We start from the raw sequence: 138,002 nt of genomic DNA, 5'->3' as shown, positions 1-138,002 counted from the left end.
TGGGGGCAGGTCTAAACTAATTGGCTCATGGTGCTACCCATTGCTTCTGCATTGCTCTGGGAATGACATCATTACTGGTTCTACACAGGAACATTCCACAGCACACTGGAGCACATTCTGGGGAGTTCCTGATCTTTTCCTGCAAGTGATTTCTCCCTGTGCCCCACCACCCATTCCCCAGCTTGAGTCTCGAGGGACCTAGCAATCCTATAGTACCATCTACTGAGGACCTCTAAACCCATGTTAGTAAGAGACAGTGTTGCCTTTGGGGTATCAGCTTCCCGGTGGTAAAGTGCTTTCTCCATGTTGTGATATTTAACACAATTAGAATTTCTTCAATATGGACGCTGTGCCGTCACAGAAACAGGAAGAGCTCACGAAAAGGACAGACAGATTTCTCAATATTTTAACAAATGTATACAAGACAGATCTGATTGGATGAACATAAGTTTATGAAAAGGCTAATATTTTAATTATGTTTGCAAATAAATATGGAAGGTGTCATCCATTAAGATTTTTAATTTTATGGGGTATTTTCCCCACAGCCTCTTGGATATCCTTGTTCCTGAAATTATAAATGATGGGATTCGGTACTGGTGGTAAAACACAATACATAACAGCAGAGACCAAGTCCATAGTTGGAGCAGAAAGTGCTTTAGGCCTCAGGTTGGAAAACACAGCTGTGAGGATAAAGACCAACAAGTGGGGAGTACAATTAGAGAAGGCTTTGTATCTGCCCTGAACGGATGGAATCTTTAGTACAGTGGAGAAAATCTAGCCATAAGAAACAAAGATGAACAAGATGCAAAAGGAATCCACAACGAGTGCAAGAGCAAGGTTCAGAATTTGATTGACTTTTGGGTCAGTGCAAGAGATCTTTTGTAGCAGAGGCATATTACAGAAAAACTGAACAACAATATTGGATCCACAGAAATTTAACCTAAATGTGACACTAGTTTGTAACACTCCATGCATCATGTCAGTGATCAAGGAAGCAGCTGCCATCTGAACACAGACATCCCTATTTATTTATTTATTTATTTATTTATTTATTTATTTATTTATTTATTTATTTATAGTTCTCTTTTCTCACTGAGACTCAAGGTGGATTACATAGTGTGAGATTAGAATAGTTAATATCAAGAACATTTCCATAATCAATGTCGTAGCATAAATAAACACAAGTTTACAAAGACATAGCATTAGCAAGAGTCCAATACAGAGCTGAAGAAATTCTGAAACAGAGCATAAGAAATTATAAGACTGACATTAGACAACATGATGCACATAGGAGGACATATTTAAAGCAAAAGATGGGACATAAGGCAACATAGTGGTCAAGTCTATGGTCCTAACTTATTAGCGAAGCATCTGAAACTCCTCCCTACAATATAGCCTCCTATATGATTAAAAATCCTTTTTGAATATTTCAGTTTTACACCGTTCGGGGAAAGCCAGGAAAGTGGGTGCTCTCCTGACTTCCTGTACTGTTGAGGATAGCAGATTGCCACATAGCGATGATAAGCCGTAACAGTCAGCATAGCTAGCTCAGCATCTACACAACTGATAACTTAGAAAATCTGAGTGACACAACCATAGAAAGAGATTGGTTTGTTGATTTGGGGAAAATGGCAAAAATAAAACACACATCTGAGAATTCACCCCCCCCCCAAAAGTACAAGGGGGTATGAAGTTTGTGGTTGAGGAACACAACAGTAATTATGAGAATATTTCCAGAAAGGGCTATCACATAAATGAAGAGGAATATCATAAAATACAATATTTACCACTCACAGTCATCAGAAAATTTCAACAGAAGAAACTCTATCACAGTAGACTGATTTTCTGTTTGTGCGGTATCAATAAAATGCACACACACAGAGAAAGGAAATAAATAAATATAGTTGAAGATGGGAGGGGCAAATTAAAGATAATTTAGTTGCTGAGTGGGAAAGAGAGAAGGAGGCCGGGAAAGGCAAGGTGACAAGAGGAAGAATACGGAAATAGTATGGGGAGGGGGTGATCTAGGGGAAAGTGAGCTGTCCTATGCAACTGCTTGTGGGTTCCTCACCACACAATTGTGCTCAGTTTATCCTGGACAGGCTGCCAGGGAAAGAAAGGAAAGCTAAAAATTGGGGAGGGATAAATGTAGGTTGGCAGGAAGGTGGGAAAGAGAGAAGGAAGTAGGAAAGGGGGGAAGTTTATGCAGGCTTTCATAGTAGGTGAAAAAGAAACAATGGGAAAAGGGATAACAAGATACTTCTGCCCGTAAGTCCTTGTACTTGTCCTCATTTAGTAACATGTGTTCAGGATACCTTTTAATAACTTGCAGATGGCCCTTATGATCTGTATGATTACAGTCTACCGACTTAATTGTTTTTATCTATATACCTTGAAAATTAATTATCATGGATAAGTTCACTTTTTTTTTGTATTTTGACATCTTTTGCCATGTGATTGAGGATATTGCTGGATATTGGGAGACAAACTCTATATTTATTAGCTAACAGGACAGGCTCCCCTATTGTGCCTGGTGTAGTGCCAGACTGGGGGGATCCGTCTGCTTATTTATTGCACATTAAAATTGTCACGATTCACGAATACACAGAGTTTTTATGCTTGCAATGTTCAATGCTTTGCCTTTGGCAGTCCTTTATGGCAGATCTTTGGGAATGCCTTATCGAGACTCTTCTTGGGAAAGGCTATTGTTCCTAAATTTCTATCTCATGTTCTGCTTTATTGTAGTGTTTATACTGAATCAAGGAACTTCATAAGCAGTCCTCTTTTATAAAAGCTGACAAATAGTTAGTTTGTAATATTTAGCACAATTAGCATTTTATAAATATGAATGCTGTGCCATCACAGAAATAGGAAGAGCTCACAAAAAGGACAGACAGATTACCCCATATTTTGAAAGAAAGATTTGACTGGATGAACTCAAAGGTATAGACTGTAGATTAACATCCTATTAGATTTTTAATTTTATGAGGTATTTTCCCCACAGCCTCTTGGATATCTTTATTCCTGATGCTATAAATTATAGGATTCAGTGCTGGTGGTAAAACACAATACATAACAGCAGAGATCAAGTCTACAGTTGGAGTGGAAAGTGCTTTAGGCCTCAGGTTGGAAAACACAGCTGTGATGATAAATAAAGAAAAGACCATCAAGTGAGGAGTGCAGGTAAAGAAGGCTTTATATCTGCCCTGAACAGATGGAATCTTCAATACAGTGGAGAAGATGTAGCCATAGGAAACAAAGATGAATACAAACACAAAGGCATTCACAACACTCCCATTTACTAATATCAGGTCTTGATTCATTTTTGTATCTGAACAAGAGATCTTTAGTAGCTGAGGCATATCACAGAAAAACTGCTCAACAATATTGGATCCACAGAAGCTTAACCTAAATGTGACACCTGTGTGTAACACTCCATGCATTACACCGATGACCCAGGAAGCAGCAGCCATCTGAGCACAGACATCCCAATTCATGATTAATTTGTACCGTAGAGGATGGCAGATTGCTACATAGCGGTCATAAGCCATGATGGAGAGAAGGAATAACTCAGCCACTGCAAAGGTCATGACACAGAAAATCTGAGTTGCACATCCATAGAAAGAGATCAGTTTGTTGTTTGTTAAGGAATTGGACATGGATTTGGGGACAGTGACAGAAATAAGACATATATCTGAGAATGATAAATTCACCAAAAAAAAGTACATGGGAGTGTGAAGCTGGTGATTAAGGGGAACAACTGTGATTATGAGAATATTCACAGACAGGGCTGTCACATAAATGGAGAGGAATATCACAAAATGCAAAATTTGCCCCTCACGATCATCAGCAAATCCCATCAGAAGAAACTCTGTCACAGTAGACTGATTTTCCATGTGATTTCTTTTGAATATTCTGTGGAGAGATGAGAAGTAATTAAGAGATGAGATCACAATTTGGAGAAGCACAATACTCTGTTTACAATACTATATCATGTATGTTTCTTGCATAGGTTGTGCAACATCATTTAAAATGCGTATTTTCAAATCTCTTCTTTCTGCATAATTACTTCATTTATGTTTATTATTAGATTTGTATCCAACTCTCCCTGCAGGCAGGATCAGAGTGCCTCATTACACACACACACACACACACACACACACACACACACACATAAAACAAATTTTAAAATTACATATTAAAACAGATAAAAACCAATCAATACATACCTAGATAAGGCACCAGTATACTTTATCTTGCATGACAAAAAAGTGTTGCTGCATTCAAATGCCCACCATCTTTTTCAGCTGAGGGGAGGGGGAGAATGGGGTCCCTCCTCCGTCTCCCTTCATCTGAAAAAAAGCTGTGGTCATTTGAAAGCAGATTTTTTCAGCTGATGGGAGGGGAATCTCCCTCCTTACAGCTGAAAAAAGTTGCTGGCCTTTGAAAGCAGCAACACTTTTCTTGTGTGGCAAAAGTGTTGCTGCTTTCAAATGACTGCCACCACCCCTGCCTCTGCTTGTCCCCCTAACCTCAGCTGGAAAAAGTGGCAGGCATTTGAAAGCAGTGTTGCTTCTTTCAAACTTTGGCAGCTTTTTTCAGCTGATAGGGGATTCCCCCTCTCATCAGCTGTAACACAGTGGGCATTTGAAAGCAATATTTTTCTTGCCGCTTGCAAGTGGTAAGAAAAGTGTTGCTCTTTTCCCAAAGCTTCCCGAAGCAATACAAATTGCTTTGGGAAGCTTTGCTTTGGGATTCCCAAATCAGGTCAGCAATGCTTGGGCTGATTCAGGAATCCCAAATCTTTACAAAATGGGCCTGATTTTGGTTAAAAACCGAAATTGGAAACCCGAAGCACACACCCCTAGACACCACCTAGTGATTATCAACCGACTATCTAGGTAAATGAATAAATGTAGCTTACTCTGTTCTCCCTATTTTTAAAAGTATATAACATAACATAACTAACCCAAACAAAGCTGAGCTATCCTCTCAGCCACCCTACCCCACCCTTTGCCCACTAGAAACTGATAAATCTTCTACCTAACAACGTATAAATAGAATGAAGAAGAAAGTAAAATGAAATGGCAGAAGGAAGTTTTAGAAAGCAATAAACTATCTAGGTGTTGGAGCCCTAACTAAACACAGCAAATGAACAGCTGCAGTAGCAGAAGTAACAGCAGCTTTAATCAGTTAAAAGAAAGAAAATCCTCCATACTATGTGTATAGCTGATAGAGTACGATAAAAATGTGGGGAGAGCACCTACTTCTCACTTTAAAACCATGTAAAAGTTTGTCCTTCCTCTCCCACCCCTTTACAAGAAGGAGGAGGGAAGAGTTAAAAGCAAGGTAAGAAGAAAACTATTTGAAATAAAAGCTAAAATCAATTGAAATCAGCTAAAACGATATTCCATAATTGAGCAGAGCCTAGAAAAACCTAATTATGCTCTGCCCATTCCTATGCACCAAAGAACTTTGCCAGAGATTTTGAGTGTGATTGAAAAGCAGGCAACGTATAAGGGAGGAAGGAGGGAGTAGGGTGTTGTGGTTATATTTTGTTTTAACTGTAAATGTTTTTTAATCTACTATTGTAAGCTGCCTTGAATTACAAGGAAAGGTGTAGTAAAAATATTTAAATAAATAAATCTGGGCCGATTCCAGACGGCCCCCCGCCTCGCGAAACGTCGCGCGTCGTCGCGCGTCGTCGCGCAGAAAACGCGAAATAATGCATTTTCTCGTGTGAGTTTTGCACGACATCGCGCAAAACTCGCGTGAGAAAACGTGATATTTCGCGTTTTCTGTGTGACGACGCGCGACGGCGCGCGACGTTTCACAAGGCGGGGGGCCGTCTGGAATCGGCCCTGGTTCTATATTTCCTCCCTTGGTTCAAGTTATTTAAAAGGGAACATAACAGAATTTCCTATTTGTCCAACATTACATATTGTAAACTTTTCTTAGCATTATGACTAGTTGTTTGCACTCCATATGAGGGCTAACAGCACCAGGTTGTAAAATTACTGGACAATTAGAAGGTGGAGCTTAGCAGAGTGGGGTCTGGATATGGGAGGGAAGTCAGCAGGTTTTAATTCCATAGACTCCACTCTCCAAATAAGCCATTTTCTGCAGTGGAAATGATCCCTGTCTCTGGAGAGCAGAGTAATTCTGCCAAATCTCCAGCCACCACCTGGAGGTTGTGAACAAGTGGGAAACCCCACCCGGGAAGTAACAAGATCTTTCCAATTCCAATATCTCTTCAATACATACTATAAACTTGTATTAAAGTGACCAGTGCTCAATTACAAGGAAACACGTTCCATCAAATTCATACAATTCATACAAGTGAAATCTCATCAAATTCATACAGTTTATACAAAAGATATATATAGTAATGATAATTAGAACACTCCCCCTAAGTTTTCCAGAGGAACCAGGTAGTCGCTCTGGGACCACTCAGAAAGTAAGTATAGATCAGTTCCTGTTTGTTGGTTTATACCACCTGGAGGTTGGCAATCCTAGTCCATCCCAATAGCGCTGCTATCTGTTCACTGTGTCCAACTACCTGTCATACATAGCTTATTTATCTGTAGAACTTCAGAACCTGAGCATCTCCCGCATTATGTTTTGAATTGCCTCTTTACTCCGGCTCTAGATGAAAATTTTTGGTTACTGTAAAAACCTTAAACTGTAACTTATATACAGAGAAAATAACTAATGTCTGATACAGACACTCACGTAACATACATGGGTTTTTTTAACACTTTGGCAGCTAAGAAAAATCAGGCCCAAGCTTTAATTTGTTTTATGGGAAGGAAGTTTGAATTTTACTATTATTTTAACATACTTTTTTAGATTTAAAAAACATTAAATTCTGTCTGATCCTTGTATTTTTCCTTTCCCTAGAATTTCTGCTATGAAGATTTGAATGCATTTGTCTATTGACATTAAACCCTGTTGTTTACAGTCCTAAACACTGAACAAAATGGGAACTCATCAAACACTAGGAAAGCAAGAATAATGCATGACCAAAGTTAATAGTGATACATCATGATTGAAACTAATAGAATGAGTTACTCACATGACTAATGGAACCCACATTACAGTTTCATGACTATGGCAAGATTATATAGATACAAGGATGGGGGGGCAGTCCCCAGCAAAATGTTGTGGATTGTTGTTGGTCCTCCACATGCAGATCAAGATGACTAGTCACATGAAACTTCTCTCACATAGTGGCCATCAAAGGGAAAAAGGGGAGGGGAGATTTTTCAACCCAAAGAAAACTGGGTAACAAAAAGATTGAAAAAAGAAAAAAAATATTTTCTATAAAAATATTTTCCCGTGATATTGCCTCCAAATGTAGAGGTTCCTTTTAACCACTATGGCTAATAGCTGCTGACATCCTCTATGAATCTGTGAAATACTCTTTTAAAGCCATCATCTTTGCTTATGGACATCACTACATCCTCAGACAGGGAATTCCATATTTTAATCAATGATGTAAAGAAATATTTCCTTTTGTTTATCCTGAATGTATAGCCCATCAGTTTCAATGGTTTCCCCCAAGTCTTAGTTTTGGGGAGAGGAAGGAAAAAGTTTTCATTGTCCATTCTCTCCACCCATTCATGATTTTATAAACCTTTATCATTGCTCCCCTCCTCAGCAAATTTTTAAAAAGTGTTTTAGAGTCCCAGGTTTAAAAGCCTACACCACTATGGAAGTTTGCTTGGTGAGCTTTTGCCTGTCACACATTGTCAGCCTAACTGGGAGAAGTGGAGAATCTTGAGAACTAATATCAGTCTCCATTGGAGAGAAAAATGAGGTATAAAAGAAATAAATAAAACATCATCCATCTATATCATGATCAATGAGAAATGTTTCTAAGTCATTTAGAGTTGCTGATATGTATTGAAAACATGGAACTGTTCACAAATTATCTTTTCTGGAAACGAAATAATTTTCAGAGACTATAGCATTAAGCATGCACTTTGAAATTTTAAATAATGCTGAGGCTAAATCCACCCCTCCTCTGCCAGGTTCATCATCCGATTAGCATGCTGTAAATATAAGGGGATATTTTTTCCAAATAATGCCATAGAGAGGAACCAAATAGTTTCTTAACCTCATCTCTTAGATTACACCCCCCTTTCATTTCCATTTATTCTCTCTTCCCATTTCAACTCTAAAAATCTCATCTCTAATTTATTAAATAGCACCAAACAACATACTAGAAGCCACACTTCCATGCCTCTTTCTGCAAAATCATAGCCACCAATTCAGAGTCCCATGTGACTGAGTGAAACCACAATATTAGTAATTTTCAGTACAGTCCTACTCAGAGTTACACAAATCTAAGTCCATCAATGTAATTTTCCTCAGGATGTCAGTGCAAAGTGCCTTCTCATGAACAAAATGAAGGCTTGCTGCCATTCTTGTATGGGAAAATACACACATTTAATATACTCCCTGCCCCCTTTCTACTATTCTTTTCTATAATGGAACTTGGAAACTTAGCTTTAAATGTGTGAAATTTAATGTATGATGATTTTGAAACCTCCACATGAATACTGTTCATTTTTCTGACACTTAGTATGTAAAATGCCATCAAGACAAAAGAAGTCTGTCTCTGAATAGTGACACTGGAGTTCCTAGGTGGTCTTCCAGCCAAGTATTATCCTGGGCTGACACAGTTTATCTTCTGAGATTTGATGAGATCAGGCTAGTCTAGGCCATCCAGATTGCTTAAAAACTGACTCCCAAAACATTTGAAAAGTCTTCCAGAAGCAATAGGTGAGGTAGTCTAAGAGAATAAAACTCACCTTGACAGTGGTTTTTCTCAGATGTGTGCGTCTTTGTTCCTTGAATTCTGTCTTTATTGGAAGAAGTCTAAGTTGTCAAGAGTAAACTGCAGCATCTCTTTTTTGTATACAGAGTTGCATCAGGGGATTACACCACCTCGTACGTCATGGAGTAGAGTTTATCCATTCAGCTGCCAGTCAACAAATTTATGCTCATCAAATGTAATTAGTGAAGAAAGGGGCATGTTGCACTTACAGTGCTTATCAGCTGCCCACATAAATAAAATAGTAAAGACTCTGTACTATGATGGGCCTCAGCGGACTGGGTTTTCTAACTGGACCTTTAGAAACTACTGACTTTGAGTAAAGCTGTTGGGGCCTCAGACCTACTTTCAGAGACTGCCTAGCACCATTTTTTTTCTTTTATCAATTAAGATTTTTCACAAATGCCCTGCTTTGCATTCAATCTTTACCTGAGGGCAGATCAGTATTTTCTAGAAAGATTTGATGATCCAAGGTGACCCAAATGGCATCTTCTGTTAAAAGCAGGTGGATATGCAGACAATCGTGGATTTGAAGTTCTTGAGAATGAATGTTGTTGGTGCCACCAAGACATTGGTCTTTCTTAGTCTGTTTCTTTGCTTTTCAAAAATTTGAGTCAGGCTTTTGGGCCTGGTTAAGCCGCAGAAAGAGAAATCTAGTGGAGTTAGCAGTAGACATGGGCACGAACAACAACAACAAAAAACACCGTGTTCATTGTTTGTTGCCATCCACGAACAACGAGCAATGAACATTGACAAATATGACCTGTTCATGAACATGTTCATTGTTTGTTGTTCAAGGGGGCCAGCAGGCTCTCCTCCAGCCATCAAGATCCCTACCACACCAATCCCAGAAACCCCACCTAAGCAGGCTTCAGGAAATGTACCAATACTAAATAATAGCTTGGCCCCAGAGCCTGGCAGCAGCCCTGGAACCTGAAGGGGTAGATCCCTACCACACCGCTCCCAGAAACTTTACCTGAGCAGGCAGCAGGAAAGGTACCAGTAATAAACAATAGCTTGGCCCAGAGCCTGGCAGCAGCTCTGGAACTTGAAGAGGTAGATCCCTATCCCACCACACACAAACAAAATTCAAGCTCCAAAGCACTCTTCCTGTCTCTCTCTGAAAATGCCAACAGCAACTGTCTCTCCCTCACTATCTGCAAAAGCAGAGCTGGGAGCCACCCTCCCCCCTGCTCTTTGCTTCCTTGTAACAAATTTGGAGCTCCACACTTGAAAGGAAGACCTGCCTATCAAGCTTATATTGGGGTTTGCAGGACAACATTAGGAGTTCAAACAGAGTTCAGGCAGTCCCTGTCTCCAGTTGCCAAGGGAATTGATTGCAGGTGCCAGACTGTCTGGCTTGACGAACAGCAACAAACGAGGCTTGAAATTACCACCTGTTCATTTAGAGTTCGTTTATAATGGGGCCTCATGAACAGCTTGTTTGCAAACAGGTGATTGGGCTGTTCATTACTTTTTTTAGTTCGTATTGCTGTTCGTGCCCATCTCTAGTTAGCAGTTCTCAGAAAGATAAGAGGAATAAAGGTGTGGATGAGATCAAGGGATCAGAGGGCATCATGGCCATAGACCAGGATAGGAGGCTCTCTACTGCATTTAGGGTTGCCAGATGGTGTCCATAAAAATACCAAAAAAAAAACTTTTCTGAGAATAAGTTCCATTCAATACAATTGTGCTTCCTTCAGAATAGATCTGTTTAGGAGTTCTCCCTTAGTTTTTAAGAGTGTCTGCTGCATACACTAGAAAGGGAAAAGAGATGGAAGCTGTGAAGTACTGAACTAATAAGCTATCTAAGGAACTTGGTTTACACCTCAGTGGTGGTGGTTAAGCACTGGCTTTACAGTGATGCTGCTGTGGACATTCTGTGGGAAGAGGGAACATGTCCTGAGCAACTCCAGTGTCATCTATCAATCTGACAGCAGTGCCTGATGGCATCTCTGTGAGTGGCAAAGATGGGTTCAGCCAATCACCACCCTTCTATTGACCAGAAGGGAAGGAAGACTTGCCGACAATGGAACTCCATGGGGTTGGCAGCTTAGGTAGCTGCTCAAAAACAACTCCTCCAAACAGTCCAATACTCAGCTCAGGTGGCTGGCTAGGTAATGGTTTGGGCACATATGCCTGGCCAGCCAACAGCTCCAAGCACATGAGTTTTCATTGGCTCGCTGGCCAATGGACATGCAGCTGAGGACATGCCCGCAGGGGTTAAATCCATAGAGTTTTGAGGTAAGTCCATAGATATTCTACCAATTCCTAGAGCTACACAACATCACTTCTGGGTTTCACCTGAAAGTGACATTACGGTGCATGTGATGGTGAACTCTTTTTTTAACTTTGCTTAGAATTTCACTACAAGTTGTCTGAAAAGGCCTTTCCATTTGAGGTTATGTAAAATATAGCAAGTCTCCATCATCGTACTTTTTGATCCTAAATTTCTATGAGCAATACATTTACAAGGGGTTCTTATTTTTTATATATGGATGGTTCCATTACAATCTGTGTAGCAGACTGTGTAGCAGACTGGCTTTGTTTACAATGTATTTCACGTTGATTTTATAATGTAATTCTGCATCCCAGAATGAAAGAACAAATAATGGACTAAAAATATTTTAATAATGACTGATTTGTCATAGATTCGAGTCCAGTAGCACTTCCTATCTGACTAAGGGAGCTTGACTCTCATAATCTTTACCCTGGAAATCACGATGGACTTTAAGACGCTACTGGTTCGAATCTTGCTCTTCTACTACAGACCAACATGGCCACATAGTTAGCCTTCTTTAGTCTTTCATGGCTGGGGGAAGCTACAGGGACAGGTTGTGGTTTCATTCAACAACACTCTGTTACCGCTAGTCTGAGATTCTGTGGCCGTGAGTCTAGACATTCATATTTTTCTCCCAAAATGCAGATTGGCTGGTATTTGCTCACTGTCCTAAAAATGAATCTTTACATTAGCAATTGATTAATATTCTGTGCCCAGCAGAAGCTGAGCATTATATTTTTAAAAGATTTCATGCCATGTTGCTCTTTCCAAGCCTTTAAACTCTTCTGAGGAATTTTTTAAAAGTTTGTTTTTATTTCACCTCAGGTCACCTATGTGGTTGTAAGTTGGATGAGGTATTCCAAATAATAACCGGAACAGGAAGTGCAGATAAGAGGCATATAATACCATGGTACTTTTCGCACTTGGTTTTAGAGCATGTTTGTACGTGTTCCACATCCCATGTTTGCAAAGTTTTCACTCCTTCAAACCAGTCATGGGACGCAGTCCTACTTTTTGTTAGCTGTATCCCCAATTTTTCCTCCTGTGGACATACCACAATTTTTTTAAGTCCACTGTCGATTGCTAGCTGGCCTGCATTTTGCTAATGTGAACACTTTTGTAACCTTTTTGCTTCTCTCTCCCCCTCTCCTTTCCCCCAGGAGCTGATTGGTTTGTGCAGAATTAACCACTCCCACCCTCCTCAGCTCTCTGAACAACTTGTCCACCATTTTTTTTTTTTTTGTAAAATAAGCTAAGGCTCATAGGTCTGCTTCTCTGTTGGTTTCCTTCCTCCCAGGTATGCACACACTCTTTCCCCGCCCCAAGTCAGAAACGATTCCTAAGCTTGTTGCTAATTCCCTGCTGGCTTTAAAAGCAAGGAAAGGGTTAAATAGCTGCTTTGTCCTTCCTCCCTTAGGGTATTGCACACACACTTTTTTTTTTTAAGACAAGAATGGGTTGCAATGTTGTATCATTGTAACATTGTAATGTTACTGCACTTTCTTCTTGGCTTTAAAAGCCAGGAAAGGATTAAATGGCTGCTTTTCCTCCCTCCCAGGCATGTTTCAAGCTTTGCCAAAGAGAAAAAAACTCAAGCATTTTGCACAGTCCTTTGGAAACAAAGCCTCAGCTTGCTGGGAGGGGATGAATCGGCAGCATTTTAACCCTTTCCTGGATTAACTTAAAAAAAAATGACAGTGGTACATGTTTTCCTTCAGAACTCTGCCACCAATTGCCTCTCCAGTGGGCAGGGGACATCCCAATCAGCAAAAGAGAAGGATGGGTTCAAACACTGCAACGTTACTATGCATACTTATTTTTTTTTTTAAAAAGTGTGATGTGAATTGCAAAGCCCCGAAAGCCCAAAACTGCACTGAGGCTTCAAAGTGGGTTTGAAATGAAGCACAGACACCAAATCAAAACAGCAGTGGACAGTGTGAAATGAATGGGTACAATGCCAAAGCCACTGCGATCAGGGCGAATGCTTGTAAATGGCGGTTTAAACTGTAAGTGCAAAAATGGCCCATTAAATTTCAGTTGGGACAGGATGAAACATTCAACAAATTCTCACAGTTTATGTCATAAGTAGGGGTGTGCAAGGAAAAAACTTTCGGCTTTCTTGTTTCGGGATTACCCGAAACAAGATTCTCTACCGGCATTAGCCGAATGCCGAAACAAGAATCTCTTTCGGGATTCGGGATTCGGCATTATTTCGGCATTCTTTCGGGATTCTTTCGGGTTATTTTGCTGGGAAAATGCCTCCGTCTTTCAGGACGCCTGGAGGAGGCATTTTCCCACCAAATAAGCCCAAAATTGGTGGGGACCTTCCTCTAACCCTTCTCTAACACCCACCCAAGTTTCAGACAGATTGGACTTTGGGGGGCCATGTTATGGCCCCCCAAAGCAGGTCCCCCCATCCTCCCATAAAGGAGCATCTTCTTCATTATTTCCTATGGGGAAAAAATGAAGAAGCAGGCTTCCTTTGCCAGGGGTGGCATTTTGCATGCAAAATGCCCCCCAGCCCTCAGGGGCCCTTCTCCCACCCCTCCTCCCACCCCCCACCGAGGCTCAGCCTGCTCCCACTTGGGGGGGCCATTTCATGGCCTCCCCAAGTAGGTGCTCTAATCTCTACCACTGACAGCTGGGGGAGGCTTGTGTTGCCAGGGGTGGCATTTTGCATGCAAAATGCCCCCCAACCCTCTGGGGCCCTTCTCCCACCCCTCCTCCCACCCCCCACCAAGGCTCAGCCTGCTCCCACTTGGGGGGGCCATTTCATGGCCTCCCCAAGTAGGTGCTCTCAGCCCCTAAAGTCCACCCTTCACAGCCCCACACAAACCCAATTCCCCCCCAGCTGCCACACACAGACCCAAATCCCCCCAGTAGCCCCTCACAGACCCAAATCAACCCCCACCTGCCCCACACCCACCATAACCCCAGGAACAGGCTGGCCTGCCCTCCCCTTTTGGGAACCCCTAAACTCTCTTTCCCAGGGCAGTTCTGCACAGACAAGGGGTGCCACAATGGTGGCAGTGCCAAATCGTCCCTGGGAAAGAGCACCTGCCCTGGCACACAGACAACCACCCCCCTGACCCCCCCACCACCCGCAGAGAAGGCTGGCCAGCCTGCCCCATTGTTCCCTATGCTGGGAACCAACCTCCCATCAAAGAAGGGAACACAGACACACAATCATTAAGTTTAAAAAACCTTTATTTTCTCATTTTCAAATTACAAGTGGTCAACAAATCACAACATATTACACTTATTGTCCCTCATAGCACAACACAACACAATTAACTACACATCAGAGAATCTTAAACACATTTTTTTTTTTGAAATGGACAAACAGTAAAGTTTTGAACATTACAACAGGTCACATAGTGAGCGGGCACAACAGGGCATGGAAACAGAAGATGATCATAATAACTACCAGCCTAATACAACTCTCCCTCCATAAAACGACTTAATGGGGGGGAACCACTGCAACAAAATCCCCCCCCCAACCCTCTGGGGCCCTTCTCCCACCCTTCCTCCCATCCCCCCACCAAGGCTCAGCCTGCTCCCACTTGGGGGGGCCATTTCATGGCCTCCCCAAGTAGGTGCTCTGCTCTCATCTCTACCACTGACAGCTGGGAGAGGCTTGTCTTGCCAGGGGTGGCATTTTGCATGCCAAATGCCACCCTCACCCTCAGGGGCCCTTCTCCCACCCTTCCCCCCACCCCCCACCACATGCATTCCTTGACAATCAAGAAATCTGGAGTTAAATATAATGTGCATGTAAGTCCCTCAAAGACAGAAGCAATATGACCCATTTGATTTCCACAACCTCAGACACAATTAGGGATCCGTTTCCCCTTGGTGGGGGATCCCCCACTCTCACCTATCACCCCGAAGGGGGAAAGTCAGTGAATGAGCCTTCAAGGTACGCTCCAGGGGCTGCTGCCGTGATGTCACTGATGTCATCTGGCTGCCCTGAGAGTATGCCTGTGCTTTGCAGTGGGCTGATTTGGGCCCTGCAGGCCAAAGCAGGATCCCTTGTGGCCCAAATCTGCCTGCTGTGAATTGTGCGTGCTCCCCAGCCTTGTGTGATGATCACATCACTTCCTAGAACAGACATCATCATGCCAGAGCATTGCCATTAAATGATCATGCGTGTGTGAACAGACCCTATGTATCCTGTAGGCTTCAGTGATGGTATAGTAATGTTTTCACTCACATTATAGAGAGAGAGAGAGAGAGAGAGAAGGGGGGGAGGCACTGAAGCTAGATTATTTCTTCTATTTTACTGTCCCCTTCCAAAGCCAGGGTGGCATTGGCACAATGCCCCCCTCCCCCCGGCCAGAGCCTTAGTACCAGTATGCATTGACAGGCCCATGCATCATAGTCCTTTTTGAGACCCAGCCAAGTTGTGTGCCTTTTGGAGAAAAATGTTCAAGTTGCTGGTGGGGGTATGAACAATTTTTAGATATCCACTGTAGTGCAATGGCTAGAGAGTTGGTCTAGAATCTGGCAGACTCTGATTCTGTGCCTTGTAGGCTTGATGGATGTTCTTGGCTCAGCCTAAGTAAACAATTGTGTTGTGTTTTCCAGAGGCAGTCTAGGTGATTTTGGGGCCCTGGACAAATGTTCTTGACGGGGCCCCAGAACCAGTGCCGCCCCACCACTGGCTCCTTGCCAAGGCCAAGCAATTTGGCAACCTAGGCCCCAGATAGAGTGGGCAGGAGTGCGTTGTTTCCTTCCTCCCCCCCCCTCCACCCCCTCATACAACTAAGAAGGCCATCGGTGGAGTCACTCCAATGTGAGGCATGGAGCAGCTGTCTATTGTTAGCCTGGTTGTGATGAGGGTGAAACAAATCAAGGGAGAACAGCAATGTGTAAACCACTCTAGGTTCCCATGGGGGAGAAAACCGGGGCATAAGATAAACCTTTAATTTGGTGGGGAGGGGGTATATACATTTTATGTGTATGTGTCTGTATGTTTTATGCATTCAAATCACTTGTGGTGTACTTTAGAATTATATTGAGCTCCACAGTATCCCAAAAACCTTGTCCATGTATTGCAAACCGAAGTCAATCTACCACATCTAGGGTATTCTTCTTTTCCCTACTGCCTTCAATTTTTCTTAGCATTATTGTCTTTTCTAGTGAACCTTGTCTTCTCATGATGTGACATAAGCACTATCATCAATTGATATCTTCAAGGGAGAAAGCAGGCCTGATTTGGTCTGGACATGTCTTTTTCGGAGTCCATGGTACATGTAAATTGAAACTTTCTTCCCACTTCACAGTGTGAATGCTTTTTCCTCCTATGAGCTTTGTCTAAATTTTACTGTACTGATACTGCTCATTTGGCCAAAAGGCCTGCCCTTGATCAATGCCACATTAAATACTTCATAATAAAAATATGTTTTTAGAACCATTTAAAAGTGTCCTTAAGTGCCATACGCCGATTTAAAAAACCATAAGCTAAATGTTTGGGAACACAACCAGATATGTGAATGACTGAAATGCAGCCCAATCCCACTGCTACTTAAAATCCATTTTTGATGGAGGTCTGGATTGTCTTACATTGGTGTCATTGGGCTTGGAATCAGGAACCTGGAAGCGTTCCATGGTGGCTACAACTTTCATGCCAAGGCTAAGAGGGTGGGAACGGGATCTCTCTGGGGTGGCAAACTCTGGCCTTGGAAGTTACTGGCAATTTGGGGGTGGGACTTGTGCAAAGGAAAATCTGAGTAGGGATCTCCCCCAGAATCCATGGTCCGCATTTGCCCTCTAAAGAGATTGCCCTTGGAAGCAGCCAGTTTATCTGTAGGGAACTACTCTCTCTAACCTGAACTCAAGCCCAACCAGGAGTTTGGCAGCCCTAGGAAAATTTCTGAAAAAGATGGCAAAGGAGGGCCAGCAACTGATAGAGGCATGGAAGCCCACACCAGGACAGTAGCAGGGGCCTACTTGGGCAAAAGGGACGACCAGTGCTCTCATCCCCCATAGTCCACTCCTTTCAGCCCCACACAAACCCAGTTCCCCCACCCCAGCTGCCACACACAGACCCAAATCCTCCACTCAGCCCCTCTCAGAACCAAAACCACCCTCAGCTGCCCCACACCGAGTACCCCAGGAACAGGCTGGCCAGCCTGCCCCATTGTTCCCTATGCTGGGAACCAACCTCCCATCAAAGAAGGGAACACAGACACACAATCATTAAGTTTAAAAAACCTTTATTTTCTCATTTTCAAATTACAAGTGGTCAACAAATCACAACATATTACACTTATTGTCCCTCATAGCACAACACAACACAATTAACTACACATCAGAGAATCTTAAACACAATTTTATTTTTGAAATGGACAAACAGTAAAGTTTTGAACATTACAACAGGTTACATAGTGAGCGGGCACAACAGGGCATGGAAACAGAAGATGATCATAATAACTACCAGCCTAATACAACTCTCCCTCCATAAAACGACTTAATGGGGGGGAACCACTGCAACAGGGTCCAGCAGAACCTATGTCATTTCCTGTGGCTGTGCTTTCAGTTCAGACACACAAAGCTGAACTGGGCACTTCCAAGGCACTGGACAATGGTATTTCTGGAGCAGTTCTGCAGAGGTCTCCCCCCACCCCCACACCAGCCTCAGAATTTACCTGGGAACATCTGTGAGAGATCATCATTGGCCGGTGCCCATCCACCACTCTTCCCGCATCCCCCAACCATGCAAACCCAACATTAACATCAAATTTTTTTTTTTAAACATGAACTGAACATCAACTTTTAAAAAACATAAGCACAACATTTTTTTTGGGGTTTTTTTCCTTTTTTTTACATGAACAGAACATCAACTTTTAAAAAACATAATCACAACATTTTTTTGGGTTTTTTTTCCTTTTTTTTACATGAACAGAACATCAACTTTTAAAAAACATAAGCACAACATTTTTTTTTGGTTTTTTTTCCTTTTTTTTACATGAACAGAACATCAACTTTTAAAAAACATAATCACAACATTTTTTTGGGTTTTTTTTCCTTTTTTTTACATGAACAGAACATCAACTTTTAAAAAACATAATCACAACATTTTTTTTTGGTTTTTTTTCCTTTTTTTTACATGAACAGAACATCAACTTTCAAAAAACAGTACAACAATTCTTCTACAATTTTTTTTACAATGATTTCATCTGATAAAAACACCTAAGCAATCCCTATCTAACCTGTTTCTCCCTCCAGTAGCAATCCATGTTTCTGGGGCATTATTTTTCATAATAAATTTGGTCCCACAGGGTATGTCTCAGTGATGGGAGATGTTTTGAATACCCTGGGGGGGGGGCTTTCAAATTGCTGGGTGTTTTCCCTTTGCCACTGGTTCCTAACCACCCTCCCTCTACTGGCCGGTTTTAACTGTATATACAGGGTTTTATACAGGGGAGAGCGCGATTCCAAAGGATTGGACTCATAGAGGATGCAGGCCACAAGTTGGGCTCACCTCAGTCACTCTGGAAGTCCAGTCCTGAGAAATCGAAGAGGCGAGAGTTGACCTTCAGGAAGGTCAACTGCTCGACTCTCCATGGGAGAAGGCGAGTGCGATGTGGGCCGACAATGTCGCCCGCATGTGAAAAGACGCGCTCGCTCTCCACGCTCGTCGGAGGGCATGAGAGCAGCCGCTGCGCCTCGAGGGAGAGGTCCGGCCAGACCGACTCCTTCCTGGCCCAGTAGCTGAGCGGATCGGTGGAGAGCGACTCGCAGGGCTCCGCGAGGTAGTCCCTGACCATCGCCTCCGCCGGATCCTCTCTCACGGTCCTCACGACCCCAGAGGGGACGAGGGCCCACCGGAGCATCTCCATCTCCATCGGCACTCCGGTGGTGGCCTCGGGGGGGGCCTGCGCAGAGGGGGCGTCAGAGGGACCCGCACGGCAGGGCCCCTCTTGCGTCCCCCCTGTCGACAGGCGTCCCCTCTTGGCCTGCCTGCGCCTCACCCAAGAGCAGAGCCCGTCTCTGGCTTGGGTGAGGTTCCCGTCCCGCTCGGCGAAAGTGCCCTTTATGCGCGGGTCACACATGGTCGCCAACATGTATGACTCTTCCTTAGTGAGAGGAGTTAGCCTGGCAGCTATGCCCTGCTGCAGCCTTCTCACTAATGCGCGCACCGCTGGAACAAGGTCAGCACGGGGCGCGACCCGGTCTGCAAGGGTGGCCAGATTCCTCTGGAGCGTGTGCACCAGGGGAATGACCAGACCGAGGGTCGCCGTGTCTGACGAGACCGCCACAGTGAAGTCCTTGAAGGGCTTCAGGACCTCCACTGTCTGGGTGATGGTGAGCCAATCCTCCCGGTTGAACTCACCCACCTGACTCGCACCGCGGTGCTCGGAGAGCCACGCGTGGAGTGCGGCCTGCTGCTCCACCAAGCGCTCAAGCATGGCGCAGGTGGAGTTCCAGCGAGTGCTGACGTCAGTGATCAGAGCGTGCTCTGGCACACCTGTCCTGACCTGTGTCTGGCGCAGTTCGTGCGTGGCCTTCACGCTGCGCGAGAAGTGACCCGTGAGCCTCCGACATTTCTGGACAAGTAACTGGAGTTCACGGGTCCGGGTATCCACGGGTTCCTTCGAGGAGCCCAACCCCAGCGCATCTCTCACCACTAGGTGAAGCTTGTGAGCGGCACAGTAGACGCTCTCTCGGCTCACTAGATGCGCCGCTGCCCTCATGTTCTTGCCACCGTCCGTCACCATGCATCCCACGGTGGCGGGTCCCTGGCCTATCCACTCGTCCAACTGTCTCCTTAAGGTGGCAGCGATGTTCTCCGCCGTGTGGGACACGTCGAGCACCTCGGCGTGAAGCAAGGCCTTGCAGTAGCCGGCCTGGCGGTCTCGCATCCTTCCCTGTCTAGCTGTGCTAGGCACCTCCCCCCGGCCCCCACCCAGAACCGACTCGGGTTCCCACCAGTGAGCAGTAAGCGAGAGGTACGCTTGCTGCACACTTGGGCAGGTCCAGATGTCCGATGTGAAGTGCACAGTTCTCCCGGCAACCCGGGACAGCTGTGCCTTCACATGATCCCTGGCAGCCCTGTAAAACGAGGGCACCACCGATCTGCTCAACGACGTGCGAGCAGGGACGGCGTACCAGGGAAAGCAATCTTGGAGCAGCCCTGAGAAGCCGAAGTCTTCAACTACGGAATACGGTTGCCCATCCACTGCTATCATGTTGACGATGTGGCGCGTGATGCGCCTGCTCGCCCTCCGGATCCCCTCTCTGGGCACACTAGCGCCCTGCATACCAAGCATCTCCGGGAGAGAGGCTTGGCGTCCCTTTCCTGCAGGTACCCTTGGGGGGAGAGCACCAGAGGAGCCTGCCTCCTTCTGGCTAGCTGGCGGCCGTGCGGCGCCACTCGAACCCTCCTCCCGAAGAAGCACCGCCTGGTGGTGCCTCTTCATATGGTACCTCATCCCAGACGTGGAGAGATGCCACACATCTTTGCCACGGCTGACGCGCTGCCTACAATGCAGGCACAGGGCTGCTCGGGGATCCTCCGTTGTCTGGAAGTGCTTCCAGATTTCGGAGGAAAAGGGCATCCCACGCTTCCCAGGAGAAGCGCGTTCGGGACCACCCTGCGGCACCTCCTGTGAGGTGCTCTGGCCGGACACACCGTGTCCCACTCTCGGCCGGGCAGGTGGGGATGGACGAGGCTGAAGGGGCAGAGATGTGGGCTCTTCCACCACAGTCTCTGCCTCTTCCTCCCGCGTCCTCTCCTCCTGCACAGCCGCGAGAGGCCTGCTGCTGGCCTCAGAGGAAACTGGGGTGGACCGCCCCAGGGGGGGTCTCACGGGCAGTTCCTCCAACATCCTCCGGGTTCCTGGGGTGAGCGGGAGCGCAGGGAAAGTCATGTGCTCCGCGCCCATCCCAGGAGACACCACATGCTGCCCCTCCTCCAGCAGCTGGCTCGCAACCACTGGAGGAGGAGGAGCCTCAGCAGCAGGCCCCTGCCCAGTGCCAGCCCCTGCCTCACGCACCCGGGTTGGGGGTGGCCCTCCAGCAGCTGCCTCAGGAAAGAGAGTCTTGCGAACCCTCTTCCTGTCACCAGAAGCCAGGCTGGTGAATGGCAGCAGCGCAGGGGAGGGCCTCCTCCGCTCAGATGGAGGGGCTGCCGCAGCAGTCCCCCTCCCCCTCCCCTCCTCCCCTCTAGATTTCTCCCTAGCCTTTCCCCCGGGTCCCCTCTCTGCTTTCCTCTCTGACATACTTTCCCCTCCCAAATTCAACCCTAACTAATCAGAAAAGATTTAGAAAACAAAGGTCAACTTTGTTTTCAAGACCTAACTAACCTGCTATAAATCTGTGTTTCTAGTGGCTCTGTGACTTGGAGATGAACAATCAAGTGCCTTTTTAAGCAACCCTATTTATGTCAGGGAACCTGAGCCTGCCAATCAGCTGAATTCCTCTGGAATTGAGCTGGCCCTAAACCCCAATAACAGGTGACGAAGCCTTAAACACTCACACACTAGTATGCCCGGGCCGGCCTGGCACCACCACGTGTGCCAGAGATGGGCAGTGGAACCCTAGTTATGGGGGCACTAATGGGAAGCCTATTGACAGCTATTACAAATTTTTATATATATATATATATATATATAGAATTCAAACCTAACACTCACTCACTAATGCTTTCCCTGCTGAGTCCCTATTTAGTTTTTTAAAAAAAACTAGGCTCGGTTTCCCTAATAATTATGTTGAGGGCAATTATCCACTGATCACCTACCAACTGGCCTACCTACCTAAGAGACACTATTTAGCGGGACCGATGTATCTGTGGTATGTCGGTGTGGGGTGTGGATGTGGTGTTTTGAAGATGAGCCTCCCCCCTCCCAAGCTAGCAAGAACCCACCCCCAAGGCCACCCAAATGTCAACCCGGACTCGCTCACACTAACACCAGTCCTGCAGTCCAGCGATGTTCAGGCGGTCTTGCAGCTGGTCCTCCTCTCCTCCACGATGCTGTCAAGAAAATTGGAAATGTTAGCAGAGTCAACACCACACGCCGCACACGCAACCCCAAAATTCAAGGCCCCGTTGCACAAGCCAAGTCAGCCCCCCCCCCCCTTAAAGGCTAGGGCCAACCAGCAGCAAAACAAAACACATCCACCCAGCAGAGCTTCTGGCCTGTGCAGGCCAGAAGCTGGCACACTCATTTTTTAGTCCTGTGAAACAGCAGTTCATGCCCACCCCACACTCAAACTTGAAAAATGAAACATGAAAGAAAGCTGGCACTGCGATCAATGCTGGCCCCCCTAACCCCCAAACAATATCCTCTTGCCCAACCAGAAAATGCCCCCCCCCCCCGGCCCAAGCCATAAAGACAGAGCCAAAGCATATGCTCGCAGGTAGGCACAGCAGCAGACATAAGCTCAAAAACCAAATTTAACAACAACCCTACCAGTCCACCAGTGCAGATGTCCAGCAATGTTGATCCTCCACGCAGAGATCTGCAGGCCGATGTCCACCAAGTGCAGTCCAGTCCAGAAGAGGTCCACCAACGATAAACAACCTGAATGTGAAGCAAAACAGTGAGTGCCAGGCCAGCAAACGGGAAGGGTTACCAAAGCCGGAGCAGCAGGCCTGTGTGTGGGCCGAAGGCTGGCACAGTTGATCAGGACGGAGCCTGTTGGGAATCCTTGCAAGCAGGGGACCAGACACAGAAACGCAAGCCACACCATTCCAGATTGTGGAGCACAACTGTGAGTGCCAGGCCAGCAACCAAAAAGGGTTACCTTGGCCAAAGCAGCATACCTGTGTGTGGCCCACAGGCTGGCACAGTTGATCAGGACGGAGCCTGTTGGGAATCCTTGCTAGCAGGGGACCAGACACAGAACAGCAAGCCACACCATTCCAGATTGTGAAGCACAACTGTGAGAGCCAGCCAGAAGAAAGGCTTCTGGCCTGTGTAGGCCCGAAGCTGGCACACTCTGGTTTTAATCTTCAAACAGTGGATCAAGCTTAAAGAAGGCAAGCACAACAACCAATGCTGAACCCCCCCCCCACCATCAAACATTGTCTGCCCAACCTGTCCCCCAGGCCATACCTGTGTGTGGCCCACAGGCTGGCACAGTTGATCAGGACGGAGCCTGTTGGGAATCCTTGCTAGCAGGGGACCAGACACAGAAAGGCAAGCCACACCATTCCAGATTGTGAAGCACAACTGTGAGAGCCAGCCAGAAGAAAGGCTTCTGGCCTGTGTAGGCCCGAAGCTGGCACACTCTGGTTTTAATCTTCAAACAGTGGATCAAGCTTAAAGAAGGCAAGCACAACAACCAATGCTGAAACCCCCCCCCCCCACCATCAAACATTGTCTGCCCAACCTGTCCCCCAGGCCATACCTGTGTGTGGCCCACAGGCTGGCACAGTTGATCAGGACGGAGCCTGTTGGGAATCCTTGCTAGCAGGGGACCAGACACAGAAAGGCAAGCCACACCATTCCAGATTGTGAAGCACAACTGTGAGAGCCAGCCAGAAGAAAGGCTTCTGGCCTGTGTAGGCCCGAAGCTGGCACACTCTGGTTTTAATCTTCAAACAGTGGATCAAGCTTAAAGAAGGCAAGCACAACAACCAATGCTGAAACCCCCCCCCCCCCACCATCAAACATTGTCTGCCCAACCTGTCCCCCAGGCCATACCTGTGTGTGGCCCACAGGCTGGCACAGTTGATCAGGACGGAGCCTGTTGGGAATCCTTGCTAGCAGGGGACCAGACACAGAACAGCAAGCCACACCATTCCAGATTGTGAAGCACAACTGTGAGAGCCAGCCAGAAGAAAGGCTTCTGGCCTGTGTAGGCCCGAAGCTGGCACACTCTGGTTTTAATCTTCAAACAGTGGATCAAGCTTAAAGAAGGCAAGCACAACAACCAATGCTGAACCCCCCCCCCCACCATCAAACATTGTCTGCCCAACCTGTCCCCCAGGCCATACCTGTGTGTGGCCCACAGGCTGGCACAGTTGATCAGGACGGAGCCTGTTGGGAATCCTTGCTAGCAGGGGACCAGACACAGAAAGGCAAGCCACACCATTCCAGATTGTGAAGCACAACTGTGAGAGCCAGCCAGAAGAAAGGCTTCTGGCCTGTGTAGGCCCGAAGCTGGCACACTCTGGTTTTAATCTTCAAACAGTGGATCAAGCTTAAAGAAGGCAAGCACAACAACCAATGCTGAAACCCCCCCCCACCATCAAACATTGTCTGCCCAACCTGTCCCCCAGGCCATACCTGTGTGTGGCCCACAGGCTGGCACAGTTGATCAGGACGGAGCCTGTTGGGAATCCTTGCAAGCAGGGGACCAGACACAGAAAGGCAAGCCACACCATTCCAGATTGTGAAGCACAACTGTGAGAGCCAGCCAGAAGAAAGGCTTCTGGCCTGTGTAGGCCCGAAGCTGGCACACTCTGGTTTTAATCTTCAAACAGTGGATCAAGCTTAAAGAAGGCAAGCACAACAACCAATGCTGAAACCCCCCCCCCCCACCATCAAACATTGTCTGCCCAACCTGTCCCCCAGGCCATACCTGTGTGTGGCCCACAGGCTGGCACAGTTGATCAGGACGGAGCCTGTTGGGAATCCTTGCTAGCAGGGGACCAGACACAGAAAGGCAAGCCACACCATTCCAGATTGTGAAGCACAACTGTGAGAGCCAGCCAGAAGAAAGGCTTCTGGCCTGTGTAGGCCCGAAGCTGGCACACTCTGGTTTTAATCTTAAAACAGTGGATCAAGCTTAAAGAAGGCAAGCACAACAACCAATGCTGAAACCCCCCCCCCCCACCATCAAAGATTGTCTGCCCAACCTGTCCCCCAGGCCATACCTGTGTGTGGCCCACAGGCTGGCACAGTTGATCAGGACGGAGCCTGTTGGGAATCCTTGCTAGCAGGGGACCAGACACAGAAAGGCAAGCCACACCATTCCAGATTGTGAAGCACAACTGTGAGAGCCAGCCAGAAGAAAGGCTTCTGGCCTGTGTAGGCCCGAAGCTGGCACACTCTGGTTTTAATCTTAAAACAGTGGATCAAGCTTAAAGAAGGCAAGCACAGCAACCAATGCTGAAACCCCCCCCCCCACCATCAAACATTGTCTGCCCAACCTGTCCCCCAGGCCATACCTGTGTGTGGCCCACAGGCTGGCACAGTTGATCAGGACGGAGCCTGTTGGGAATCCTTGCAAGCAGGGGACCAGACACAGAAAGGCAAGCCACACCATTCCAGATTGTGAAGCACAACTGTGAGAGCCAGCCAGAAGAAAGGCTTCTGGCCTGTGTAGGCCCAAAGCTGGCACACTCTTGTTTTAATCTTAAAACAGTGGATCAAGCTTAAAGAAGGCAAGCACAACAACCAATGCTGAACCCCCCCCCCACCATCAAACATTGTCTGCCCAACCTGTCCCCCAGGCCATACCTGTGTGTGGCCCACAGGCTGGCACAGTTGATCAGGACGGAGCCTGTTGGGAATCCTTGCAAGCAGGGGACCAGACACAGAAAGGCAAGCCACACCATTCCAGATTGTGAAGCACAACTGTGAGAGCCAGCCAGAAGAAAGGCTTCTGGCCTGTGTAGGCCCAAAGCTGGCACACTCTTGTTTTAATCTTAAAACAGTGGATCAAGCTTAAAGAAGGCAAGCACAACAACCAATGCTGAAACCCCCCCCACCATCAAACATTGTCTGCCCAACCTGTCCCCCAGGCCATACCTGTGTGTGGCCCACAGGCTGGCACAGTTGATCAGGACGGAGCCTGTTGGGAATCCTTGCAAGCAGGGGACCAGACACAGAAAAGCAAGCCACACCATTCCAGATTGTGGAGCACAACTGTGAGAGCCAGCCAGAAGAAAGGCTTCTGGCCTGTGTAGGCCCAAAGCTGGCACACTCTTGTTTTAATCTTAAAACAGTGGATCAAGCTTAAAGAAGGCAAGCACAACAACCAATGCTGAAACCCCCACCCCACCATTAAACATTGTCTGCCCAACCTGTCCCCCAGGCCATGCCAAGAATAAACTGCAACACCTTTTTGCAGAGGCAGGCCACAGCAGCACATTGCCCAGCATCAAAAAAATTTACAAAAATTTTAAAAAGGCCTACCAGGTGTCCTCTCAGGATGTCCAGCACAGTTGATCCTCCAGGCAGATGTCCTCCAGGCTCCAGGTGCAGTCTCTCTTCTTCTCCTCTCTCGGTCACAGCTCAGCAGCAGCAGCAACAGAAGTGTTCCAGACAGTCTTGCTCCAAATTTAAATCCCCTGCTGCAGCCTCAGCCAAAGATTTAAATCTATTGGCTGGCATGAGAATGCAGCAGTGGGATTGGTGACTCCTAAAGTCCCCAGTCCCCTGCCTTTCCCCACCCACACTCCAAGAGCCACCCTCCTCCTGCTCCCCCTCCCCTACCTGTTAGTTTTGGCGGGAATCTCTGCTGCTTTGCAAATGCAAAGTGCAATGCAATGCTTGCACCTTGCATTTGCAAGGCAAAGCAGGATTCCCTATCCTCCTTTGCAAGAGGGGTGGGGGGTGACAGAAGGAGTGAGTGATTCACTCCTTCTCCCCCCCTCCCCTCTTCTAAGAGCCTGCAGGAAGCCTTTGCTTCCAGCAGGATTTTGCTAGCCGCTTGCTAAGGCAAACGGCTAGCAAAATCAAAATGGCGATTCTCGAATGCCGAAAGAATGCCGAAAGAATCCCGAAACGTTTCGGGTTTTTCTTTCGGCAATCCCGAAACGTTTCGGCATTCCCCGAAACGTTTCGGGATTCTTGAAGAATGCCGAAACACTTTTGTTTCGGCATTCTTTCGGCATTCAGAATGCCGAAACGCACATCCCTAGTCATAAGTGATATTTTTTTTACCTTTAGATTCCTGTCCCAGCTAATGATGCTAATGATGCCTGTCAGCTTCCCAGATGCTCTGTGGCTCCCAGGGACTCCCAGGCATCATATGGGCTTCAAAGTTTGAATTTCCCAGCCAATCAGCACCAAGCCAGCTGGGTTGGGGGTGGAACCCTGCTTTCAAACATAGAGTATGCAGTCTTCCCTCTGTTCTACCAGCTGGGTTTAAAGCTGTGAGCTAGATGGGCCACTCATAGTCTGTGCACGTCTGGCTTCCTACCCAACCTCCCTTAATTTTATTCTTTTGGTTTTCAGTGCCAAATGTTCACCTGTATGTCAGGTTGTTTTGTATTCTTGGCAGTGTCACATTCATGGGCAACTTGGTTTCCGTGTTCTTGTCTGTTTTATCTTTGTCACAACCTTAGAAGGGGGCAGTTTTGGCATTGGGCTCATATCCTTTGTGGGGGAACACGGCCTGAGAGCCTAGCTTTCTCATACCTGGGGATCCCCTTAAGGGATCTTGGGGGTGAGGCATTGCAGGCAAAGCCCAGATCTGGGGCTGTTGGGACATGCAGGGGGATACACACAGATGTTTGCACCCATGTGGAATCATACATCCTGCCATCCTGTGGTCTCCCACAGTAAGCAGGCTGGGGAGGTAAAGGGGGTTGGCAGGAGGGTCAACCAATGCTTGGATCCAACCCCTATGATGTGCCAAGGCTCTACAAACTAAGGTTTGTCATCTGGCCCATGCCGTCACCCACCATATAAACATGCAAGCACACCAAAAGAAATGTATTTTACTACTCTGTACAGCTGTTTGTTAACCAGAGAAATGTGAAGGTAGTGATTGCAAAAACCAAATTGTCCTTCTCCAATATTTTTTTGATATACCCACCCAAATGCATTACATATACTAACACTTATGGAGGACCCAATCAGCTATTTATTTTACCACCATTTGATTTCTTTACCTTTCTTCTTCAGCAATATAGAAAAGCGGACCCACAAAGATGTTTCTTTTTTAACCAACTTCAGAAAGAAGGGGAAAAAAATATCAGCCCCAAAGTGATTGTCTACCTCCGTACCACTATTTTGTAAAAGGGGAAGAAAGCTATAGAACAATTTACTATATTTATATAGATTCCATTCAGAGTTTGACTGTGCGCTTTTGACTTGCTTTATTTTTCTTTACCAGAAACCAACAAAATCATGCTATAAGAGTTTTAATTTTTTTTGATATTTTGCACACAGCTTCTTGGATGTCCCTATTTCTGAGGCTATATATGATAGGATTCAGCACTGGTGGTAAAACAGCATACAGGAAAGCAGAGAGTAAGTCCATAATTGGAGAGGAAAGTTCTTTCGGTCTCATGTATGAAAATGTACACATAAGAATAAATAAAGAAAAGACCATCAAGTGGGGAGTGCAGGTAGAGAAGGCTTTATATCTGCCCTGAATGGATGGAATCTTTAGCACAGCAGAGAAGATGTAGCCATAGGAAACAAAGATGAATAAGATACAAAAGGAAACCACAATGAGTCCAAGAGCAAGGATCAGAATTTGATTGACTTTTGGGTCAGTGCAAGAAATCTTTTGTAGGTGAGGATATCACAGAAAAACTGCTCAATAATATTGGATCCACAGAAGCTTAACTTAAATGTGAGACTTGTTTGTAACACTGCATTTGTCACACTGCTGATCCAGGAAGCAGCTGCCATCTGAGCACAGGCATCCCAATTCATTATTAACCTGTACCTCAGAGGATGGCAAATTGCTACATAGCGGTCATAAGCCATGACAGTAAGAAGGGTTAGCTCAGTACTTGCAAAAGCATTGACGAAGAAAACCTGACTCACACATCCATAGAAAGAGATCAGTTTGCTGTTTGTTAAGGAAGTGGCCATGGATTTGGGGACAGTGATGGAAATAAAACATACATCTGACAATGATAAGTTTACCAAAAAAAAGTACATGGGGGTGTGAAGCTGGTGGTTGAGGGACACTGTTATGATTATGAGAATGTTGCCGATTAAGGCTACAATGTAAATTGAAAAAAATATTGCAAAATAAAAAATTTGCTCCTCATGGGCACCAGCAAATCCCATCAGAAGGAACTCTGTCACAGTAGACAGATTTTCCATTTGATTTCTTTGAAATATTCTGTGGAGAGAAGGAAAGTCATTCAGATTATAAAATATTTTTTCAAGAAGCATTATTGTCTCTGCATGTGTTCAGTATACATTAAATAATGTTTATTGCAATCCTATGCAGAATTAAACCTTTCAAAGGTTATTGATCTCACTTGTCTCAGAAACGTGTAAATTCTCTATAAGATTTCACTTATTGTATTATTTATTCATAATATATATTGTAGCATATTTTAGTATTGTTATGTAACTTAATCTGCACATAGATATATCAAACTGCCCTTGTAATATAAACAAATCTGCTGCATCTGCTTGTCTCAGCATCAAGAGCAGTATTCTGAAATTATAGTGCTTCCTGTCATGATCAAATTGAACTCTTATTTTCTGTCTTTTACTAAAGTAATCTGAAGGTGATGTTAATTATATTGTCAGCAAACATCATATGATTGTTATGATTTTTGTGGATAACAAAGATGATGCCGAACAATCTGTTCTTTACATGGAGGCACACAAATCATGTTATTTATTTTTTGTTAACAATTATATGATGCCTTTTATCTAAAGTATCCAGATCATGTTAGAAACACACAAAAACACCTTTTTGTTCTTTATTTGAATATTTATACCCAGCTATTTCTCTTTGTTCAAGGCAACTTCAGAGAAATGTTTTGTGATCTACTTTAAACTCATCTGGTTCACAGACCATTAAAAATCCATCTCAATGGATTATTTCTGATAGAACTCCTACAAATTATACTGCAAAGATCACCTTTTTATAATCAAACAACTTGAGGAAAAAATTAACTCTTGGCCCAATAGCTAGAAAGGAAATTATCATTGTTAGAGGTGGGCACGAACCATGAAAAAAACGAACCGTGTGGTTCATGGTTCGTGTGTTTTCACAAACCATGAGCTTCCACGAACTGGTGCAAGTTCAAACCGGTTCGTGGTTCGTAGTTCATGGGGAATAAATGCCCCTTTCCATGCCGCTTTGCAGCAGGGCTGGGCTGTCCAACCAGGAGTTCCCGTCCAGCCAGCCAAGCCCCACTTACAGTTTAAATGGCTATTTCCCCACTGCTCAGAGCAGCCAAGCCCCGATGTTTAAATGATCAGCTGTCAGCCGGACAGCCAAGCCCTGCTGTTTAAATGATCAGCTGCTTGTCGGGGATCTCCTCGACAAGCAGCTGATTGACAGGTTTAAGTGCCCCTTTCTGTGCCACTTTACAGTGGCACAGAAAGGGGCATTTAAAAAATCAACAGACCAGTATGGAAGTTCATGGAAACGAGCTTCCATGAACCACTGGTTCATGAACCATGAGCTGGGCTGGTTCATGGTTCTTTTTGGTTCATGTTCCGTTTTGTGCCCATCCCTAATCATTGTATTATCTACAATACAGCAAATGTTGTTGTGAATGGAATATGCAGCCTCCTTCTATTAATTCCGTCACCATCACACCATTTTGCTCCCTCAGGAAATCCTTATTTGCTCATTTCCATGAAGAACATAATCTTTTCTAGAGTATTCTAAAGCAAAATCTGATTGTAGATGTAGGAGGAGAACCCAAGGCTTCCCCAACCCAGAAGCTCCAAAAAAGGACCGCCCAAAGAATCCCTAGATGACAAAACAGCAACTGAAAGTCTGATAACAGCTACAACCAGCATCTCTAATTAACCCCACAGCTTGGAGACTCAGAGGCAAGCCTCCAGCCCTCATGACACTAAATAAAGGAAAGTCAGCCCTGTGAGGTAGACTCCCTACAGATTGTTCCAAAATCAGTTTTTTGGGTAGCATGTGGCAAAGTGGCCAAAGGACTGGATTTGGATTGCAGCCCCAACACAACAAATTCTACACAAATTATAGAAAACAGCAATCATCCAGTAGCACCTATAAGACTAAAAAAAATTGTGGTAGGTTATAAGCATTCATGAGCCACAGCTCTCATCTTCAGATACAGCTACAATGTGGGTACATCTGTCCTTATATCTTGGAGAGTGGAGTGATTGCAGAAGTTGAATGATAATAGCTGGTGAATGATAATGGCAGGCATGCTAGAATAGGATGGGGTATGCGAGGGGTAGTGGGTGTGGAGAAATTAGCGTTGGTAATCAGACAGGAAGCCAATATCTCAGTTCAGACCAGGTGGATGCATTGTCTTGAGCTTCGTTATCAGTTACAATTCTGCAATCTCTCTTTCTAATCTCCCTTTGAAATTCCTCTGCAGGATACCTGCTACTTTCAGGGCAGCAAATGAATGTTTTGGAAGGTTATAGTTAATAACATTTATAGTTAAATTATAGTTAGAAATTATAGTTTATTACATTTATTTAAAGAGTGCAAGCAAAATACCAAGTATAGAATAGTGCACCAAGCAAACAATATAACAAAGACTAATTAACTAACTGAACAGATACTAAAATCACTAAACTAATTTCCAGATGTTACCTTCAAGCAAACAGCAGGCTTCAGACGACAAGTTCCAAAAAGAATCATAAGGTCCAAAAATCCAAAGAAAGACCAACTCTTTCTTTGCCCTCTTCCAGAGGCAAGGCTTTCAGCAAAACAGGCAGTCAAGAAGACAAAATGGATCCTTTGGAAAACCATACCATTACCCTAAGAGGAACAAAGCTAAAGTGGAAAAGCCATCTTTTAAAGGCACACTGTCAGCAGGGTGCCCAAGGTCAGCAGAACAGAGGGCAAGCCTGCAAGACCAGTACAACAGTGTGTGAGGAAGAAAGTCATTTTTTTCAAGCCATGGTACCATCCGGCCTCAGCCTTCAAAAGAACACTCTTCTCTCTTAGATCTCAAAAGGAAGAGGGAGTCAGAAAGAAAAAAGGCCCTAGACATAAGTGCCTCTACTAGCCATAAAACCAAATTCCAACTGATTGCTTTGCCAGTTGTTTTGACAGGAAACAAATAAAATGAGTTTCCTGACAGTAGCAATGAAGGCCCCCTTCAAAAAGTGTTCCTCTGTCTTCAGTTTCAATATTTTTATTTGGCCTCTTAGGGAAGAATCTCTAAGAATAAAAATAGCTAGCTTGCTATTTTAGTATAGTGACTTCTTTGTCAATGTCTCCGTTTGTGAAATGGTACTGAAAAGCATTTATGTGAGTTTTGAACATGATGTGAATACTTTGGCTAAAGGGCATCATATAACTACCTGCAAAATTCAGCAGATCAAAGAAAAACCAAGATGCTCACTGATGTTGATGGTAAATACCTGAACATGAAAAATTACATGTGTGTGTTTGATATCATAATGCCTAAGGACCTCAGGATTTCTGTAACAGTTCTGGAAAGTCTCAATAACAGCCCCCCAAAACATTTTTTGTGTATGTACTTAGCCCAGGAATTGTGGCATGCACACTTTTTCTTGGCTGTTCACCTTTTTCATTCCTGTCTAATTCCATAAAAGGCATCTCTAATGCCTTTTAATCATCTTTTACTAAAGTTTTGCTGCATAATCTTCAAATAGAACAGTCCTGTTGTTCACAGAAGAGTGTTACATCATTTCTCACCTGTTCCTGTTAAATCCTTCTTCCTGGAAATAAGATGGGGCAATGTGGGAGAGCTTTAGCCATTCCAGCTGAATTTAAAGGCTTGTTCCCTAGATCAATATATTATGGCTCAGGAATAGACACATTGGAACCAATTAATGCTGTTGCTTTTCGACTCTCTGAAGTTTTATCAAACTGGGAATTTGGTTTTGAACCAATGACATTTTTTTCAGAGGCTTGGCGATAAAACAGTAGAGCATGTGGTATAGACTTGAATTTCATGTTCTCTTTACTGTGTCAATCAAATAATTTATTACAGTCATTTGACCAGCATAGCATAAAAACAGGCAATTCACTTGTCATCAGTTGATAAAATCTGCTACCAACAGGGTAAAAACTGAGAAGAAATATTTACATAAGGATTAATTAAAAACAAGTAAATAGAACAAAATAGAAACATAGAATCACAGGGTTGGAAGGAACCTCTAGGGTCATCTATCCCAAACCCCTACAAATGCAGGAAATTCCCAGATACCCCCCCCCCCTAACAATAGCAAGAAAAACATTAAAATGTGCCCACTGATTTGTATCCTCCATGAACAGTGGCTTGATATAAATTAGCTACTGATCTATCTTGGATAGTTGCCGAGCTTTACAAACAGCTGCACAAAATTTCATTGTTATTGTTGTTACATGTTTTCTTTCTCCAATAAGCAGCATTGCCATGTAAGCTTGGCTTGAGTGGCTGGGAAGACTTTCAAGTAAGAAGGATATATACTTTAAATGGTTTAATTAATGGAGAGGGCAGTGGAGTAGAGTATGTTCTATTGTTTCTTTTCTGGGTCAGTAGGGTATCTAGTGAACTAGATCTGGTCCTCTGATTAGCCCTTTCCAAGTGAAAAAAAATATGGCAGGCTAACCAGGGCTGTTTCCACACTACTTCCCTTCATCTGGAACACCACGGAACATAGCGAAAAAAATGCAGAAGATAGCATCTTCTCGCGTGCGTTTTGTGCAACATCGTGCAAAACTCACGTGAGAAGACACTATCTTCTGTGTTTTTTTTGTGACATTCTGCAGTGTTCTGGATGAAGGTAAGTAGTGTGGAAACAGCCCATGGCTAGGTGACTGTTCTGTATATTCTTCACCAATTCTAACAATACTCTTTACATAATTTAGTACCTTCATCTGGGAACAGCAAATGGAGGTGGTTTGTCACAACAATCTGGGCAAATATATTCCAGTTCTCATAGGTTCATTGCAAATAGTGGGACAAGGGGACTCTGATTCCCTTTATGAGCCCTACAACCCTCATGGTCATCCTGCAGCTGATGGTTAATTTTGAGGCTCCTAGCTTTGTTGCCTGCCAGAATAAACCATTGCTTGCAAAGCAGAAAGCAGAGTGGGGTGGGTGTTCTGGAGGTTATATGGGCCAGGAACATCTCAGTGCTCTTTTGCGTTTGGTGCTTCAACTCCCACCAGCAAATGGAAGCTGGTGGCCACTTTTGATGTCTCTAACTTGACTTTCAGGTAAGTCATGGCTGCCACAGACAATGTTGGCTTCCATTGGTTTTGGGGCATAACTTAGTAGAATGCAGCCTTTGATCATAGCCTTTCAATAATTGATCATTTTCAGCCATGGCAATTTCTCTAGGCCTGGGCAGAAAAGAAAAATAAAAGGTTTATTGGTAGGGTGTTATTCATACCTCGTGGGCTGTGTTGTGGGTTATGTGGTATAAGCTCATAGACTTATATCATTAATTAAGATTCCATTCTCTTCATACTTATTTGCCACTAAAATGGTAAAGAGTCCAGTAGCACCTTTAAGACTAACCAACTTCACTGTAGCATAAGCTTTCGAGAACCACAGTTCTCTTTGTTTGATGCATCTGATGAAGAGAACTGTGGTTCTCGGAAGTTTATGCTACAGTAAAGGTGGTTAGTCTTAAAGGTGCTACTGGACTCTTCGCCATTTTGCTACTACAGACTCACACGGCTAACTCCTCTGGACTTATTTGGTACTAGACTCCAAAAGGCTTACTTTTGAGTTAACAAGCATAAAGAAAAGGATGCAATAATTATATTGAGTGCTATTTCCCCTCTTTCTAGATAAAGGTAGTATACAGTATGTCAAGAAGGAAATGGGCAATCCAACCTTCATAGCAGTGTTCCAGCATGAAAGCAAATCACATCTTGATGTTGGAGTGATAGTGTGGGCCATTTCCAAGTGCTATTGGTATGTTGATGATGCATTGGCAGTCTAAATTATAATTTTATAATCAACTCAGCCTGAGAACATGGACTGTAACATCTTTAGTATTGTAACAGCAAAATGGTTCTGATCTGCAGATACTTAAATCTGGAGCCTGGAGCTATGACCAGATGAAACATATCTTTCTACACACCTGAAAAATGCCCCAGGTTTGCATAAAAACCTGAATTCTGAAAAAAATACATAGCTCAAAATTATAAAAGGAGCACATATAACTTTAACCAGATGGCCTCAGTGGCAGGAGACAGACAACCATAACAGTTTAGCCAGTAGTCCAGGCTTGGTTGCTGCTAGTAAAAGTCAGGGGGAGAGGGCAAGCCCCTTTCCAGGGCTGTTTTGGTCTAGAGGGAGAACTCAATGGGCCAGGCCCACCAGCAACCACCAGACAACTTTCTACCACTCAACTTGTATGACTGACACAGGCCCAGCTGATTGCTACTGTTCAACAGCAGTGCCCCCCCTCCCCCCAAAAAGCCAGTGTAGTGAAGTGTTTGGTGTTTCAGACTGTGTATGATCCAGTCATACAAAGTCAGCCTTGTGGCTCTTCCATTGGAGGAACAGCCATTTAACATGCAGGAAGAATCCTTGGGCTGGAGGAAGGTTTCTTGGTGGATGGATCCACCCCACATAATATTCTCCATATTACTCCATAATAAGCCTTAATACATTCAAGATATATTACTGCAAGGACTGCAAACAATGTTCTTGTGAATTGTTGCCTGTATAGGGGGAACCAGACCCTGTTAGAAAAGGAATAGTGATGTTTCTTAATGGCAGTTAATATCTCCTTGATGGGCTTTGATTGTTAGGAAATGTCTGTGTCCAAGCACCCATCAGTACTTGGTGGTGACCACTTTCTTCATAACTGAAGGGAGGAGGCATCTGTATGAGTTGGATCCACCAAGTTTTGTCATTCAATCTCACCCAGTTCTGCTGCTTACTCAATTGCCCATCCAACATATTTGTCCAGGCAGATCAGATGATCGCAGCATAATTTTTTTCAGTAACTGAAGGAGACTCCATTTTCCATGAGTGTGTGTGTGAAATAACAGCAGTTTAGATTTGGCTTGTTTGGGGCCCAAATTGTCCCACTGCTCTCAGAGCGGCATGATGGGAAGTAACGTCATTGCACCACCCCGGGAGTATGCCCAGGAGGCTTGTTCCCATATGTTTTCCCCCCACTGACCAGGTAAATGGGGGGGGGTGCAGGGTGAAAGTGGGGGATCTCCCACCCCGACCAGAGGAATGGGATCCCTACTGTAACTGCTGCAGGACAATGAAGAGCTGTCCTAGTGCTTGATCAAAAGGTGCTACTGGACTCTTTTTGATTTTGCTACTACAGACTAACACGGCTAACTCCTCTGGATCTATGTCCTAGTGCTGACTCTCTTATCTGCCCATTGGCCTGCTTCATGTGTCCCGGACTGGCAGGGGAGAGGGCCCCACAACTGTGGAAACATCTTGGAGTGCCAATGCCATCTTGGCCTCACATGGCTAATCTGATGCACACTGTAATGGCTAGCAGGTCAGAAGCACCTGTGCACAGCATGAGCTCTTGTTTCGGAGGTGTCTAAGGCCCCCAATGCATTGTTTGTACATTCTGTATTTTTCTGCAAAAGCCTCTGTCATGGTTCTAAGTAGCCCAGATTTACAGAAGGGGACCCACAAGCATTTGTGGGGGACATCTCATTTCCCCTTCCCCCACCACGACCTCTTTCCCTTTGCTGCCTCCCATAGACTCTCCACTGTTTCCTTCTCTCTTTCACATCTTCCTCTGTTTGCCCCCGTCTTCACCTGCTCCCCTTGGCCCAGTTTAATGGTGTTGGCTAATCTAGGTCCAGATGCATGGCAGGAAACCTGTAAACACTTGAGGGGGCTGCTTCACTTTCCCCTGTATCATCTTCCCTCTTCTCATGGCAGCTTCCATATGCTCACCCTTCCCTATATCCTTCTGTTCTTCAAACCCACTGAACTTACCTTATCTGACCCCCAACTTCATCTCAATTTCTTAGTTTACTTCATTTATATACTGTTTTTCTCCACAATGGGGGACCAAGGCAGTGTACTGCATTCTCCTTGCCTCCATATTATCCTCAGAACTACCCTGAGATGTAGGTTAGGCTGACAAGGTTGCTGAAGTGACATTAAGGCGCCCTTGGCAAAATGTTCCATTGCCCGGAGAGAAGGAAATACTAAGAGATCTATGAATGGGAAAGTATGAGAGAGGAAGAGAGATGTTCCTTGAAAAGATAAAACAATGTACTAATGAGATAAGCAATGCTAATTGGGATATATTGTAATTATGCTGTTGACCAGAGTTATTATTCCAATAAGGGATCACTGGATCATTGGAGGTTGTCGCCTACATAGACAATTGGGGTTCACAATTATGTTCAAGCCAATGGGACCCCCAACATTGTAATGAACCAAAGGGTATAAAATGCTTTGCATAGCTATTGTAGCATTGATGAGCGGTGGACATGAGTGATTCCTTTACCCTCCATGTAACCGACGCTCCTCCACATTTAATAAATATAGCAGACTTGCTTCTTTCACAGGACTCTGTGTCTGTCTCTTCTTTGAATTGGCTATGGGACATTCGAACCACGAGTTGCATGGAACAAAAGGTGCAGCTGTGGGGAGCACATCAGGGTGCCCTGCTTGAACACCAAAAAAACCTCCACCCTTCCCCCGTTGTTTATGATCTGGATAAGAGCCCTGGAGGGGCCATATATTTAACACCCTTGATCTAGTCCATCATACTGTTTCACACAGTGACCAATCTGTTGCCCTGGAAGGCCAAACAAACAGGACATAGAGTTCAAGATCTTCACCAGATGCTGCCACCTAGCAATTGTCCTGCACTCTACAGGCAGGCCTGGTCAAGTCTCTTAAGAAGTAGGTGCTTCAGGCCTAACTAGCTGAGACTGGAAGCATGGACTGGAGCTGGAGACAATAAGCTGGAGCACCAAGATTGTGCCTAGTGGACCTAGGGTGGCCTGGAGTGGGGCTCAGATTAGTACTTGACCCCAAAGAGGGGAGGGTAACACTCAAACACTCCCTGGAGTGATCACATCACTGCCAGAAGAAAGATCATTGTGCCAACCTGACTTCCAGCTACTTGGGGCTAGCTGGACATTTCTGGTTGGTGCCATGTAGCTGCAGGAGGCGGTCCACTGCAGCCAGTGCTGCAAAGGAGGCTGGGCACCCAGGTTGGGCTGGCAAGTTGCAGCATGACACAGGCAAAGGAGGCTGGTCAGACACCCAGGCCCAGCTGAGCAACAGAGCAGCCAGGAGAGAGGGGTCAATTGTTGAGTATTTGGAGAATGTTTTCTCAGGAGAGAGAATGTTTTGGGGGAAAGAATTATTTTGGCTGGTGCTTAATTACCCCAGGATCTTGGAGGACAACAGGAAGGTCTGGTAGAGGAATTTCAACTGCAGCCCCTCAGGAGCAGTCTCTGGAACAGCTATGCTGGAGTCATCTGTCATGCAGGGGTCTCCTAGAATTCTGGCTCTGCAGGTTTGCCCTCTGAGGCATCTGAGTCATAGACCAGATTTGGCTCAGTGAGGTTGTGACTAGACATGGGCATGAATCAGAAAAAAAAACGAACCATGGGGTTCATGGTTTGTGAGGTTTCCACAAAACATGAACTGGCATGGAACTGGTCCAGTTACAAACCAGTTTGTGGTTCGTGGGGTTTAAATTTCCTTTCCAGCAAGGAAAGAGGCATTTAATCGTTTAAAGGGCCCTTTACAGCTGCTTGCAAGGGGCAGGACCCTTTAAACTATCAGCTGGCAGGTGGGGGAATCCCCCCTGCCACCTGCCAGCTGATAGTTTAAAGGGACTTGCCCCTTGCAAGCAGCAGAGACCTTTAAACTCCCCAGCCCCCAGCCCCTTACCCCCCCAAGCCCCAGCCCCAGCACCCCACTTACCTTCCCTCTGATGCTGGGGTAGTGGAGGCCTCCTTCACTGCCCTGAAGGCCTGTGTGGCAGAGGAGAAGGCAAAAAAATGCCCTTTCCACCCTTCAGATGGAAGGCTTGGGAGGGGGGTGAGGGGCTGGGGATGGGGGGATGGAAATTGGGCTGTTTAAGGGGCCCTGCCGCTTGCAAGTGGCAGGTCCCTTTAAACTATCAGGTGGCAGTCTGCGAGGAGAGATCCCCCACCCCCTGCCGCTTGCAAGTGGTAGGAAAAGTTCCCCCCAGGGAAATGGCCATTTAAACTGGCCCTTTAATACGAAACAAATGAACCAGTAGTCCAGTTCGTGGAAGTTCATGGAAACGAGCTTCTATGAACCCTGGTTTGCGAACCCTGAACTGGGTTGGTTCATGGGTTTTTTTGGTTCGTATGTAGGTTTGTGGCCACCTCTAGTTGTGACAGCAGTGCTATTCAGATGTTGGGACCCTCTGTTTATGGAGGCTTTCTTTATTCATTATTTTAGTAGCCATTGATGGACCTATCCTTCATGAATCTGTCTTACCCCCTTTTAAAGCTGTGTAAGCTCTTGGCTATCACTACATCCACTGGCAGTGAATTCCAGAGATTCTGTGGGCCAAGCTACACATGATGAATGACACTTGAACAGCAAGTGGATTGAGTGGAGGGCAAGTGAACAGGGAGAAATACACTTGCTGTTCAAGTGTCATTCATCATGTGTAGCTTGGCCCTCAATTATTTGTTGAGTAAACAAGTCTCAGACAATATCTGAGATAATGATAGAGCATTAGCTCTATTATTTTTAAACGAACTGTCCTTCCTGCCTTTTTTCCAAGAGACAGGAGCAAACTGACCTTTAAGGCAGTGGGTGAATGTCCTGTTGAGCAGCTCCATACAAGATAACACTCACCTGGGGAGGCCGCTCAGGGTATCCCTGGGCAATTGCCTGCAGCCACCAGCAGCAGCCAGTTTTCTCTTTTTGGTGGGAGTGGCCTTGGAGAGAACATGGCCTTTTCCCAGGGCCATTTTCCCTTCCCAGCTTGCCCTACAGTGAAGTCAGGTTGGACTTTCTTCTTTTGTCCTCCTCCATTGTATCTTTGAAATAATTCTGTTATGTATGTTATGCTGAGAGAGAGTGAATGTCCAAGGCCATCCAGCAACTTTCAGAGTTGAAATCCCAGGTTTCTTTTGTTTGACACTTTGATCACAGACACCACTTTCATGCATAGTCAGTTATGCTACCAAGACTCACTAAGTGATACTAATTGCCAGTTTTGGCTCATTAGGAAACAAAGTAAATGTTCAGAATTCCAAAAAACTCAGTTATGCAGAACTCTTGGGAACAAAAATTCCCACAAGCTCTACAGTGACATTAATAAAACTCTTACTGCCAGCAAGGACAGAGATCAGCTTCACACTGTCTGAGGGGAACAAGAGTGATATTTTACAGTTTTTGCCAATGCAATGAATTACCAGATGCAAAATTTCACCCTAAGCTGAATGAAAGCTCTGGAAGAAAAAAGTAAGTTATTCCTTTAAATATTCCTTAAGAAAGTTCATTTTCAATGTTCCATCATTTAAAAAAAAACTCTTTTCCTGTCCTCCTCTTTCTAGTTGTATACTGTAATGGTGTAATGCTTGGGGTAGTGGCCAAGTGTGCATTACTAACAGTGGAATCCCAAAAGGAGATAACTCGAGTCTAAGACCATTGATTTCTTGTTAGGATTACACTGTAACTGTCCTTACCTAAAAAAATATTCTTAGAAATCAATTGAGCTTCCAAGTAGATAGGAGTTAAGGCTGAAATGCTAAAAGAACACTTTCCTGAGAGTAAGCTCTAATGTATTAATTAGGGCTTACTCATGAGTAGGCCTGCTGAGGATTCCTTGGGGTGTGACTGTGGCTGTTTCTGGATTTGTTAGCCCTGAAGAAGAAGAAGAAGAAGAAGAAGAAGAACAACAACAACAACAATAACATTCGATTTATTTATTGCCCTTCAGGACAACTTAACAGCCACTCAGAGCAGTTTACAAAGTATGTCATTATTACCTCCACAACAATCACCCCATGAGGAAGGTGAGGCTGAGATAACTCTAGATAGTCATCCAGCTGGCTTCTAGTGGAGGAGTGGGGAATCCTCACTGAATTAGAGTCAGGGAAGCTGGCCTTGTTGCCTCTTGGTTACGACAGAACTTATCATGAAGTGGAAGAATGCTGTGGTGCTTTAGGCTCCAGATGAGATGGTCATTTATTTACACTTCTCCATCTAAAAACTCCCTGCAAAAAGCCCCCCCCCTCTAATTCTGAATTTAATTCTGCATCTACAGTCTGAACTGGTGGAGTCTATTCTATCACATCAGTACACTGTCACATGACTGTCACTTCATTATCTTGCACGTGTAGACCAGGTCTAAGACTCCTGTCTAATTCTAACTGCAAAGCCCATTATCAGACCTCTTTCATGTTCACATAATAGTGTGACAGAATGTTGGGAGATTGCTGTTTGAAGGCAGTGATTCTAAAATGGTCTATTCAGATGTAAATCCTATTTTATTGAACTACAACCAACATTAGCAAATGGAAAAGAATAATCTGTGCTCACACTTTATCCCTTCAAACCTACCACATCGCTTACAGTATAGTATATTTTGGCCAATATGTTTTATATAATACATTCCATTCATTGATGTACAAGAGAGCACTTATTTTATATATCATGTAAAAAGTATATTTTCCTCCAAGAAAAATATCTGTTATGTACTTGATGCACATCATAGAAGCCCACACAGGGGCTGTAGGCTTGTGTCAGTAATACTGCACATCTACTTTCCAGATTCCTTTGGTGTGTGCAGATGTTCCATGTGCTGCCTTCCATGTGCTGTGCTCAAGGGCAGGATTGTGTTCAGTAATGATAAAAAATGCATAACTTTAAACAAAAAACAATGGATACTGCAAACTGTAAAGCCAAAAATGATTAATAATGTACATTTCCACTAAACGGCTGCCTCCCAACTGCCTGGTACACATTGTTATTATAATCTGACTTTTCCACTTGCCACTGGTGATTTTTCCCCTGATGTCCCTCATTTTCTGCAGATCCACACACTCCCCCCCCCCCCCAATTGTTCCAGGGGTTCAGCCTCTTAGGGCACTGTGTGGAGTATATCGCAGACTGAACCAGGAGGAGAAAGATTGAAAATTCTGCTTTAATGAATGCTACTATGCTTGCATGCTTGCAGAACTTTACAATAAATTTATCCAGCACAAAGGCTTGAGATGAACATTTACTTTTTGCCAAGCTTAACTTTTAAAAAATCCCCAATAACCTGTGGTTTGTTATGTGTCATAAAATTGCTTCTGATTTATGACAACTGAATAACCCCCCAAAGGTCCTTTTATTCACACCCTTGCTCAGGTCTTGCAAACTGATGGCTATGATTTCCTTTACTGAGTCCAGCTATCTCATGCTGGGTCTTCCTCTTTCTCTACTGCCTTCAACTTTATTTATTTATTTTATTACACTTCTAGACCACCCTCCCCGTCAGACAGGCTCAGGCTTTACCTAGTATTTTTGGCTGATTCCGCACACGTTGGATAATGCACTTTCAATGCACTGTATCAATCATTTGAGTTGGATTTTTTGTTCCACACATGAAAAAATCCATTCTAAATGATCTATAAAGAGGATTGGAAGTGCATTATCCAACGTGTGCGGAATCACTCATTGTCTTTACCAGTGAGTCTCTCATGATGTGATCAAACCATGAAAGCCTCAGTTTTGTCATGTTAGCTTCTTGGGAGAATTCAGGCTTGCTTTGATCTAGAACCCACTTATTTGTCTTTTTGGCCATCCATAAATCCTCCTACACCTGATTACAAATGCATTTTCTTCCTGTCAGCTTTCATCATTGTCCAACTTTCACATCCATACATAGTAATGGGGAATACCATAGCATGAATTATCTTGATCTTGGTGTCCAGTGACACTTCTTTATACACTTAAGGATCTTTTCTAGTTTCTATATGATTGGCTTTCTAAGTCTTGATCTCCTTGTGATTTTTTGATTGCCATCTCCCTTTTGAATGATGATTGAATCAAGGGAGAGAAAATCTAAAAAATTCAGTTTCCTCATTGTCAACCTTAATATTGTGTAATTCCTCAGCAACCATTACATTTGTCTTCTAGATGTTCAACTCTAATCCTGCTTTGGCCCATTCTCCTTTAACTTTCATTAGTAGCCATTTCTTCACTAAGAGCTGAACAGTTTTTCTAGACAGGATAATAGGCTAATTGGCCTATAATTCCCTGGGAACGAGTGATCCACCTTTTTATATACAGGAACAATTATTGAATTTAACCATGATCATGGTATCAAGCCTTCATTGCAAATATTAGTGAAAAAGGGGGCCAAGATCCTACTCCATCTGGAGACATTACTCTTAAAGAATTCATTTACAATGAAATCCAGACCTGGAGCTTTACCCTCTTTGAGGTTTCTAATAAGATTGGCCACTTCGTCTGCTGTTATTGGGGGCCAAGAGGGGAGATTATCTGAAGGGCTAAATATGTTGTTATTTGTGAGAGTAATAGGTGAACAAAACATATCCCCAAAATGATTTTCCCGCACAATCAGGGCAATATGGCAGCACATTTGGGGAGTTACTGTCAGCCCCTTGTTCAAAAGTGCCCAGAAACCAGAAGTATCATGATCATTAATGACTGTAAACAGCTTTTCCCAGCCTTCTCTCAGAAAACCTTGTTTTTTACGCCAAATTAGGCTTTTATATTGTCTTTTCTGGGACATTAAAACATTTAGTAGCTTCCTAGAATTAATCTATCTAAAAGCTCCACAAATTCTATGAATTTCTTTAAGAGCATGCTGACATTCCTTATCAAATCAGGTTTGTTGCCAGTATGGAAAGCAATCCTTGATTGGGGTGTTGTTTTTACCAACAGGTGTTTGAATAAGTGAAGAATTTTCTCCAAAATCTCAAATTGCACAACAGATAAAGGTTCATTAATGAGTTGGGACATAAGTGCCAGACAGCTGTCTGAGTTAAAGATGTTGGAGGCCTCCTCAGACTTTCACTCCAACATGCCCGCTGCACCGTATTTCCTACATAGATTAAATCTGGCTCTGGATGGTGTTCCAACTTCCAACTTCTCAACAAATGGCAATGTTAACTACATATAGGGGTAGATGATCACTCTCCATTAATTCACATACTTGGAACCTTTAGCAATAAGGGAGCAGTAATGTGCCAATAATGTGGCCTGCATATCTCAATTATCTCAATTCTACCAATTTCATAGTTTTTCATGAGTGTTACAATTAAAATCTTTGGTGTAATCCATAAAACATAAACTGATTTTCCTCTGAAATTTCTCTCATATAGTCCATTAATCATTCTAAATTTGTAATATGACCTCTATTGCCTCTTCCCTTACTGAATCCAGCCTGAACATTTGGCATCTGGCATTCCATATATAGGGGAGAATTTTTTTGCAAAATGTTGAGCATCATTTTGCTTGTGTTGGAAATTAATAAGATAGCCCAATAGTTGCTGCAATCTTTAATGCTTCTTTTTTTGGAATTAGAATGTAAATTATCTTTTCTAGTTTGCGAACCATTGTTTTGTTTTCCATATTTGTTGGCATATTCTTGTTAAGATTTTGATGGACTCGAATTCTGTAGCATGCAGTAAGTCTATGGAATGTGGAAACCTAAGCAAGGCTGTCAGTGATAGGAAGTTCTGGAGGTCATTAACTCATAGTGTCATCATAAGTTGGAAGTGGTTTAAAACAGACATGCCAATCAGCTCCTAATCTTCTTATATCACAGAGAACAGAAGCTCTGTAAGGTAATTTTTTGAGTCAGAAATTAATAGTCCAGATGGCAACAGTTACTTCATATATGAAGCTACATCCTGCTTCTGGGAGCACTCTGCTTTGCATTTGATCCAGGACCAAGAAATCCAGCCATGATGTTACTACTGACTATAACATGTTTTTCCTTTTTTTTTTTTTAAAAAAAAAACACCTTTCAATGACACGTTTCCTTTTCTTTCCACAGTGAAGAAATGTCCAATCAAACAAGTGTCACCCAATTCTTCTTGTTGGCATTTTCTGACCTCCAAGAGCTCCAGATTTTACATTTTGTGGTGTTTCTTTCCATTTACTTCACAACCCTGCTGGGGAACTTCCTTCTCATCCTGGCTGTAGCCCAGAATCCCAAGCTTCATAGCCCCATGTATTTCTTCTTGGTCAATTTATCATTAACAGATGTTTGTTATACCTCTGTCACTATCCCCAAGTCCATGGCCATTTCTTTGACAAGAAACACGTTGATTTCTTTCCCTGGCTGTGTCACCCAAGTGTTTTTAGTTGTCATCTGTGGAACTGCTGAGCTGATCTTTCTCTCTGCCATGGCTTATGACCGCTATGTGGCAATCTGTCATCCTCTGCAATACACAATGATCATGAACTGGAGTGCCTGCTTCCAAATGGCAGCTGCTGCTTGGATTGCCAGCATAATAAATTCTGGACTCCAAACTGCAAGCACCTTTAGCTTAAATTTTTGTAGATCTGCAGTTACACAATTTTTCTGTGATGTGCCCCAATTATTACTGATGGCTTGCACTGATACAACAGCCATTTTATGGTTTCTTATTGCTGTTGCACTTACTCTGGGATCATTTTGCATATTTTTAATATTATTTTCTTATGTGTTCATCTTCTCTACTGTGTTGAAGATTCGGTCAGCTCAAGCCAGGTACAAAACCTTTTCCACCTGCACTCCACACTTGACTATATTTAGCCTGTTCCTTTCTACTATTGCATTTTCTTATTTTAGGCCCAAGTCCTTATCTTCACCATTAGTAAACCAGGTAGCTGCTGTTTCGTATGCCATTTTGCCACCACTCATGAATCCCATCATTTATAGCCTGAGAAACAAAGATATCCAAGAGGCCCTGCAGAAAATGTCAAAGAAGGTGTTTGGATCTCATTTGGTGTTCTGATAAAGCTCTCATTGAATTCTTAAAAGTGATACGCATGTGAATACTTTAGTTGTGCTATTATGGATATTGACAAATTCACACTATCCAGATATTTCTAAGGAAGATAAATAATATAATTGATAAATCATTTTAGTACCAATATATCTGTTCATATCTAAATCATGACAATAGACTCATCTATAATTACATAAGGATCTGTATTGACTGGTGGCCAATTTGAAATTTTTAGCTTTATTTGCTAGTGAGTTGTGCTTTCCACAAAGAACCTTAGCTTCCATTGCAAATAGCATTGGCAGGTTTCTAAAGATAGCAGGTTGCCCCTATCCTCTTTGTTTTGGTATTACAACTCCCATCATCATCCTGAACCTGATGGCTAATATTTCACCTCCCTAGCTTTACTTTCTGATTAGTTGTGCCTGTCAGAGACAACCACAGCTTCCAATACAAAAAGTGAGAAATGGGGGATATCTGCACATCGCCTTCTCTAGAATGTTTCAAGTTTGACTCTGCAACTTCCAGAGTTATCCCAAAGCAGTTGACCAATTTTTAGTATCCAAGCTTTATTTATTAGTTATGCCTGTCCTAGATAACTTCAATTTCCATTGTAAATAGTGTGTGTTGGGTGGAGAGTCGAGGGGATATTTTTCACCAGTGCTGCATGTGCTGCCTGCACTTTCCTAGCTTCTTATGAGTAAACCTTTTCTTTAGTTGCAAATGGCAGTTGGATATTGGGGAAGTAATATATGCCAGGATATTCTAAATACCTTCATTTTTGGCCGCTCATCTTCCATGATTATTCATCCATTTTGAGATTCGTAGCTTAATTTGTGGGACAATTATGCCTGAGAAAGGAAGTATAGACAGACTTGTAGGCCAGGACCAGAAAATAAAAAGATTATATTGTTCCCTTCTGTTTCAGAACCCATCAGTATGTTAACCAAAGATATGTAATCAACCATTAGCTAGCTTTTAGAAGGAAACCGGTGGTTTCAATCATTTAAAAATAGATATATTCAGACATATAGTTGAGGAAGTAAAGCAAAAACTAGGTCTCTAGCAGAGATGTGTGTGTGTGCTAATGTGTGACAAACTATGTATGGTATAAAGCAAATAAGGGGAGGGGGTTTCCTTAAAAGAGTAAGGGGAGATGTAAACTAAGGCGGAGTTTTAGGCGAAAACCGGAAAGGTATAACTCCCAAGTACCTCAGCCTATGGGGAAAGGGAGAGGGAAATTGCGGACGAGGATAGGATGCTTAGAATCTGTCAGTTATTAGTAGTGATTTGCAGTTTATAAAAATGTATGTTCAGGAAGCCTCGGGGTTCCTCTTTGGCACCCTCGGGCCCGTGTACTTCAATAAAGCAGCAGCTTGTACCACTCGAAGTCTCGGTCTCTCTTCTTGTGGTTTGAGGCAGGAAGGCATTGGCCATCTGGCCCAGCCTCCTTCGGGTGACAGACTGATGGCTGGACAAACATCTTTTTATTTATATAGATGAATATTTGGCCACTTTCTTTCTTTCTCAGGTCCATGCAACTTGCAATAGAGGACAACATGTTCAAGAGGACCTCTGTATCTGAGTTTTGCTGATGTAATTTTCTCACGTTCTAGGGCTGCAAATTTTTGCATTGCTTTGTGTTTATTGTGCTGTACTTGATGTGGGCCTTGCCTGCAGGTGCGTCAGGGCCTGCAGGGGGTGCTGTTGCCAGGTTGACCTCCCTATGAGCAGGCTGGGGGGTTCAATAATAGGGTTGGGGAATGAGGCAGAAGGGGGTTAAATATCACCCGGCTCTATCTCTCTCTGCCTTCCCCGCCTGGAGGGGATGGGGCTACCCACAGCCCTACTTCCTCTCGCTCCCTGCCTGGCAGGCCAAACACTAGGAGGGAGGGGTTATAACTGCACCCTCCTCCCCCAATGTCACCCCTTTCAGGAGAGGAGGGGGGTCTCTCGCACCCAGTTCCCTCTCTCTCCCTTTCCCAACCGCCCTGTCCCTGTCCAAACTCTCTCTCCTTCTCTTAATCGCTCTGTCATTATCACTTTCCTCTCCACTCTCTTTCCCCCCATGCCCTTTGGCATGCCTGCTTTTATCAGGCTGCCCTTCAGCTTCCCCCCACTTTCCTCCCTGTGCTCCCCTATTCCTGCTCATCTAACCCCCCTCCTTCCATGATGGGCAGCCCTCCCTGCCCATTGGAGGACTCCCTGGCCAGTCCTGGAGCTCAGAGCTCTCCCTCGGCTCCACCCTGCGCAGGCGCAGCACAAGCCTGGCTGGCCCCACCCAAGGTTGGTGTTCTCAGTGGCGGGTGCAGGCCTCATCACTTGGCCCACCTGTGGTGCCACCTCCGCTGCTTGTTGGCCAGCTTTGGGGATCTTCGCAGCTGCATCCTCATCCCAGCCATCCGCAGTGGCCTCACTATTTTGCTGGCAGTGGCAGCCAAGTCCTGGGCATCTTCTGCAGCTGCCATCTGCTCCACTGTCCCAGGCGAGTGTCGGCTGGCATCGGCTGCTGCCCTGCTGAGGCCCGTTGCCGCGGAGGTTCGGGGGCTCTCCCCTAGCCTGGCATTGGCAGCCTTTTCTGGCCTGGCTTGTGGAGTGGGCTCTCCCGGTAGGTCGGGGTGGGGGAAGGCCTCCACGTCCTGACACTTGACAACCATAACTGAATATCTGATCATCACTGCCATTACTTTGGACCACCATCTGCATTTTCCCATGTACTTTTTCCTGATGGAGTTAGCCTTGACTGCCCTTGGCTCAATTTCTGTTGCTCTACCAAAGATTATTACCATTCCATCATGAATACCCAACTGATTTCACATTCTGGATGCATTACACACATTTTGATCTTTTTCCTCTTTGGAGGTTTTGCCCTCCTGACAGTGATGATGCATATCCTCTTTTTTGCATAGGTTCTATGGGTCTAATATAGGAACTAAACTGGTAACTCAAATGTAAGTTAAAACATGTCTTTAAACCAAACATTTCAACAATCAGAACAATACAAGTATTTTTAAAAAAAACTAAACGCATAGGTGCAACAAAGAAAAGAAACTTGTTGCCAGTCGTGTCTTTGAGTTCAGGCAAGTAACTTGTCTTTTAAAATCACTTCAGGGTAAGCAAAGTCCTTTGCTACAGTTCTCTTGATTATGGAAACAATACCAAACTAAAGATAACACACACGCACACATCTCTTCTACTCATTATTTTTCACATACAATGTGTTTCCAAGTACCTTATTTAAGGTGATAAGAGCACATAAAATTTTGTCTAGATCTTCAGCAACCAGCCTCTTCCTCAGCTGCCTGTCTCCAGATACTGACTTCTTCATATTGGGCTAGTTGAACTAGTTCATGGGGGTTACAGATGCATGACTGGTATGTGGCCATCTGAAAACTACTACAGTATGAAGTAATAATGAACCCAAAGGTCTGTGTTAAATTTGTTGCTTTAGCACGGATCAGTGGCTTACTTTATGACATCAGACACACCAGTAGTACTTTTGTAATCACTTTCTGCTCCAATGTTGTTAATCTGTTTTTCTGTGAAATTCCCAAGTGTCTCAAGCTCTATGGTTGTTGTGGGTTTTCCGGGCTGTATTGCCGTGGTCTTGGCATTGTAGTTCTGTGACACTGTGACACTGAGAGATCTCTGTCTTTTGGTGCTACACCTCTGAAGATGCCAGCCACAGCTGCTGGCGAAACGTCAGGAACTACAATGCCAAGACCACGGCAATACAGCCCGGAAAACCCCCAACAACCATCGTTCTCCGGCCGTGAAAGCCTTCGACAATACGTCTCAAGCTCTTCTGATCAGAATTCTATGTAATTGAAGTTGGTATAGGTTTGGTTGGTATAGGTATTGTTTCTATCTGCTTAATTTTATCATTGTGACATATGTGAAAATGGCCTTTCTACAGGGGAGGCAAAAGGACTTTTCTACTTGCATTCCTCATCTCATTCTGGGCTTCTTGTTTACATGCATTGGACTTGCTGGCTACCTCCAACCTTCTCCTAATGTATAATTTGTAGTTATATATAATGTGGTTCCTGATAAATCCACTGATCTATAGCACAAGAATGAAGGAGATCAAGATTGCTCATCAGAAACTGCTTACTCTGAAATACTCTTTGTTTGTTTGCTTGCTTGCTTGCTTGCTTGCTTGCCAATAACTGACTAATGTAGCACCTTTAAATATTTTGGTATAACCTTTAGTGAAACTTTATCTTGGAGGTCCGATTTAACAATCATTATATGTACAGCTTTAAGAAACAGAGTTGCCAATCTGAAATTTTACAGAACAAAAGGAGATTTCTTGACTGATCCAGCCCTGAAACTATATCAGAAAATGGCAGCCCACACTTACTGTACGGGAAAATGATGGCCACACCAGTATGCAGAAGAAAAAAATGAAGACCCAGGTGCAAGGTAAAGCGATCTATTCAGATTTTGTGGATCCCTATACGTTGTGCTTAAAAGATTTGTCACGAGATCTTCTAGGAAATATTTCAGGAGTCACCTTAAGCAATGGAATGAATAAGATAGAGCTGCCTGCTCAATAACAGGCTGGAATGCTGGATGAAGATACATTAAGATTAGAGACGGACATGAAATGAACTATGGAACAAAATTCCGGAATGGCTGGTCAGTTTGCAGAGAAACATGTGTTCCGTGAGATGACGTTTCTACAGAACAAATGACTTTTTCCAACCATTCTGTGGCTGGTTCGAAGTTTCACAGACCCAATGCCAGTTTCAGCCCATTGGCTGAACCCAGCATGGGGTCTGTAAAACTGACAGCCCGGGCAGCAGGAAAAGAGGCTGTCATTTTCAAAGACCCATTCTGGCAGCAGGAGAAAGAAGCTGTCAGTTTCACAGACCCCCCACTGGGTTCAGTCAATGGGCTGAAACTAGCACAGGGTCTGTGAAACTGACAGCCCCTTTCTCCTGATGCCTGAGCTGTCAGTTTTACAGACCCCGTACGGGTTCCAGTGCGGGGTCTGTGAAACTGACAGCCCAGGCAGCAGGAGGAAGGGGTTGTCAGTTTCACAGACTCTGTGGCTGAACCCAGCATGGGGTCTGTGAAACTGACAGCCCCTTTCTCCTACCACTCTGGCAGCAGGAGAAAGAGGCTGTCAGTTTCACAGATCTTGTGCTGGATTGATGGGCTGAAACCGGCACGGGGTCTGTGAAACTGACAGCCCCTTTCTCCTGCTGCCCAGGCTGTCAGTTTTACAGACCCCACACCAGCTCCAGCACGGGGTCTGTGAAACTGACAGCTTGGGCAGAAGGAAAAGAGGCTGTCATTTTCACAGACCCCGCAGCTGAATCCTGTGTGGGGTCTGTGAAACTGACAGCCCCCTTCTCCTGCCACTCTTGCCATGGGACAACGGGGCTGTCAGCTTCACTCACCCTGCACTGGTTCCAGCTCATTGTCTGTGAAACTGACAGCCCCTTTCTCCTGCTGTCCGGGCTGTCAGTTTAACAGACCCTGCTCTGGGTTCAACCGATGGGCTGAAACTGGCATGGGGTGTTTGAAACTGACATCCTCTTTCTCCTGCAGCAGAAGAAAGTGGCTGTCTGTTTCAAACACCCCGCACCAGCTTCAGTAGCTGGTGTGGGGCAGTTGAAATGCCATGAACCACGAACCAATTTATGAACTAGGTCAGAAATTCATGGCTCATGGTTCGTGGAATGCTACGAACCATGAATCACGTGGTTTGGGTTTTTTTTTAGTTCGTGCCATTTTTAATCAAGATCAATTATCCTTTTTTATGTACTATAGCCAAAATTATATTTGTAAAAAATAATGTACCCTGACTTTCTTCCCAGTAGGACCTCCACTTTATTTTCCTTTGCTCATTTTCAGCTTTGCAAGGACATTGTGAGGTAGGGAAACCACACTATAGAGTGAGTCTTCCTACTTTCCACTCCTGTGTCTGCCAATGCCTGGGGGTGCTGGTGGAAGGAAATGGGGGCAATGGAGAACAGCAGCAGCATTCTGGTACACTAACATCATTTCTGGCACAATTTGCTTTATTTACAAATCCCATACATGACTCAAGTAGATGTAAAGAAGTAGATCTGCTAACGTAAGACAGAAAGAGTGATCCTGTATTCCAAGAGGCTTTATTAAGTCCCCAGCAATGTCTGTCTTCAATGTTTCTCTCTTCCAGAAACTAATTTGCTTGTTGTTTCTTCAAACACTCAGGGACATAGGGTTGGATCCAATCTGCTTTTCCACTCATGAAAAAGGGAAGATGTTATCTGCCTGGATAAACAAAATGTTGGATGCAAAACTGAGTAAGGAAAATTAGTGAGATGGAGGGGGAAAGGCTGGCTGGATCCAACCCATACAGATGCCTGCTCCCTTCAGCAAGGTACAAAGTTGTCACCAAAGTATTAATGGGTACTGAAAATACAGCGGTAAAAATCTGTACATAAGTTACAAGAATATAGATAAAACAGGCTGGCTCAATGAGAACTCCAGACCCAATGCAACTCATTTCAATTACATTTAGGCCAGAACAAATCAATTTTATTAGCTTTGGGATTTTACAAAGGAATTAACTGACCAGTATAGAGCAAAAATGTGTAGCAAAAATCCCACTGGTGTACATCCTGGCTTAGAGACAACCACCAATCCATACACCAGCAATTAGTTCAGTGTAGAGTTTTCTATTTATTACTATTTCATAATGTTATGGATTGCAAATGGTGCATACCAATCATACATCGTGACTGTGAGGAGGCAGAAATCAGATGTTATGAAAAAGAACAAGAAGTAGACTTGAGCAACCCACACTGAGTAAGCAATATGTTCGGTATTCAGGAGGGAATTGATCATGGATTTGGGGACAGTGATTTAAATTTTTCCAATGTCCTGCATGACCATGTTCATCAGAGAGAACTACTTGGGGGAGTGCAGCTGATGGTCAAAGGTGACTGAAGAGAAGAGGAGGAGGTTGCCTGTTATAGTTGCCCAGTAGATTATCATAATAAGAGGCAAATGACATCCTTCTCTTTTACAGTCCGGTTTCAGATAATCAGCTGCTGGGAATCGCCACCCTGGGGGAGGGGAAGTGGAGTGATAGGGAAGAAATCACTTTGAAGGCTGTATTGGTCCCTCTACCCCTACAGGACCTCTGGGTACAGGGAGGCCACTGGACATTCCACATCTCTTGGCACATGGCTTTAAATTATGACATATTTTCCTGTGAGCTAGGCACTCTTTTGTATAAAGAATTGATCTGAAAATAAACCCATCACTCTATTTTATTTATTTATTTCAAATTTCTATTCTGCCCTCCCCGCAGGCAGGCTCAGGGTAGGTAACAACATATTAAAATACAAAAAAAATTCATCTACATTAAAACAGCAGTGTATTTCTATTAATACACATTTAAAACAGGATGGTAGATAGCCTTCACAGGGAGGGTTAAGATTTTATACACCCCTTTTTTCAGGATGGCAGAGGCTCGGCCTCAGCTATATGCCTGGTGCAACAACTCTGTCTTGCAGGCCCGGCGGAAGGATAGTAGGTCCTGCCGAGCCCTAATCCCAGCAGACAGAGCATTTCACCAAGTGGGAGCCAGGACCGAAAAGGCCCTGGCTCTAGTTGAGGCTAGTCTAGTCTAGATAATTCAACATTCTCCATGAAGGAAAGATATCCTTCAGGAATTTAAATAACTGACTGGAATTGGTTCTTGCAGCAGAATTCAAGGGGAAGTGTTTCAGACCTGGACACTTCTACAGATAGTGTTGCTGCCACAGTTGCCTCCTTTACACCCTGCTGCACATTATTTATTAGTCAATTTATTCATAGTCTGCCATCCTCACTGAGGCCAAAGACAGATTACACAGTGCAAGTAAATATAGTATAATCAACAGTGAGGGCATTCACTGAGCACAATATAATATGATCCACATGGCATTCAATGAACAGAACATGACAGGGTATGGTACGAAAAAGCGTAACTAATTAAAATGACATATTTAGCAATGTGGAAACTACCCAGTAGGAGCATATCTACATCAGCAGTCTGTATCCAAAAGCATAGTCTATAGTCTCTGTGCTAGTTTTTTATGACCCAGTATAAAGCATTAGGAGCTTTACAGATCAAGATTCCACTGACACACTCCTCCCATCAGCTAAGAAAGGAGTCGTTACCTTCTCCAAGTACTCCTTGGACACAGCCATTTCCTTACAATTGAAAAAAGCTGAAAGGAAGAAAATTGATTCATTTGAAATGTGGTGCTGAAGGAGAGTTTTGAGGATACCATAGAGGCCAAAAAGACAAATAAATGGGTATTAGATTAAATCAAGCCTGAATACTCCCTAGAAGCTAAAATGACAAAACTGAGGCTATTGTACTTTGGTCATATCATGAGAAGACAAGATTCTCTGGAAACATCAATAATGCTAGGAAAAGTGGAAGGCAGTAGGAAAAGAGGAAGACATAAAAGGAGATGGCTTGACTCAATAAAAGAAGCCATGTTCTCCAGTTTGCAGGATCTGAGCAAGTCTGAGGATGTTAGGATGTTTTGGATCTCTTTCCTTCATACGAGTCACCATAGAGTCCTACTGGATTCTTTACTATTTTGCTACTACAGACTAGTACAGCTAACTTCTCTGGATCTATTTCCTTCATAGGGTCACCATAGGTTGGAGGCACCTTGAAAGCACATAACACACACATCAATGAGAAACAAAGTCATGGAAACATCACTATTCCTTTTGTTATAAGTTCTGGTTTCCCTTGAAGCTCCTTTAGCCTAAGCCTGAATGATTTGTCAGTTCACATTAAGCAGATACTAAATTCACAAGATTTGCAGTGCTGATTTGCAGTGCTGACCTCTAGAATGTATCAAGGCTCATTATGGAGTCCCATGGAGAATATTAGGTGCTATTGAATCATATTGGGGTGGATGAAACCATGCTCAAAGTAGCTTTCTTCCAGCCTAAGGAATCTTCTTTCATTTTCAGTGGCTTTTCCTCCGATGAAAGAGCCATCTCAATTTGAGGAAGGCTTCAGTCCTCAGCTCAAACAAAGGATGGTGTATAAGTAGTTGGGGGGGGGGGACTACATTTTGCTCAGTGGATCGGTAGGACAAGACAAGGATCCACCTCACTATGAAGACTCAGATTAGCATTGTACGTTGAGTAATCTCTGGCTATGCTTTTTAATGTTACTATTTGTTAGGAAAGCAGAAAAGCTGAGTAAGCACACACAATAGCAAACTAGATCATGTATTTAAAGAAAAGTCCCTAAAACCTAAAACCTTTCCCATTGCTTTCTTGATCTCCTTGTTTCTTATACTATAAATCACTGGATTTAATAAGGGTGGAACCAAGGAATAGATTACACCAAATAACAAATCCAGCTGTGATGGGGTATGAGAGGCAGGATTCAGGTAGGCAAATGATCCAGTGAGTATAAATATGGAGCAGACAATGAGGTGGGGAATGCAAGTGGAGAAAGCCTTTTGCCTCCCCTTTGCAGAAGGCACTCTTAAAATACTCTTGAAAATATGCACATAAGTTACAATGATATAGATAAAACAGCCTAGTGTAAGGAAAACGCTAATCCCACTACTGCTCATTTCTATTAGATTTAAGTCAGAACAAGACAATTTTATTAGCTGTGGTATTTCACAGAAGAATTGATTTACATCATTAGAGCAGAAATGGGTTGCAAAAGTTCCACAGGTGTGTATCCCCGCATAGAGAGAAACAGCTATCCATACCCCAACAATCATTTCAATGCAGACCTGCCTGTTAATTACCATCTCATAACGTAATGGATTGCAAATAGCCACATACCGATCATATGCCATGACTGTGAGGAGGCAGAAATCAGATGTTATGAAGAAGACAAATAAGAAGACTTGAGCAACACACCCTGAGTAAGAAATGTTTCTGGTATTCAGGAGAGAATTGATCATGGATTTGGGGACAGTGACTGAAACTTGACCAAGGTCCTGCATGGCCAGGTTCATCAGCAAGAAGTACATGGGGGTGTGCAGGTGGTGGTCTGAGGCGACTGAAGTGATGACAAGAACGTTCCCTGTTACAGTTACCAAGTACAGCATCAGAAAAACTGAAGTGTAGAAACTGCAGTTCCCGAACATTTGAGAATTCCAGGAGCAGAAAGTCTGACATTTTTGTTTTGTTGGACATTTTTTCTGAGCAGGATGTTGTATAATCCTTGAGTAAGGAAACACATGCAGGAAAGTTACAAATTACCATTTCTAGTAGTATTTTAACAGCTGTAATTGAATTTGATGCTAACATTTTTAATCCTGTCCCTAAGCTACAGAATTCAGCGTGCGGAAAAAGTCATTCAACTTAGTAAGAATGAAGTAAAAAGTGGCACTGGCATCCCATAAGACCCCATTTACTTCTTCCTTTATAAGTACAACTTCAGGAACGTTTGTCAGGAGCCTTCCATTTGGGGAGGAATTAATTTAGTCATCCTATGCAATTTACCCTCTGTCCCCATCGGGATATTCTGAATAAAGCATGCATAAAGTCCTTCATTTAAGCATTGCTGTGGTTAAAAATACTGGAGATGGGGAGAAGAACTGAAACACTCATAAGCTGGTTTTGATTGTACTGTGGTGGGGTGGAAAAAAAATTATTAATATCCAGCAATTCAATCCAGCAAAAAATTATTAATATCCAGCAATTCATATACATCCACCAAATAGTAATCTCACCCAAGTTAATGCCCTGATCTAATTTAAGTTAATTCTAACATATTTATAGTCAGCTTTTCTTCTATATTTAAGCCTTGTCTTTTGACTAATTAGGCCACAATTACATATGGGAGGAACAGTTTCTGTTCTCTCTTCCTCTGTTTTATCCTTACAATGACAAACCTTAAGGTACTTAAGGCTTAGTTAAAGTCACTGGTCCAAGATCGTGCAATGAGTTTCAATGGAAGAGCCAAGATTCAGATTTGGATCTTCTGGAACCCACTTTGACATGGAAATCACTTGACTATGCTGGTTTTCAAAAGTGGAAGAGTCTAGCCTTCGACATGTGCCATGTGAATGCTTCCTGTTCATGGGTAAAGAAACTTTTTACAGGTCATACATACAACATGAAGTAACTGATCAAATATAAGAAGAAGAAATAAAATATTTTTGATCTCCCCAACATTTAATTAAAATGGGTGTGTGAAAATTTGAGATTCATTCTCTGAATACTTAGTGAAAGAAGAAAGTGCACCTCTGTCTTACAAATGATGTTGTTCACCAATCAAAGTTTTAACTTGAATTCTTTCATGTAGAAATCTTGATGTATATAAACAAACACTACACATATATGGGAAATCTACATATCCACACTTGAATTAAGAAAGAAAGGGTACTATAGTGGAGACTTTCCATATAGTACAGCTGCCTCATGTACAGTACTATCCAAAGCAATGTTGATTTAGAGTGCATTCCCAAGAATGCTTTCCAAAGAGTAAACCCTATTGAATAGACATGAGTTGGATTCTTAGCAGACCTACTCAGGATTGCCCTGCTAGTCAATGGGCTGGTAGTGAACATCTTACAAATATTCTGGCAATTTCCTGAAACTCTACCACCAGAAAGGATTGGAGTGGGTTGGCAGAAGCCATGCCACTTACTTAACATGATGAGGCCCTGAAAGTACAATGATCAATATATCAAATAACTTACCATTATTCTTTATAGATTTTTTTCAAGTCCAGATGTCCACTTTTCTGTCCATTCTAAACTTTGTTTCTTACTGCCATCCATGCCATGTGATAGTCTTTTCTTTTAGAGATGGGTCTGTCTATATCAACATGAAGCAGCAGTTGTTTATGGGTAGCAGTTAACTTATATCTTTTGTTTTACTGGAGACTTACTCCCCTGAGTCTTGTGCTAAATTAATTAGCAGAGATGAGACCAGTGTAAGATGTGAGAATGACAAAATGCTCTTTCTTATCCCTGTATAAAAGTATTTTTATGGACGTTTTAACTTCTTCATATGAAATTGTAGGAACAAGTCCTGTGAGTTGTTCTGCAGAGAATTATTTCATTTGATTCTTTGCCTTAAAAAACCAACAACAAAAGGGCATCTATTTGAAGCATGCACTTAACTTAGTATGTTTGTTATGACTGTGATTGACTGAATTGCAACCTCATCCTAAGAATCATACATCTAGTCAAGATTAGAGTCCAAAATGAACTAAAAAGATGCAAGGAATCATTCTGGTAACGGTGTAGAATTCTTCTGTTCCATGGAGTCTTCCATCAGTGAAAGTGATTAAGGGTGTGTGACTCAGGATTTGTGAACCAGCTAAACAGGTGCATTTCTGCCAATCCAGCATAACGTGGATATGCAGGTTCCAACTGGAGAATCCTGGATCAGGAATTTGGATTCAGAGGGGCCAGATTAATTCAAGTGTATTCTGTTTAATTCAGCAAAGGCTACAGGCAGCTCCCCCCCACACTAGATATGTGTAGAAGGCAAGATAGTATCACTTGACCCATTCCCTCATGGTATCCCAACACCCTGCTCACCACTGGCTGCTCTCCCAGGCTCTTTGCCTAATTCTTAGCAGTCAGACCCCTCCTCATAGTAAAGGATAATTTGTGAATAGATATCAGAAACCGATTTGCCACAAATCAAGGGTACAGCCTGACTAGGTAAGGCAGATGCCAATAGGATGGGAGGCTGGAAAATTACTGAAGTGTGAGTCTGTACAGTTGATTGACTAAAGACCATCTACACTCCTCCTGAGTAAAGCAGAAATTAAGATTCCATGCTTAAGAGCAGAGTCACCTGGGCTCAGGAGCACATGGTCTGCAGCTGCTAGAGGAGGTAAGGGCTTTTTGCCTTCTTGGCTGTGGTGGGTTAAGCTGAGAAGCTAAGGGTGGTCCTCTCTAGCTTTGGGGCTTTTTGTGTGTAGTTTTGTGTTGATTTGAGTGTAGTTTTGAGGCTGAGTGTGTTTGGGCTTGATTGTGTTTGAGGGTGAGTGTGTTTGTAAGGCTGCTGGGGGTTGCTGGAGTACGAGCCACACCCCCCCTTTGTGCTCACCTCCTGTGCTTAGCAGGAAGTGACCTTTTGCATTGAAAAGGCAACTGCTGGGCAGGGGCGCGAGCCTTTGGCGCGAGCCGAAGGGCGAGAGCTAAAGGGCTCTTGGCCTGTGGCTCTTAGCCGGGGGATCATAGCCGTTTTCTTTCCTCTTAGTGTGTTATTCCTAAAACAGAATAATGAAGTCAGAATGCCAGCAGGGGGTTGGGGGCTTTCCAGCGTATTGCACTGAGTGTCACATGTATGACTATCTGCCTTCTGGTCAGAAGTCCTGGATGTGTGCTCGCTGCAAGGAGCTCCTGGTTCTCAGGGAACGAGTACGTACCCTTGAGGCCAAGGTGGCTGACCTGGAGAAGCGGAGACAGTTAGATAGGCACGAGGACAAGATTCTCAGGGACAGGACAGATGTGTCCCACTCTAAAAATGGCAGCGTTCTTGTTGTCAAGGAGAATGAGGATCTTGTGGAATCAGGGCACCGTATTGAGGATAAGGGGAACATGCCCTCAGAAGGGACCTCTTCTTCAGTTGGTGAGCAGGTTTCCTTTCGCATCAAGGAACCATCCCTGGGTGGGGCGGGAGGGAGGCTCTTGGTAGTTGGTGATTCGATCCTTAGACAAGTAGATAGCTGGGTGGCACAACCGCGTTCTGACCGTATGGTGACTTGCCTGCCTGGTGCGAAGGTAGCGGACATTACGCGTGTTATAGATAGGCTGGTAGATAGTGCTGGGGAAGAGTCAGCGGTCGTGGTCCATGTTGGAACCAACGATGTTGGGAAATGCAGTCGTGAGGTCTTGGAACAAAAATTTAGGCTGTTAGGCAGGAGACTCAAGGCCAGGACCTCCAAGGTAGCCTTCTCAGAAGTGCTACCTGTTCCACGCGCAGGGCCAGAGAGACAAACGCAGATCAGGAGTCTCAATGCGTGGATGAGACGATGGTGTAGGGAGGAGGGGTTCAAGTTTGTTAGGCACTGGGATTTTTTTTGGGACAAGCGGGAGCTGTACAAGAGAGACGGTCTCCACTTGTCCCGAGAAGGAACCCGGCTGCTGGCACTTAAAATCAAAAAGGTGGCAGAGCAGTTTTTAAACTAAATGCTAGGGGAAAGCCGACAAGAGATAAAGTGTCTCTGGTTCAGGATGGTTCATCTCAGAGAGATGAAGGGCTAGGTATAACACTTCTACAGGGAGATAGATTAGAGTTGTCAACTGAGATGGAGACAAACAGTGCAGATGACCTAACTACGTCTCGAGGCAAAGTGTGCCGGGGAAGTTACAGGTGTTTATATACAAATGCTAGAAGTGTCCGAGGTAAAATTGGGGAGCTGGAATGTTTAGTGTTGGGCGAATCCATAGACATTGTGGGCATATCAGAAACTTGGTGGGATGAGGAAAATCAGTGGGACACGGTGATTCCTGGATATAAATTATATCGGAAGGATAGGGAGGGAAGGGTTGGTGGTGGGGTGGCTCTATATGTCAGAGAAGGTATACATTCCAGTAAGATTGAGAAGGTAACTGAATTAGATTCGCTTCTGGAAATGCTATGGGTTGAAATTACGGGCCCAAATGGAAACTTAACTGTGGGAGTTTGTTATCGCCCTCCAGATCAGAAAATAGAGGAGGATTATAAAATGATGACAGGATTAAAGATGGCTGCTAAACAAAAAAACTGTGTCGTAATGGGTGATTTTAACTACCCACACATTGACTGGGCCAATGGGTGTTCGAATCGGGGGAGAGAAAGTGAGTTTCTAGACTGTCTCAATGACTGTGCTATGGAACAGATGGTTACAGAACCTACTAGGGGAGAGGTGATCCTGGATTTGGTCCTCAGTAATGCTGAAGACCTGGTGAGAGATGTAAATGTGATTGCACCACTTGGGAACAGTGACCATAATGTTATTGAGTACAACATATGTATAAATAGGAAATTGCCAAATAAGACCAACACAGCCATGTTTAACTTCAAAAGGGGTAACTTTTCTGAGATGAGGGGGTACGTGAAGAAGAAACTGAAAGGGAAAGTAAAAAAGGTCAAAACACTTGGGGAATCTTGGAGACTATTTAAAACTACAATCCTGGAAGCTCAAATTAAATATATACCGCTGGTTAGGAAAGGCACAAATAGGTTTAGGAAAAGGCCAGCATGGTTAACAAGCAATGTAATAGAAGCTGTAAAAGGTAAAAAGGATTCTTTTAGGCAGTGGAAAACTAGTCGGAGTGAGGTTGATAAAAAGGAGCATAAGCTGTGGCAAAAAAAGTGCAAGTCTGTGATCAGACAGGCAAAAAGGGAATATGAGGAGCATATTGCAAAGAACATAAAGAAAAACAATAAACAATTCTTTAAATATATTAGAAGTAGGAAACCAGCTAGGGAGGCCGTGGGGCCCTTGGATGACCAAGGCGTAAAAGGATTACTAAAGGGTGATAGGGAAATGGCCGAGAAGCTGAATGCGTTCTTTGCTTCTGTCTTCACTGTGGAAGATAAGAAGTGCATGCCCACTCCGGAAGCACTGACTTTGGGAGGGGTTTTGAAAGACCTGAGTCACATTGAGGTGACGAGAGAGGAGGTTATGCGACTGCTAGATAATTTAAAAACTGATAAATCACCGGGCCCAGATGGCATACATCCAAGAGTTCTGAAAGAACTCAAGTGTGAACTTGTAGATCTCCTCACAAAAATATGTAATCTGTCATTAAACTCTGCATCTGTTCCTGAGGACTGGAAGGTAGCTAATGTTGTCCCCATCTTTAAAAAAGGTTCCAGGGGAGATCCGGGAAATTACAGGCCAGTCAGCCTGACGTCAATACCGGGTAAGTTGGTGGAAACTATTATCAAAAATAAAATTAGTGGGCACATTGATGACCAAAAGCTGATGAGGAAAACTCAGCATGGGTTCTGTAAGGGAAGATCTTGTCTCACCAATCTGTTAGAGTTCTTTGAGGGAGTGAACAAACAAGTGGACAAGGGAGACCCGATAGATATTGTTTATCTTGACTTCCAGAAAGCTTTTGACAAAGTTCCTCATCAAAGGCTCCTAAGTAAGCTCAGTAGCTATGGGATAAAGGGCCAAGTCCTCTTGTGGATCGAAAACTGGCTAATTAATAGGAAACAGAGAGTGAGCATAAACGGGCACTTCTCACAGTGGAGGGTGGTGAGCAGTGGGGTGCCACAGGGGTCGGTATTGGGTCCAATGCTTTTTAACTTGTTTATTAATGATTTGGAATTGGGATTAAGCAGTGAAGTGGCTAAATTTGCAGATGACACGAAATTGTTCAGGGTGGTGAAAGCCAGAGAGGATTGTGAGGCACTCCAAAGGGATCTGTCAAGGCTAGAAGAGTGGGCATCCATGTGGCAAATGAGGTTCAATGTAGCCAAGTGCAAAGTAATGCACATTGGAACCAAAAATCCAAAATATAAATACAAGTTGATGGGGTCTGAACTGGCGGAGACTGACCAAGAGAGAGATCTTGGAGTCATGATAGATAACTCACTAAAAACGTCAGCACAGTGTGCGACTGCCATAAAAAAAGCTAATGCTATGCTAGGGGTTATTAGGAAAGGGATTGAAAACAAATCAGCTGGTATCATAATGCCTCTGTATAAATCGATGGTGAGGCCTCATTTGGAGTACTGTGTACAGTTCTGGTCGCCACACCTTAAAAAAGATATCATAGCACTGGAAAAAGTACAGAGAAGGGCAACTAAAATGATTAAAGGGTTGGAACACTTTCCCTACGAGGAAAGATTGAGGCGCTTGGGGCTCTTTAGCCTGGAGAAAAGACGACTGAGGGGAGACATGATAGAGGTTTACAAGATAATGCACGGGTTAGAGAAGGTCGAGAAAGATGTGTTTTTCTCCCTTTCTCACAATACAAGAACTCGTGGGCACTCTATGAAATTATTGAGCAGTCGGGTTAGAACAGATAGAAGAAAATACTACTTTACACAAAGGGTGATAAACACATGGAATTCGTTGCCACAGGAGGTGGTGGCAGCTACAAGCATTGCCAGCTTCAAGAGGGGACTGGACAAATATATGGAGCAGAGGTCCATCAGTGGCTATTAGCCACAGGAGATAGATGGTATTCTCTTTGTGGGGAGGTGGTGCTCTGTTGTCTTGGTGCTGGAAGGAAGGCAGTGGGAGGGCTTCTGGTGTCCTGGCCTCACTGACAGTCCTTTAGATGGCACTGGATTTCTAGCCACTGTGTGTGACAGAATGTTGGACTGGATGGGCCACTGGCCTGATCCAACATGGCTTTGCTTATGTTCTTATGTTCTTAAGAAAATAAGTCTCCCAAGAGTTCCTATCTCACCAACACCCTGCTGGGCTTCCCCATTACCTACCTTTCCTAATCAAAGCGATGCAGCAAGCCTGGTAGCTTCTCCTATCCAATATTTGCCAGATCAACAAGAATTGTTTTCACCTTTAGTCCATCCCAGATTGTCGTAGCAAGCATTTCTCAATCTGTTGTGCTACTTATTGAAAATCCATTAAGTTATTGTTTTGAGGGGCAAAGACGTCAGTTTGCCCCAGGGTACATTTTGCCCTATAACTGGCCTATAAGTGGTCCTATAATTGGCCACATTCTAAGAATCATACCATCATGGCCCAGCCATGTATACTATGTGTGTGTTCTTATGTCTATCCACACACACCCAAATCCATATGTGCTTCTCTTCTCTGAAACGATGGTTCGTTTCGCTGCTGCCTCCACAGACATCCTTTTTCTTTGAGACCGATAAATATCGCCCCGCCTGGTAACTACTATCTCCAATTTCCTACCTGTTTTCTTAGATAGCCTGGTGTGTGTGCTAAGTGTATTTTGCAGAATTGCTCTTTTCTTCCATTTATTCTAATAAAATACCTTTCCAGTTGAACATCTACCTGAATTAATCGAGAGTTCTCTAAGGGAATAGTTCCTGTAAACACTGGAGGAGATTCCAAGTGGACCCCTCTTGCTCCATGTTCTTGAAGCTATTTCTCCCAATCAGGAGATGGCCCATTTTGGTAACATGTTCTCTTTCATGTCCCCCACTTTGCACACTGCTCTCTTGGAACTTCCTGCTGCTTTTCTCCACAAGGACAGGATCCTTATCCCACTTCCAACCCCAGCCTCCATATACAAGCACACAGAGTCCTAGGAAAAACAGAGGTGAAGATGAAATAGAGTTGAGGGATTTGGGGTGATAATTACCTATCCACGAAGAGCAGAGAAGAGCAGTCCACAGAGGAAGAGGGCTTCAAACATTCTGTGTTTTTGGCCAGGAGAGAAGCTTAGGGAAAGCAACCTTAAGGGTACAACACTCAGATCTGGAGGTGCAGTGTGCACAGTATGAATAAGGTAAGCCCTGGTTTTTATAGGGCAAAATGTGTCCTGGATTAATGCAGCCTGGGTCTGTATCGGGGAATTCCAATCAGCTGGGCAGAGCAATGCTGAGTTCTGCCCGAGATATTGATTTATGTATGGAATGCCAAATGCAAATGCCAAGGACTGGTGGTGATTGATTTTACTGCTCCTCCAGCTGCAGACATGAGATTGTGATAAGGGTCCTATAATGGAGGAAAATACATACACACATTGTGTCCTGAGGCTGGGGAGCCTCCTCAGCCGTTGGGACAAAGACCATAAAGGTCAGTCTCTGGGAATGACAAAGGTTTGGTTACCTTTGATTGGTGCTGCCGGGGTGTGACAAAGGGAATGCAACGTTTCTCCTGGAACTTTACAAAGAAGCAGTTTGCCAATGTATCTCACCAGAGCTGAGTTGATGAATTTAGATATGAAAATACATGTTCCCAGAGAGAAATTAAACTTATCAGTGCTAATTGATTGCTCTCAATCTTGGGGTGGGAATGCAATTATGGAAGGAGGGCATCAGAAAGTGCTAATGGGAATGACACAGTGAGGTCTTGTCTTATCACAATCTCACGTCTGCTGCTGGAGGAGCAGTAAAATCAATCACCACCAGTCCTTGGCATTTGCATTTGGCATTCCATACATAAATCAATATCTCGGGCAGAACTCAGCATTGCTCTGCCCAGCTGATTGGAATTCCCCCTGATACAGACCAGGCTGCCTTAATCCAGGGGTCCTGAGATTTTTATAACACAGGCCTGTATTAAACATGGGAGAGGCTGGGGCCAACCACTTACAACTGTGGAGTGCCCAATCACTGGAGAAATGCTTCAAGATTTGTGGAATCAGACCATTGGCTCCCACTCCAAGGCTTGTGATTTTTGTACAGATAACTGATGCATTTGTAGAATCTAACAAGAAGCAATAGCTGAATGATACAAGACCCAGGTAATGATGAAGAAAATCTCCCAACATCACCTCCTTAGAATTCATCCAGTCCAACCCACACATGTAACTTTTCAGCAATAGTTACTACAAGCTGAATATGTTCATTGAAACAAATTGAAGTCTGTGAGAATAGCAACTGGAAAGAACAGTTTATTTTACTGGGGTGCTCAACTTCTGCTTGCTCCACTTGGCAACCTCATATCTTGTGAGAGAGCAATATGTAATGGTAGTTAGAATACTGAATGAACTGTTGTGTCTCCTGCCAAAAGAGCTGCAAGAATCTTGGATGAAGAAACAGTGAGACCAATCATACCTTTTTTGGTGAACCAAACACAAAGTTACATTTATAATAAATGGGGTCTTGGGGATCCCAAGAGGTTTGCATTGTTCTGCTCTCCTCCACTTCATCTTCACAAGGACAGTATGAGGTAGGGATGCCAGGTCTCATATTATAGTGAGAGTCTCCTGGCATCCCCATTCGCCTGCCAGTGCCTCAGGTGCTAGAAGGCAGAAACAGGGAAATGTAAAGCAGTAGCACCATGCTGGCAAGCTGACATCACTTCCAGCAACCATTAGAAGTGAAGTAGTAGACAGACCAGAACTCACAAAAAAATCTATGGTGAGAGGCCCCAAATTACTCCTGGGGGCTGTGAGCTGTGAACTGGCAATCTGACTGAAATATACCCTATAGTATAACAATGAACCTGTGAGGATCCTCCCTCACTGGCACCCTCTCATTTTTTTTAATTTTTTTTTATTGGAATTAGAAATATTTTGTCATTTATAACAATCAAATTACTTTAATATTCCAGTTCTAACCCCCTCCCTTTCCCCCCCGTTTGTTGACTTCCAACAGTTTTCCAACCCTTTGTCTATTCTTCCCCTACTCATTTCAACTTATTTTGTCAATTAAACATATACTTTCACACTCTTCTAAGCTAGTCTATTATAACACAGTGCTAAGTCAGTTTCCCTTCACTTATCAACTAACTAATACATTCCTGGCATGTTATTCAATAGTAATAATACTGGTAATATTCTCAATATCCTGTACTCTAACTTATTCATTCTAATGTCATCAATATGGGACAAACAATTTATCCCTCCCTATACATAACTTGAGTACTCATAAGTGATGAATACATTTATAAGTCAACCAATTTAACTTATACTCTATATGTTACTCTTTACTTCCTCTTATATCTCTTATCTTTATAACATAAAGTCAATCAATTTGACTCATATTCTACACATTTCTAAATATAACTATAAACACAATATACATTCGACATAAGTCAATCAATTTGACCCATGCTCTGCACATTTCTAAATATCGCTATAACCAAAAATACCTTCAGCATAAGTCAATCAATTTAACCTATATTCTATATGCTACTTTTCATTCCCCCCCTTCTTGTATTCATGAATTTTAATTCTGTTAATTCTCAATTACACCCCTATCTGCCAGCAACATAATTAATTAATTAATTTCTATTCTTATATATCACATAATAACTATTACTTAATACTGTATAGAATAATCAAATAGAATAATTGCTTAGTAATTCTTCTTTAACTCTCCTCCCCCCGGTATAGTCACTTCTCTCTTCTTTTGTTTTTCTTCAATAATTTTCAAACTGCCACAGTTCTCCTCCCACCTCCCATTTTTTCACCAAATATTGTTTCAGCTTCTCCCAATCTGCGTTAAACTGTCCTGGATCAAGGTCTCTCAGTTTTCTTGTCAGTTTATCCACCTCCGCCATGTACAGCAATTTGTGAATCCAGTCCTCGATAGTTGGCACTTCTTGTACTTTCCACTTTTGCGCATACAAAAGTCTAGCCGCTGCTGTCATGTAAAAAAGCAATGTCCTATGTTGTGCTGGAATATCTTCCATTCCCAAGTTCAGTAGCAGGAGTTCTGGGTTCTTATTAACTTGAAACTGTAAAATCTCACTTATTACTCTTATTATTTCCCCCCAATACTGCCTGACTACCTCACAAGTCCACCACATATGGTACAAAGATCCTTCATGCTTTTTACATTTCCAGCATTTATTAGACGTGTTCACATTCCCTAGTGCAATTTTCTTTGGTGTCAGGTACCAACGATAGATCATTTTATAGACATTCTCTTTAATGTTAGTGCATGTCGTAATCTTCAAAGTATTTTTCCACAAGTATTCCCACGCCTCCATTGTTATTTCTTTATTAAAATTTATAGCCCACTTCACCATTTGCACCTTAACTACCTCTTCTTCAGTATACCATTTTAACAACACTTTATAGACCTTTGAAATTTCCTTTTTGTCTTCTTGTAAAATTACTTCCTCCAAGTCCGAGTTCTCCATTCTTATCCCTCCCTTGGCACAATCTGATTTATAAAGGTCTCTGAGCTGTCTATATTGAAACCAGTCATAGTTTGGAGACAACTCTTCTTGCGTCTTTATTCTTAATTTAGAAAATTCTATTCGTGTTATCTCCTTATACGTTAAACACTGTTGTTCATTATCAACAGTTCTCGGATCTATCACTTCATAAGGAACCACCCAGGAGGGAATTCCTTCTTGTAGGTAATCTCTGTACTTTTTCCATATTGTGAAGAGGCTTCTCCGAATGTAATGGTGTAAAAACATAGAGTCTGCTTTTACTTTATCATACCATAAGTATGCATGCCATCCAAATATTTTTTTATATCCCTCTAAGGCCAGCAATTTGCGATTTTTAAGCACCATCCAGTCCTTCAGCCAAACCAAGCAGATTGCCTCATAGTAAAGTCTTAGGTTGGGCAGTTGCATTCCACCTCTCTCTTTCGCGACCTGTAACACTTTCATTTTCACTCGAGGCTTTTTGCCTGCCCAAACAAAGTCCGATATCTTTCTCTGCCGTTTCTCAAACTGCTTGGAATCCCGAATAACTGGTATTGTCTGTAACAAAAACATCACTCTTGGCAGCACATTCATCTTGACTGCTGCAATTCTTCCCAACCATGACAAATTCAATCTATTCCATTTAATCAAGTCTCGCTCTATTTGAGTCCACAATTTCTCATAATTATTCTTGAATAGATCTATATTCTTTGCAGTCAGTTCAATTCCCAAGTATTTCACCTTATTTGTTACTTCACAGTCTGTTATTTCCATAAGTTGCTGTTGTTTTTGTTTAGTCATATTTTTACACAGTATCTTTGACTTCTTTTTATTTACAAAAAAACCTGCCAAATCTCCAAATTCTGTGATTTTTTCTATTACCCTTGGCATGTTTTCAATTGGATCTTCCACAATTAACATTATATCGTCTGCAAATGCTCTGACCTTATAGGAAAAGTCTTTTATCTTTATTCCACGGATTGCATTATCTTCTCGGATCTGTATCATCAAAATTTCCAAAACCATTATAAACAACAGTGGAGACAACGTGCAACCTTGTCTTGTACCTTTGCCTATAGTCAATTTCTTAGTCACCTCGTCATTCACCACAATTGCTGCACTCTGGTCTCTATAGATTTCTTTTACTGCTCTGATAAATCTTTCTCCCAACTGTAGCTGTTCCATAGTGGCGAACATAAAATCCCAGTTCAAATTGTCAAATGCTTTTTCAGCATCCACAAAGAAGAACCCAACCTCCTTATCACAACGCCTATCATAATATTCAATAGCATTTATAACTGTCCTTAAATTGTCTCTGATTTGTCTATTCGGTAAAAAACCAGCTTGTTCTTCCCCAATAACTTCGGATCGCCATCCCTTTACTCTTTCCGCTAAGATCTTCGCAAAGATCTTATAGTCATTGTTAAGTAAGGAAATAGGTCTGTAATTTTTGACGTTAGTCAAGTCTTGTCCTTCTTTAGGGATCAATGATATATTAGCTTCACTCCAAGTATCTGGAATTCTTTGGTCTCTCATAACACCATTGATCACTTCTTTTAGGAATGACACCAGTTCATTGACCATTACCTTGTAAAATTTAGCTGTGAGTCCATCAGGCCCTGGCGCCTTACCCAGATTTGTTGACTGTATTGCCTTCCTTATCTCTTCCTCTGTCACTTCACTATTCAATTTATTTCTCCAATCTTCCGAGATCACTGGGAGCCTCATTTTCCCCAGATATGTCGCTATTGAATCTTTATTCACCTCTTTTTATTATACAATTTAGCGTAAAATTTGTAGAAGGCTCTACTAATAGCAGTCTGTTCCAGATATACTTTATTATTCTCACATATTTTATTTATTGTCTTCTTCTCCTTTCTCTTCTTCAATTGCCATGCCAAATATTTCCCAGGTTTATTTGCTCCTTCAAACAACTTTTGATTCATTCTCTTCAGATTCCATTCCAGTTCTTTATTATTCATTGCTGTCAACTGTTCTTGTAAAATTTTAATGTCTTGGTAGACTTTCTTCTTCCCTGTTCTTTTCTTTAGTAGTATTTCTTTGGCTTTTATTTTCTCTGTAATCTCCTGTCTCTTCTCCTCTTGTTTTTTCCTGGCTCTTCCGTTTAAGTCCATTAGTATGCCTCTAATTACTGCCTTATAGGTATCCCATAACTTGTTGGTTGGTACTTCTCGATTCATGTTGTGTTGTATGAAGAACTTAGTTTCCCTTCTCAACATCTCCAAGTTTTCTCCCTCTTGCAACAAGTCCTCATTTATTCTCCATCCTTTCCTCTTAGTTCTTTCCCCAAACTTCCGCATAATTGGATTGTGATCTGAGCCTACCATAGGCATTATTTCCACCTCTTTAGTCCATAACACTAAGTCCTTTGAGGCCCAGATCATCAAGATTCGTGATAAAGTAGAGTGTCTTGCGGAGAAAAATGTGAATTGTCTGCCCTTGGGATTCTGTATTCTCCATACATCTTCCAAAGTTTCCTGCTGCATTAATGCAAAAAAAGTTTTTGGTAGTAGTCCTCTTTTCTTTTGTGCAGTTGCTGATTTCTTGTCCTGCTCCAAATTTGTAACTCCATTGAAGTCTCCTGCAAGAATTATCTGGTCGTAAGAAAGTTCATCTAATTGCTTCCTCAAATCCTCAAAGAAGCTTTCTTTTGCTCCATTAGGTGCATAGATTCCAATCACCAGCACTTTCTTTAAATTCCATGTACATTCCACCGCTAAAAATCTGGCTTCTGGGTCCTTAAACACTAACTTTGGCTGCAGCTCCTCTCTAATGTACAAGACCACTCCCTTTTTTTTCTTTTTTGTGGCTGCTGCAAAATGAGTGCCCAATTTGCTCAGTTTTAGATATTTTACATCCTTTTTTCTAATATGAGTCTCTTGTAAACAAACAATATCACATTTCTGTTTTAATAGCCAGTGAAAAGTACTTTTTCTCTTATTGGGTGAATTAAGTCCATTTACATTCCAAGATATAACCTTACATTCCATATTCATAGCCTTGTTGCTGGTAAGTCCTTTTCATTGTCCCTCATAAACTTTTCCATTTTAAATTCAGATCTGATGCGCTTTTTCACTCCTCCAAACTCAAATGCCAGTCCTTCCGGTAATTCCCATCTATACCTTATTTTCATGTCCTTCAAAATTTGGACTAAGCCTTTATATTTTTTCCGATCAAGCAACACCGATCTGGGTAACTCCTTCATAATAATCACCGTCTTGCCATCAACCTCCAATGGGTCTTGGAATTGCTTGCTCACAATCATTTCTTTCATATTTCTCGTTGTAAATTGCACAATCACGTCTCTTGGTAACTTCCTTTGGGTCGCAAATCTTGAGTTTATACGATACACCACATCTAGGATAGCCACGATTTCTTCTTCTTCCTTCCCCAGGTATCCAGCTAACACTTCAGCAACTTGCTCTTGAGCTGTCTTTCCCTCCATCTCCGGCAAACCGCGAAACCTTAGCTGCTTTTCCATATACTTGCTCTCCGCAATAGCCATTCTGCCCCTCATCGTCCTCATATCTGTCTGTTGCGTGTCTGAGAGATTCTCCATCACCTTCTCCACCACGTTAACTTTTTGCTGTGTTGCTTCCATTCCCTTTTTCATTTCTGCCAATTCACTTTTAACTGTCTCTTTAACTTCTTTGATCTCTTTTACCAGCTCCTGCTGGACCTTTAACATTTCCGAAAATCTTTTGTCTAAATTTTCCATAGCCGTCTGCCACTCTTTTTTCGACATCGTGGGGCTTGACTTGCCTCGCTCCCACGAGTCTGCTCGTTTCCTTAACTCCGTGGCGCTTGGCTAAGTGTCCCTTTAATTTAATTTAATTTAATTCAAATGTCCCGGTTTCAAAAGGGAAAAAAAAGCACTTACAAAATCCAAAATGTCGGGCGTCTTTTCTCTATGGCTTTTCTATATTTTTGTAATCCAATATGGCATACTTCCTCTTCTGCTGAAGCCCGTGCCCTTCCCTCTTCAAAGATGGCGATTGCCCTCTTCCTGTCTGCCTTAGGGCCGTCTCTCTCCAGCAGCTCTATCACAATTACGTACTTCCTGTTTCCCGTCTCCTCACAGCCGCTCTCGTGATGGTAGAAGCTTTCTCACAGTCTATTATCTCCTCACAACCACAGGTATGAACAACAATCCTCCGATTTCTCTAATTACTTCTTTTAGCTTAGTCCTTTTACTGATCTGTTTCTTGCCGAGTCTTCCTCTACTTTTAATCAAACTGTTGCAGTTTAAAAGTCCCCTTTAATGCTTCTTTACTTTAAGTAATTCGTCCCGTTTCAAGAGATAGTGATCTTTACCTTTTCAAACGTCTTTCTGGGTTGTAATCACTGCTTCAAACTCAGGTTGTCTTTCACCTTCTTTCCTCCTGTTGATGCTTGGGCATGTAGATCTTATGCCAGCTGTCACTGGCCCCAGAACTGCCGCAGAGATATAGGCCGACCTGTCTTAGGGTGGGACCTCAAGGGACGAGGGAGAGTCCATTGCGCAGAACCCCCCCTCGCCTGAGATCAACGCGCCCTGAGGTACTTGAGAGTTCAAAGCCTGTTCTCCGCCTGAGAACAGGGGACCACGGGCTTGTTTGCCCCCGCCGGTCACTAAAAATGGCAGCCCGGTCAGCTCTGCTCCCAGAGCTGTGTTAGCCCTCCATGGATCCCAAACAGGAAGTCACTGGCACCCTCTCCTGATGGCCTGCCATCCTACCAGCTCTCCAGGCAGGTGTCCTCCGGCCTCAGATGGGCAGGGAAGGGGGTTGCACCACCTTGTTCCTTCTCCTGCCCTGGGAGTAGCAGCACACTCCAGCTGTCTCTCCCTCCAAAATCCTCCTTGGCCTTCACAGGAACCTGAATTTAAAGGCCTCCCCTGGCCCCACCTCCCTGGCTCTGGCCCCAATCGTCACCCCATCTCCCTGACTGGCCCTGCTCACAGCCTATCTGATAGGAGGGCTGGGTAGACTCTGTAGTCTCCTGGCCACACCCACTCCATCTCTGCCTAGGGTGGGGCATTTGGTCTGCTCTCTGCCTGGCTCATCCTTGCTGCTTCTGAACCTTCCACAGTGGCTCCCTTGGCATCTTGGGGCCTGCACCTGCCTGTCTTGTGCTGATGGCAACCTCCTGTGAGCCTGGATGAAGTGGAGCCATCTGGGAAACTGCAGGAGACAGTTGAGTCTGCTGAGTGGCTTCAGGCTGTTCCCCAGAGTTGTGCCTGGGCATCAGCTGCAACTGGCCTAAGGGTGGGAGAGGCCTGTAGGCCTGTAGGGGCTCCTGCAACTGAGGTACTGCCAGAGGCTGTGCTGCAGGACCTAAAGGGGGCGCCTGCTGCTGCAGGGCTGGTGGTGAGGGTGGACAAAAGGCCAGCGTTGCCAGACAGAACCTCTTTCACTCCACCACTGAAGGGTAGAGATTTTTCTCCAAAATGGAAAGGATGTTTGCTGTGGCTGGACAGCTTCTAGGTAGAGTGAACCTGTGTATGAGTTAAAGGGATTATGGTCCCAGATTTAAAGATTATATTTTTGTCTTGTATCCCAGCCAAAATACTTAATAGGGGAGAAACAAGAGCCCACATCATCTTAAAATCACACTAAGGACTGAGTAATATTCAAAAAGATAACAGTAGATTTATTGAATAGGCAGGAATTGTAGATATGTAGGTAGGCAGGAAAATAAAAGCTGAGGTAAATTTTGCTTGTAGAACAGAATACTTCAACCGTATCAAGCACAATAATCTTCTTTAGCTTTGTTGCAGTAGTTACAGATCTTAAAAGTCAGAGGTTGGTTATTTCAGACTTAAGTTAATAGTAAGGTTACTTCCTCATTTTTTCACTTCACTGCTTAGGTGTCCAAACTTCAGTTCAGCACTCTTTTATTACACCAGACTTAGGGTCTTCCTCAGAGACAAAACATCCATTATAGACACTTGGTAGGAATTATCCTTCTACAAAAAAATAATCCTGAATACTAGGCTGAAGGGGAGTCTCCTTTACTAGCCACTTCCACTGTCAACAACACATCCCCAGTTCTATATTGTATGTGTAACTTAGTGTTGGCTTTCATACTTCAAATTCTTAAATAAATACTTTCTTACAATTTATGAAAAATGCAATGTGTTTAAAGTGATACAGATCAATAAATATAATAAACATCATAAATATTATTCCAACAATAAATACAAATTTCATTCAAAGTCCTTCCTATATAAAATATCAGTCATTACCTTACCTTACATTTCAAATATCGAATTCATTAGTCCAACTGGTGAGAAGATGTCCAACAGTTATGGAAATATCCAGCAGGTAAGTGTTATAATGGGTGCACTACACAATGCTAATTAAAGACCTCCACTAATTGTACATCTCCATAGTTAAAGAAACAGACACATATTTACAAAAATCAAGAGTATGTGATTTCATTGTTTAAACCATGGAGGATTAAAGAATTCAATTTGAAAATCCATTCTGATTCCATTCGTAATAATTTGTGATGGATGTAAACATTATGACCCATTTTAATCACGCTAAGGACTGAAAAGTTAAACATCCCTTCTCCTGAATGATACTGTACAAAATGGGCAACCAACAGTGCTTCAAAAGTTTTTTTTCCCCTGATTCTTGATGCATGTTCCTGTATTCTTAATTTTAGGGCTCTGGAGGTGCTACCTACATACAATTTAGGACAGTTACATTGAATGACATAGACCACATTGGGACGTTGAAAAATCTGTATCAAGCAATGGGCTATTGGTGCCAGGATTTATGATAGAGGATGTTTTGACAGATAAATTGCATGTATTGCAATTTCCACAAGGGAAATGTCCCTTTGGAAGTTGTGAAACAGCAACTGCTTTCTGAAAATCTAAATGAACACGTAAATCTCTCTAATTCCTAGTTCTATGGTATCTTATTAAAGGAGTATTATTGCAGCCTGCTAAATCACTCATGATGTGCCAATACTTAGAAACAATTTTGCTAATTGCTCTAGCCAATTGGTTATAGTCCAATGCCCATCTTATATTACCCACAGTATTTTTATTTTGGGTTTCAATAAAAAGCTGTGTGGTGTTAAAGAAGCTCTTTTGTTGGCTGCTTCTACTATTCTTCTAGGGTAATCCTGTTCCAAAAACGCTCTTGTTAAGCTGTCACTCACTACCTTTCATTAAATCCTTGTTATTGTTGGAATTCCTTTTCAGTCTAAGGTACTGTACTGTCAGTATATTGTTCCTTAAAAAACTTGGAAGTTGTTCCCTTGAAGATGGGGACAACATCTTCTGGCACCTCACCTGTACTCCAAGAATTCTCAAAGATGATAGGAAAAAACTCCCCAATTGCACCACTAAGTTGCTTTAGTACCTTAGGGTACAATTCATCTTGTCCTGAGGACTTGATATCATTTAAAGAAACTAGGTGTTTATGTACCGCCTCAACATTTATCTCAGGCTACATGAATTCCCTTGTTGCCGGAGTGAGCACAGTACCTCTAGGAAGTGAAGACCTAGGCAAAGTATGAATTGAACAGTTCTGGTATCTCTTTATTACCTGTTAAAATCTCATTTTCCTCTCCTGGCAGCGGGCCTAACACTTCCTTATCCTTTTTCCAGCTGCAAACATCACCAAAGAACCCTTTGTTTGTTGTGTTTTGCATCTCTCACTAGCCTAAGCTCAAATTCAGCATTCACCTTTCTATCTCAAAAAGCACTGGAAAGTTGTTTATATTCATCTTTATTTATACAGCCCTCCCTGCATTTCTTAAATGTTTTAAAATGTTCAGACCTTTAGAAAGCTGTTTATGGAGCTACCCTGGCTTCTTTAGATACCTCTCAGTTTTCTTTCTCATTGGAATAGTTTGTGATTGTGTCTTCAATATCTCACTTTTAAGAAATTCAATCTTGACATCCTTTCTCCCTGAGTTTTTCTGACCATGGGATTCTTCCCTGCATGACTTTGAGCTTGTTAAAATTAGCTTTTATAAAATCCCACCTGTATGTCTGACTATGTCCAGCTTCTCCCTTACCCAAGATCTTAAAACTACAAAATTACATGGTCACTACTACCCAGGGTGCCTACTACTATCATCTCATCAACCAGTTGTTCCCTGTTGCTGAGAATCAAGTCCAAAATAGCAGAGCTCTTGTTTCTGTCCTATTTTCTGGAAGATGAATTAGTCAGCAAGAAAAGTCATGAATTTATTAGACCTTATTACAATCCCTACCCCACATGGCATTTGATGACACTGATCCTGTGATTCCTACCATAACCTTTCCTTCCTTTCTGCCAGCAGTTCATGCCCATCAAATGTCAAAAACATTTTATTTAGATGATATTCTGAAACATCACCATATTTTTTTACACACAGGCTATCTACATTATCGGATTTGTTTACTTTGATGGAGAGAGCACTGTAATATTTTCTAATATTTGCTTTATTTATAAATGTAGTCATACAACATAAGTGGAGACAAAGAAGGACTTCTACAGTGAAGCAGATCTGCTACCACACACCAGAGAGAGTGAATCTGTATTCTGAGGTGCTTTATCCATTTCTCAGCAGTGTCTGTCTGCTTCTCTGATTCTGTCTCCCATATCCTTAATTGCAGTTTCTTCATACACATGAAGTCATAGGGTTGTATCCAATCAACTATTCCATTCATGAGAAATAGAAGATGGTGTCCCTTTTGGCCACCCAAAATGGGATGATGAGATCTGCCTGGACAAACATTATATTTGATGAGGAATTGAGCCATAAGGAGCATTGGGTGAGATTAAATGAAAAGGCTGGTTGGATCCAACCCATAGAGCTGCCTCCTCCCTTCAGCTAAGAAAGGAGATGTTAACTCCATCCAAGTACTAATGGGTGCTCAGGCACAGCCATTTCCTTATAATTAATGCCCATCAATGAGATAAAAACAGTTATGAAAACATCACTATTCCTTTTGTTATGAGTTCTGGGTTCCCTTGTAGAATTTGATTTAGGCCAAGCCTGTATAATATGTCTGTTCACATTAAACAGATTCTAAACTCACAAGAATATGATTTGCAGTTCTGACCTCTAGGATGAATCAAGAGTTGTTATAGCATACCATGGAGAATATTAAGCAGCAATGAAAAATATTGGGGTGAATCAAACTATTCTCCAAGTAGCCTTTTTCCAGCCTAAGGATTCTTCCTTCAATTTAAATGGCTTTTCCTCCAATGGAAGAGCCACTTAAGTTGGAGAAAGTCTTCAACCTTTAGACATAAGGTGTAAGTAGTTTAGCAAAAAACCCTCAAAATTTTACTCAGTGGATTGGTAGGACAGGAATAGAAACCACCTCACTATGAAAGCTCCGAGCCAAGCTACAAGTGACGCCTGACACAGGTTGTACACTTGTCAGCTTCCCTCAAATTTTGATGGGAAATGTAGGCATCCTGGTTTTGCAGCTGTAATGGAGAGCCAAGCTGTAAAACCAGTACACCTACATTTCCCATCAAAACTTGAGGGAAGCTGACAAGTGTCCAACCTGTGTCAGGCATCACTTGTAGCTTGGCTCTCAGGCTCAAGTTAGCATTTTACATTGAGTAATCACTGGCTATGCTTTTTAATGTTACTTTTTGTTATGAAAGCAGAAAAGCTGTGTAAGCACACACAATAAGAAATTGGATCATGTATTTAAGGAAAAGTCCCTAAAACCTAAAACCTTTCCCATTGCTTTCTTGATCTCTTTGTTTCTTATGCTGTAAATCACTGGATTCAATAGGGGTGGAACCAAGGAATAGATTACTCCAAATATCAAATCCAGCTGTGATGGGGTGTGAGAGGCCGATTTTAGGTAGGCAAATGAAACTGTGAGTATGAATATTGAGCAGACAATGAGGTGGGGAATGCAAGTGGAGAAAGCCTTTTGCCTCCCCTTTGCAGAAGGCACTCTTAAAACACTCTTGAAAATCTGCACATAAGTTACAATGATATAGACAAAACAGCATAATGTAAGCAAAATACTGATGCTAATACTACTCATTTCAATTACATTTAAGCCAGAACAAGACAATTTTATTAGCTGGGGGATTTCACAAAAAAACTGATTGACAACATTAGAGCAGAATTGGGTTGCAAAAGTCCCACAGGTGTGTATCCCTGCATAGAGAGAACCAGCTATCCATACACCAGCAATCATTTCAATGCAGGCTTGTCTATTTATTACCATCTCATAATGTAATGGATTGCAAATGGCCACATACCGATCATATGCCATGACTGTGAGGAGGCAGAAATCAGACGCTATGAAAAAGATAAAGAAGAAGACTTGAGTAACACACCCTGAATAAGAAATGAGTCTGGTATTCAGGAGGGAATTGATCATGGATTTGGGGACAATGACTGAAACTTGACCAAGATCCTGCATGGCCAAGTTCATCAGCAAGAAGTACATGGGTGTGTGCAGGTGGTGGTCTGAGGCGACCGAAGAGATGACGAGAAGGTTCCCTGTTACTGTTGCCAAGTACAGCATCAGAAAAACCATGAAGTGTAGAAACTGCAGTTCCCAAACATCTGAGAATTCCAGGAGCAGAAAATCAGAGACATAGGATGTGTTGGACATTTTTCTCTGAGAAGAAGGAAACATATGAGGGAAAGTTTAAAATTACCATTTCGAGTAGTATTTTAACAGCCATAATTGAATTTGATGTATTACCACATTTTCAATCCTATCCTTAAGGTACAGTTTTCATTGTGTGGAAAAAATCATTAAACTTCATTAAAATGAAGTAAAAAGTGGTATCTGTACCCGATTTGTCCCCCTCTACTTCTTCCTTTATAAGTACCACTGCAGGACAAATGCATAAGAAGCCTTCCTTTGAGGGGGGATTAATTTAGTCATCCTATGCAATTTACCCTCTTTTCCCATCTGGATGTTCTGAATAAAACATGCATAAACTCCTTCATTCAAGCATTGCTGTGATGAATAATATTGGAGATGGGATGGAAGCTGGAAATAATTATTAATATTCAGAAATTCACATAAATCCACTAAATGGTAATTTAACCCAAATTGTTGCCCTGATCCAATTTAAGTTAATTCTAACATATTTATAGTCAGCTGTTAGCCTGGCTTTTTTTTCACTCACTCCATACGTCTCCGATTTCAAAGCAGAAGCAGGCTGTTTGGCTTCTGTTTTTTTGGCATCTTTTCTGAGGATGGGATTTCCCCGCCCTTTCCTGTGCTGGCCAAAAGATGCCAAAAAAAACCCACAACCAAAAACAAAAAACAAACTGCCTGCTTCCATTTTGAAATCAGAGACGTATGGAGTGAATGAAAAAAAAAACACCAGAGTTTAGCGAGTGAGCCATTTCTTTAACAGCATGTGAAAACAACCCCTGTTGAATAGACTTGACTAGGATTCTAAGCAGACGTGCTCAAGATTGCCCTACTAGTCAATGGACTGGGAGTGAACATCTTATAAATATTCTGGCATTTCCTGAAACTCTGCCAACAGTAAGGGATGGTGTGGGTTGGCAGAAGCCATGCTACTTACTTAACATGATGAGGTTCTGAGTAAAACCTGCAATTATCAATATATTGAATAACTTACCATCATTCTTTATAGATGTTTTTCATGTCCAGAAGTAAGCTTTTCTGTCCCTTCTAAACTACGTTTCTTACAGTCATCCATGTAACGTAATATTATTTTCTCTTTGAGATAAGTATGTTTATATCAACATGAACCAGCAGTTGTCTATGGGGAGTAGCTAACTTATATATGTTGTATTCCTGGAGACTTACTCCCGAGAGTCTTATGCTAACAATTAACAGAGATGGGCTCAGTGTAAGATGTGTGAATAACAAAACACTTATTCTTATCACTGTTTATAATAGTTTTTTTATATCCGTTTTAACTTCTTCATATGAAATATAGGAACAAGTCCTGTGAGTTGTTGTCCAAAGAATTATTTCATTTGATTCTTTACCTTAAAAAAATATAGGGCATCAACTTGAAGCATGCACATCACTTGGTATGTTTGTTATGACTGTAATTGACTGAAGTGCATCTCCATCCTAATCATACTCTTAGTCCAGATTAGAGCTCAAAATTAGCTAAAAAGTGTAATGAATCATTCTAGTAATGGAGAAGCATTCATTTGGTCCATGCAGTCATCCATCTGAGAAAATGAGTAAGGGTGTGCCATCCGAGATTCATGAACCAGCTATAGTAGCTGGATTTATAGCCATCCAGCATAATCTGGATATGCCAGTTCCAATTGGAGAATCCAGGAACAGGAAGATGGTTTCTGAGGGGCCAGATTAACCCAAATGCATTCTGTTTAATTAGAAAACACAACAGGCAGCTGCTCTAAGCTTTCTCCCCCTAAGCATGAACAATTCTCTTAAAAGCAATTTGTTACCTTCTCAATGGCAAATCAAAGAGATGGGAGAGCAGCCTGTCAATCACCTGCATATCTAACTCTTGAACTGTCAAAAACATTTGATCTGGCTTATATTCTGAAGCACCACTGATTTCAGTTTCCCCTGTAAAAATACAATCTGAATTATCTGGATTGGTTTCCTTTGGAGCCGAGAACACTGAAGACATTTTGTAATATTTTCTTTATTTAAAAATGTACATATGACTTGGTAGCAGAAGTGGAAGCCAAGAAGGAGCACTCCTATAGGGAAGCAAATCAGCTTCCATGTATCTGAGAGGGTGCTCCTGTATTCCAAGGTACTTCATCCAATTTACAGCAGCATAATTGTGCTTCTCTGTTTCTTTCTTTCAAAATTTAAATTTCAAACCCTTCAAACACACAGCAACATAGGATTGGATCCAATTAATGTTTTCGCACATGCAAAATGGAAGATGGGATCTCCTCTGGCCACCAAAAACAGAATGCTGGAATCACCTGATCTGACTGAGCAAATATCATGTTTGATGGAGGCTTGAGTAAGAAAGAGAATAAGGTGAGAAGTCTAGCTGGATCCAACCAGTACAGTTGCTTCCTCCCTTCTGCTAGGAAGGGAGTTGTCACCTCATCCAAGTACTGCTGGGCACTTGGACACTGCCATTTCCTAACAATTAAAGCACTTCAATGAGACATCAGTACTCAGTAAGAAACATCACTATTATTTTTGTTATGGGTTTTGGTTTTCCCTAGAGAATATACTTTAGGACAAGCCCATATAATATGTCTCGTCACAGTAACTAGATTCCAAATTAAGTTAAGAGAAATTCATTTAATTCCTGGTTATCCAGTTTCCCCAAGGAATTCAACAATTCCTTTCTTTTCCTCTTTTTAGAAATTTGGGATAAGTTTCGAGATAATTCTTTTTTGATCATAGTGAAATTTGAGGAAAAGAAGGGCAGGATTGGAAGTTCTGTAAAATTTCGAATCTCACGCTGCAGATTCTCAGAAGCAGGCAATGTCTTCCCAAGTCTTCCTGCTAGAGTACCACCCTCAGGCATATAACACAAAACAATGACAAACACTGATGTTACAAAACAGTGCCTTGATTTCTCTTTGAAAAGAAATGAAAGAGAAATGGAAGAGATATTCTGCTTTTGGAAGAGAAAAAAGAGAATAAGAGGAATTAATGGCTATATCTAAAAAATGAAAAAAATCCCACCTCATTACAGTGCTAATTCTAAACTCACAAGAATATTATTTGCAGTACTGATACCTAAAATATATTATTAAGGAGTATCATGAAGGATATTACACGGCAGTGAATGATACTAGATCCAACTATTTTCCAAGTAGCTACCTACAGCCTAAAGATTCTTCCCCCAGTTTAATCCAAATTGAAAATTGGGATATAAATATTCTCAGTTGAATTGTTGGATGGGGTAGAATCCACCAACTCACTCATCTATATAAAGTCAGATTAGCATTGTACATTGGCTACATACTAAGCAGTTTAATATGATTTTTGTTGTGAAAGCAGAAAAAAAATAATGAATACACACTTGCAGCAGCAAAATTGATCATGTATTTGTAGAAAAGCCCCTAAACCCTAAAAACTTTGCCATTGCTTTTTTGACTTCCTTGTTTCTTATACTGTAAATCACTGGGTTCAATAAGGGTGGGACCAAGGAATAGATTACACCAAATATCAAATCCAGCTGTGATGGGGTCTGAGAAGCAGGTTTTAGGTAGGCAAAGCATGCAGAGAATACAAATGTGGAGTACACAATGAGGTGGGGGATGCAAGTGGAGAAAGCTTTTTGCCTCCCCTTTGCTGAAGGCAGTCTAAATACAGTGGTAAAAATATGTGCATAAGTTACAAGGATATAGATTAAAAAGCTTAGGCCAAGGATGACTCCCATCATAATACTACTCATTTCAATTACATTTAAGCCAGAACAAGACAATTTTATTAGCTGGGGGATTTCACAAAAGAATTGATTGACAACATTAGAGCAGAATTGGGTTGCAAAAGTCCCACAGGTGTGCATCCCTGCATAGAGAGAACCAGCTATCCATACACCAGCAATCATTTCAATGCAGGCTTGTCTATTTATTACCATCTCATAATGTAATGGATTGCAAATGGCCACATACCGATCATATGCCATGACTGTGAGGAGGCAGAAATCAGACGCTATGAAAAAGATAAAGAAGAAGACTTGAGTAACACACCCTGAATAAGAAATGAGTCTGGTATTCAGGAGGGAATTGATCATGGATTTGGGGACAATGACAGAAACTTGACCAAGATCCTGCATGGCCAAGTTCATCAGCAAGAAGTACATGGGTGTGTGCAGGTGGTGGTCTGAGGCGACCGAAGAGATGACGAGAAGGTTCCCTGTTACTGTTGCCAAGTACAGCATCAGAAAAACCATGAAGTATAGAAACTGCAGTTCCCAAACATCTGAGAATTCCAGGAGCAGAAAATCAGAGACATAGGATGTGTTGGACATTTTTCTCTGAGAAGAAGGAAACATATGAAGGAAAGTTTAAAATTACCATTTCGAGTAGTATTTTAACAGCCATAATTGAATTTGATGGTAATTACCACATTTTCAATCCTATCCTTAAGGTACAGTTTTCATTGTGTGGAAAAAATCATTAAACTTCATTAAAATGAAGTAAAAAGTGGTACCTGTACCCGATTTGTCCCCCTCTACTTCCTCCTTTATAAGTACCACTGCAGGACAAATGCATAAGAAGCCTTCCTTTGAGGGGGGATTAATTTAGTCATCCTATGCAATTTACCCTCTTTTCCCATCTGGAAGTTCTGAATAAAACATGCATAAACTCCTTCATTCAAGCATTGCTGTGATGAATAATATTGGAGATGGGATGGAAGCTGGAAATAATTATTAATATTCAGAAATTCACATAAATCCACTAAATGGTAATTTAACCCAAATTGTTGCCCTGATCCAATTTAAGTTAATTCTAACATATTTATAGTCAGCTGTTAGCCTGGCTTTTTTTTCACTCACTCCATACGTCTCCGATTTCAAAGCAGAAGCAGGCTGTTTGGCTTCTGTTTTTTTGGCATCTTTTCTGAGGATGGGATTTCCCCGCCCTTTCCTGTGCTGGCCAAAAGATGCCAAAAAAAACCCACAACCAAAAACAAAAAACAAACTGCCTGCTTCCATTTTGAAATCAGAGTCGTATGGAGTGAATGAAAAAAAAACACCAGAGTTTAGCGAGTGAGCCATTTCTTTAACAGCATGTGAAAACAACCCCTGTTGAATAGACTTGACTAGGATTCTAAGCAGACGTGCTCAAGATTGCCCTACTAGTCAATGGACTGGGAGTGAACATCTTATAAATATTCTGGCATTTCCTGAAACTCTGCCAACAGTAAGGGATGGTGTGGGTTGGCAAAAGCCATGCTACTTACTTAACATGATGAGGTTCTGAGTAAAACCTGCAATTATCAATATATTGAATAACTTACCATCATTCTTTATAGATGTTTTTCATGTCCAGAAGTAAGCTTTTCTGTCCCTTCTAAACTATGTTTCTTACAATCATCCATGTAACGTAATATTATTTTCTCTTTGAGATAAGTATGTTTATATCAACATGAACCAGCAGTTGTCTATGGGGAGTAGCTAACTTATATATGTTGTATTCCTGGAGACTTACTCCCGAGAGTCTTATGCTAACAATTACCAGAGATGGGCTCAATGTAAGATGTGTGAATAACAAAACACTCATTCTTATCACTGTTTATAATAGTTTCTTTATATCCGTTTTAACTTCTTCATATGAAATATAGGAGCAAGTCCTGTGAGTTGTTGTTCAAAGAATTATTTTATTTGATTCTTTACCTTAAAAAAATATAGGGCATCAACTTGAAGCATGCACATCACTTGGTATGTTTGTTATGACTGTAATTGACTGAAGTGCATCTCCATCCTAATCATACTCCTAGTCCAGATGAGAGCTCAAAATTAGCTAAAAAGTGTAATGAATCATTCTAGTAATGGAGTAGCATTCATTTGGTCCATGCAGTCATCCATCTGAGAAAATGAGTAAGGGTGTGCCATCCGAGATTCATGAACCAGCTATAGTAGCTGGATTTATAGCCATCCAGCATAATCTGGATATGCCAGTTCCAATTGGAGAATCCAGGAACAGGAAGATGGTTTCTGAGGGGCCAGATTAATCCAAATGTATTCTTTTTAATTGTAAAACACAACAGGCAGCTGCTCTAAGCTTTCTCCCCCTAAGCATGAACAATTCTCTTAAAAGCAATTTGTTACCTTGTCAATGGCAAATCAAAGAAATGGGAGAGCAGCCTGTCAATCATATCTCTTCAGGCAGTCCCTTAACCCTCTCTCTTCCAATCTCTGGGTGCTGCATTTAGTAAAGCTTTCCTTTGAAAGCCCATTCCATCACACACCCATTCTTTTATATCTGGAAGGTTTCAAACTCAACCAGAATTCCTGAACTAATGGTTTTGGATTTGGCTGACATTTCCGTCCATCTCACCCAATTCTTCTCCTTACTATAGTCCCTACCACACATTAATTTGGACCCACAAGTCCCACAACCCCAAGCATGAAATTTTGGTCCACACCCTCCCTTTTCACCTGCATATCTAACTCTTGAACTGTCAAAAACATTTGATCTGGCTTATATTCTGAAGCACCACTGATTTCAGTTTCCCCTGTAAAAATACAATCTGAATTATCTGGATTGGTTTCCTTTGGAGCCGAGAACACTGAAGACATTTTGTAATATTTTCTTTATTTAAAAATGTACATATGACTTGATAGCAGAAGTGGAAGCCAAGAAGGAGCACTCCTATAGGGAAGCAAATCAGCTTCCATGTATCTGAGAGGGTGCTCCTGTATTCCAAGGTACTTCATCCAATTTACAGCAGCATAATTGTGCTTCTCTGTTTCTTTCTTTCAAAATTTAAATTTCAAACCCTTCAAACACACAGCAACATAGGATTGGATCCAATTAATGTTTTCGCACATGCAAAATGGAAGATGGGATCTCCTCTGGCCACCAAAAACAGAATGCTGGAATCACCTGATCTGACTGAGCAAATATCATGTTTGATGGAGGCTTGAGTAAGAAAGAGAATAAGGTGAGAAGTCTAGCTGGATCCAACCAGTACAGTTGCTTCCTCCCTTCTGCTAGGAAGGGAGTTGTCACCTCATCCAAGTACTGCTGGGCACTTGGACACTGCCATTTCCTAACAATTAAAGCACTTCAATGAGACATCAGTACTCAGTAAGAAACATCACTATTATTTTTGTTATGGGTTTTGGTTTTCCCTAGAGAATATACTTTAGGACAAGCCCATATAATATGTCTCGTCACAGTAACTAGATTCCAAATTAAGTTAAGAGAAATTCATTTAATTCCTGGTTATCCAGTTTCCCCAAGGAATTCAACAATTCCTTTCTTTTCCTCTTTTTAGAAATTTGGGATAAGTTTCGAGATAATTCTTTTTTGATCATAGTGAAATTTGAGGAAAAGAAGGGCAGGATTGGAAGTTCTGTAAAATTTCGAATCTCACGCTGCAGATTCTCAGAAGCAGGCAATGTCTTCCCAAGTCTTCCTGCTAGAGTACCACCCTCAGGCATATAACACAAAACAATGACAAACACTGATGTTACAAAACAGTGCCTTGATTTCTCTTTGAAAAGAAATGAAAGAGAAATGGAAGAGATATTCTGCTTTTGGAAGAGAAAAAAGAGAATAAGAGGAATTAATGGCTATATCTAAAAAATGAAAAAAATCCCACCTCATTACAGTGCTAATTCTAAACTCACAAGAATATTATTTGCAGTACTGATACCTAAAATATATTATTAAGGAGTATCATGAAGGATATTACATGGCAGTGAATGATACTAGATCCAACTATTTTCCAAGTAGCTACCTACAGCCTAAAGATTCTTCCCCCAGTTTAATCCAAATTGAAAACTGGGATATAAATATTCTCAGTTGAATTGTTGGAAGGGGTAGAATCCACCAACTCACTCATCTATATAAAGTCAGATTAGCATTGTACATTGGCTACTTACTAAGCAGTTTAATATGATTTTTGTTGTGAAAGCAGAAAAAAAATAATGAATACACACTTGCAGCAGCAAAATTGATCATGTATTTGTAGAAAAGCCCCTAAACCCTAAAAACTTTGCCATTGCTTTTTTGACTTCCTTGTTTCTTATACTGTAAATCACTGGGTTCAATAAGGGTGGGACCAAGGAATAGATTACACCAAATATCAAATCCAGCTGTGATGGGGTCTGAGAAGCAGGTTTTAGGTAGGCAAAGCATGCAGAGAATACAAATGTGGAGTACACAATGAGGTGGGGGATGCAAGTGGAGAAAGCCTTTTGCCTCCCCTTTGCAGAAGGCAGTCTAAATACAGTGGTAAAAATATGTGCATAAGTTACAAGGATATAGATTAAAAAGCTTAGGCCAAGGATGACTCCCATCATAATACTACTCATTTCAATTACATTTAAGCCAGAACAAGACAATTTTATTAGCTGTGGGATTTCACAAAAGAATTGATTGACAACATTAGAGCAGAATTGGGTTGCAAATGTCCCACAGGTGTGTATCCCTGCATAGAGAGAACCAGCTATCCATACACCAGCAATCATTTCAATGCAGGCCTGCCTATTTATTACCATCTCATAACGTAACGGATTGCAAATGGCCACATACCGATCATACGCCATGACTGTGAGGAGACAGAAATCAGACATTATAAAGAAGAAGAAAAAGAAGACCTGAGTCACACACCCTGAGTAAGAAATGAGTCTGGTATTCAGGAGGGAATTGATCATGGATTTGGGGACAGTGACTGAAACTTGACCAATATCCTGCATGGCCAGGTTCATCAGGAAGAAATACATGGGGGTGTGCAGGTGGCGGTCTAAGGTGACTGAAGAGATGATGAGCAGGTTCCCCATCACAGTTGCCAAGTACAGCATCAGAAAAACCATGAAGTGTAGAAACTGCAGCTCCCGAACATCTGAGAATTCCAGGAGCAGAAAATCAGATCCAGAGGATTTGTTGGACATTTTTCTCTGAGAGGAAGAAAACAGAACGAGAACAGTAAAACGGTATTTTATCTACTATAATTGAATCGGATGATGATTCCCATATTGCCAATTCTTCCTGACACTTAGTAACTCTCTTCACTGTGCCTCCATCCAAAGAAAACTCAGAATAGGTGCAGTGAAAAGTAGCACTTGCATCCCATACATATATTTCAGGTGCTTCTGTTTTAGATATAACTGCACAACAAATGTTTAAGGAGCCTTCCTTTTTTGGAAACTTAATACAGTCATCTGATTAAAAGCTAGTGCTCACATGTTTATAATCAACTTTTTCTTCATTTGAACTTCTGATTGATGAGGCCATAACATGGTATGGGAGGAATAGTTTCCATTCTCTACACTGCCATTTTATCCTCACAGTGACAACCCAATAAGGTACTTAATGTTTATTTAAAGTGACAGGCCCAAAATCATCCACTGAGTTTCCATAGAAGACCCAATATTCAGATTTGGATCTCCTAGAGTCTAGTCTGACATGCAAACCACTCTACCATGATGGTTTTCCACAGTAGAAGACTCTAGTCTTCTACACATGACCCCTCCATACAGTGACTTGAATGTATGAGTACACACACACACACATATTGCCAAGTGAACGCTTCCTGTGCATGGGTAAAGAAACTTTTTACAGGTCATACAAAACAACATGAAGTAACAGGTCATGCATTACAAGAAGAAGTAAAATATTCCTGATATATTCCTTGCCTCTCCAGCATCTAATTAAGATGAGTGTGAGAAAAATTGAGATAATTCACTGGATATATATAGGGAAAAAATAAGGGTGTCTCTCTCATGTAAATGATGTTGATGTCCCCTGATTAAAGTTTTGACATGTAGTTCCTTCAAGTAAATATCACAGAGTATATAAACAAACACTATGCATATATGAAAAATCTTCATATCAGCAGCTGAATTAAGAAAGGAGGAGTGCTAACGTGGAGTCTTTCCAGATAGAATTCCTAAGAATACTTTTCTGGGTGTAGTTCCTGTTGAATCAACTTGAGTAGGATTCTTAGGGGACGTGCTCAGGATTGCCCTGTTAGTTAATGAATTGGTAGTGAACATCTTGCACAGATTCTGGCTATTGTCTGAAACTCTGTCACCAGTGGGTTGGCAGCAGCCATACTATTTACTTAACCTGTAGAGGTCCTGAGTAAACCCTACAATAATCAATACATCAAATAACTTACCATTGATGTTTACACGCTTTTTCTTGCCCAGATGTCAGCTTTTCTGTTCCTTCTAAACTTTGTTTCTTATTATCATCCATGTCATTAAATACTCTTTTCTTTTTGAGGTAAGACTGTCTATACTGACATGAACCAGCAGTTGTCTATGAGCAGCAATTAATATATATGTTTTATATTCCTGGAGACTTATTCCCCAGAGTTTTAGACTAGCTTAATTAGCAGAGATGAGAGTGTAAGATGTGAGTATAACAAAATGCTCCTTCTTGTCACTGTTTATAATATTTTTATAGATGTTTTAACTTCTTCATATGAAATGTAGGAACAAGTCCTGTGAGTTGTTGTCCAGATAATTATTTCATTTGATTCTTCAACTTAAAAACAACAAGACAACCATGTGTAGCATGCAGAGCACATAGTATGTTTGCTATCACTGTGAATGACTGAGGTGCATCCTCTTCCTACGAATCATACAGATAATTGTAATGATATTCATAAATTCTGGATCAATATTCAACCAAATTTTAGGGTGCATACACCCCTAGAAGTGGCATGTTCAGTGCTGCAAATCTCCTTCTGCCTCAGGAAATCATCATCATCACTAGAATGTAAACTTTGTGCATCCTTTGTGATCTGGGAGTGAGGTGGACCCAACAGACCCTGAGCTGGGCATGAACCTGGCAAAGCTCACTCTACAGATCCCTTAAGAGGATTCCATAATAGGGAAACTGAGCACCAAGTTTTCCTCCAAAACAGATCAGTGCCCCATGCCCAACCACCACAAGAGCCACAAAATGGCCCCTGCCAACGCTCCTAGAGTTGCAACCAAACCAACAAGACATCACAGATGTCCTGCAACCAAATATCCTGTCCCCAGCTGGACAGGTGCACTTGGTCAGAATGGAACAAGGCATCAACCCTGAAAGAGATGTCTGGGTGAGAGATCACCACCCCCTCTCGCCCAACGTCTCAATGAACTGATCCAACGTCTCAATGAACTGACGTGTGCTGACCTGAGAAGACTGACAAGAAAAAAGGCATCAGTGACTGGCCCCCAGACCCAGATGAATGTAGGCCCTGTAACCCCCAGACTGCCATCTCCTTATGGCATGGATGTGCAAAGTCTCCAGGCTGAGGTGGTCTGCCTCATGGTGGCACCAATCCTGAAGGAATGTATGCTGAAGTCCAGGGCCAGCAACCCTGCTGGGCAAACAGCTACATTAGCAGTGGCCCCTAGGCAGATGTGTTCTCCTCAACTCCTCTTGTTAATCTTAGACCATTGCAGCATGATAGGGATCATAGCTGGCAGACCTGGGATAGGCAGTCTCTAACCAGGTCCACGTGGCAGGCATAAAGTGGAAAGCTGCCCAGGTGCCTCATGCAATTCCTTTCAGCTGGCATCACACGTGCCTGCCCTTTTTTTCTGGTGGTTTGGCTGGTTTTGGTGGGGGGGGGCACTTTCATTTGCACTCATTTGCATGGGTGTTCCTTGCTGTTTCCTTGTTGCAACTTGGGGTGGTGGTTTTGGCATTGCACATGTTGGGGGAAATGTAGCCTCTGTGCACAGTTCCCCATAGTTGGGCATCCCCTTAAGTGATCTTGTGGGTAATGCAGGACAGGGACAAGCTCAGCTTGGGGGGTCTGTCTGGCATGCTCACTCCCAGATGATATATCCAGATGGAATCCCACTCACTGTCATCCCATTGTGCTTCTCTCAGCTGGCAGACTGAGGGGGCAAAGGGGTCATTGGCTGGCAGGTGGGCTGGCCAATCACTTGATCTGTGCCCCGTGCAGCACCAAGGCTCCTGTAAGCTGTACTCAATAAAGTTTTGGCTTTTTCAACTCTAGTGTTATGGGAGTGGGAGAAATCTTCCTCTCTGTTCACTTTTATTATTTATTTATTATATTAGATTTTTTAGTCTGCCCTCCCCACTGAGGGCGGAGCACATTTAAATTTACATAAAAGCACATAAAAGCATATAAAACATTATAATAAAATTTAAAACACTACATACAATGAAAGCTTCTCCTCAGATGGCGATGGAAGAGTTACTTCATTTCAGACATGGCCTATATATCCATATCTATATATATCTATATATATATCTATATATATATATAGGGTGGTGGACAGGTCTTTTCAAGTCAATATACCATTTGTCTAAACCATGCATCTTTTTGAAGACCACTATTACGTCACACCTCAATTGTCAATTTTTTTAAAAGAAAAAATGTAGGGCTGTCCAAACCCATGATTGTCTTGATTGCCCCTTCTGAACTTTTTCCCGCTCTGGAATATTCTTTTTGTGCTACGGTGTCCATAACTGAGCGCAGTATTCCAAACATTGCTGCACAAGACACATGTAATTCTACTGGAAGTTTTAATTTCTACCTTTTCCTGATGTTCCCTAGCATGGAATTGCCCTTTTTATACCATGACTGAGTAGGCCTTTTCAGTGAGTTCTCCATCACAAGGCAAGAGTTGTTTTTCTGTTGTAACTATATTGACCTCATCAGTGTACATCCCATCACAAAACTTAAGAAATGCTTGTAAATAAAGCAGTTGAGTTTGTGAGAGGGAAGAATTTAATTCTCTTGAGCATTCTCTACTGTGCCAAAAATGTTACCATTCTTTCTTAATCATATCATCAAAAGTAGAGACAAGAAAAAATATTTTCTGTCTGTCCCTACTGATGAACATTGTTGCCTCCTGAGAATAATGCTCTAGAAGCTCAGAAATACTCATAAGTCTTATCTCTACATATCCTGTTGCTGTTATGTATCCAAGCATAAGGAGGGATGGATAGCTGTAGACATACAACTATTTGGCAACACTGGAGGACAAAATGTCTCTGATATCAAAAGGAATCTATGAAGAATAACACTGTAAGTGATTGACAATTGTATTTCTCACTTTCTCCATTGCTTTCAAAGAAAAATCTCTCTTCCTGCATTTCCTTCCTAAGTATACTTTCTTTCAACATTCTCTTCATTTGTGAATCTTCCATAAATACTGAGCAATTAGATATTTTCTGGTGTTTCACACCAATATATGAATCCCAGCTAGGGTTGCATTCACACCTCTTTGGATCTTGCACTATACCAGTAATTCTCAAAGTGATTCTCCTGTCCACCTAAGAAAATTCAGTTGCTATAGTGCAAAAACCATGCAATACTCAGTTATGCATAGATACATATATAGTTAAAAATAGTCAGTGAAATACAAATACAGAATGGATTGTCATTGAAATTTTGCTTTCAGGGAAAACTTCTAAGGAATTTTAAGGAAGACAAAAATAAGGATGTTGATAAGATTAGGCAAATGTATGGGTAGGTAGCAATTAGCTCATATATTCCTAGTATTTGTCATTCTCTGAAACCACAAACTAATGAAATAATGGGCTCTGGAAATAATGAACTAATGTAGTGTGTGTGTACTTATGTGCGTGTGTGTGTGTGAGTGCATGCATGCGTGCAAATCTCTTTTCTAGTGTTTTGATGTCAAATTGTGACAATTTACTTATTCAGCATAAAGTCTAAAAATGCATATAAATTATCCACCCACTCTCTCCCAATGTGGCTGGTCTCTCTCTCTCTCTCTCTCTCCTTTTCTCATCCTCACATTTTACTTTTAATGTACAAATGTTTGTTATCACATCTATGCAGCTATTTTCTTTCTCTTCTCTGGAAGAATACAGGCAATCATTGTTTTACATTGTGAGCAGGTAACTATGGGAAAGCTGGTTGTTTGCAATTTCTTTCCCAGTAATGAGGAGAATTTTACTTGGCTTCCACGTAGTTACATGTACACTGTGCTAAGGGTTTCCACATAGTTACATGTACACTGTGCTACACTGTGTCATCTATATACAGAGTGTATACAGAGTGTCATCTGCATTCCACTCAGCAAGTTGAAATCTGAGCCCCATCAGAAAGCCAGAAAAGCAAAGGAGTCATAGTGTTATGATAGTGTCACTATTGCTGTGGCATTTAGGCATGCGTCTTGATGTTTAGATGGGAAGTCGAAGCATTTTTATTTCAGGAGGTAGATGGGATTGATTGAAATGCTGATTCAATGGATGGACAAACACCATCCGGGATAGGGAATGTAGTAAGGAGAAGAAATGGGTGAGCATGAGCAAAAAAGCTGAATGGATCTCAACACAAAATTCGACATTTATCTGTAGTTTGTAACTAATCAGAGATAAAGCCATCCTGTGTTTTAATTTTTAAAAAACCTTAAGTACAATAGATGGATAGCTCTCTTTGGTAACTGACAAAATAATATGGAGATAAATTGAAGTTAGAAGTTTTTGTTGAAATTTGGTATCGTTTTGATTGGGAATATAGATGTAAAATGATTTTGCTCAATAAAAACAAGCAAACTTCAGAATGCCAACAGACATGTATAATCTTAGGAATACAACCAAGACCTAGGAATGAGACTATTAATAATAATCACACACAAACACACGTTCAGCTATAACAGTTCTAATTATAATAATAGCAACTTTACATTGAACAACAGAAACTTATATGAGCTGCCATTTTAATAGCTCTATTAATTTTTTTTTGCACAGGTATCATGTAAGGAGCAAGCCATGGCCAATCAGACTTCTATATCTGAGTTTCTGCTCCTGAAATTCTCAGAGGATCGGGAACTGCAGATTCTACACTTTGTTGTATTTCTGGTCGTGTACTTGGCAACAGTCACGGGGAACCTTCTCATCATTACTGTGGTAGCCTTTGACCATCACCTGCATACCCCCATGTACTTCTTTCTGATGAACTTGGCTGTGCAGGACCTTGGCCAAATTACAGTCATTATCCCTCAAATGATAACTAATTCTCTCATGAATACCCGACATATTTCTTTTTCTGGATGTGTGGCTCAAGTTCTCTTTTTTTTGTTCTTTTTAGCATCTGATCTGTCTCTCCTGACCATCATGGCGTATGATCGGTATGTTGCCATTTGCAATCCATTACAATATGAAATGGTGATGAACAGGCAAGCCTGCATTCAAATGGTTGCCAGTGTGTGGGTCACTGGTCTTTTCTATGGAGTGCTACATGCTGGAGGGACCTTTGCAAGCCCTTTTTGTTCCAATGTTGTCAATCAGTTTTTCTGTGAAATCCCTCAGTTACTGAAGCTCACCTGCTCTGACTTATATCTAATTGAAATTGGTGTTGTGGCCTTGAGTGCTGTTGTTGGACTTTGCTGCTTTATCTTCATCCTTGTAACTTATGTACACATCTTCTCAACCGTGCTGAGGATGCCCTCTGTGCAAGGAAGGCAAAAGGCCTTTTCAACCTGCCTTCCCCACCTCACAGTGGTCTCCATCTTTGTATTCACAGGATGCTTTGCCTATTTCAAGCCCACATCAAACGTCCCATCCCATCTGGATGTGGCGTTTTCTATGATCTATTCCATGGTTCCACCCATGATGAATCCACTAATCTATAGCATGAGAAGTAAAGAAATCCAAGTCTCCCTGTCCAAACTGTTAGGTTTGAGGCACACATCTAAGAATATAGTCTTTAACTTTCTTCTTTGAGGGTGCTTTGAGTCTCTTCTCTCTCAAGCATACCCATGTATACAGTCAAGTGGTACTCACTTCCCCTTGGCAGTATCCCATATGGCTACAATATATACATGAATATATGCATGCAGCTATATAGGTAGTACTAATCAGAGAGGTACTTTCTGTACATCTTGAATCTGCAGGCCCACCTTACTCAGGTTCACAGACAGCAAACTGTGGGCTAAGAGCACTTTGGCTATGCAATTCTTGCCAAATGTTCATACATGAAACAATGGAGGTACAGAAGTTCTTTCCAGATTTCATTCAGCTGACAAAGAAATTGTGCTCCTAATATCATCCCCATTGTAATTTTCATATACTTCATTTAACACTGTCAAATGGAAATTGTAATCATATTTGATAACATTGATACTCAATGGTCTGGGAGCCACTTGTGACTCTGCTGACATGCAGAGTCACAAGTGGCTCCCAGGCACTTGTGACATGCTACAGTGGCCCTTCTGAGCACTGTTTCCTGATGTGGTAACTGCCCCATGTTTCAAGGAAGTGGGAAAGGTTGTTGCCTAGTGGGGCTTGTGGTTGACAGCTGCTTCCCACTTTGAAATGGTCACCACTGAGAAACAGGGAAACTTCAGTCCTTTATGAGACCCAAGCTACAAGTGAGTTTTTTCACTTGGAGAACACTTGATTTTTTTTGCAAGTTTTCCTGGGAACTGAAGCCAGAGTGTCCTTCCCCTATCTGTTAGAATCGCTGCCTGAAGAGCCAGAGAAAGCTGGCGGCAGCAGCAGCTTTTGCAAATCATTCCTCCAGTCTCAACCCTGTTGCTCTGGAGAAAGCCGCCATGTCAGTGAAGCTCCACAGGAGCAGGATGCCCAGGGAGAAAGTAGCAGCTGCCCGCCCCCAAACGATCATTGAGAGCCCTCTTGTCCAGCAGGCTTGTGACTGGAGGAACAATTTGCAAAAGCTGCTGCTGCCACTGGCTTTCTCTGGCTCTTCAGGCAGTGATTCTAACAGAGAGGGGAAGGACACTCAGACTTCAGTTCCCAGGAAAACTTGCGAAAACAATCAAGTGTTCTCCACATGAAAAAACTCACTTGTAGCTTGGCTCAGAGATGCAGTCCTCTTGTCAGATATGAAAGTAAATATGTCTCTTTGGGATGGTGATAATTGTGAATGTGGCTCTCTGTGAGACTGCTCTAGAGTTTTTCCACATTGTGGTCAATTTCATCTTAGCTTCCATAGATCTCTTCATTTTTTAACCTCAATGCACTTCATCTGCAGGTTTGAGGAATACTTTGGACACCAAACTGTTCATTGAAGCCTGTTTTTCTGATATATTTTCATTTGGGTTTATGAGAAAGGTATACATCAGGAGGGATGGAGAGAGAAGCATAGGTCTCCACCGAAGGACAGCCACAATAAATGGTATATCTACCTTCTCACCACCACTCTGTGAGGCAGGATAGACTGAGTGAAATTGGAAAACTTGTCTTATGGTTTTTAGTCTTTCCAGTGCTATCCAAAGGTGAAGGAACAAGGTTGATACATGTAAGATGTATGAAGGGACACCAGAATGGAGGCAGGCTGGCCATGAGGCCAAGTAGGGTTGCCAAGGTGCTGCCTGACAAGGGCCCTTGGTATTGACATTGTCACATGGCTGGTGACATCTTAATACTGTTTCCTGTGCAATCAAAAATGATGTCATAATATCTCCAGGAACACTGGAGATGCTCTGGAATTTGAGCGTTGAGGTTTGACCACCAAGTTTTGCCCAAATACTAGACTATCTGCATCTTCTCCCAACAACGTGATAACTTTAGTACTTTTGAGTGCAAGGGGAATGATGCCAGTGCATCGCTGTGCTGCCTAGCCTCCCCCAGTTTCTCACTCTTTTTTCCCCTTGCCAGCCAGCTGATTCATGGCGGGAAGCACCAACAAGCTGCACGTGATCTTTGTCCACCAGTAAGTTCCAGGCAACCTGTGGCCAGAGAAGTGATAAAAAATGAGAATAGCATTTTTCTTTTAGTCACATGGCATCCTGTGGGAAACTTGTTATGGCCATCTACAAAAAATGTTTTCCTCTATTTTTTTTTTCTTCTAGTGATCTTCATGCTACAATTTGGGGAGTAAGGTTGCTCGGTCCTCTAGGGTCCAAACCAGGGGAGAGGGGAGTGATAGGGTGGGGGCAGTAGGTGGCAGTAGGGGTAGTGAGGTACTCACTCTCACACAGGCATGTGCTCCTGAACTCTCTCATGGCACTGGAAAATGACATTATTTTCTAGAGTAATGGGGAAGCTATTGGTACATTTGGTGTGTGTGGGGGGGTGAATGATATATTAAAAATTAAAAAAAATTAAACTTGTGGGCAATTTTTAATGAATCAGCCCTGGTGTGACTCAGGGCCAAGCTACAAGTGACAAATGACACTTGAATGGCAAGTGTATTTCTCCCTGTTCACTTGCCCGCCTCTTAATCCACTTGCCGTTCAAGGGTCATTCGTCACTTGTAACTTGGCCCTCAGTTTCCCCATCACACCAGGAAATGGTGTTATTTTCTGGCATCACAATGGTGTGTGTGTGTGTGTGCACTCCTTGTGCATGCATGACACTCAGGTGCCTTCCTCCTTTCCAGCAGTTGACTTGAGGTGGTGGGGCCCCTGTCCATGGCACTGGCTCTCTCCTCTGACTGGGGTGAATGGGTCCCACTACAACTCACATCCTTTCTGTGAAGGCAGGAAGGTGGTTCATGTCCACAGATGCCAGGTTTGGGCACCAGGGACAGCTCAGAAACTATGCCACATGCAGTTGTGCTGCACGGAGGCCCCAATAAATGGTACCTGCTGTTCCCTCTGAAGAAGGGGAAATGAGTCCCGCAACTCCATCCTTTCCGCGAAGGCAGGATGGTGGTTCTTCTTGGAGGCAGCCTCTGCTTCGACACTGGAGGGTTGTCCAATGCTCCATGCATGTCCAGCTAGTGTGTTTTGTCTGGACTCTACACCACATGAGGTGCGGACAACACCATCAGCCCCAATGCTGTGAAGTACCCCATCTGGTGAACGAATGTCAGTGTCTGACCCAACAGGTTGTGTGTTTGTGTGTATTAGGCCAACTTGTCTTACTGGAGGATTTTCATAGCAGATTGTGGGTGGGTCATTTTGGTCTGCGGTGGCCAACGACATCACCCTCCTTTTATACCTTCTGGAAGATACGCTGCGGGAGGCCTGGTGGGCGGGCACATGGGTAGTGCCGCCAGCTAGCGGCCTAACCCTCCGCCCCCAAGATGGGAGGCAGCCCGTCATTACTTCCCCAAGCCCGCCATTCCCAGCGGCCACAGACATCAGCCACCTGGCTGACCCTCCAGAATGTACCCTCCAGGAGGCCTGGCAGGAAGGCACATGGGGGTGCAGCCAGCCAGTGGCCAGACCCCCTCCCCCAAAGAGGAGAGAGGGCCACCGCATGGGCCAAAGTGAACTGGTGGCTCCATTTGTATTTAATAGGAGTTTCATGGGGCCATCAAATTTGGGAATGTATGAGATCCATACTGCAATCTTGATCAAACTTGGTTGATGGCTGGAGAAGAGCCTGCTGTACATTCCCTGTGAATATGGGCTCTCTAAGTGCTAAGGGGGCTGTTCTGTCCCAATGAACACCAAACACCAAACACGCTCGTTAACAGGACATATTCATTTCCATTCATTTGTTCGTGTTGATTGATGGCAATGAACAATGAACAGCCTGTTCATTTTTCCCCTGATTGTGCCCATGTCTAGTCAGGAGTCAAACTGAGGGCCAAGCTACACATGACGAATGACAATTGAATGGCAAGTGGATTGAGTGGAGGGCAAGTGAACAGGGAGAAATACACTTGCTGTTCAAGTGTCATTCGTTATGTGTAGCTTGGCCCTGAGTTCTCCAGATTAGAATCGTGCTACTCTTTAACCACTACACCAAACTCACTGTCTCTAGGTATCACTGGATTTAAATTCTGCTGTTCTACTGAGGACCAACACAGCTACCCATATTAAATATTTCCCTGTCTCTCTTGAATCTACTGCCAATCAGTTTCATTGAGTGATGACAAGTTCCACTGTTACAGGAGTGGGAGAAATCCTGTCTGTCCACTTTGTCTATACCATGCATGTTTTTGAAGACCGTTATCATGTCACACCTCAATTATCAAAGTTTTTTTTTTTAAAAAACTAGGGCTGACAGTCCACCCCCATGATCAACTTGACGGCCACTTTCTGTTCTTTTTCTAGCTCTGGAATATTCTTTTTCTGCTATGGTGCACATTATTCCAAATATAGCTGCACAAGACACATGTAATTTTACTAGTAGTTTAAAATTCTGCCTCTTCCCTGATGTTTCCTAGCATGGAATTGTCCTTTTATATTATGATTGAGTTGGTCTTTCAGTGAGTTCTAAATCACAATGTCAAGTTTTTTAAAAAATGTCCCAACTCTCTTGACCATATCAGTGTATAAACCTAACAAATGCTTGTAAAGACAACAGTTGAGTTTACAAGAGAGAAGAATATAACTCTCTTGAGTGTTCATTAATGAGCCAAAACACAATCAGTCTTTCTTAATCATATCTTCAAAAGTAGAGACAAAAAAAAATTCTGTATGTCCCCATTGATGAACATTGTTGCTTCCTAAAAATAGCACTCTAGATGCTTAGAAATAATAATAACTCGTGTCTAAATGTTCTGTTGCTATTATTCATCCAAGTGTGGGGAGAGATGGATAGCTGGAAAGACACACAATCATTTAGCATCACTAGAGGACAAAATGTTTCTAACATCAAAAGGAATACCACTGTAAGTGATTGACCATTTTATTTCTCACTTTCTCCATTTCTCTCAAAGAAAATTCTCTCTCTCTTCATTCATTTCCCACCCAAATATACTCTATTTCTTTCAACATTCTCTGCATTTGTGTATCAATCATAAATCCATTTTGAGGGTTAGCTGCCTGAGCAATTTTCTGCCTGAGATATTTTCTAATGTTTTCCCAACAGTATGTGACTCCCAGCAAGGGTTGCATCCACACATCCTGGGATTTTGCACTATACCAGCAATTCACAACTTGCATCTCCTGCCCACCTAAGAAAATCCAGTGACTATAGTGAAATTACAGTGCAATATTCAATTATGCATAGATACAGATATAGCTAAAAATAATCTGTGAGATACAAATACCTCTGAATACCACTGCCATGATACAAATACTGAATGAGTTGTCATTGAAATTTTGTTCTCAGAGAAATCTTCTAAGGAATTTTAAGGAAGACAAAACTAAGGATGTTGATAAGATAAGCCAAATTTATTGGAAGGTAGCAGTTAGCTCATATATTCCTAATAAATGTCATTCTCTGAAACCACAAACTAATGAAATAATGGACTCTGGAAATAATGAGCTAATGTAGAGTGTGTGTGAAAATCTCTTTTCTAGTGCATTGTGCTGCATGTTATGAACTTCTTTGCTTCTTCTTTTCAATTGTTATATTGTACAGTATTTTAATCTGGATGTGATCTCCTCTGAGCCTGCATGTGGGGAGAGCAGACTATAAATTGAACAAATAAATAAAATAGTGTTTTGATGTTAAATTGTGACAAACCTACTTATTCAGCATAAAGTCTAAAATTGCCTTTGTCAACCTCACATTTTACTTTCAATGTACAAATGTTTGCTATCACATCTATGCAGCTATTCTCTTTCTCCACTCTAGGAGAATACAGGCAATCGTTGTTTTACATTGTGAGCAGGTAACTATGGGAAAGCTGGTTGTTTGTGACGTTTTCCCAAGTGATGAGGAGAATTTTACTTGGCTTCCACACAGTTACATGTACACTGTGCTAATTGTACCTGTCATCTGTATACAAAGTGTTTAACAGAGTGTCATGTGTATTTCCCTTACCAAGTTGAACTCTGAGCCCCATCAGAAAGCCAGAAAAGCAAAGGAGTCATAATAACCCCCTCACAAGATTACAGAATGTCAAAAAATAAATGACTTCCATCTGGTTGTTGTGGGTTTTCCGGGCTGTATTGCCGTGGTCTTGGCAATGCAAAGACCACGGCAATACAGCCCAGAAAACCCACAACAACCATCGTTCTCCGGCCGTGAAAGCCTTCGACAAGACTTCCATCTGGTTACACGTACAGTGTTGTAAGATGGCACATGGTAGAGTGTCATGTGGATCTCCCTCAATTTACCAATAAAATGACTATTGTGATGGTTGGTGACTAGGTAAAGGGGAGGAAGCTATGTGGTAACATTTGCCCAGACTACATATGGGGTTTAGAAACAGTATAGTCTTGGTAATATGAACACAAAAGGGCAACACATAATGCTTCTCAGGATTTTATGACAGTGGTACTAATGCTGTGGCATTTGGCCATGCCTCTTAATTTTCAGATGGCAAGATGAAGCATTTTTATTTCAGGAGGTGGATGGGATCGATTGAAGTGCTGATTCAATATATGGACAAACACCGTCCGTGATGGGGAATGTAGTAAGGAGAAGAAATGGCTGAGAATGAGCAGCAAAAAGCTGGATGGACCTCACCACAAAATTTGACAATTATCCATAGTTAGTAAACAATCAGAGATAAAGCCATCCCCTGATTTAATTTTTAAAAACCTTAAGTACAATAGATGGCTAGCTCCCTTTGGTAAGTGACAAAATAATAATATGGAGATAAAGTGGAATGACCAGTATTTGTTGAAATTTGGTATCATATTTATTGGGAATATAGATGTAACATGGCTTTGCTCATTAAAAAAAGCCCACAGCTATGAATTGTCTTAGGAAAATGAACCAACCAAAAACTGGGAACAAGACTTAATAATCCTATAACATAATTCAGTAAGCGCATTTCAGATGACTCACAGAGATTCCACAGAGCAGATGCCTTAGGGCCAAGCTACACATGACGAATGACACTTGAACGGCAAGTGTATTTCTCCCTGTTCACTTGCCCTCCACTCAATCCACTTGCCGTTCAAGTGTCATTTGTCATGTGTAGCTTGGCCCTTAGTGTACCCCTAGAGGAGGAAGAAGGGAGTCGCTCCATCGGCCAATGGGGCCGGAACAAGTCACTGCTGGAGCGGCCTCCATTGTGCACTTCCGGATGGCAGCTACCTGATCTAGGTGGCTGCTGGGTGGAGGACATGGAGCTGCCCCCCTCGCATGCTCCCCAGCCCACACGGCGTGGCCACAAACAGGACTGTGCCGGGTGGGGTGGCAGGCACATCAGCACTGGGCTGTTTCTTCCCCTCCCCTCCCCTCCCCTCCCTGCGCAATCCGTGCCCCCAGCCCATCATGACCCTGAATGGGGTTGCACTGGGTGCAGCAGCACCTGGCTGCCTGTTTCCCTCCTTCACCCCACCCCCACCTCTGCCAGGTCTCCCATCCCTTTGCCAGCTGGTAGATCTGGCCTTTGATCCCTATGTTCTTTCCATGGCTGGTTCAGTAGACCTGGCCTCTAGACCTATGGAGACCAGGTCTACCTACCATGAATTTGCTGATAGGGTAGACCTGGCTTTCATACTTCTGGAGTCCCAGTCTACTGCCCATAACCTTGCCAGGCTGGTAGACATGGACTCTGGGCCCATGGAGGCCAGGTGTACCTCCTGTTCTTTTGCTGGGTTGGTACACCTGGCCTCTGAATTCTCAGAGGACAGATGTACCTTTTATATGCTGGCCGGGTAGACCTGGCCTCCGTTACCTCGGGATGGGTGAGTGGGCAGGACAGGCTGCTTCTGGGCTTAGGAGCCCACCAGGGTGCCTGGTACCACCAACCCCAGCAGTACTCCCTGCCTGCAGTGGTCCATTCTGACCCCAACAGGGCCAGAACTGGCCACTGCCAGCAGCAGGAGCCTGTGAGGTTGCCTGCTGCCACTGCCTCTTGGTGGCACTCCTCACCTACAGTGGCCTGATCTGGTGCCAACAGAGCTGGAACAGGCTGCAGTCAGGTGTGGGAGTCTGCCAGGGCTCCTGCTGCCACCCCCCAGGGACACTCCCCATCTGCAGTGGCCCTGGCAGTGGCATGTTCTGACCCAAATGTGGCCAGAAGGGGCCACTACTGGAAGCAGAAGCCTGCCAGGAGCCTCTCCCCCATGGCACTCCATGCCTGCAGGGGGCTGATCTGGCACCAACAGGGCCAACAGGGCCAGAACAGGCACAGGAGCCCATCAGGGCACCTTTTTCCTCCCCTCCCTGGAGGCACTTCCTGCCTGCAGCAGCCCTATCCAGTGTCAATGGGGTTGGAACAGGCTGCTTCCAGTCACAGGCAGGTGCCCACCATGGCACCTGCCACCCCCCTCACAGTGCTAGGGAGGGGGCAATGCCAGGCCCAGCCACCTTGCCCTCCCCCAACCAAATCAGAGTACTACAGAGGAGGCATTGCCTGCCCCGCCTGCCATGCTCTTTCTAGAGCCTGTTGTAGTTCCTTCCCTCCCACACAACGGGCTTTGTTACTAGTAATAATATAAGAAACTTGACACTTGACACTGAAGACCATTTGGTGAAATATTGTTTCTGGTAATATAAGGAAGGGAACCAGTGGTTTAAGTTGTTGTCTCCTATTCTTCAGCTATACTCTTTTCCTTCTTTAGAGGTCTTGCAGCTCTGGGGCTCATATTGGCTTAAATTCATATTGGCTGATATTTTATTTTATATTTCTCTCAATCAATATAAGGAAGAAATAAATCCTTGCTAATTCTGTAAGAATTTTAGCCAAACTGTAATTTTATGGTTCTTCTGCTTCCTTTTCCTGCTTCTATTTTTTATCATTCTAATTTAAATTTTAAGTTTTTCCTTACCATGTAAATATGTAATTATGTTTAGACTTTTTCGATGCGGCAGATTGTTATATGGTGCATATGCTGGAATGTTATATCCTATGGCCACAACAATAAACAACATAATATATATATATATTAATAACAATAATCATACACACCTTCAACGATAACAGTTTCAATAATAGTAATAGCAACTTTACAGTGAACAACAGAGACTCTGCTAGATATAATAGTTTTCTCTCTTATTTTCTTGCCCAGGTATCATATAAGGAGCAAGCCGTGGCTAATCAGACTTCCGTATCTGAATTTCTGCTCCTGCAATTCTCAGAGGATCGGGAACTGCAGATTCTACACTTTGTTGTATTCCTGGTCATGTACTTGGCAACAGTCACAGGGAACCTTCTCATCATCACTGCAGTAGCCTTTGACCGTCACCTGCATACGCCCATGTACCTCTTTCTGATGAACCTGGCCATGCAGGACCTTGGTCAAGTTACAGTCATTATCCCCCAAATGATAATGAATTCCCTCATGAATACCCGACATATTTCTTTTTCTGGATGTGTGGCTCAAGTCCTCTTCTTTTTGTTCTTTTCAGCATCTGATTTGTCTCTCCTGACAGTCATGGCATACGATCGGTATGTTGCCATTTGCAATCCATTACAATATGAAATGGTGATGAACAGACAAACTTGCATTCAAATGGTTGCCAGTGTGTGGGTCACTGGTCTTTTCTATGGAGTGCTACATGCTGGAGGGACCTTTGCAAGCCCTTTTTGTTCCAATGTTGTCAATCAGTTTTTCTGTGAAATCCCTCAGTTACTGAAGCTTACCTGCTCTGACTTATATCTAATTGAAATTAATGTTGTGGCCTTGAGTGCTGTTGCTGGTCTTGGCTGTTTTATCTTCATCCTTGTAACCTATGTATACATCTTCTCAACCGTGCTGAGGATGCCCTCTGTGCAAGGAAGGCAAAAGGCTTTTTCTACCTGCCTTCCCCACCTTACAGTGGTCTCCATCTTTCTATTTACAGGATGCTTTGCCTATTTAAAGCCCACGTCAAACATCCCATCCCATCTGGATGTGGCATTTTCTATGATCTATTCCATGGTTCCACCCATGATGAATCCACTAATCTATAGCATGAGAAGTAAAGAAATCCAAGTCTCCCTGTCCAAACTGTTAGGTTTGAGGCACACATCTAAGACTATAATCTTTAACATTCTTCTATGAGGGTGCATCCTATGGGCCTCTTCTGTCTCAAGCATACTCATGTATACAAACAGTCAAGTGGTACTCACTTCCCCTTGGCAGTATCTCATATGACTACATGCATGGATAGTGCAACTATATAGGCAGTGCTAATCAGAGAGGTACTTTCCATATGTCTTGAATCTGCTGGCTTGCCTTACTCAGGTTCACAAACAGTAAACTGTAGGCTAAGAGCACTTTGGCTATGCAATTCTTGCCATCCCAGATTTCATTCAGCTGACAAAGAAATCACACTCCAAAAATCATCCCCATTTTCATTTTCAGGTCCTCTATTTAACTCAGTTTTATGGCATTTTTAATCATATTCTACAGTATTGATACTCATTTGTCTGGGATCCCCTTGTTACTATTTGACATGCTACCAGTAACCCTTCTGAGCACTGTTTCCTGATGTGGCGCTTGCCCCATGTTTCAGGAAAGTGGGCATAGCTGTAGCCCAGTGGAGCTTTTGATCGACAGGTGCTTTCCACTCTGAAATGGTCACCACTGAGGAACAAGGAAGCTTCAGTCCTTCCTGTGATGCAGTACTCTTCTCAAATATGAAGTGGGTATGGCTCTTTTGGGTGGTGATAATTGTGAATGTGGTTCTCTATGAGACCACTCTAAGATTTTTCCATACTGTGGTCAATTTCATCATAGCTTCCATAGACCCACATGATCTTTTGGTTTTTTAGCCTCAATGCACTACCGCTGCAGATTTGAAGACACTAAACTGTTTTTGAATCCTGCTTTCCAGATATCTCTTCATTTGAGTTTATGAGAAAAGTCTACATCAGAAATGATTTATATTAGAAGCATAGATCTTCACTGAAGATCAGCCACAATGCATGGCATTTCTAAATTCTCACTACCACTCTGTGAAGCAGGGTAGGCTGAATGAAATTGCAAAACCTGCCTTATGGCTTTGAGGGTTTGGACTCTGGTATTTATAGTTCTATCCAAGGGTGTAGGAATAAAGTTAATACATGGAAGATGTATGGAGGGACCCAGAATGGAGGCAAACTGGCAATGAGCCAAGTAGGGTTGCCAAGGTGCTGCCGGGCAAGGTCCCTTGGTGTTGACATCATCACATTGTTGGCAACATGTTAACACTGCTTCCCATGCAATCAAAAGTAATGTCATCACATCTCCTGGAACACTGGGGATGCTTTGATACTTGAGATCTGAGTTTTAACCAGAGTTTTGCCAAAAATACTAGAGCATCCACAGCAATGTGATGACATTACTTCTGGGAGCAAGGGGAATGATGCTAGTATGTTGCTGTGCTGCCTGGCCTCCCCCAGTTTTCCAATCTTTCTTCCCCTTGCCAGCCAGCTGATTGGTGATGGGAAGCACCCACAGGAAGTGGGGGATCCTCTTCCACCAGTAAGTTCCTGGCAACCTGAGGCCAGAGAAGTGGGGGGGGGGAGAGAATGAAAATAGCATTATTCTTTTAGTCACAGGGCATCTTATGGGAAACTTGTTATAGCCATCTACAAAAAATGTTTTTCCTCTATTTTTTCCCTCTATTGCCCCCCCTCTAATGATCTTCATGCTACATTTTGGGGGGGGGGGATAGAATTGCCAGGTCCTCCATGATCCAAACCAGAGGGGAAGGGAGTGGTAGGTGGGAGCAGTGAGATGCTCACTCTCATGCAAGTGTCTGCTCCTATATGCTCCTGTGGCATCTGAAAATGAAATATTTTGTGGAGCAATGGGGAAGTTATGAGTGGTGCATGGGGGCAGTGATTTATTAAAAATGAAAAAAAACCCTAAGTTTGGGTTGAATTTTAAGGAATCAGCCCTGGTGCAACTTGTAGTTTCCCCATCACACCAAGAAATGACATCGTTTTCCAGCATCACAGTGGGGTATGTGTGTGTGCGTGTGTGTGTGTGTGTGCATTCACTCCATGTGCATACATGACCCTCAGGTGCCTTCCTCCCTTTCAGTAGTTGACTTCAGGTGGTGGGGCAGAGGCTCGGCCTGGGGGCATGGGATCTCCTGCCCTAGCGGTGGGTGGTGGCACCCCTAGAAGTATTTATCAATCTTATTAATTAAAACATTTATGTACCAAATTTCACCATCACTTAAGGCATCTTACAATATATTATAAAAATACAAAATAACAACAGAACCTCAATCCATCTTCAGCCTAATAAAATGCCTGTAACCTATATTCCATTAAAATATCTTGTAAGTAGCCTTACTGAACTTCCTAAAAGTTTCTGAGGATGGCACCCCCTCACATCCTTGGGGAGCCCATACCATAAAGTAGGAGCAACTGCAGAGAAAGCATGAGCCCTCCTTAATGCCAAGTAGGCCATCTTTAGTGAGGGAACACAATGGGAGATCCTTCCCTTGGTTACAGCAGTACAACGAAATAGGGTATAAAGATAAAGAAACTTCCTCCCCTGTTGAACTTTAGCTTAGGCTGAAACACAGAGCAGCACCATACAACTGACCAGGGCCCTTTTCACACTACTTACCTGCTCCCAGAACATTGTGAAATATCACGCAAAAAATACGGAAGATAGTGTCTTTTTGTGAGAGTTTTGCACGATGTCACGCAAAACTCTCGCGAGAAGACGCTATCTTCCATGTTTTTTGTGCGATATTTCTCAACGTTCTGGGAGCAGGTAAGCAGTGTGAAAAGGGCCCAGAACCAGGGGTTTGCCTGTTGTCATCTCCAGAAGTTCCTGACAGCTGTAAAGGGGTGCAAGCATAAGTTCTGTTCTGTATCTTTTCTCTGTTGTTTTTGCATTTATTCATTTCTTTCCTGTACTTTACTGGAGGAATTTAATAAACCTGCTTTTCTTCCACACTTGTGGTGTGTTTATTGTCTTCAAATCCAAAAGAACTATTTACCTCTTGGCAAAACACATTCCTAATCGTAAGTATGTGTATGATAGTACAAACAATTTTATTAATCTTCTAGTCACCATTTAAATATGAATCTTGTATCAGACAGCAACAAACAAGGATGTATGAATCAACAAGAAGGATAACCGTGTTAGTCTATCTGTAGCAGCAGAAAAGAGCAAGAGTCCGGTAGCACCTATAAGATTAACAAAATTTGTGGTAGGGTATGAGCTTTTGTGAGCCACAGCTCACTTCTTCACATATAGCTTAAGCTCTATGAATCAATGTAATGCATTTATTCCAATGCAGAGAACAGAGAACAAGAGCAGATGTGCTTCTATCAATTTACCCATTTCAGTCCTTTGGAGAACTTGAGGCATACCTGCAATGTTTTTTTTAAAAATAGTTTTTTAAAAACCCTCTTCTCCTTAGCTACTCTGGACACCTGGGAGTAAGTCTCTAGACCAAAGCACAGGTACCAAAAGCTCTCCCCTCAGAATGCAATCTCGAACTGGTGATATGAACAGGCACCATGGCTGGCTCAAAAGAAATAGATGGAAAAACTCTTGATTTTTAATGAAGAGGATAGAGAGATGTGCACAGAAATCTACAGCGCCAAGTGTTTTGTTCTATATATTTTGTATACTGCTCAAATTTTTAGGAACGAGGCATGGCATTACTTTGTGAAATATATAACCTAAATATAATATAGTGAAGAGGATGAGGGAGAAATTGCATTTGGATCTGAAGATATTTATGAAGAAAATTAGTAAGTTTTTATTTTCCCCTTATTTTCCTTAATTCCCTTCCTTTCTTTCCCTTTAGTTGGGACATCTATGAAGATATTACTGCACCTGGTTTCCCTGTGAAAATAAATGTTCAAACAAGAGGTCTACTTTCATGAAATGAAGTTGCAGTTTTTTCTAATCATTGAAGAGGAATTCTGTGTGTGTATTTTTAATTTCTCCAGTGTTGTACTATTCAATTCAACTTGTTACCCTAGAAGATCATGTATAAAGACAGTTGGACATGGAAACAGAAAATGAGCCTGAATGGAAGTGATTTTCAATAGAGCACTTACATGCATGAAGTCACATCCAATAGTCTGCCATATTGAACTGAACCAAGAACTGAACCATTTATTTCAGTTGTCTATTTGAATATTATGACTTTTGGTTTTAGAGGGGTAATCATGTTAGTCTGTTGCAGCAAAAATATACCTAAACAGACTTCATTAAATTCCAGGATAGACTTCTGTATACTATACCTCACTTCTTTAGTGGACTGTAGTCTAAGTGAGCTGAATCACTAGGTGCTATTAGATTTCTTTTTATATATTTTGAGGAAATTTTACGTTCTACATGGTGACATATCTTTCCTTCACATTCCTCACAGTTGATACAAACAGCAGAATTAAGGGGTTAGGGGTTTGGGGACTTCTATCACATCAGAAAAAAATGTTTGGATGATCATTAACAGGGGGGAAACCCCTCCCAAACATTAAAAAAAAACTAGTGTTTGAGGTAGATGACTAGACATCATTTCTGATTTATGTGCAAGAAATTTCATTTGTCAAGATACATTCAGGCATGTATCCCTCCTACAATTGAAAGAGGAAAATTTTGATTTTGGGGAGAACTTTATTTCAATGATTGTATAAACTGTAGTGAAAACCATAATGTATGTAGGGGTTTTTTGTGGTCTCATTCCCTTCTTGCAAACAGCTGAGACCGACTCTGATAGGAGATCATTCCAGAATGGTCCAGGGCACCAAGCAGAGAGATGAGCTACTGTTTTAAAGCTGTGTTTTCAAGGTCTTGTGAAGTAAACATTGCTGTTTAAAAGGAAGGAGGTGTTGGATATTTTGTGAAAACCCATTTTAAATTTATTTCATTACAAACAATAGCATTATCATGGGGAAGGGAATTTATGTTTCTGAAATCCATTGCTTCAGATAACAGCCGTTGGTTCGTCTGACTTTCTTCTCTTTTCAAAGAGGGATTTCCCTTTCATATCTCTTTATTTATCTTTAAAGAGAAAACAATGCACCTTTTTGTAATGTCAACCCTTGCAGTTGTTTTATGTTACATACCAGAGGGTGGTGCTCTAGAAGAAAGATTGGGAAAACATTGTCTTCCCCTGAGCTTCTACAGAGTGAAATTCTGAAATGTTGCACAATCTCCTTTCCTGCCCCTCATCTCTTCAAATTCTGTTCTTTGAGCCAAAAGATTAAAAAAAAAAAACAGTCTCCATGATCCTTAAAAAGAAGGAATGAATTGGATTGTTTGATTTCAGAGTGAAATTGGGTAAAGAAGAATTAAGAGAATTTCTATTGACAACACTAGAAAAGTGAAGCTGGTACACAAACCAAGAGAAGCAGATTGTAGTTGTTTTCCCAGGTCCTTTTCAGTGGTAGCTCCCATCCTGTGGGATGGGTTTCACAATGAAGTAAGGGCGTGCTCTCCTTTTTAAAGGTTTTTTTAAAAGTCTGTTGTATTTACTAGGCTTTTAATAGGACATAAGCTGCAGGCATTTCATTAGATAGTACGTTGTCTTGAGATGCAAGAGAAAAACAGGGCATAAGTACTTTAACAGATTAAAAACAAACAAAATAACTATAATAAGTTAGGGCTGGTGTCAGCATAGCCTGATGTAGGGCAATGCTGGGGCCCAATGCTTCTGGCACAGCCTACTGCTGCCTCCCCCCACTTGTGCATCTCCTCTGATGCCCACATGGACACTCTTCCCCTACCAACTTATGATGATTTTTCCATCACTCACACTCACAGCTGCATTGGCCGGCTAGAGCTGCTAGAGAAAGTTATACTGGTGGTTTACAGTAGAAGAACTCCTGATGGCCTTGGCAGTAGCACTTCAACATCTTCAGGGAAAAGGTCTGCAGGTGATTTGGTTGTTTGTGACCATAGGTGGTAGGAGACCATGCAAGGGGGCAGGGGAAGCACGTACAGGGGGATGGGGGCACATGTGGCTGGGAGCAGGAAGGGGGCTCAGTTTTAGGCAAAGAGAGACCCTGGGCTTCCCCCAAATCTGGAACTGGCCTTGAATATGCACTGAGAAACCAAACACAATTTTGTAGGAAGAGCAAGTATTCAGGCTTAGGCTCCATTGAGAGAGAAGTTATAATTAAGTTTGTGGATTTAAGACTTTTTGGGTGGTCAAAAGAAATCTTCCTCCCTTCTTCACCAGTAGAAAAACCAGTCCTATCTTCTCCAATAATAGAAATAAAAACAATACTAATATGAGTAGGCAATTGAAGTGTCCCAGCCTAATTTTTTACAATAATGGACGGTGATTGTAACAATTACCTTTCTATCTCATTTCCACAGACTGTTGACATTGTAGGACATTGTAGGACATTACATGCCATGGTGAATCAATCCACGTTGTCTGAATTTCTGCTCCTGGAATTCTCAGATGTTCGGGAACTGCAGATTCTACACTTCGTTTTGTTCCTGGTGTTGTACTTTGCAATTTTAACAGGGAATCTTCTAATCATCTTTGCAGTAGCTTTTGACCACCACCTGCACACCCCCATGTACTTTTTTCTGATGAATTTGGCCATACAGGACCTTGGCCAAGTTTCAGTCATTCTCCCCAAATCCATGGCCAATTCCCTCATGGATTCTAGACACATTTCTTATTCCGGATGCATGGTTCAAGTTCTCCTATTTGTCCTTTTTTTAACATCTGATTTCTGTCTCCTCACAGTCATGGCGTATGATCGATATGTTGCCATTTGCAATCCATTACATTATGAAATGGTAATAACTGGGCAAGCCTGTGCTGAAATGATTGCTGGTGTATGGATTGCTGGTTTTCTCTATGCAGGGATGTACACTGGTGGGACTTTTGCAATCCATTTCTGCTCTAACATTGTTAACCAGTTTTTCTGTGAAATCCCACAATTACTCAAACTCTCCTGTTCTAACTTATATCTAAATGAAAGAGGTGCTCTTTTGGTTGGGTCTGTTGTTGGCCTGGGATGCTTTGTATTCGTTCTCGTAACATATACGCAGATTTTCATTACTGTCTTCAGAATCCCCTCAGTGCAAGGAAGAAAAAAAGCCTTCTCTACTTGTCTTCCTCATCTCATTGTATTTTCCACTTTGGTGATCACTGGAAGCATTGCTTACCTAGGGCCAACCTCTAATACCCCATCTCATCTTAATCTGATATTTACCATGATATATTCCATTACCCCTCCCTTGCTGAATCCCATAATATACAGCATGAAAAACAAGGAGATCAAGAGTGCCTTGTGTAAACTACTGTGTCTGAAAATGTCTTCTAAGAATATATTCTTTAATTTTCACTGCAAATTTGGATTCTAATCTAAGCAGAGGTTTGATTTCAGTGGGCTTAGACTGAGTGACTGTTTATGATTGCACCATAAATGTTTTAATGATCAGTTTACGACTTTAAATTTTTTAAAAAAAAATATTAAACAAAACTTTGTGAACTTATTTATGTTATTTATAGTCTTCCTTTCTCATTGAAACTCAAGATGTATTACACAGTGTAAATCAATGCAATCAATAATACGAGACATCAAATAAGCAAAGGAATAGGATTATGATTGCAAAAAGCTGAAACCAGCAGAAATCTGAAGCAAAGCTCATATTAAACAATTTAGAAAATTGTGTTATGCAAGTCAAAATACAATGCAGTGAACGTTTTGGGACATATTGTGTCACTCTTCCATGGAAGCTCACAGAGTGACTTTGAGCACTTATGGTCCATTTTTAATGGACAAAGTGGATCCTCCCCCCTCCCCTCTCCACAGAGGAAAACTTGGTTAGATGCAACCAAAAGTGACTATTTTGAGATACGTAGTGTAACATTGTGGCTACATGATTCATTGCTACATGGGATGTAGGTGACCAACCTACATGAGCAGAGCTGGAGTTCCCCTGGAATTATAACATACTTCTGGACAACATAGATCAGTTTCCATGGGGAAAATGGCAGCTTTGGACTGTAGGGCTTTATATCACACTGAGCTTCCTCCTCTCCCTAAAAGCTGCCGTGAATAGGCTCCAGCCCAAATCTCCAGGAATTTCCCAAGGTAGAGTTGGCAAAACTAATATGACACAACCATGTGTGGGGAGATAGGAATACTTTATCAATGTTTAAGGAATTTGTGCCCAAACTGCGACCAATGGCATTTGTGCCGTTTCAGAAATTGGTTTTCTTCATCTTTTCCCCACAGCCACTAATTCTTTTGCTTACATTAACTAGAACTAAACATGATAAACAGAGCTGTTCCTAGGAATAAGGTGACTCCCACCCTTCTTCAGGCAGTACTAGAGGTGATATATCCTGGGCATTTATTTATTTAGACATTAATGTTCTGGTCATCCTCAAAAAAGCTCAAAGCACATTACATTAGACATGATACAGTTCTAATCCTGAACATTAACAGAACACTATCAACAGAAATCCAGCATAAATGCTTTGCCTATTAACTAGAAATCATGTTTTGTCCATTGTGTTCCTGATTAACTGTTCCAAATTCAAATCAGGTCTCAGCATGATAATGTAGCACTTAGGCAAAAAGATGAAAGCAAGTAAGCTGCCACTGGAGACTAAGATAGAGAAGACTTCAACAGCCACCATGTATTTCTCTTTGGTACTTAAGTAGGTTGGAACAAAAGACACCCAGACACTGGAAAAAAACGACATGCTGAAGGTGATACATTTAGTTTCATTGAAAGTGTCAGGAAGTTTTGTTCCTTGAGTTTTGTCTTTATGGGAAGAAGTCTCAGTTGTCAAGAGAAAACTGTATCATCTCTGCTTTCGATGCAGAGTTGCATCAGGGGATCGCACCTGATGCATCATTGGGTCAGCTTCCCGTCAACAAATTATTCTCATCGATTGTAATTAGTGAAGAAAAGAGCATGTTGCATTTGCAGCGCTTATCAGCAGCCAACACAAATTAAAAAAGTAAATAAAACACTGAAATAAATTGCACCTCTCTTCTGGGTAAAGTCCAGAAGTCACTACTACCTGAAAGTTTTAAGTTAATGACTCTGTACCATGATTGGCCACAGCAGAATGCATTTTTAATTGGACCTTTAGAAACTACTGTCTTTGAGTAAAGCTCTCGGGGCCTAAAACCTACATTCAGAGACTGCCTTCTGCCATTATTTTCTCTTACAAATTAAGATTTTCCACACATGTCCTGCTTTGCATTCAGTCTTTGCCTGAGGTCAGGTCAGCATTTCCTGGAAGGATTTGTTGATCCAAGGTCATCCGAAGACGAAAGCAGATAGGTATGCTGACATAACAGTGGATTTAGTAGTCTTGAGAATGTTGTTGTCAAGACTCTTAGTCCATTTCTTGGCTTTTCAAAATGTTAATTCAGGATTTTGGGCCTGGTTGAGCCCAGAAAGAGAAATCTCTGGGAATTAATTGATCTCTCAGGGCCAAGCTACACATGACGAATGACACTTGAACAGCAAGTGTATTTCTCCCTGTTCACTTGCCCTCCACTCAATCCACTTGCCGTTCAAGTGTCATTCGTCATGTGTAGCTTGGCCCTCAGCCATGAGTTAGCAGTTTTCAGAGAACTGTGGATGAGATCATAGGATCAGAGGGGCTTGTGGATGTGGATGAGATCACGGGCTTCAAGGCCAGAATGGGAGGCTCTCTACTGCATTTAGGGTTGCCAAATGGTGTCCACAAAAATATCGGACGGGGGGAGGGTATGCACAGGAAGAATGATATTCCCACATGTTCCTGGCCCTCAACACAATTACTTCATTTCCAGAAGTGACGTCTTCATCACACTGCCTACAGCTATCAACACTGCACTTTCCCCCTTCCCCATATACATAGACATGGAATATGGCAGTGCACACAGTAGGGTTGCCAGCTGTAGGATGGGAAATTCCTGGAGGTTTGGGGGGTGGAGCCTGGGGAGGGCAGGGTTTGGGAAAGGGGAGAACTCAGCAGGTTTAATGCCACAGAGTGCACTCTCCAAAGCAACATTTTCTCCTGAGGAAGTGGTCTCTATGGCCTAGAGATTAGTTGGAACTCTGGGAGATCTCCAGGTCCCACCTAGTGGCTGGCAACCCTAGCGCACAGAGACTGGGCAAAGTTACATGGTTTTCTGTCCTCTCAGATATCCAAAGTCTGGTTTCCTGGTCAGGAAGCCCCAAAGCCTCACCAGGGTTGCATTTTAACCAGGCTCTTTGCTTTTCTTTCCCTAGCAATGGCACGTTGGATCAGGCTGAACTTGAGGCTTGGTCAGGGACACCTCCCCCTCCCCATCTGCTGCCCTTTTGTGGCAACAGAAGCAAAGAAGGCCTGGACTGCCAAATTGGGGAGGGGGAGAAAGAAAATGGTGGAGGGGTCCTCCATTCAACCTCCTTCTCCGCCTTATGTCTTACTTTACTTCCTCTGGGAAGTCTCCATTCTTCCCTACTTCTCACCTTGCCAACTCACCAAGCCTACCTCAGGCAGGGTGCTGTGGCTCTCCTTGGGCCTGGCACCTGCCAAGGAGGTGCCATTCACATCAGCCTCAGTGCCGGGCTCTGGTGGGAGGACAGTAAGGGCAAATATTTATTGTTGTAGCCATGGGCCATAACATCCTAATCCCATAGCATAGTAAGTTTCATTACAAGTTAGACAGGCCACCAAAACAAAATACAAATAACACAATTCATTTCAGTACCAGTTAGACAGTTCATCATAACAAAATACAAGTTAATTAAATTTAAAATATCTGTACAAATAAATACAATAAAACCCTGGAATAAAAAAAAATATCTATAATTTAGCTAAAATTCTTGTGGAAGCTAAAAGTCTTGTAGGGGCAGCTGAGATTAGTCTCTTCTTTATGTTTGTTGATAGAAAGATAAAAGTAGTCACTTTAAAAGTAACATCTGGAATGGCACCAGTCAATTAAAACTCAATGGATTCCTCCTCCGAACCAAAAAAAATTGTGAGGAGTGGGTTCAAAAATATGTTTCTAATGAGCTCATAGAAAGTGCAGCGTAAAATGTAATGAACAATATCTTCCACCTCATTGGAACAGCAAAGGCTATGGGCCAAGCTACACGTGACAAATGACACTTGAATGGCAAGTGTATTTCTCCCTGTTCACTTGCCCTCCACTCAATCCACTTGCCAGGCAAGTGTCTTTCGTCATGTGTAGCTTGGCCCTAAGACACTGAGCCTCAGGTATTTTTTGATATCTACCCTGGATATATGCTGATGGCATGGTTTGGTAATGCACTTGAGTAAATGCCTTCCTTAAATGAACATTAAGAAGGTCAGCTAGGTAAAGTGAAAGAAATATCTCCATGGAATACATTTAGCATGGACCATAAACAGTCAGCCTTCCATATGTTCCTTGGACCAAGAATGATCTTCAAGCAGCCATGTGTTGGTGATCCCACATCTTAGGGTGGCCATTGGGCATTTACCCAGAGATAAAGTCTCTTCCATTGTGGCCCTGCTTTATGGAATGGGCTCTATGGAGAGGTAAGGGATCTTCAAGAGATTTGCCAGGGATTTTGAGTAGGTTTGCAAGGCAGGTGTCTTATAAAAGAGGAAGGAGGGATTGGGGGATTGTTTTTCTATTTTGTTTTAATTGTAAAAGTTTTTAATATAGCGACCATCTCGAGGTTGGTCATTCTTGTCCATATAGTTGCCTGTATCCAAGCCCCTGTGGCATGGAGCTTATTTTTCTGTGAAACTCCATAACTTCAAAGTTCAATTCTCCAGCCGTGAAAGCCTTCAACAATATACACAAGACGAATTATACACGTGAATGCACTTAACACGTGTTTCCCCATCAGCCCCAGCTCCCCAGCTGTATTGTGGGGATAATAACAACACAAACTTGTTCACCACTCTGGGTGAGGCACTAATCTGTCTAGCAGAGTGGTATATGAGTGCAGTTATCCTCCTCTTCCTCCTCCTCCTCCTCCTGTGCTTGGATTGGCACGTGTTTCTTCTCCACGATGAGAGATGGCATCCCATGATGCACCTTCTCTTTGTGTATGCTCAAACCTTCCTCTGCAGCTTTTCTGAGTGAGACTTGTTTACTCAATTGGATGTATTGGGAAAAAAGCCACTGGGTTTCCTGGTGGGGGGAGGTGAAAACGGAGGTTCCACACCTCTATTAAGATCTTGCAGCTTGGCCTGCCAGGAAGGGGGGCATCTAGGCAAACTGGGGTGGGCCATTATTATCTATGGGGAAAACTATGTGGGCTATCCAGGGGATGGGGGTGGCATTTTGCAAAATAAATCTACAAATTTATTTTTCTTAAACCTAAGGTACCAAAGAGAGAATTTGGAGTGGCATATCTGGGTAATATCATGTAAAGCATCCTTACCAAAAATCCACTCCTGCATTTTGCCTGAATCCTAGTGCTTTAGAGGGCAGGGAATACAGGTGTAAAATAGGTGATAGTAGTTTAGACCATTGGTTCAATTCACTATAATACTGGAAATTGTATTTTACCAAATGGTCACCTGGGGTGCTGTCAAGATTTTTATAGTATTTTAATAGCTTCCAGTGCACTCTTGATGTTATTGATGGTAGACCAACTTCCACTTTTAAGTAGAGATGGGCACAAACAGAACTTCAACATCTTCCACATTATGTTTTGAACTGCCTCTTTGCTTTTGCCCTAGAGCTAAACTTCTCATGGCTACTGTAAAATGCTTAAACTGTAGCACAGAAGTAGAGAAAATAACTTATATCTGATACAGACCCCCATGTAACATGCAAGGTTTTTCTTTACAATTTGGCAGCTAAGTAGATTCAAGACTCAAATTTCGTTTTGCATGACAAAATTTAATAACGATATATACTAACGAAAACCTATAGAATAAGATAATCATGACCAATGGAACACACATTACAGTTTCAGTAATATAGGAAGATTAGATAGGTACAAAGGAGGTCATAGCAAACTGTTGTGGATTGTGGAGACAGTTATCTCCACAGTTGTCCAAAGCAGCCTTCCCTGTTACTGCCCCTACCCACCCACATTGCGCAAAGAGTCTCCCTTCACCCCTCCCTTTGAAAGAACTTTACTCTTCCCCCCATTTGAAATACTGTTACTCTTTAACTCCCTCTCTTCCAAACACCCTTCCCCTTTCCACCCAAACAGCATTTTAATAAAAACTTTAATAAAACTCCCAAAACTAAAACTATGTAGTTAAAACCATGTCAATTTGTTCCAATATATTAAGTACCATATAAGTATTGAACAAATGTATGCATACACATAAGGATGCCATACATTACAAACAGCTTACAAATGACCAGGAACTATAATACACATCCTAATACACATGTCACCAAACATGTCTTGGCAATTCAATAATTTTTACACAAGGAGATGGTACTTATATATTGGACCAGAATGACATGGTTTTAATTACAAAGTTTTATTGTTTGGAATCTTATTTTTAATTTTTTTTCATTGGTTTTGACACACAAAATGGCCAGCCAGTTACTCTGGAGACCCAACAATAGGACTTAAAGATCAAAGCCTTCTCCCGATACTGTCTCCAGACATGGAGATTCCTTTTAATCACCACAGCTATTAGCTGCTAATAGACCTACCCTCCATGAATATGTCTAACACTCTTTTAAAACCATTACCTTTGCTACATCCTCTGGCAGTGAATTCCACATTTTCATCATTGATGTAAGGAGATATTTCCTTTTGTCTATCCTGAATGGACAGCCCCTTAGCTTCAATGGATTCCCCCAAGTCCTAGATTATTTAGGAGATGAAAAAAAAGTTTTCACTGTCCACTCTATCTTCCCCGTGCATCCTACTATATAATTCCCTTAGCATGTGTCCGACGACTCACATTGATGCTGGTGCGCCTGCGCAGGGCACAGCAGCATAAAAGTGCGCTAGACAGGCCACTTTCGGAGGGTGCCGCTAGCTGCCATGAGCTTTGCAGCCCAGTTGGAGGGCGGAGGGCGGCAGTGGCATGGGAAGGTCGGCAAGGGTGGCAAGGGCAGCGCACCGGCAAGCCCCGGGAGAGCTGTGCCGAGAGAGAAGCCTGCTGCCCTCTGACCCCCACCGGAGTTGAGCCGCACCGCTTTCGGCAGGGATGGGGTGACAGGGCGAGGGCGAAGCGCTTGCTGCCGAGTCAGCCCCGCTGGAGCCGGGTGCGCCGCTTTGCAAAGACCCGGTGCCTCGCATGGCGGCGGTGCTCCTCTTGCGGCATCTCGCCCCGGGTCCGAGGAGAGCAGCGCGCCATGGCTCCAGGGTCCTCGCAGGGCAGCGGTGCTCCACTCTCCTTGGGCCCAGGGAAAGGCGGCTCAAGCAGAGCGCTGCAGCCCTGCAAGGCCCCTGCAGCCGCGGCGCTCCGCTCTCCGATCCAAACCCCCATTTCCTCCCTCCCTGCCTTTCCTTTCCACATTGCACCTGGCTCTCAGCCCTCCCCACCTGGTTTTCAGCCCTCCCCACTTAGTTCTCAGCCCTCCCCAAAACCCCATTGCTTCCCTAACTGACTTTTCTCTCCACACCCCACCTGGCTCTCAGCCCTCCCCCAAACCCCATTGCCTCCCTCCCTGCCTTTCCTCTCCACACCCCACCTGAATCTCAGCCCTCCCCCAAACCCCATTGCCTCCCTAACTGCCTTTCGTCTCCACACCCCCACCTGCCTCTGAGCTCTTCCCAAACCCCCATTGCCTCCCTCCCTGCCTTTCCTTTCCACACCCCACCTGGCTCTCAGACCTCCCCAAAACCCCATTGCCTCCCTAACTGCCATTACTCTCCACACCCCCACCTGCCTCCGACACCTTCCCAAACCCCAATTGCCTCCCTCCCTGCCTTTCCTCTCAACCCCCAAAATGGCTCTCAGCCCTCCCCAAAATCCCATTGCCTCCCTACCTGCCATTCCTCTCCACACCCCTCCTGCCTCTCAGTCCTCCCCAAAACCCCATTGCCTCCCTACCTGCCATTCCTTTCCACACTCCCACCTGCCTCTCAGCCCTCCCCCAAACCCCATTGCCTCCCTACCTACCTTTCCTCTCCACACCCCTCCTGCCTCTCAGCCCTCCCAAAACCTCTATTGCATCCCTACCTGCCATCCCTCCCCAGACCCCTCCTGCTACTCACCTCTCCCCAGACCACCCTGGCCCCCCACCTGCCAGCCTTTTCTAACCACACCCTGCCACCAGCCTTCCCCAGCCCCAGCTTTCTTGAGCTCGTTGTATTTATTTGCTCAACGGGCTCTGTTTCTAGTAATTTTATGTACTTCTATTACCACCACCACCCCTCTGTACACAGTAAGTTTAGGAATAGAGTTTGGGAGTCCCAGGTTTGAATTCCTACATCACCATCGAAGTTTGCTTGGTGAGTTTTTGCCAGTCCAACATTGGCTGATTCCGCACACATTAGATAATGCACTTTCAATGCACTTTAATAATAGCTTAGAAGTGGATTTTTTGTTTCACACATGAAAAATTCAGTTCCAAATGGTCTCTAAAGAGGATTGGAAGTGCATTATCCAATGAGTGCAGAATCAGCAATAGTCAGCCTAACTGGGAGAAGCGGAGAATCTCGTGAATTATTTTCAGTTCTTGTCTATAATGTAATTTGAAAACTTAGCTTTAAATGTGTGAAATTTATTGTATGATTATTTCATACAGTTTGGAGCCAGTTTAGTGTCATGTTTAAGAGTGTGAGGCTCTAATCTCGAGAACTGGGTTTGAGTCCCCACTCCTCCACTTGAAGCCAGCTGAATGACCTTGGGCTAGTCACGGTTCTCTGGAGCTCTCTCAGCCCCACCCACCTGTTTTGTTTTGTTGTGGGGATAATAATGACATATTTTTTAAACTGCTCTGAGAGGGCATGAAGTTGTCCTGAAGGGCGGTATATAAATTGAATGTTGTTGTTGTTATTACTACTACTACTATTATTTTATATTATTTTTATTATTATTATTAAAACCTCCACATGATTTCTGCTTATCTATCTGACACTTTGTATGTGAAATGCCATCAAGACAAGCAAAGTTGGTTTACCATTGTCTGCCTCTGAATACTGACCCTGGAGTTCCCATTGAAGTAATATCTAGGGCTGTCTCTGCTTAGCTTCTGAGATTTGATGAGATCAGGCTAGCCTAGGCCATGCAGATCACTTAAAAACTGACTTCCTAAATACCTGAAAAATCTTCCTGAAGCAATAGGTGGGGTGTTCTAAGAGGAAAAAACTCACCTCTTCAGTAGTTTTTCTAAGATACATGTGTCTTTGTTCTGTGAGGTTAGTCTTTATGGGAAGACGTCTAAGCTGTCAAGAGTAAACTGTACCATCCCCTTTTTGTATGCAGAGTTGCATCAGGGGATTGGCCACCTAATACATCATGAAGCACAGTCTCTCCATTCAGCTGCCAGTCAACACGTTTTTGCTCATCAAACATAATTAGTGAAGAAAGGGGCATGTTGCATTTGCAGTGCATATCAGCTGCCCTAATAAATAAAACAGTAAAGAAAACATTGAAATAAATTACATGTTTGTTCTGGGTAGAGTCCAGAAATCATTCATTACTATCTGAAAGTTGTAATGAAGATGAAAATTAAGTTAATGACTTTGTTCCATGATTGGCCACAGTGGACTACATTATCTAATTGGATCTTTAGAAACTATTAACTTTGGCTAAAGCTTTTGGGGCCTCAGACCTAATTCAGAGATTGCCTCCCCCCCCCCTTTTCCCTTACCAATTAAGATTTTCCATAAATGCCCCTTTTTGCACTAAATCTTTGCCCGAGGTCAAGTCATCATTGTCTAGATGGATTTATTATCCAAGGTGATCCCTAGTGACTTCTTCTGACAAAAGGAGATGGGTATGCAACATAACAGTGGATATGAGGGTCTTGAGAATGTTAATGTTGCCAAGACACTAGCCTTTCTTATCTTTCTTGGCTTTTAAAACTATGGTTGCCAGGCCCCCTCAATCTCCTGGCGGGGACAGGGGCCTGGCACTGATCTCTGGAGAGAGAAGTGTGTGCACATGTGGAGTGCACATGTGCACACCCCCACAGGCGCGATGATGTCACTTCAGGGGTGATGTCATCGCACGGCCCCAGGTGCTGCAGAACGCACCTGAAATGGGCCCTTCTGACACATCTCAGGCCCAGTTTTGAGGCACTGCGGAGCACAGGAATGCTCCTGCGCTCTGCAGTGCTTCAAAATGGGCCCGATCCACATTTGCCATGGATCAGATCTGTTTTGAGCACTGCGGAGTGCAGGAGCGCTCCTGCGCTCTGCAGCGGCCCTGATCCAGGCCAAAACGGGCCTGATCCTGGCAGCTGTGGTGCACAGGAGCGCACCACACTGTGGTGGAATGTTGAAGGAAGGTGTGCGCCCCCCCCCCACTGCTCAGGTAAGTTGGGGTTGAGTGTGGGGAGCAGGGGCAGGGGCGGGAGATCCCCCGCCCCCATTGGGGGTCTGGGATCCCTATTTAAAACCTTTGGTTCATGCTTTTTGGCCTGGTTAGGCCACAGAAAGAGAAACTTCCAGAAGTTAGCAGTTCACAGAGAGATAAGAGGATTACAGATGTGGATGAGATCAAGGGATCAGAGAGCTTCATGACCATAGACCAGGACAGGAGGCTCTTTATACTGCATTTAGAGTTGCCATATGATGTCCACAAAAATACTGGACATGGAGGAGGGGATAATACACACAGGAGGAATGATCTTCGCACACACTCCTGTCCTTGGCGCAATTACATCACTTCTGGAAGTACTGGCATCACGATGCCTGTAGCTATCAACAGGGTTCTTTTCCCTTTCCCCATACACCACACACTATGCTAGGTTATGCAGTTTTCACTCTGATGGGGCAGATATCTGAAGCCGGATTTCCCTGTCAGGAAGCCCCAAAGTGTCAGCAAGGTTGCTGTTGAACCAGGCACTTCCTTTTCTACCAATGGCATATCAGAACAAGCTGAAAGGTGGCTTGGTCAGGGAACCTCTATTTACTGCCCTTTTGAGACAACAGAGACAAAGCTGGCCTGGGTTGCCAGCAAGGGGGAGAGAGAAAGAAAGTGGTGGTAGGAGCCTCTATTCAGCCTCCTCCTCCTCCCCCCTCCTTGCATCTTGCTTCCTCTGGAAGGCCTCCCGCCTTCCCTCCTTCCCACTTTACCAGCCTGCCTAGCCTACCTCAGCAACACCACCATGGTTCTCCTGGACGTGGCACTGCCAAGGAGGTTGTGTTCACCTCAGCCACAGTGCCTGGCCCAAGTGGGGGAAGGAGAGAGAAGGTGAACAGCAGGCCCTGCCAGTTACGCTCTGTGCAGTGGAGGGGGAAAGGCGCCCTTTGAGGGATGATCCAAGAATGAGGGAGGGGAGCCAGATATCTGATATTTGCACTCTTATTTGTCCTGGACAGCTGAAAATGATACCAGACTGGAAACCCTGAGTACATTCCAACTAATTAGTTCAAGGAACACTGGATGGGATACATTGCTCTGATTGGGGACACATCCTAGTCACATTCTCAGGGCCAAGCTACAAGTGACGAATGACACTTGAACAGCAAGTGGATTGAGTGGAGGGCAAGTGAACAGGGAGAAATACACTTGCCGTTCAAGTGTCATTCGTCACTTGTAGTTTGGCCCTCAGTCTAACCTACCTCATAGGGTTGATGTAGGGATGAAAGAGAAGACAGAAAAATGATGTAAGTCACCTTGGGTCTCTACGGGGGAGAACGTGTATCAAAAACTACACACACATATACAAGTGAATAAATAAGTATAATTGAAGATGGGAGGGGCAAAGGAATGGCAATTTAGTTGTTGAGTGGGAAGGAGAGAAGGAGGCAGGGAAAGGGAAGGTGCCAGGAGGATGGATACAAGAAATGGTGTGTAGTGGGTGATCCAGGAGAAAGTGAGCTATCCTGTGCAAGTCCTTGTGGATTCCTTACCACACAACTGGGCTCAGTCTTGCAGCTGCATAGGACTTCTTCCCTGGATCAGGATGCCAAGAGAAGGAAGGAAGGAATGTAGAAAATGTGGGGCAGGGAATAAATGTAGTTTGGCAGGTAGGTAGGAAAGAGAGAAGGAAATAGGAAAAGGGAAGACTGTATTTGGGTTTTCATGGAAGGTGAAGAGGAAATAGTGGGAGGAAGGGAAAACAAGATACTTTCCCCACAAGACATTGTAGACGTTGTAGGTCCCCTAGTTTACTAACTTTTTTTTTTTTTGGATGCATTTTAGTATCTTGCAGACAGCCCTAATAGTCTGTATGAATATCATGTGCAGGCTTAATTGTTTTTGTATATATCTTGTCAGTTTCTAAGGTGCCGCTAGATTCTACTAGGATTCTACATACTAGGATTCTACATACTAGGATCCAGCCCTTACCTCCAGGGACTAGAGACAAGGGAAACATGAAGATGGGTAAATAAAGATAGGTTGATTGGTTGGTGGGTAGGAAGGAGAAAAGCCAGGAAAAAGGGGATAATATGAGGACTATAATGAAAGAGGAAGAGGAATTAGTGGGGGAGGGGAAATGAGATGTCCCTGACAAGTCTATGAGAGATTCCACACATGTTGGATAATGCACTTCCAATCCTCTTTATAGAGCATTTGGAACGGATTTTTTTGTGTGCAGAACAAAAAAATCACCTCAAACAATTGATAAAGTGCATTGAAAGTGCATTATCCAACGTGTGCGGAATCAGCCCTTGTAGGATGCCACTAGTTTATTTAGGTATTTATATCCCACGTTTCTCCTAAGTAGGAACCCGAGATAGCTTGCAACTTTATTCTACCCTTATCCAATTTATCCTCCCAATAACCCTGCGAGTTAAGATAGACTGACAATAGGGTTGCCAGGTCCACCTTGGCAACTGGTAGGGGTGTGGTATAGGGACTTGTCATGGTGGGCTCATGGATTCTTGTCTGCGATATCATTATGGCATCAGCAATGCACTGATGTTATGCCATGGGAGTGATATAAATGTGTCCCTTGGGAAGGTGAGGATACTCTGGTATTTGTGCAAAGCTCTATGATTGAGTTTTGCCTAAATACCAGAGTGTTGCCAGTGATGTGCTGTCATCAATTCGGGGTGCCCAATTCCTCCTGCTCGCCAGCTGAGCAGAGATGGGAAGCACTGGTTGGTGGGAGGGATCTCCTGCCAGTACTGAGGGAATGGGAAGCCAAATTGAGAGGGTGTCACTGACCCAGGGAGCTTCCATGGCAGATCGCGATTTCACACCTGAGTCTCTCAGATCATAGCCTTGCATTCTAATGACTATTTCTCCTTTCTTTTAAAGAAATAGCAGGTGAAAGAATCTTGTTTGGAACTTGCAATAGCTGTGTTTCATCTTTTAACTATTTTACCCTAATGTGTTTTTTTACTCTATAAAAGACATTATTAGTATTGGGGGGGCACGTGCAAAATACAACGCACCATGTATCTGACATTTTCTTTTCATACTGTAGCAAAGGAAATGTAGGACAGAATGTAAAGGAAAGTATTGTGAGCAGGGCACATGCAGGAAGAACATTCTGGTGCCCTGAATCTGTACTACAGTTATGGAAGGAAGGCAACTTGATGACTATTAATTATGATGACTAAATGGTACTTTCCCTTTCATCATCATTCTCTGTTGTAGGTCATCAGGGCATCCTGTCTCTCAGGATACTGGAGTAGTAGTGAAAGCCATTTGTCTGATCCAGCAAATGATACTGGAGTAGAAAGACATTTCTGCATTTGTCTGATCCAGCTCAGCTGCTGATACATTATTCTTATTTAAAAGTCCTCCCAAAGTTCCTTGTCATCGTAAACATTTATGAAGTGTTGCTCATTAAACTAGAAACAAGACCAATCCTAAGGAATGTTTAAAGTTCTTTGGAAATTGTCACAGTAAAAGATTTGGCTCTCTTGAGAGTTTCAGTATTCACATGTACTGAAACACGGCAAGTCTTTCCTATTAATAGGAACAAAAAGCACATGTAAGAAAGCTGATTTGTTTACTCTATGTCTCTAAGACATTCATGTCTCCTGAGGCACTCCTCATGTGCTTCTGTGCACATTGAGCAGCTATCTTTCTATGACAGCAGTTTCAGAGGACTGACGGAGGCCAGTAGGCAGGAAGACATGGAAGGGCAGAAAGGCACAAAATCATCCAAGTATACAGAGGAGAAAGTGCATCTGGGATGAGAAACCATTGAGAAAAGGTAAAAATAATAAGATATTTACAAATTTCTTACATCAGGAAAGCAATTCTAAGCTGGTGCATTTAGCAGGTGCTACCATTTTATTCAATGAAAAATGGTATATGCCATCTTTCTCTCCCTCTCCCCATTTCTCTCTCTATAATCTCTTACTTTTGCTATGGCAAATACACCCCTCCATCTTTCTTGTTCTCTCTCTCTCAGGGCCAAGCTACACATGACGAATGACACTTGAACGGCAAGTGTATTTCTCCCTGTTCACTTGCCCTCCACTCAATCCACTTGCCGTTCAAGTGTCATTCGTCATGTGTAGCTTGGCCCTAAGTCTGTGACTCTCACATCAATCAATTGTATTTAAACTATGATTAGATCAGTGATCTAAGTTGGCAGTGGAATGAATTCAGATGTTTGCATATCAGTATGTAAAACTCAAGATAGACTAAGCCAATCTGTGACATATTCTGCAACCACAATGGCTATTCAAGAGAGCCAGTTTGGTGTAGTGGTTAAGAGCACGGGACTCTAATCTGGAGAGCCGGGTTTGATTCCCCACTCCTCCATGAAGCCAGCTGGGTGACCTTGGGCGAGTCACAGTTCTCTGGAGCTCTCTCAGCCCTACCCAGCTCACAGGGTGATTGTTGTGGGGTAATAATAACACTTTGTAAACCACTCTGAGTGGGCATTAAGTTGTCCTGAAGGGTGGTATATAAATCGAATGTTATTATAATTATTATTATTAAGATGTTTACCCTCATTTCACCTGAAGTGGTATTTGAAACGAACTTTGGGATTCCTGCAGAGCTCTATCTATGTTTCTTGGTCACATAATAGCATCACAGAACATTAGGAGAACACCATTCAAAGGGAACAATCCTAAACTGGTCTCTTCAGAAATAAGAACCACTTTATTAAATGGGGCTTGCTTCAAGTAATTCATAGATCTCACTTACTCCATTCTTTTCTCATAGATCTCAGAAGATCAGCAGAGTCGGCCTTGGTTAGTAATTGGATGGGAAATTTCCAACAAAGACTGGGGTTGCATAGTCAGGCAATGGCGAACCACCTCTGTTAGTCTCTTGCCTTGAAAACCCCACCAGGTGTCGCCAGAAGTTAGCTATGACTTGAGGGCCCTCTCCACAACCGCTCCAAGGAAAAAATTCTTAGAACTGTAGCCTAAGTTAGCTGATGGAAAAGGATAATCTGTGTTCACTTTTCATTTCCTTCAAATCTATTTCCTCAACTATAGTATATATTGGATATTTTATATATAATACATCCCATTCTATGATCTACAAGATAACACTTATGCTAGGTAACATGTAAAGACTATATTCTCCTCCAAGAATGAAACTGTTACGTGCTTGGTGTGTATTCTACAGGCCCATACATCTCAATAGCACTGCATATATCCACTTTCTGGCTTTCTGTTGGGAGTATTGAAGAACAGGAGTACATTCAGTAATGTTAAGAACACTATTGCCAAACCTCAATGAAATGCAACACAGACTGTAGTGGTTAAGAGTGTGGGTCCCTATTTTGTAGAACTGGGTTTGATGATTCCTCACTTCTCCATTTGAAATCAGCTGGGTAACCTTGGGTCAGTCAGTTTCTAGGAGCTCTGTCAGCCCCACCCATGTCACAGGTTGTTTCTTGTTGTAGGGATAATAATAGCATACATTGTAAACAGCTCTGGGTGGGTGTAAAGGTGCCCTGAAGAGTGGTATATAAATCGAATGTTTATTATTATTATGTTATTATACTTGATGTGCAATGTACCAGCCAAAGCATCAAAGAACCTGCATATATCCACCTTTGGTGCATGCAGATGCTCCCCACCTGGCCTTCTCTTTGCTGTACCCTTGGGTAGGATGGTGTTAGGTAATGATAAGAACACTATTTCAATGAACCTCAATGAAATGCAACACAGACTGCAAAAGTTAAAGTCAAGAATTATGCATAAAATGCATGTTAAGAATGTATATTTCCATGAAACAGCTGCCTTCCAGCTTCATATTGCAACTGCCTGGGGCATATTATTATTATATTTTCCATTTGCTGTTGGTGACTGAGTTTCCCTCCAATTTCCCTTGCTTACTACAGACTCACACCACTCCTCTATTGTTCCAGGGTTTCACCCTCAGGGGGGCACGGTAGACAGCAGCAGGTTGGCAATTCAGATTTAATGAATTATGCCGTTATTGTATAATTTTTCAACTGCTTTGTCCAGCAAAAAGACCTAATGGTTACTTCTTGGTATGCTTCCATTTTTAAAAATTTCACAATAATCTGTGTTTCCATAAGGTATATTTAGACACTGGAAAGACCTGTCTAGATGGCAAGGCGTGCTTCATATGAGAAGTGACAACCAGCTTCTGAAGATACTTTGTTCAAGAAGAGTCACCTCCAGTTCCGGATGCAGCCACCACTCAGATTAACATGCTTTCCCTTCTTTATTTCTCAAAGACATTATTTCCTTTTCTCTCCACAGAGTGTTCTTCAGTAAAGAAATGGCAAATCAAACCACTGTCACCCAGTTTTTCCTGTTGGCATTTTCTGATCTCCCAGAACTCCAGATTTTACATTTTGTGGTGTTTCTTTCCATTTACTTGACAACCCTGTTGGGGAACATCCTTCTCATCCTGGCTGTAGCCCAGAATCCTAAGCTTCATAGCCCCATGTATTTCTTCTTGGTCAACTTATCTTTATCAGATGTTTGTTATATCTCTGCCACTATCCCGAAGTCCATGGCCATTTCTTTGACAAGCAACACCCTTATTTCTTTCTCTGGCTGTGTCATCCAAGTGTTTTTAGTTATCTTCTGTGCATCTGCTGAGCTGATCTTTCTCTCTGCCATGGCTTATGACCGCTATGTGGCAATCTGTCATCCCCTGCAATACACCATGATCATGAACTGGAATGCCTGCTTCCAAATGGCAGCTGCTGCTTGGATTGCCAGCATAATAGATTCTGGGGTGGAAACTGCAAACACTTTTAGATTATGTTTCTGTGGGTCTACTGTTTCACAATTTTTCTGTGATGTTCCCCAACTGTTAATGCTTTCATGCACTGATATCACAGCCAATACATGGTATCTTCTTGCTTCTGCACTTACTCTGGGATTATTTTGCTTCTCTCTAATATTTTTTTCTTATGTCTTCATCTTCTCTACAGTATTTAAGATTCGTTCAGCTCAAGCCAGGTACAAAACGTTTTCCACCTGTACTCCCCACCTGACTGTATTTAGTTTGTTCTTTTTTACTGCTGTGTTTTCTTATTTTAAACCCCAGTCCTTATCGTCACCATTATTGAATCAGGTAGCTGCTGTTCTGTACACTGTTTTGCCACCGCTCATGAATCCCATCATTTATAGCCTGAGAAACAGAGACATCCAAGTGACCATTCAGAAAATATTAAAGAAACTGTTTAGTTCTCACTTGATGATCTGATAAACTTCCCATTGAAGTGCTTTAGAGTGATACCCATATGAATAGCTTAGTTGTGCCATTATGGATATTGGCAAATTCACAGTCAGGATTTTTCAAAGGAAAATGTATAATACAATGAATACTGCATTTTATTATCTCTCTGTTCATATCTATATCATGACAATAAATTCATCTATGATAATATGAGGATGTGTACTGGCAACTGGTCAATTCTTAAAGTTTTAGCTTTATTTTCTGGTGAGTTATGCCTTTCACAAATAACCTTAGGTTCCATTTCAAATATCACTGGTGGGCTTCTGCAGATGCCCTGTGCCACATTGTCCCAATTTTGGCACTGTAGTTCCTATCACCATCCTGAACTTGATGGCCCATATTCAGTTTCCTAGCTTTACTTCCTGATTGGTTGTACCACAGAAGCGAGGGGGGAGGGGAAGTTCTGGACAGTGGATAGGCCTTAATGTAGCCTTTAAAAAGTGTATCTGTGGAACTGGAACATACTAGATGACATACCCATGTGTAGTAAAAAGCTAATAGTTGCTTATAAGAAAACAGCCAACTTGGAAGATCTCTTAGTACATAGAAACACACTAGGATGCAGCCCTCCAATTTGCCATTTCCCCTGTGGGTATTGTCGTTTTTGCAAGAATACAAAATAATGGAAACACTTCATTATTCCTGTAGACAACAAACAATACTCTTTCATAGAATTCCCTACATGTAATAATGATTGTGTGATTTATGCAATATCGTGAAGTTGTGGTTAAATGTGTATAGTTAAGACAAGCAGACCACTTTTTAAAAGACTCTCTGAACATAAAAGTAACATTTCACAGAAAAGAATTGGTGATTTACTGGTAGAACATTTTTAGAGCACAAAAACAAACCCACAAACTTTTCATTTTGGGTTATATTTAAATGTAATAGATGGGATGATAGAAGTAATAAGGCTGCTTGGATTTTGAAGCTGAATACTCTGCACCCTAATGGGTGAAATTAGAACATTTATTGGCAAACACTCAGGGCCATGCTACACATGACGAATGACACTTGAACAGCAAGTGTATTTCTCCCTGTTCACTTGCCCTCCACTCAATCCACTTGCCATTCAAGTGTCATTCGTCATGTGTAGCTTGGCCCTCATTTAGATAAGAGGAGAGAAGCCCAGGTGACCCACTCTGCAATAGTTTGTAAATGGGAATGATGCTAAAAGAAATTTTGAAGGTCAGTAAAGGTTTGCATTGTTTATTCTCCTTTTACCTAAAGTTTTGTAATGTTTATTCTTATACTATTTAAACTAACAATCTTTTTTGTTATTAGAAAAGGAGTGTATGTTAATGTGTCAGTGATCCACTTGATGGGCAGTGCTTCCCACTCCATCTGTCAGGGTTCTTTGTATCCTCAAGAAGGCTGGAGTGTGGGTCAAGAGCAAAACATCAATATCCTGGGGGGGGGGGGGGGGTGGAGCCTTACCTCCTAGGGCAACAGGAGCTACCTTCAGTCCCCTTTGACTAACCCTCAGCTCAGAGGCAAAGGAATGAAGTCCCCAGCCCTACCAGGTGTTAAACCAGAAGTCTGCCCCACAAAGCAGGATGCTTGCAGGCTTAGTTTCACAAAAACAATTACTTGGTAGCTGTAGTTAAATTAGGCACATTAGTCTAATAAATTTCATTAAGAATTGTTCAAGACAGGAAAGAAGATGATAAAACTAAATTATCTACCCTAAATTCTCTAAAGGCCTTTGGTTCCCTTGTCAGGTCAAACCAAAAGTCCAGCAGGATAATATCAGGTAAGTAGCCCTGCTGATCTGCAGTAGAACAGCAGGATCTGAATCTAGTGGCACCTTAGGGCCAAGCTACACATGACGAATGACACTTGAACAGCAAGTGTATTTCTCCCTGTTCACTTGCCCTCCACTCAATCCACTTGCTGTTCAAGTGTCATTCGTCATGTGTAGCTTGGCCCTTAGAAACCAAAAAGATATATACAAAAACAATTAAGCCTGTACATTATATTCATACAGACTGTTAGGGCAGTCTGCAAGATACTAAAATGCATCCTTTAAAAAAGCTTAGTAAAACAGGGCAACTAGGGGACATACAATGTCTTGTGGGGAAAGTATCTTGTTTTCCCTTCCTCCCACTATTTCCTCTTCACCTTCCATGAAAACCCAAATACAGTCTTCCCTTTTCCTATTTCCTTCTCTCTTTCCTACCTACCTGCCAAACTACATTTATTCCCTGCCCCACATTTTCTACATTCCTTCCTTCCTTCTCTTGGCATCCTGATCCAGGGAAGAAGTCCTATGCAGCTGCAAGACTGAGCCCAGTTGTGTGGTAAGGAATCCACAAGGACTTGCGCAGGATAGCTCACTTTCTCCTGGATCACCCACTAGACACCATTTCCTCTATCCATCCTCCTGGCACCTTCCCTTTCCCTGCCTCCTTCTCTCCTTCCCACTCAACAACTAAATTGCCATTCCTTTGCCCATCCCATCTTCAATTATACTTATTTATTCACTTGTGTATGTGTGTGTACTTTTTGATACACGTTCTCCCCTGTGGAGACCCAAGGTGACTTACATAATTTTTCTGTCTTCTGTTCCATCCCCACATCAACCCCATGAGGTAGGTTAGACTGAAAATGTGACTGGGGGCCAAGCTACAAGTGACGAATGGCACTTGAACGGCAAGTGTATTTCTCCCTGTTCACTTGCGCTCCACTCAATCCACTTGCCGTTCAAGTGTCATTCGTCACTTGTAGCTTGGCCCTGGGGTGTGTTCCCAATCAGTGCAATGTATCCCATCCAGTGTTCCTTGAACTAATTTTAATAAATTGGGATGTACTCAGGGTTTCCAGTCTGGTATCATTTTCAACTGTCCAGGACAAATAAGAGTGCAAATATCAGATATCTGGCTCCCCTGCCTCATTCTTGGGTCATCCCTCAAAGGGCGCCTTTTCCCTCCCCCACCCTACTGCATACAGCCTAACTGGCAGGGCTGCAAGGCTTCCAGTGACCAAAGGCACACTCCCAAATGTAAGAGGAAGCCCAACAGAACCAAAGTGAATCAAGGGGACCAATATCAAACCAAAGAATCATTTCAAACAGAGAATTTCTCCCAAAACCAACTGAACAAGGGGCACTATTGCAATTTAGCCCAACAGTGTCACTCACAGAAGCCAGGCAGACAAGACTGGCCACGCACTTCCCCTCCATCTCTCCTCCCCCTCCCCTCTTGGAAAAAAAGAAGCCCAGGAAGGAGCCAGCCAGAGGCCAAAGCCAAGTTTCTCAGATTTACCTGATTTATTCAGGGGTCTGAATCCCAGTTTCCAGATCAGATCCTGGCTTCTCTAATTTGATTCCAGAAAGCCAGATTTAGATGAGTCAGCAAAAATCTGGCTTTCCCCCCAAATCCTGGATCTGGATTACACATCCCTAGTGGTTAGCATTCCAGACAAGGATTTTGGAGACCCAGATTTGAATCCTGACTTAGGGCCAAGCTACAAGTGACGGATGACACTTGAACGGCAAGTGGATTGAGTGGAGGGCAAGTGAACAGGGAGAAATACACTTGCCGTTCAAGTGTCATTCGTCACTTGTAGCTTGGCCCTTAGTGTCTCTGTCTAACCTACCTTACACATTTAATGTTATGAAGACTAAAGGAGAATGATGCTGTATGCTGCTTTGCAGCCACATTAGGGAGAAAAGAAGGATGTAAATGTCAAATTAATAACATAATTTCAATTTCAGGAAGCTGAATATTTGTGTCTTCAGGAGCAATGTATTATCCTGCTGTGGAATATGAAAAAAAATGGATGTTTCACTTTTTAATTTCTGTGTACTCTGTAACTTGTTGATGGGGAACACAGCCTGTCAATAAATTTTGCTAAGTCAAAGATCCTTGTTTTACAAGACAGAGAAGAGACTGCAAATATAAATGGAGATTAGAAGATAACCAACTAGAGCAGGTCAGATCTTTCAAGTATCTTGGAGTAACTTTTGATGATCACTTATCCTGGAAGCCCCAGGGTAAGGCGGTGATGGCATCAGCAGCTTCTTCTGGGGCAGCAATAAAGCAACTCGTCTATAGATATGTGAACAATACCTTCCAGCTGCCATTACAGTTTTTAACACTAAAGTAATACCTCAAATACTGCATGGAGCACCAGTGTGAATCCATAAAATGGATAAAACCATAGACTGACCACTAATTCGATTTTTGTGCCAGATCTGTGGAATACCGAAGTTTGGGGTGAGTCCCGCCCTCAGACTAGAATTGGGCCAGCATTCTATTGAAGCCAGAGCTTGGATTCTGGCTCTGAACATGAAACAAACTAATGTTCTCAGAGAACAATAGCTTATTGTTTTACTTAAAGCATGATAACTATTCTAGTGCATGGAGCCAAGCAATTGAAGGAAATATTTTACAATGTGCAGAGGAGATGTAATCACTGCTCTAGGATGGTCTTCAGCTCGTAAAAGCATCAAGGAATTAAAGACTCAAGGGTGGAAAATTTATTCATTTTAGCTAAATTTTTAGTTCAGGCTATGGGAATTCTGGCAACTTATAAGAAATCACCCCTTTTGTAGTTTGTGGTTTAACTTTCTCTGGCTTGAATTCTTACTTTCTTCCTCATATTCTCAGTTACTACTATTGGTGAGAAGAGTAAAGCAAGCAAGCAAGCAAGAAAGATAACTTGTTGATGAAATATGCTCCATGATAACTAAGAAATCATTTGTGTTTTATCTTTATAACTCCCACAAGTTGATTTTGATAGTCAATCAGAGTTGATCATATTTAGTTGTCCCTCTTTATCCATATAAATACATCTGCTCTTTGCAATGTTCTTAGAGTCTCTGTTGTTCCTAGGGCTACTCATTTCTTTTGATGAGAGGCACTTTTCTTTATTTGTGTATCCTTCCTCACCATCTTGAACTCTGTACTTGTCAACTGGTTCTTTGCCCTCACCTACATCAATGACATTATTGTCTTCAGCCCCATCTGGGAAATTCATCTGCAACACCTAGAAGTGGTCCTGACTGCCCTGCACCAAGCCAGACTGCAGGCGAACCTTTAAAAGAGTAGATTTGGGTTTAAGGAGTTGCAGTATCTGGGTTTTGTATCCAGGGGAGAACAGCTGTGATTGCCGCTAGACAAAGTGGTCTCCATAGCTGATATCCCCTGTCCGAAGAGACAAGTATTGTGCTTCCAGGGGCTCCTGGGCTAATATGGATGGTTCAGCCCACACTTTGCACCCAGGGCAACTCCATTGATGGATTGCCTGAAAAAGGGGACACCAAGCCATGTGGAATGGATGCCAAAGTGGGATGCCACCTTCTGAGACCTGTGGGCCACCTTAACGAAGAGCACCTCCCTCTGGTACCCCAATTTTGACAGGCCTTTCACACTGGCCATTGACACCTCTGAAACAGGGCTTGGGACATTCCTGACCCAGGAATGAGACAGCATCCCCATCCCTATTCTTTTCCTAAGCCATAACCTCCAGCCCCAGAACATTACTATGCCACCGTGAAATGGGAGGCCCTCATGGTCAAGGTGGCCATGGGGCCCTTGCAGTATTATCTGGCCAATAATCTTTGTGTTAATGACTGACCGTGCTTCTTTGCAATACCAAGTGGGACCCTAGCATATAAACACCAACTTTATGTCCCAGCTCTTCAAATGTAACCCTCCCTCCAGGGTGTGTGTGTGTCTGGAGATGGCAGCCTGCACCCTCTGGACTTACCTGGGAGACCCAGGGAGCCCACAGAAATGACTGCAAGGCCTGCAGCAGCCCAAAGGCTGGGTGAAAATTCCAATATTCTTTTAGTTTGACCTTAAACTCAAAATGGCATTTGAAATGAGGGATTAGCTAATTGTGACATTTAAAATTCCAGAGTGTCTATGTTGTATACAAGTTATATTCCTCTTGTATCTTTTGTGCCTTTGAAGTTTAAAATAATCAGTATGAAACAGAGCTTTATATCCTTTTATCCTTTCCCCCCTTCTCCCCTTTCAGCATTTTTTCTCAAACTCCACATAACGTGGGTAAAAGTAGCAGGAGAGGGGGACTTATAACTTCACACCAGTTCAGCTTTCATTTTACTTCTCAAGGGCCTTTTAAAAATTAGGAAGTAGTTACCAATATTTTTTTTAAAAAGTAATATTTCTAAATAAAGAGAAAGTAGGACTAAAAAAAGAAAAAAGAAAACAATGGAGGAGGTGAATTTAGTTGGCCGGAGCCATTCTCAAAACTCTTGCAGTTATGGTGAAATCAAGCCTATTGGAGGCTCTTCTGCCTCACAACCGGCCATCTTTCGATAGTGCCTTCATTCCAAAGGGGCAGGAGAGAAATAAATCACCTTACTCCCACCAACATTGTAGATAAAACACCCTCTGGTAGTTGAGATCCCTGTCAGGCCACCATCTCCCCTGGATGTTCAAAAGGAATTATTCTTTAATACTAAGTGAACCCTACATGTTTCGCATTAGCTTCGTCAGGGGGATCTATCAATGAAACAATGCATCAATAGATAATTAATACAACATCTTAAAATGATGAAACATAGTATTAAAAAGCAGGAAGCATGTGCAAACTGAAATTCATAATACACTTTTAGTGTCTAGAAACCTACACCAACATTGACATAAATACATTAACAACATTCCATCTCTTACATTCACAGAAGATGTTTTATTTAGACTTTGGGGAAGTTATCATTATAAAATCTTACTGACCTTCAGAATTCCTTTTAATGTCTATTCTGTATGTACACTTGTTGCAGAGTGGCTTTTCTGGGCTTGTCCCAGTGCATATCTAAATTTGCTCTTGCCAGATGTTCTCATTTAACCCATTAGGGTGCAGAGTTCTAAGTTTTGAGATCTAGACTGTCTCCTTTTAAAACAGAACCTCCTCCTGTTTCTGGCATTTAGTTATGACCTAAAATGTAAAATATGTGGGTTTGTGGTTAAACTCTTTTGAACACAGCACCAGAGCAAGGATATGAACTCAAAAAGAAATAGGTAAAAAGCCAGTCCTCTGACTCTTCTGATGTACGTATGTGCCTATCTTAGATCCTATGTTTAGGCAGGCTCTCTAACTTAGAAAGTCACACCTTATTGAGATGTCCTCAGATCTTTTATGGATCCAGCCTCCAGCTTCCACATGGCCAGTGGCTGCTGCCTGCAAGGAGCCAGGTCTCAGCTCCTTCAGCTCCCAGCTCAAATCAGCCAAAGAAAACCTCTTTCCAGTGACAGGAGGTTTTATTATCTCTCTTTGCTCATCCCTTTTTCGGGTCAACAGTGCAGGTCAGAGAAGCCTTTATTGGAGGTTTCAGAAAAGACCCTCCATGATCACCGCATTCCCTAGGAGGGTAAGCTTTTAAGAGAAAGTCTGCTATACACATCTGCATGGTTAATGCTAGGTGCATCTTGGAAAGCTTCTGGTTTTCCTTCCCCTCTCCTACTTGTTCTCAGCTAAGAAAAACTTTTTAAAACTGGGGGTGAAGGTTTTGATACACGTTAAACAGACAAATTAAAAGCATTGTTCATACCTTGGTCCATAGGCCTGGGCTGTACCTAAACTTTGGTCGTGGTGGTACCATGAGAATCCCACTCCTCTTGTGGTGGAGGGAGGTTCCAGTGCTCCCTGCCTCTACCCCATGCCATTTCTCACTTGGCTTGTGGGGAGGAAGCATAGGAATGGATCAGGAACTCCCTGGATTGGGCTCTTGCAAACTCCAGGATGCTAGATTGGGGGCCTATTTTTCCAAACTGGACCCCGGTGTGACCTGTTGCTTCTGTGTCATGCCAGGAATGACATACTCCCAGTGCAAGCTGGAACTATTTCAGAGAGTGTGGGAGCTACTGGGAGTTTCTGATCTGTTCCTGCAGGTAAGTTATCCTGGCACCCTCCCTCCCCCGTGACCTTCATCCCCCCAGTTTGAGCCCAGGGAACCTAGCAACCTATAGTACCATCTACAGGATACCTCTAAACCTATATTGGTAAGAGACAGGTTTGCCTTTGGAGTATCAGCTTCCCTGTGGTAAAGTGTTTACTCTATGTTGTGATATTTAACACAAATACAATTTCATCAATATAGATGCTATGTAATTATTGAAATAGGCTCACAAAAAACAGATAAATTACCAATATTTTAACAAATGTTGACAAGATAGCTCTGATTGGATGAACATAGGTTTATTAAAAGGATAATATTGTAATTATTATGTTTCAAATAAATATGAACTATAGAAGATATCAACCAATAAGTTTTTTAATTTTATGGGGTATTTTCCCCACAGCCTCTTGGATGTCCTTGTTTCTGAAGCTATAAATGATAGGATTCATTGCTGGTGGTAAAACACAATACATAACAGCAGAGACCAAGTCCATAGTTGGTGTGGAAAGTGCTTTGGGCCTAAGGTAGGAAAAAATAGCTGTGAAGAGAAATAAAGAAAAGACCATCAAGTGGGGAGTGCAGGTAGAAAATGCTTTGTATCTGTTCTGAACGGATGGAATCTTCAGCACAGTGGAGAAGATGTGGCCATAGGAAACAAAGATGAACACAAATATGAAGGAATCCACAGTGAGTACAAGAACAAGGATCAGAAGTTGATTACCTTTTGTATCTGTGCAAGAGATCTTTTCTAGCTGAACAATATCACAGAAGAACTGCTCAACAATATTGGAGCCACAGAAGCTTAACCTAAATGTGACAGTAGTTTGTAGCACTCCATGTATTACACTGCCGATCCAGGAAGCAGCTGCCATTCGAGTACAGGCACCCCAATTCATGATTAATGTGTACCGGAGAGGATGGCAAATTGCTACGTAGCGGTCATAAGCCATGACAGTGAGAATGGTTAGCTCACCACCTGCAAAAGTGATAACTAAGAAAATCTGAGCTGCACACCCATAGAAAGAGATAAGTTTGTTGTTTGCTAAGGAGTTAGACATGGATTTGGGAACAGTGACAGAAATAAAAAATATATCTGACAATGATAAGTTTACCAAAAAAAAGTACATGGGGGTGTGAAGCTTATGGTTGAGGGCCACAACTGTGATTATGAGAATATTCCCAGAAAGCGCTATCACATAAACAGAAAGGAATATCACAAAATGCAAAATTTGCCCCTCACGGTCATCAGAAAATCCCATCAGAAGAAACTCTGTCACAGTAGACTGATTTTCCATTTGATTTCTTTGGAAGATTCTATGGAGAGACGGTAAATCATTATGAGATGTGATCACAATTTGGAGAAGCATGGTGGTTTATTTACAATATTAAAATGTTTGTGTGTGTTTCTTCAGTAGGTTGAGCAACATCTATTAAAATGCATATTTTCAAATTACCTTAGTTTTACACAATTACTTCATTATGGTCTGTAATTACAATGAAATGTTTCAATGGAATACATTTGGCATGGATCATAAACACCATCCTGCAAATTATATGAAAAGACTGTCTCCTTCCATATGACCCTCTGAAAGCAGGCAAGCTGTGCACTGCCTGAGGAGTTTAAGCATTTCTGTGAAAAATGTTTAGTGAGCAGAAGAGAGGCTAGCTGTGTGCTGCCTGAGTAACTTTAAGCATGTCTGTGAGAAATACTGAGTCAGAGAAAGAGACTGTGGGCCAAGCTACA

The 138,002-nt window shown here is 42.7% G+C and overlaps 10 protein-coding genes and 1 pseudogene across 10 annotated transcripts; 4 read left to right on the top strand and 7 right to left on the bottom strand.

Annotated features, from left to right (window-relative positions):
- Positions 1 to 2,957: 2,957 nt before the first annotated feature.
- Positions 2,958 to 3,908, bottom strand: LOC129339367 (olfactory receptor 14A16-like). Its single transcript, XM_054993951.1, has one exon. The coding sequence runs from the start codon at positions 3,894 to 3,896 to the stop codon at positions 2,958 to 2,960; it is 939 nt and encodes a 312-aa protein (XP_054849926.1). The 5' UTR covers positions 3,897 to 3,908.
- A 24,243-nt stretch (positions 3,909 to 28,151) lies between these two features.
- LOC129339366 (olfactory receptor 14I1-like) lies at positions 28,152 to 48,463 on the bottom strand (annotated as a pseudogene).
- Positions 48,464 to 55,048: 6,585 nt separating this feature from the next.
- LOC129339365 (olfactory receptor 14A16-like) lies at positions 55,049 to 55,639 on the bottom strand. The gene has a single exon (XM_054993950.1). The coding sequence runs from the start codon at positions 55,637 to 55,639 to the stop codon at positions 55,049 to 55,051; it is 591 nt and encodes a 196-aa protein (XP_054849925.1).
- Positions 55,640 to 77,191: 21,552 nt separating this feature from the next.
- LOC129339364 (olfactory receptor 14A16-like) lies at positions 77,192 to 78,130 on the bottom strand. The gene has a single exon (XM_054993949.1). The coding sequence runs from the start codon at positions 78,125 to 78,127 to the stop codon at positions 77,192 to 77,194; it is 936 nt and encodes a 311-aa protein (XP_054849924.1). The 5' UTR covers positions 78,128 to 78,130.
- A 3,373-nt stretch (positions 78,131 to 81,503) lies between these two features.
- On the bottom strand, positions 81,504 to 82,442 carry LOC129339363 (olfactory receptor 14A16-like). Its single transcript, XM_054993948.1, has one exon. It carries the CDS (start codon positions 82,437 to 82,439, stop codon positions 81,504 to 81,506), a length of 936 nt encoding a protein of 311 aa, XP_054849923.1. The 5' UTR covers positions 82,440 to 82,442.
- Positions 82,443 to 86,099: 3,657 nt separating this feature from the next.
- LOC129339362 (olfactory receptor 14A16-like) lies at positions 86,100 to 87,044 on the bottom strand. Its single transcript, XM_054993947.1, has one exon. The coding sequence runs from the start codon at positions 87,033 to 87,035 to the stop codon at positions 86,100 to 86,102; it is 936 nt and encodes a 311-aa protein (XP_054849922.1). The 5' UTR covers positions 87,036 to 87,044.
- A 5,818-nt stretch (positions 87,045 to 92,862) lies between these two features.
- Positions 92,863 to 93,816, top strand: LOC129339361 (olfactory receptor 14A16-like). Its single transcript, XM_054993945.1, has one exon. It carries the CDS (start codon positions 92,863 to 92,865, stop codon positions 93,814 to 93,816), a length of 954 nt encoding a protein of 317 aa, XP_054849920.1.
- A 7,673-nt stretch (positions 93,817 to 101,489) lies between these two features.
- On the top strand, positions 101,490 to 103,844 carry LOC129339360 (olfactory receptor 14A16-like). The gene is made up of 2 exons (XM_054993944.1): positions 101,490 to 101,543; positions 102,870 to 103,844. The coding sequence occupies exons 1-2, from the start codon at positions 101,490 to 101,492 to the stop codon at positions 103,842 to 103,844; spliced, it is 1,029 nt and encodes a 342-aa protein (XP_054849919.1).
- Positions 103,845 to 110,108: 6,264 nt separating this feature from the next.
- LOC129339359 (olfactory receptor 14A16-like) lies at positions 110,109 to 111,074 on the top strand. The gene has a single exon (XM_054993943.1). It carries the CDS (start codon positions 110,109 to 110,111, stop codon positions 111,072 to 111,074), a length of 966 nt encoding a protein of 321 aa, XP_054849918.1.
- Positions 111,075 to 127,419: 16,345 nt separating this feature from the next.
- Positions 127,420 to 128,358, top strand: LOC129339357 (olfactory receptor 14C36-like). The gene has a single exon (XM_054993942.1). It carries the CDS (start codon positions 127,420 to 127,422, stop codon positions 128,356 to 128,358), a length of 939 nt encoding a protein of 312 aa, XP_054849917.1.
- Positions 128,359 to 136,617: 8,259 nt separating this feature from the next.
- Positions 136,618 to 137,565, bottom strand: LOC129339356 (olfactory receptor 14A16-like). The gene has a single exon (XM_054993941.1). The coding sequence runs from the start codon at positions 137,551 to 137,553 to the stop codon at positions 136,618 to 136,620; it is 936 nt and encodes a 311-aa protein (XP_054849916.1). The 5' UTR covers positions 137,554 to 137,565.
- Between the last annotated feature and the right edge of the window lie 437 nt (positions 137,566 to 138,002).

Source organism: Eublepharis macularius, chromosome 12 (assembly GCF_028583425.1).
Source record: "Eublepharis macularius isolate TG4126 chromosome 12, MPM_Emac_v1.0, whole genome shotgun sequence".
NCBI classification, from domain to species: Eukaryota; Metazoa; Chordata; class Lepidosauria; order Squamata; family Eublepharidae; genus Eublepharis; species Eublepharis macularius.
This window is presented reverse-complemented; position numbering and strand designations above follow the sequence as displayed.

What these genes read in the sequence shown, in the direction of transcription:
- LOC129339367 (XM_054993951.1), bottom strand. Translation starts at nt 3,896, where the DNA reads ATGGAAAATCAGTCTACTGTGACAGAGTTTCTTCTGATGGGATTTGCT.
- LOC129339365 (XM_054993950.1), bottom strand. Translation starts at nt 55,639, where the DNA reads ATGGCATATGATCGGTATGTGGCTATTTGCAATCCATTACGTTATGAG.
- LOC129339364 (XM_054993949.1), bottom strand. Translation starts at nt 78,127, where the DNA reads ATGTCCAACACATCCTATGTCTCTGATTTTCTGCTCCTGGAATTCTCA.
- LOC129339363 (XM_054993948.1), bottom strand. Translation starts at nt 82,439, where the DNA reads ATGTCCAACACATCCTATGTCTCTGATTTTCTGCTCCTGGAATTCTCA.
- LOC129339362 (XM_054993947.1), bottom strand. Translation starts at nt 87,035, where the DNA reads ATGTCCAACAAATCCTCTGGATCTGATTTTCTGCTCCTGGAATTCTCA.
- LOC129339361 (XM_054993945.1), top strand. Translation starts at nt 92,863, where the DNA reads ATGGCCAATCAGACTTCTATATCTGAGTTTCTGCTCCTGAAATTCTCA.
- LOC129339360 (XM_054993944.1), top strand. Translation starts at nt 101,490, where the DNA reads ATGTACCTTTTATATGCTGGCCGGGTAGACCTGGCCTCCGTTACCTCG. An exon ending in CCTCCGTTACCTCGGGATGG is followed by an intron (nt 101,544 to 102,869) that starts GTGAGTGGGCAG and finishes TTTCTTGCCCAG; the next exon opens with GTATCATATAAGGAGCAAGC.
- LOC129339359 (XM_054993943.1), top strand. Translation starts at nt 110,109, where the DNA reads ATGGTGAATCAATCCACGTTGTCTGAATTTCTGCTCCTGGAATTCTCA.
- LOC129339357 (XM_054993942.1), top strand. Translation starts at nt 127,420, where the DNA reads ATGGCAAATCAAACCACTGTCACCCAGTTTTTCCTGTTGGCATTTTCT.
- LOC129339356 (XM_054993941.1), bottom strand. Translation starts at nt 137,553, where the DNA reads ATGGAAAATCAGTCTACTGTGACAGAGTTTCTTCTGATGGGATTTTCT.